The sequence below is a fragment of the Cicer arietinum genome, chromosome 8, assembly GCF_000331145.2.
Source record: "Cicer arietinum cultivar CDC Frontier isolate Library 1 chromosome 8, Cicar.CDCFrontier_v2.0, whole genome shotgun sequence".
Taxonomy (NCBI): domain Eukaryota; kingdom Viridiplantae; phylum Streptophyta; class Magnoliopsida; order Fabales; family Fabaceae; genus Cicer; species Cicer arietinum.
In genome coordinates this window covers 6110647-6228636 of record NC_021167.2, presented here as the reverse complement: position 1 = coordinate 6228636, position 117990 = coordinate 6110647, and the positions used below count along the sequence as shown (strand labels likewise).

The following is a 117990-nucleotide window of genomic DNA, read 5'->3' as shown; positions in this document are numbered from 1 at the left end:
GTGTACATGTAATTCTGCCAAATATTAACCTTCCTTTGGGCCGGTCAATACCCGCATGAATAATGCCATGAAATTCTGCCACATTTGAATAATGATATGGATTTTAGGGTGAATAAAATTCTGCCATATTTATTTTGCCGTTTTTGAAAGACTTGAATAGAATAATGCCATATTTATTCTGCCATATAGAATAATGAAGATTTAATTGAATTCCCACAGTGTTGAAATTTTATGTGTCTATTTTCTTGCGTGCAATGTGTCTTGCATTTCTGAGTGCTGATTTTCTGTGTTTTTGGGGTTCTGCTTCAGATATCATGCAATGCTCCTTTGATTAAATTTTTATTCAGTGAGTTACTCTTGGGAGCCTATCAGCACTCAATGATAAGTTAATATAAATGAAGAGCGTTGAATTAAGCTTTCTGCTAATGGCTAAATTTGTTAAACACTATATCATATTCATTGAATATTTCATGAGATAAGCTTTCTAAGTTATTTGAAATGACTTCTTTATTCCTTTGCGTTGCGAATGGGAATAATTTAGTGTTTCAGATGGAGCGACGGAAAACGAGTTTAACTGGAATTTTTTTTTTTGTGTTGTTTTAAGCTTCTTATTATGACATTTTTTTTATTAGTGAACAATATTTTTTTTTAATACTAATAAAATAAAGTTTATATTAGTGAACAATATTTTTTAAATAATGTTTTATTTGGATATAATAAATATATGTTCAAGTCAAGTTTGACATTTTTGAATGAGTTAATTGAAACTTGACGTCGCCAAAGTGACCTCTCTTGTCTAAATTGCTCGTGAAGAATGTCAAATGGCTGTGTATATGTTTATTCATGCGAGTATTGACCGGCCCAAAGGAAGGTTAACATTTGGCAGAATTACATGTACACCTGCGATGATAAATGTGTGACAATTATTTGGTATACATGTGAGCAGTAAATCGGCCCAAAGGAAGGTTTATTGTTTGACATGTCTTATAATATGGATTCCATAATATATATATCCAAATTCCCAAATTACAAACCCTAAGATTTCAATCATGTCAAAATTCCCAAATTGAATCCTAAAACAAAGACAATAACCGAATTTCATCATGAATTAAACATGGTAGGCTCTGATACCAATTGTAGGAATACAATCCCTATAACCTTATGCTCAATTAATCCATGTCAATTACATGATGAATAACCAAAGGCGGAAGCGTACCTGTGGGAATTTCCATTTATGAAATCCTGGGATGATGATGATAGAGTCAATGGGTTGGGTGATCTTCCTCAGCAAAACACCCTTAAGACCTTGCTCTCTTGATGGGGATAGAGAGAACCAGAGAGTTTTCTCTTTTAGGGTTTTGAAACTGAATAGTCTTTTTGTGTTTGCCTTGAGGACCATTACCCCTATATATAACTATTATTAGTTATATCCCAAATTGCAGTATTTCCAATTCAGCCCCTCATTAAATTAGAAACTGTCTGGTATCTACACTATTAATTTTCATAACTATTATGCTCTTTAGCCATAAACTATTATATATTATTTGACCCCTAGTTTATTGGCTAATTATATAATGACCCTAACACACTTTATTAATTAATTACATATGTGACCCATAAATCTTACAATTCCTACTCTAAGGTAATCTTTAATGTTGATTTTGTGTTTTAAAGTGTTTTCGTTCCTATCAATGAAGCTTTTCCAAACTACCAAAGCTTGTACAGTTGAACCTTGATACAGATGGACTAACTTGTCCCTTCAATGTCAATGTATCTCCTATTAAACATTGAAAATGCCACATTGTTCATTTATGATCCTCATAACCACTTAAGAGATGATTCAATGATGGATTTTGGTTCAAGAATTTATGTGTCGTGGTGTACATTTAAGAGACTTAAATTTAAAGTTTTTTCCTCATAGACTAACTTGGATTCCATGTTTTTTTTTGTGAAAAATCCGAATAAAACTTCACTTATATATATATATATATATATATATATATATATATATTTTTTTTTTTCTTTTTCAAATATACTTCTAATGAATCTTACTAATTTGTTTTGTAATTTTTGAATTGATTATACTAAATTTTACCTATTACTTTTATCTCTTTCGGGTCTCTTGTAGAAAAAAAAGTCAGAGATTATACAACAATTATTTAGCATCACAAAGAAAACAAGATAAATATACTTCTGATTTTTCTCAATATATGAATAATAATCTATAATGACAGAGGTTCAAAAACATAGATATTAATAGCGGTGATGGTAAATCAAATTTACAGCTTGAAAGCCTTTTGATGTTTGCAAACTCTGTTGCAATTGGAAATCCTTGTTTTATATTACTATATGCCATGCTTCATTAGTGTTTGTGATTAGGTTCATAATGTTTTTATGAGAATAATTAATATCCATAATATCTGCAACCTTTTATTTTTCAAATGGAATCTAGTTGCAGACATTTAATGTCTCAACTTGATGTGATATTTATGAGAGGATGACATTTTCACATTAGTGGAAACTATTTGTATCAAATATATATGAATTAAATTGTAATAGATTAATTTAAATAATATGTTAAAACAATCTATTCAAAATTATGTAAATATATTCAATCAAATTCATGTACTAAAAAAATTCATTCGACCGTTCCATTATTTTTTTCAGTGGTTGACTATTTATCCATAAAATTATATTAAAAATACTAATTTTCGTTGTTAAAAATTAAATGAAATAATAATTTTGTTGGACGATGTTGAGTTGTTAATTTTCTTATACATCATACACTTATTGTTATAGAGTTTTTCGATCTAATTTGATACGAGCATTGGTTTGAGGAGAAATGTAAGTTCTTGTAAGCTCTCATGCCACTTAAGTATGTAATGAGTAAAAAAAAAATGACAACTAAAAAAATGTAAATAAATAAATAAATAAATAAATAAATAAATAAAAAGACAATGAAAAGTAAAAACTTAAATGACTATCAAATATTCATTTAAAAATTTGAAATATTTTTTGTTTCTTCTAAGAAATATAGCGATGTCCCAAGTCACTTTTAAAAAATAAATAAATGTTTGTTCCTACACATATTCATGTTGAGTCACAAATTCAACCGATTCAATCTTAATTATTTCTCTCATTCTAGACACTCTCCTTATTCTTCTATTAGGAAACAAAATGAAACCATTTTACTAAATATTCCTCTTATATTGAAAAGAAAAATAGAAAATGCTTCAATCTCTTTATATACAATAAGAGAAAAGATATGATGTAACAACCATAGCTGAAATAACATAATTAACTAACTAATAACAATTTAGGACAAGTATCCTATAAGTTTTTTCAAGCAAGATTCCAATTAGCTTGACTAACAAGATACTATTGAATTAACTTTAACTGTGAAGCTGTTAGAATGGTATGCAAACAAATCCATAAACAAGCTACCTGACTGACTAACAAGTTGGTTAAAAAAACCAACCAAAATATGAGCGTTATTCTAATATCTTCTCCTCCATCCACAAGTTGCCTCATTCACTCTCTCACTTTGAGTCACAAACTCAACAATTAACCATTTTCCCACCATCATGAAAACCAATATTTTGAATTACACTCCACAAACCCAACCATCCAACACCTCTAATTAATTACCAATCATACACAAACATTGAAAAGGAGAGAATGTGTTAAAAATCATTACCAAATTAGTAATTTAAATCGAACACAGACTTAAGAAATAAAAACTGAAAAGGTTTTTAATATATCAAAAGTCTTTTTGAAAATATTTTCACTTTTTAAAATTGGTGTTAATTTTAGTTATGAATAGACACCAAAAGATTTTAGAAGTAGATAATTGTTCACATTTTTTAAATAATAAAAATATCAAAAAAATATTTTCATTATTTTAAAAAATGCATGTTCGTTACTTAACATTTCATCTTTTTTTTTTTAATGATAACAATTCATTTTAAAAGTTTGTTTGTTTAGGTAAAAGAAAAAAAAGTTTAAAAAATAAAAATAAAAATATTTCCACAAAGTAAGAGATTTTCGATAACTATAAATTTTTTATGAATCATTCTAACAAGTATTTTTATGGTGTTTATTGATAAGTTAAAAATGAAAATAAAAGTAAAGTTGTGTTTGAAATTTTCAAAATTTAAAAGTTTCAAGTTGAATCCATCAATTTCAAAATAAAATTTTCATTTAGTATGTTTAAAACATTTGTTAATATTTCTCATATTTCATTTCTCTAATAAAATATAACATAGTAAAAATTTAATAACATATATAATTTTTTATTTAAAATAAAAATAATTATTAATAATAATAACAGATTCGTCTGATATAAAATGAACAGCTCATGTCAAAGCATAAATTAAATAATATCATATATTTTTCTGTTTAATTAAAATGAGTAATATATCCATCGAACAACAGATTAATAATAGATATGGTAAATAGATACTAACCAACAGTGAATTTGTTACTATAAACTCTCAATTTTTTCCGACTAATAAGTAACCCTTAATCAACAAGAAAAAAAGGCCTTGTTTAACGGAACGCAACTAGATCATTTACATTTACACGCATATATGGTACCAAAAAAATCACACGCATATACAATAAATAACGTATTAATATTAGGCGCGTATATAAAATAATAAAACCACTATAGCCTATGCATATATATATATATAGCCCCAAATTTGATACAGATAAATTAAGAGAAAAAAGCTCGAGAAGATCAAAGCAATTACGAAGAAGAGTTAAAGAAACATAGCTATCATATCAAGCGGTTTTGTTTAAACTGTATTTAATTCAATTATTATTGCATAGTTTATGTGATTTAGATATTTGATTTGGATGGGTCTATGTGCATCACGTAAAAACAATCATAGTGGTGGAGGATCAGTTAATTCACGAAGATGTGGATGCTTTGCGATGGTTAAGGAGCATAAGTCCAGGTTCTATATTGTTAGAAGATGTATTATGATGTTAATTTGTTGGCATAAGTATGATTAGTATTCAGATTCTTTTGGAAGCATTATTAATCTTCTTCTTCTTTTTTCTTTAATACTTTATGGTATTTTTTATGCATAATAATTCCTATTCGGCTACGCCACTTTTCTCCTTTTTCGTATTATTGGCTTAAAACCGTTGTGACAATTATAGGAAAGAAAAATTAAATTTAGGAAGTTATGAGTTTTCAAGTATATGGTGCAAAAATCAAGATATATATATAAAAGCAGTATCTAACCATAAAAGATTATGTTTACAACTACGTCCAAAGATCATTAATTAATTGTTAAATATCTGTTCAAAACTCGTTAAAGTTTGAGCTTGGAACTCAATCATTTTACACGAAAACGATGAGAACCATTATAGAATATTTGTTAGTTTTTTATTCTGTTGCTAAAATTTAGGGAATATTAGTCTTATTTTTTTCGATTTGTCCTAGTCTTTAGGAAGCAGTTTTATTTAATTAAATCTTGTAAGTGTTTCCTGAGTGGGCTATTTTATAGCTTTTCTGTTGCCATTTGTATTGGCAATTTAACAGCCTTATTGCTAATCAATAAAAATTGCAGTTTTGAGTTTCGATTATTCCATATTATTCTTACAAACCAAGGCTATTCTTGCCTCATTTATAAATTTCCTATAGTTTGCATCATAATCTGGAAAATTAGCCTCAAATATTTATAAAGCGTTCTTAGGTTGCATAGTGCCAACGGGGAACTAGCTTCCAGTTTTTACAGCTTTTACAAGCATCGGAGTTGATCATGATTACTAAATGTTGTTTTAGGATATGGTAGCAGAAAATGAGTGGAAAAAAAGATCAAAGTTTAAAATTTCAAGGAGTTGAATGCACCATTTATAAGATTAAACTTTTACTTTTAATATCTTAAAAAATACTTGTTAGTATTTCCCAAAGAAAATTGATATATATGATTGAAAAATACGTCAACACAAGATTTGATTAGTTTATGTAAAGAAAATATCAATGTTAAAAATAAAGATATATTCTTTTTTATATAATGCATCAATATCATTCATGTGAAATTTTGTATGTGGATCAATACATATTAATGTTTTGTTTAGGAAGGAAGGAATCTGGATCCAATATATATTTTCAAAAGCAGCATTTGTAACAGAATGCTAGCCTTATTGGTTTGCATACGCAAGTCCAACTGAAAGATAAGCTAAGTGTGTGTATAAGAAAACTTTGGAGCCAAGTAATGTTTAGATAACTTTGTGTGTACTGTAACTAATTCATCACACCAATTTGATGATGTTTTGCAAGCGAATTCCCTTAATAGTACTACATGGCTCTAAAAGTTGATGACTAAGTTTAAAGCTTCTGGCCATCTTAACCCCTTACATCCTCTATCACGTGCAAGAATTTATAACATCATAACATGTAACTGTCAGTATGAAAAGTTCTTTATGATCAGAAGAGTGACATGAGACAGTGATATATGATCATTAGCCAATTCGCGATATTGGGTAGCAAATACTAATTTAAAACTATCAATGTTAAGGACTTTATATTACATTCATTAATCAGAGAGTGGCAATGCCATATATTCTTTTCATAATTTCATTGATGATCATGTCAAGGATTGCAAACATACTCGATGTGTTGCAATTCACAAGTATAAGTGGAAGTACGAGAACCTTCCACAAGTTTTAGGCCTCAATACATTTGATTATATACACAAACTGAGGTTAAGGATTCTAATTCTTAGCTGTACAACACATAATTTTGCTTCATTTCTGTAACTTATGCCTCGATATATTCCTGTTGAAAAATTATCAGGAAAAGATAACCATACGTTCCTCTTCAGAACTTACCCTGTCATCACCACCTGAAAATTTCAACACATAATTATGCAACTATATAGTGAAATTAAGTAGACACAGAATTTTGTCTATTGATTTTTTTGAAGTCAAATTCTAACTATTGAAGTGGCTAGAAACAATTTTGGACATACCTAGTGCTCATGAGATGATTTACGAAGATTTTCAAGTTTGTCTCTCCATATAGCTGCAAAAGCCAGCAAACAAGCTAAAGTTATTTGATGAAACTGCCCATATTTAGGTATTCCAGCTTGCAGAAGGCCAACAGTTGTGACCTTATACTCAAAATCTGAAAAATAAAAAATATTAAATAAATACAGTCATACCGAAAAGATATTTTACCTGCGTCGTTAAATCGTTCCTGTTTGATAGCTAAATGCATATTATGCATCATACTTAGTTCTTCAGCTACCGAATCTGGACCATCTATGGGACTGTAGCAAACGAATGAAGTTCAGGCTCAAATGATATACCAAGAATGTAAAGGAGGAAACTTGCACACAGAACCTACGGTGGTAAGGACGCTACACACGACACAGTAAGACACAATAACTAGGCAATACCTGTCAAGCAATACATCATAAATAGCCTTCTTATTATGCACTCTGCCCATTCCATAACCGAGCCTTATAGCATCTGTGAAAACAATTTGTTTACTTACATATATTGGAGCCTGCACAGATCAAATATAGAATCATACAAGAGGGTTTGTATAACTTCCTGGCACAAAATGCATATTACTAAGATTTCTAAATAAGAACAGTTATGTTATAGTCTTCGGATGTTCCCCTTTCAAAAATCAATTTTTCTTAACAAATATTGGCAGGGTCACCACATAATTCATACCTTGCATCTATTTGCAACATTAATGGCATCTGACGGACGTGCATCCACACCAATAATATCACTTTTCCCTGGCTGAAGGATTTATAAAATTTGATGAGAACTTTTATAAATGAAAAATCATAATATAAAGGTATTTATCATTTAGAATTTAAAAGTTGTTAATACCTGGCTAAGGTACAATTTGGCAAAGTAAGTACTGACTACTCTCTCTGTAATTCTTACCATTAATACCTGAAAGAGTAAAATTAAGAAATACTTCTTGATAAATTACTTGACACCCAACTTCTATTTGACACTGAAAATATTACTATTACTCAACATCTTTAGAACACAAGAATTAGGACCGGAAGATTACTAAAGTGAAATTAATTGTATTTAAGAGGATCCAAATAACTATTCGAATTGCTTCTTTTTTAGTATGGTACTTGTCAAACACAAACACACAATGGGTATTGATGTTATGATCTCACATAATTTCCTTGAGAAGGATCAATGATGCAGTTAGACTACAAAAAGGTCATTAGCTAGTGTAGAATACCTTCTGATTTATTCTATGACATAGTAAATGGGTAAAGTATGATTTAGCCAGTGGTGTTGAATATTAAAATGAGAGAGATTATAATTTTTTTTTTGGGGGGGGGGGTTCTCATAGAGATAACATTTCATTGTCAAGAAGAGTTCATAAGAATCAAAAGTTCTAAAGATGGTATAATGTAGTGGAATATTTTTTGTTGCAGCTATTTGCATAAATATTACTGCCTAAACTAAACCTAACAGACAAGAATCAGAATGAGCAAAAATTATTAACAGAATAAAAAAATGGAGCAAATGGTTGAACATCCATTGTCATCAATAAAAAGTGGAAAATGCTTAGCTCCATACTTCATGGTCTAGTCTTTCAACTAGGTTATTTACAAACTGAAACCGATCCGGACAATCCTGTAATATAACCACCATTTTATAAGAATCGGTCACAAACAAAAAAAAGCATAAGTGCACAACCATTGCGATGCAGTTCAAAAATTTACCTCACTTTCTTGTTCAGCTTCAGCATCTATAAGCTTTTCAATAGCAATCTTTCCTGCAGCAACAAATAATCAAAGTTAATAAAACAAGAATTCCATAAAAACAACTGCAAAAAGTTTAATTCAAAGTCTAGTACACACAAATTTACATCATTGATGCATAGCATAATACCTACAACAATGGGCAGAACATAGTCTCCATCACAAGAAATCTTGAGAAAAATTGTGGGATTCTGAAAACGCTGTAGAAAGCCTTGTCTGAATAAATGGTTATTATCCGTTCTTGATGAGGTGGGCGATTTCCATTGTAACTCAGGTTGAAAACGGTGTCTCCACATACGATAGTGTGTGATTGTTTCTGCGCTAGTTTAAGTAATTAAAATTTCAGGGATTCATACACATGATGGATAGATACCTAAATGATCAAATCAAAAGAACAAGTTACTACAATAGACACTACTGTAACATCATTTCCAAACTCTCAAAAAAATAATAATACATCTTGTATTAATAGAAATCAGAATTATAAAAATCAGTTAAGAGTTTTTTTTCTTCCTTAAAGAACCTAAGGGCGAAGCCCAGACACATACTAAATGCAAAGAAGTGGGGTATCGCAGATCTGAATCTGAACCTCACTATATCAAATATCCCCGCAATCTTTTATATATGAGATACACTTAGGGAACAAAAGTTAGTTAGAGTTAGTAGGTAGTTTGTTTGTTAATTCTCCACTAACTCTATATATAGAGAATCTCAACATGTGTATTATTCATTTAGTATATTTCTCGTTCAATCAATACATGATTTAATTTCATTTTGTTTTATTTTCTCTCTTTCTCAGGCTCTACCATGTAATAACACCGACACTTCTGATTACCGACACTTCAGATCAAAGACGTAGAGTGTCTGACACATGTAGGTGTAAGATGCGACACATATAGTTCCATTCAATTACATACTTCTATTTCTCAAAATGATTATTGTGGCGACGTATCTGTATCAGTGCCATTTCTATATACTTCGTTGATAATAATACATAGTTAATTAAAAGGAGAAAAAAATGATACGCTAATCAATGCTTCAATGTATTGGATTTATTTATACATATATAGAAACATGATGAACTATGTAACAGAAATTGGAATATTGTAGAAAATATAAAGCATGCGAGTGGAGCTAAAAAAGAAAGAGAAAGAACATAGTGAGAAAGAAAGAAGACCTGAGAGAAGGAGAGAAGCTTCGAGAAAATCGTTGTTGTTATTGTTGTTGTTATGAAGATCGCCGAAACTGGATCTGCTGCGAGATGAATTACATGAAATGAGGATGGATTTGGCTTTGCGGAAGCAACAGCGACGGGAACGGAGAGGAGGGAGCTGAAGTGGAGAGAAATCGAAGGAGAGGGAGCGGGAGGTGGTGGCATTTGTGTGATCGGCGGTGGTGACGGAGCCGACGCCGGTGAGCGGTTGGATGCTGAATCGAGATCTAAGCATTTTGTATAACGAAGCTTGGTAAGAAGACGAAGATGAAGATGAAGATGCGAAAAAGCTTAAAGGTAGATTGGTGGTTGGTTTGATTGATATGAACGAATGAAACGTTCAGAAGACAAAGCTAGAAAGAAAGCGTATGGTGGTGAATGAAATTAATGTGTATAATCTTTTTTTGATAAAATAATGCATTTTTTTATTAAAAAAGTTTTAGGAGGAAGAAATGATATCTCACACAAAGTATATTTATTGATTATACTTTATAATGTTTTTGTTATTAATTGGTTAGTTTTTTTCACCAAAGGATGATTGTGGTATTTTAACGTTGAATATATTAAAATCATAAATATATTTTAATATTTTTAAAAAATAATTTTATGAACTAAAATAACTTATAAAAATATATTTAAAGATTAGATTAATTAATTAAGTACACATTTAAATATCTAAATAAAATATATGAATTTATTTGTTATACAACATTATTATCAAAAAAATTATATAAAGATATATTACAACTATTTATGAAGATGAGTCAAATATTTATACTAATCTAATAATGGTGATGTTTGTTTAGATTTGTTTTTTTAATTTCCATATATAAAAAGTACTATTGCAACAAAACTGACATGACTGTTTTGTTTTTTGTTTTTTTGGATCAAAATTGGTTAGTTGATGGCATGTCAATTTTGAAGTTGGGTTTATTTGATGTTATGAATGAATTGGTATAATCGATTTGATAGAGTTTTAAAAAAAGAGATGACGAGGCATCTCACACGCTACACTACAATAGGGAGATTCGTTTCTAGGCTTTCTTTGCTTTTTATCGCATTCACGCACCAAGTTCTTGCTTGTTTTAAGAAAATAGTAATAATAATAATAGTAAGGAATTAAAATATATGAATTTAATAACTATAAGCTATCCTCTCTCTTCTTGGAAAGAAACCAAAAAAGCAAAAACTTATCTGCTTATTTTATTGTGAAGTCCAACGTGGTCTTCGTGACAATAATTAAAAATTAAAACTTGATCTCTAAATCGAGCTTTGATTTTATCTTCTTTGTTATTTTATTTTCAAATTGAGCAGTTATAAATTTACAATAATATCATTCACTTAGAGTTTTAATTGATGAGAAGTGGTCAAATTAAATGGTATAATGTCAAATTTTATTGTTTGATTTTAAAAAAATAAAATAATTTATGCAAAATAAATAAATAAAATAGAGTATAGTGGAATCCATTCTATTAAATACCACTCATTTATCTATTTTTTTATTTCTCCCATTTATCATATATCCAATAAAATAGAAAATTAATTATATTCCATTATAAAATATTCAAACAATAGTGCAACTCCAACTAGCAATATAGAAATGGAAACAAAAAAATATGATGACCCCACAAAGATATTTCGACTTTAATGATGTTGATGTTTCTTTTTGCTACTGGTTTCCACGTAAAATAATATGCATAGCAGGAATACATCACATTTATTACTTTTAAAGAATATATGTGATTTCATTGGGCATGTTTTTCTTTCTTTTTCGGTGGAAACTGTTCTACTTTCCTATCACATTTTGAATATAAATTTTAATATAATACAATACCATTCATGTCCTAAAGCTATAGTTTCCATATGCTGAAGGACTGCTACTACCTGCCATGCAAAACTTAGCAAGGGCTATTCTTCATTTGTTAGTCCAAATCTTCAAAAGATGTATTGTTTCTTTGCTCGATCTGTTGCGCATTTCTAGCGCGTCTTTGAGGCCGCTTCAACAACTTGATTATCTCATATATTCTGACACTTTGACCAGAGTAAAGGCAAAGGTCAAGTGGAGTTAAACCATCCTGAGACAAATAAGAGAGAAATTGAATCTCATTTGAATATGTAAAAGAATTTGAACACTCAATCACTGTTTAATGGTTTTTCTAATTTTATAACTAAACAATAGACGAAATGTTACTATATGCATATACCGACTGACACTGAGTTGAACAAAACTATAGGCTCCACAGAGATTTTAAACAAAAACAAAATATTCATCAATCACAGCTCAAACAACGGAATCAATCAAGCCTTATCACTCATCAATGAGGTCTGAGGTTGGCTAATTGACGGCGTCATGTTCTATCAAAATTCAAAAACCAATATTTCAATAAAACTATTAATCTTTTGATACAAGCTAGGGATTGGCTATGTAAAAGTTCAGCAAGGAAACAAGAGATTGGCAAAGTTTAATGATTCCTAAATAACATTTGAAAGTTTTTCTTCAACAACCGATATGTTTTTTTATGACTTTTAGAAAGACTTGTGTGGTTAAAGGGTGATTCTCGTGTAAGTATCTCAATTTCAAAGTTGAAATCACCTAAGACCTAACTAATTCTGGAGGAAGAGGCAGACCTTCTAAATCAATGTTCTAAAAACTGGACCAAACTGGCAGATTGAACTGCGAACCGGCTGGTTTGATCGCGGTTGTATTGTAGTATGATTGAACCAGGTTGATTCAGCCGGTTTTCCTGTTTTGCATTCTTTTTACTTTTTAAATTATTTATTTATTTAGTTGTCATTCGGTTGAACTAATTGAACCATGACCCGGAGGTCTCACAAGTTCAACCTCTGGTCTGGTATAAAACAGTGTTCTATCTACCACACAAGGTTCTCTACTTCTCTTACATAGATAGATTAATATAGGAAATCAATATACAATTACCTTGTTTTTTAATGTCTTATCAGCACCTTTAATCAGCAGAAGCCTCACTACATCAGTTCTCTGAGTTTGAACAGCAAGATGTAATGGTGTCCAGCCATCCTGAGACAAAGAGCAAATGAATTATGTTTTCAAACAGTGCTCCACAAAAACAAAGGTAGATAAGCTAAGTATTGAAACAATTGAGCTTACATTATCCTGAAGATTTATATTGACATTATACAACAAGAGTACTTTAATTGTCGGGATCGAAGCCGTTTGTACAGCATAGTGCATCAATGTGGCCCCGTCCTGTTTCCGGCACATAAACGACAAAGTAAATGCATAAAATATAAAAAATGCCAACAAGTAACTACGGCTATAAATATTTACTATATGCTATTAAAAAAATTAAGATGTAATAATAACAGCATTGAATTTTCAATGAGAACATGAAGAGCAAAAAATATAAATTTCAGAAGAAAGTCAACAAATAAAGGCACGGGTATGCAACTACAACAGCACAACGCACAATTAAGTAATTTTTTACTCACATTATCTTGTACAAAGGGATTGGCTGAGTTTCTCAGGAGATGATTGGTTATGGCGTGCTTTTTTCCAATTATCGCTTTGTAAAGAGCAGTCAAACCATCCTAGAAAAAGTAAAAAAAATCACAGTAGTTTCAATAGAGGATTTTCCACATTTTAATCTTCCATGTAAAAGTGAGTACTCATGTACCTTATCCATAACATTAATATCAATGTCGTGCTTCAACAAAGATTCTACAAGGAAAAATTCCCCGCCTGCAGCAAGTGTGTGGAGAGGAAGCCATTTATCCTAAAAAAATAAATATTGAGATTATTCACAGCGAGTGAATACCCTTTCCCTTACACTCTTATCATGATTCCAACATTGAAAAATTGCAGCAATGTTTCTTAGCTAAGATTACTCAACAACAACAGATTACTCAAAAGATGCAGCAACTACTAAGATTACTCGACAACAACGTCAATGGTAGAAAAATAATTACTTCAACATCAAAATGAAGGAAAACTAAAGAGTTTTTTCTTTGTCAATAACACTAAGAATATAATGACAATGATGTTGAAATATCAGTCATTGTTCATCAGGCATTGAATACTTACTGAAGTAGCAACTGCCAAGTCTGGCTTTCGCTTACTCAACAAAGCCTTCTCCTCTCTGGTAAACAACTTAGGACGACCTATTCACGCAAGCATGAAAAATGAAAAGAAAATTCCAACATTTAACAAATCATATATATATGCAATCAATGAGAAGCAGCAGTGAGTAAAAGGAAGATCTTTCAAAATTCAACCATCACTGAATAAAATGATCCATCTAATCCCAATTGAATTTCCCTGTTTATATCACTATCTGTTAAGTACCATAGGGTGTGAAGTAGCACAAATTAAGAGCAAATTTGGACAAACTTCTCCAAAACCACTTAATGTAAAGAGAAATATAAAAAAAATCTTACAATAACTACATGTTTTTAATACAATAGCTTCTTACATAAATTAAAATTTGCTCTATATCTCAATTTTTTCATAAGCTCTCATTTAACTTTTCAATAAACGCCGGTAAACTCATAAGGATTTTTCTCCATAAATTTACTCTAACTAAGAATCTCCCATAAATTATAAGCACATCCAAACCACACTTAGTTGTAAAAAAGTTCATACATCACCAAGGAAGTGAATTTTCACGCATTAGTACATATTGCAAATTACCAGAACTTATCTATCAGAAGCAGCAATCATAATAATCCTCAACAACATCCACACAAACAAAAACAAAACAAAAAAAGAAGACAAATATCACAGTTTTAAAACATGACAGATACCAAATTACCTTCAGTTCCCTTAACAGCAATATCATAACTCTCACTGTTCAAAAACTCAGTAACATCCTCCAAACCTCTCCCATAAACAGCCCACCTAGGATTCCTAGCCTCAACACGTTCATCACCAGACCCATCACTCAATTTACCTTCTATCTCTTCCTCCTCATTCTCATTCTCAGCAAAACTAAAACTTGGAGGCTTATCAAGAACCAAAGGTTTCAACTGAGCCAATTTAGCTTCTTTAAAAGCCTTATAATCATTCAAATTCATATCCCTCAAAGGAACCAACCCTCTTTTCTTCTTCAAAACCTTACTATTGAACTCAATTTCCTGTGCTATCTTACGCCTCTCTTTCTTCGTTATGTTTATCTCTGCTTGAACTTCTCTCCACTTATCAGGAACCAAATTTTCGGACTCAGTAGCTGAAACTTTTTTCTTCTTCTTTTTGTTTGAAATGATTTTTGTTTTGTTGTCTACTAGGTTTTCGGAAGAATTGGGAAAAATGGGGTCTTCGAAAATGCCTTCTTCGAAAACGAGACAATCTCCAATGACGTGTTCTTCGGTGTCGTCGGTTTGGTTTGATGAGGAGAGGGAGTTGTGGAGGTTGAAGATTCTGGGGAATTTGAGAGATTGAAAAGATTGGAACTTGCGGGGTGTGGGAGAAGAAGGAAAGGAGGAGAAGAAGAGTGTGTGAGGTTGAGGATTATGCACAACTGTCGAAAAATTGAACATTGTTGTTGATGATGATGATGATGCTGTTGCAGTTGCTAAAGTTCGGTCAATAATAATAACCCAAAACTTTTCTGTTTCTCAGTTTTTATATAGCCCTTCTACTTTTCTAGTTCTCTTGTAAAATAGTTGGTTCTTTATTTGTGATTTTGAAATTTATAACAAATTTTTTAAGTTTTATTTGAAGATAATTTCTTATAAAAAATTGAATAATGTAGGATTAACTCGTCATTTAAATTTAAATAAAAAATCATCTATAAAAAGAATAAAAACAAAAAAACTATTTGAAATTATATTAAGGGATTATAAATTACTTTGCCTGCTTTTTATTATTATAGAAAGTGTTTTCTTATAGAATAAAATTTGGTTTTGGTTTTCTCTAAAGCCTATCTCAATTTGCTACATGTGTGATAAAAAAAACCTATGATCGGTAGTATATTATTGGTCTTATCCTAATGAACCCTTAAAATACAACACATCTAAACATTTTGTTGTAAAAGAAATGGTTTTCTGTGCACAGATGACAAAATAATGGTTTGCTGATGGTTCTTATTGTTTTGATGTAATTTATATGTAATATTTGGTAAATTGGATTCATAAAATGGACATTGTATTTTAAGAACTAATCATTGTTATTATCATCCATTTATTTAAAGACATTGCGTTATAAAATACAGTACAATCCATCAATAGAAAATATAATTTTTTTATATATAATTTAATTAACATTGTTAAATTGTTCAATTAGAAATATAAAATTGCAATAAAATTTTAAAAGTTACGAATTGAATTCCATTACATCAATAAATAACTTCAAATGCACAATAATTTTATTCCCCAATCAAATAATTAAAAAATAATAATATAACACCCCAAATGCAATACGTATGTAGAGTAAATACCCAATACAATAGAGTAATTTATTTACTTTAAGTGTAGTAATTGTACAGTGATGGATTGATTGAGATCGTACATGTAATGATTTCATAGTTTTATTGGTTTAGGAAAAGAGAATGTTATTAAAAAAATTATGTTCACAAGTGATTCAGTTTGCTACTGCTTTTATTTCGTTGAAATATATATAATCTTAAAATTTTCAAACTTTAGTTTTTTGGACACAAATAATCCCTCCCGAAATGACACTCTTTGCCGTAATGCTTGCAATTGTGCACTTTTTTGGTGTCATCTCTATCTATTCAAGGAGTGTAGGACAAGCATTACATAACTAGATCAATAAAAAAATATAATCGAAGAGTTACAGCCACGAAATTGTTGTTTAAACTCTTTTCCAAAACACGCATACTCTTACAGGTATATAGGCCTAATCTTACAGTCGAAGTACCATACCAATTACACAGTTTTTGCTTTCACTCTTCAAATGTCAAAACAAACTAATGTAAAATATCACCTAGGCCCACGAGCATACCTCCTATCTGGGCTACCATATTGGGGATAAGGAGGTGGTGACCTAGACATGTCCCTCCTATATCTTCCACCGTAGGGAGAGTGCCTTGGTGAAATATCCCTCCCACCTCGATATGGTGGTGAGCGCCTTGGAGACCTCCGATATTGATAATCATCACGACCAGGTCCACCCCTATGCCTTCCCCGGTCACCACGATAACCTTGATACCAACAGAAGATGGAGTTTGGTAAGATTTCATAAAACAAACAATAAATTAAATTCAAAATCAAAAGAAGTGTCTCAAACTAACCATCGTCTCTGGTATTTTTCAGCCCAAGATAGTGCCCAGGTGTGGGAGTTCTTGGTCGCTTTCTCCGTGACTGAAATATTATAGAGAAACTTAATTCTAAGAATTTTGTTGATGTAAAACAAACTGCACCAACCATCCAACACTGAAAGTAAAACAGATTGAATATTCTGATATCCTACATGCCATTGTAAATTGTTAAAAAGCAAACACTTTCATATTATACTGAGAGCCATTTAAAAAAAGTTTCATTAACATAAAGAGCCTAGTTTGTAAAAGTGGTAAAAAAGTTATATCCACACACTAATGATCAATGCCAGGTGTGAGATACCATAAAATCCTGATTAGAAAGTTGTTGATAATGTCCGTTGTTAAGTTGAGAGTTGAAAGTGAATGCTGAGGTTGTAAAGTTGTTGAACAATATAGTTGCTAATGTTTAGTTGATCAGACGCATTTGATTAGCTGTTTAAGCTTGCCAATGATCAAGTTCAAGTTGTTTCACTAAAGTTGACATGGATGAACTGATCATCTTTGATTGCTGCCAACATAGCTGATGCAATGCATTCTGAATGTAACCACAAAACTTTCAAGTCAAGAAGAAAGAAAAGCACAAGTGTTTCCTCAACTACCAGTTAATCAAAAAACACATTACCCGCTCTACAGTGATATAGCGACCCTCTAAAACAGATTGATTGAGGTACTTGACACAGCGGCTTGCATCCTCAACAGATTCCATAGTAACAAACCCAAAACCACGAGAAATACGCGTACGGGGCTCCACCACAAGAAAACATGAAGCAACCTAACAAAGTAAACAACTCATGACAGCCATTCAGAGATTTGAGGATCACTACTGAGGCAAACTCTGATGATTATTCAGTGAAAAAGGAGACAAAACAATATGAAACTCACCTTTCCTTCTGTAGAGAAATGCTCCTCCAGGTCTTTCTCAGTGACTCTTGAAGATAGGCCAGTCACATAGAGTGTATCCCCAGCATTCCTGGAACAAAATTGAAGATATTAAAGGTTCCTAACACAGCATCACTAAACCAAACCACAGAGGCACAGTTGACCACCAGCAGAAGTAATTAAAAAATGTAGATTTAATCTTTCAATCAAAGTATTATAACCAGATGCAGGTAAAATTGACTAACCTATCAGGACTTCTTGTTCTTGATCTGAACAATGAACAACGAACAACCAGTCATTAACAATGAAGGACAAAGAGAGAGTATCAAAGGAAAAAACAGCATGCACTGTAAAAGGAATAAAATGGAAAAACAAAGCTCGAATGGGAGACCATAATTGCAATTAACCTGCCACGACTTCTCGAGGGGGATCTAGGCCTTTGCCTTTCAAGAGATCTTGATCGGGACCTAGGCCTTTGCTTTTCAAGAGACCTTGACCGAGACCTAGGAATTTGTCTTTCTAGAGATCTTGACGGAGAGCTAGGCACCTTCCTTTCAAGGGATCTTGACCGAGATCTAGGCCTCTCCCTTTCAAGCGATCTTGACATCGACCTAGGCCTCTCCCTTTCAAGGGATCTTGACTGAGACCTAGGCATTTCCCTTTCAAGGGATCTTGACGGAGATCTAGACCTGGATCTTGATCTTGCCGGAGACCTAGACCTGGATCTTGACTGAGCCCTCCATGGGGAAGGAGACCTTGAATACCTGAAGAATTCCATCATAACCAGAAAAAAATAGCTTCTCAAAGGGGGCACAATCAACAAAGGTTATCAAAATTGAAAAACAGAGAAAATTAATTTACTTTAACCTAAAATTTAAAGGTGACAAATTTCTATTACGTAGAATTTTGTTATGAAATCTAAAAATATCAAAGACAAAATCATCCATCTCATTTTCAAGTGAACTCTTGCACGAAAACTCATTCAAAAAACACATAATTCAATTCACAATGAATTCTAAAGTTTCATTCAATTTTGCGTCAAAGTTCCAAACACATAAATGAAGATAATCGCTACGACAGTAATTGATCATTATAACTTCCGTAATCAATTAGAGTTTTAGGGTTACCTTCTTACTGGAGAATCCGACTGCAATAAATTGGGGGAAAAACAAGAAAATGTTAGATAATCTCCGACAGCAATCAAATAGGAAGATAGAATTCAGATAGAGAAGTTACCATTTGCACGAGCTACGAACTTCAAGTGTGAAGAGCGATGGAGAAGAAAGCAACGGGTACGAAAGAGTTAGGGTTTTTGTCAAATGCAGTTTTTTAACAAGTTGGCTTTGGAATTTTGCGGTTTTCTAATTCTTATATCCCATTTTTGTCCTTGGAGCTGTAATTGTAATTCCAAAACTGGGCCGGAGCGATATATATTATTACAAGAAGGCCCTCATTCAATTTTATTTTACCCCATACTATTAGATATTTATTAGATTGTCAAAATTATTATCATTTATATAATTTCAACATTTTCATTTTTTTTAAGCTTTTTAAAAAAATTATATTTTAAAAGTTTCACATTCATCTAAAATTTTAAAAAAAATTTAAAATTTTTGCGAAAATTGTATTTCAAAAGTTTCATATTCATCCATATTTTTATAAAAAATATGGTTTTTTCGTACTATAGAAAGTCAGAGATAAACGTAATAGAGTGAGTGATAGATTTCTCTAAGAAGAGTTGTCATGAACTAATTAATAAGTCTAACTATTAGTTAGTTAACTAATTACATTTGTTAGTTGTTTTTAGTGAGTAATTAGGTTTGTTAGTTGTTCTTATTAACTATTAAGTCTTATTTTATTGATGTAATCACCGTTCTCGTTATGAATACTATTTTTATATTTATATTTTTAGGTTTATATCAACAAGAGTAACAAGTGTAAAAAATATCATTGATGCATATCAAAGTAAATCACTTTTTACCAATTTCTTTTCTTTTTTAGGAAAACCACATTAATTTTTGTAGATTTATTTTTTACAATAGATCAAATGAGAAGTATCTTCTCGTACATTCTTTATGTTAACTATATGAATCAATAGAGAAAAGGTGGAAGAAGAAATGAGACTAGAGTTTCATTCCAATTGCAAGAATACATAAGTAAAGTATAAATACTAAATCCTTAAAAGACTAAACTACCTTTAATATCTTAAATAAGCCCAATAGCATATAAGTCCAATAAACTATTATATGATATATCTTCTCAAATTCATAATGCATTAACATGAAGAAAATTTTACCCTGTACCCCCATTTTTATACCTGTACCCCCATAATTTTTTGAAAATGCCAAGTATACCCTTAATGTTTTTTTTCAATTTTTTTTACTGTTTTATTTTTTTCAGAATCAGAAAAAAGATTTTCAGTACACATTTGATTTTCGGAAAACTTTTTTCAAGTTTTCCGGTACAGAAAAACTTTAAAAAAGATTTCTGGTACAGAAGTGAAAAATTGTACTACCGGAAAACTCCATTGAAAAAATTTCCGGTACAGAAGTGTTTCCGGAAAACTTTCTAACAAAGATTTCCGGTACGCACCATTTTTAGAAATAATAATATGCCATAAATATTTTATATACCATAAATAATTAATAATTAATACATGATAAATACACTATAAATAATTAATACACTGTAATAATTAATAATTAATACGTCATAATTAATAATTAATATACCATAAATCGTTGTTTGTCGAAAATGTTAAGTCTCAAGTTTCTCGGAACAAGTTTCTCAAGCTTCTGTACCGGAAAAGTTTAAAAAAGTTTTCCGAAAAAGTATTCTGTACCGGAGAACTTAGAAAAATGTTTTTCGATAGAGTGTTATGTACCGGAAAACTTAAAAAAATGTTTTCCGGAAGATGCTTTGTACCGGAGAACTTAAATCAAGTTTTTCGGAGTGTATGTTGTGTACCGGAAAACTTGTATTCAAGTTTTCCGGAAGTTTAGGAAAAAAAAAAAAATCTTCCGTAAAACTTGAAATGGTAAATTTCTTGAAATTTTAGCATTTAAACAAGGGCAAAAATGTCATTTTATTCATGATTTGGGGGTATAGGTATAATTAAGGGGGTATGGGGTAAAATTTTCTAACATGAAGTATCAATAGTTTGTAAACCGTAAAAAAGACTCAATCTTAAAGCCCAATAGCATATAGGTCCAATAAACTATTATATGGTATATCTTCTCAAATTCATAATGCATTAATATGAAGTATCAATAGTTTGTAAACCGTACAAAAGACTCAATCTTAAATATATTTTTTTAATATTGGAGCACACCCTCAAACTAAAGCTCAAACCATTGTGTGATTGTGATCTTGGGATGGAGTTTGGAAATTTTCCAGTGTAATTTTAGTTGATTACGGTTGTGGATATTCTCTCAATTAAGGAGTTTTATTATTTTGCTTATTTGGTTTTCGGTCCGAGCCATTGACACTTAAGCTATTAGATGTTGGTGTTAATGACCTTTATCCTTAGGAAGAATTATATGATATTTTTAACTAGATTATCTAACTCTTTCCTAAGTGATGAACTTAATATCAAAACCAACTTGTTTAATATTAATTCCAATTTAACAGTAAAAGATTCAAAAATTTATTCAAAACTAAGATTCAAGAACACATGCATTATCAAAATAAAGAGTATAGAGATAGAAAAGTGTGCACCCTGGATTTTTATACTGGTTCGACTATCAGTTTGATAGTCTACATTCAGTCCTGGAATCAATTACCGATTCCAGCCTTTATTAGAAATGATTTGAGAATGTTTACAGACTTTCCAGTACCTCACTACCTATGCATCCAACTCAACATCAATCTTCTACAAAACCAATTTATCCTAAGAGCTACTCGTCAAGCTCTAGCAAGATCAAATTGAAGTCTCCTTTAGATGATGACACACCCTAAAGGATAACCACCAGTTACAATACTGGATTTCTACACACTTTCTTTTACAAAGATAACTTCTTTAAAAAAGACTAAAAACTCTTTATTCAATCACTATCAAATCTCACACATAATATTTGCCAATCAAGTTTGTGTGTTATAACAATTTCTCTCAAAGTGTATTATTTGAAAAATTCAGTTCTTTCTATGTATTCTGTTATTGTTTGAAAATTGTGATTGATTTCAATTTATATAGTTTTTGAAAAACTCAGATAAATCGATTTTCCAATCGATTTATTAATGTGTATTCCCAGCTTAATCGATTTCCCAATCGATTTCGCGTTTCTTGTTTTTCTTTAAATTCTTGAAAACATATGAACTAATCGATTTGCTAATCGATGTTTTTAATGCATAAATCAGAAATTTGATGCTCAGTTCATCTCAGAGTCGATTGAGTAATCGATTTATATTTGTTTTGTTCAAAGTGTAAGATCAAATAATCGATTACTCAGTCGATTCATGTTTACAAACATAATCGATTTGGCAATGGGCTAATGTCTCCCTGTAACTCATATACTCAACCAAATCGATTTGCCAATCGACTGATTTCTCTCTGTAACTTAGTTACTTCAACCAAATCGATTTGTCAATCGACTGATTTCTCCTTGTAACTCAGTCACTTAGTTACAATCGACGTGCCAATCGAATATGTAGTATGTCTCTGATAAATGATAAACTGATTCATTTATGCAATCGATTATCCTATCGATTTTGTTTAATCACAGAACACAGGTCTGATAAAACATTTTTAAGTAATCGATTTGCCAATCGACTGATTTCTCCTTGTAACTCCGTCACTTAGTTACAATCGACGTGCCAATCGAATATGTAGTATGTCTCTGATAAATGATAAACTGATTCATTTATGCAATCGATTATCCTATCGATTTTGTTTAATCACAGAACACAGGTCTGATAAAACATTTTTAAGTAATCGATTTGCCAATCGATTATCTCAGTGAAAGTTTTGTTCTGTGAATTTAAACAATCGCAATTGATTAGTGGGAATCTTGTACCTCAAGAAAGTATATCAATCGATTGTCCAATCGATTCCCTTTGATCATAGAACACATGTCTGATATCTTGTACCTCAAGAAAAGTATATCAATCGAATGTTCAATCGATTGCCTTTGATCATAAAACACAGGTATGATATCAGCCTTTAAGTAATCGATTTCATAATCGATTGACTTAGTTAAAACTTGGTTCTATAACTCAGAAAATCGATTGCCCAGTTGATTTCCCAATTGATTGATTAAAATACTTATTTTATGATTTCATTTTTAATTGGCAAATATTAGATGTGTGAAATCATAATGATGAATCTAACTAATAAACACTATAAACACTAGACACATTTACATATAATCTTCAAGCTTTGTATGATCCAATCAATCTTTGCTTGGTTGCTTGAGATCCAAGTGTTGTCCAAGTGTTGTGTTTGATTCTTTCCTGAAATGTATCTCAACTCAAACTATTAGATTACTTAGATAATGCATATTCATTGTATGTTTGGGAGTTACATCAAAATCACAGAGGCATATATCTTACATTAGAGCCTTTTGATTTTACTGCTCCAACATTTCCGCGATTTTTTGACAGAACTTGGGTGTGTTACGAGTTCTATTATGAAGATGACTTTGCTTTGGTTTGTCGTTGCTTATGTTGTGCTTCTTTGTAATATGGTGTTCTCTTGTGAAAAAATTATCTGATTGATTTGATTAGATTTTTGTTATTGGAGTGTCTTTTGTTTTGGTTAGCTTGTGCTGTTGTTTATGATAGTTTGACGTGGTTAAAACTATTTCTTTGATTTTTTACTTTTTGTTGGTCCTTCTATGGTTGCTCTCATCACCATCGGTTCATCTATTTGACAATTGTTTCTCCCTCTGTTAGCTCTTTTGTTTGATTGTTAACTTTCCACTTATAAATCTAATATGTTTATGCTAGGTCAATCTTATTTAGGTTATGTTGACATATAAGCAAGGTGTTTAAACTCGAGAGTCTAAGAAAATAGTCTCAAGGTGTAATTCTAAGAGTTTATCTAATATTAAAATAATTATATATATACAATTAAAATATAATTTTTTTTAAAGATTTAATTTATATACTGACAGTAAAAATCTTTTATACCGTCATTCAATAACCTTAAAAATTATGTATTTTTATAGTAATTACATAAAAAATTACAATTATGAATGGTTGTGATATGTTAATAATGATTTTTTTTTAATTATGTCAGTGCACAATAATTAAACTATTTTTTTAAATAGATAAAAATATCATCGAAGAATTTTAATAAACAAACTCATATTGATGCATAATAGTAATATCTCACAACAATATTAAATGTGCAAGTTTACATTGTAAGACAAATTAATGTAGAACCGCTAGCTCGTAAAATCCTAGTAAAATGAAGAATTTACCCATTTTACATATACCATCTGCATAATTTGTGATCTAACAAGGGAGAATTGGTCATCTAGACACTTTAAGAAGCAGATGACATAGTTGCCTTCACATCTTCGGCAGAAGAGCACAAGAACACTTGATTGTGCAAGTTCAAACCAATATCAGGCGAAAATTCTCAAGTCAAGCTAATGTTTCTTGAAAGGAGTATAGTAGATTGTCACCGGTGAGAGGAGGATAATCCAAAGAATGTGGTGTGGATGGTAATTGTAATAACTGAATTTTGTCAGCCCGTTGTTTGACCATCACATTCTTCTGTTTATGCTAGAATAGAAAATTCATTTGCTTAATATTTTGCAACATGCATCCTTACAATGATCATCGCCGTTGATACTATAAAGGAACGAGTTTAAAGAATCTTTCTTACTTAAGTTTTACAGCTATTGGTGCGGAGAGTGTATTAAGTTGCAGAGAACTATGAACAAATAAAGGACTTAGACAATTGACCCGAAACAATCTACAAATTGATGATATTTTTACAATATGAATCATTTACCTATGTGAAAGGTTTATAAGTGATTTGAACAATCAATTCCAAGTAAAGAAAACTAAACACTAAGAGGCAAGCAACACAACACAACTTTCACCAAAAATTCTATGAACATGAATTCAGGAGTTTATGTTGTTAAGATATCTGGAATTGTTGTAGAATGAGCCCCCAATATCTTACCACCAGCATCTGGGAAATTCTCACATTCAGGTATTGAGCTGATATTCCCATCAGAATCTACTTGTACAGGATACTTAAGAAGATGTCCCTGAGGAAGTGACAATTCTTCAGATGCGTAAATTCTCCAATTATTCTCTGCAATTTTATTCACTTTACGCACACACTCCAATCTCTCTGGTTCCTCAAAAGTTTCATCTAACATGTCAAGATGCTCTGCCCAAAGTGACATTCTGTAACCATAAATCTGCAGGAATAAAAACCATAACATGGTAGGTATAAGAGATTAAGAGGTAAGAAGTGCAACAATAAGAGTATATTTGGAAACAGGTAGAATAGTTGTGAATATGTGGTGGTCTAACTCTACAATAAGTAGCTTCATACTAAACTTGTGCGACTTTGAAAAAACTTATTTCCAAACATACACTAAATTAATTCTAGATGTAGAATTGATTTTCACATGTTTGGATATGCTCGGGTAGAATTGATTTTAACTACAGAACTGATTCTAATTTGAAACTAGAATTTGGAGTTTTTGCCTCAAGAATTGAATTTTAGCCTCAAATTTACTATTCAACTCACTTTTACATGAATATATTCAAACATTAATCATTTTAAATTCAACTCACTTTTAGTCAGAATCAATTTTACGAAATCAATTCATTCAAAATCATTTTTCATCATTGTAGAACCAAACATGCACTATGTTATCAGATGATCAGCAATCAATATTGTCCAAACAGACATTGCACAAATAGTAGGAGAAACATAGTTGAAAAGTCAAACGAGAAATGGATTTTATTTGTGATTTATACATGACATAATTCAGTAATTTAATAAATTGGGAGGAAGTCATTCTCATTCAGCATAGACAATAAGGGTAAATTTCTGGGTCTACTTAGCATAGAATCATTTAGTAATTTGATGTATGCGTAAAATATACTCATTTGAGATGAGGTATGATTTCCAGCTCATTGTGTCTAGTTGCAATGTTACATATCATTTGTGGCTGGACAATCAATAATTTTCGATTGAGAAATACAAACCTGGCCACGTGGATGTCTTTTCTTCGCAGACCATGTATAATGGGGTTGATATGAACCCATAGCTATCTCAGTATCTTTAGTACCAGCCATAGATCTTTGGTTTATGTTAGCAGATCCCACTATAACATATTCATCATCCACAATCATCCCCTTGGCATGCACATAAATCATATTTCTGCGATATTTATATGCTCCAGAGATCTGACAAAATTAACAACCCATTCTTAATCAGTGTACACCATTTATGATAAGTATTTCAAAAGTCAAGAAGAACATTACGTGTTAACTACAATCTCTATAGCACACAATGAAAATCCATCCTTACTGAGTTATAAAAATGTATTAAAAAGATTTTATCAACTTATATGCCTCTTCGACTCTTCCTGTTTGGTAATTAAAACAGTGTACATTTGGCAACAGATGAATTTCAGCAACATTTTTTTACAACTTGATCACAATAATAGTATCCAAACGCAATGCAAATGGCAAGGCCTACGATGTCATAAACATGGTGAAAGGAAAAGCCAACTGAATCTATGTCTAGGCAGATTTAAGTTAAGAACTGAAGATGAAGGCTTGGTAAATTGTGAACTCATTTGTTATTTAATCCAAATTTGAAACAAACATGTGAAGAGATAAACTAAGATATTATAGTTTTAAGTTTGTTTGATCTGAATATGGTCAAGGCTTTCATATGACAAAGCTTAGAGCAAAAGAAAATCACCCTTCTGAATACATCATCTCATTTGTGACATTATTAGTAAGAGATACGTACTATCACTGTTGTCAATATAAAGAAGATTTTCACATCTACGGTATTAGATAACTAAATAATATGGTATAAAGCAACCATGTACTGTTTAATATGTTAAGAAGTAACAAACTACATCTGAAAGATGCTTAAAAGAAAAGTAATAAATGCTTAACATAAACAAAATGGAATTTTTATTTGAAAAAAGTTACCGGTGCACCATTTGAGCCTGAGCTTTCTTCATTGAAGTGTTCCCGCTTACCAAGGCAATAGAAATTGAGGTAATCTTGTGGGTTCACGTCACTAAGTTGCGATGATTTCAATTCTTTAGCAACAACACTATACATCATTTGCATTGTCTGGGCCTGTATACAGAAAACATAAAACTGAGCATAAACATTTTGTTTTTTTTTGTTTCTTTTCTGATCTTTGGACAGTTGCATACAAGTTTGGTATCCACCATACTGACAACAATCCAACATTAGTGAGAAATCACTCCTTTGGGAATTACCGACATTATGCCCTCTAAAGTGCACTATAGAGAAGCTGTTGCAATCTTGTAAATTTTCATAATTAGACAAGTTTATAACTGTTGAGAGTCCTAAAGTGATATGGTCTGAATAGTGGTTATATGTGAGATGCAATCTTCACCTTATAAGTCCGTAACTCAACTCAATTTTAAGATAGTATTACACCTATCCTATCCGTTGGGCCGCTCGTGAACTGACCACGCAGGTCATGCTCTAGATATCTAGTTTCGGGTGTGAGGGGACGTGTCGAGAGTCCCGCGTGAAATGGCCTAATAGTGGTAATAAGTGGGAGACAACCGTCTCCTTACAAGCCAATTAAGTGAGGTTGAGTTAGGTCCAATCCAATTTCTAAGATAAACTTTGACAATTAATAATCACATACCTGCCAGAAGAGAATTTCTTGCACAGCTCCAGATTTAGGATCACCTTCTGGCCACATTGGTAAAACAATATAAATAGCAAATCTCTCCTTAGCTCTGATTTTACTAGTAATTTTCAGCGCCAATTCCATTGGGATGAGATTATCAGCCCCTGACCACAGAAGAAGACAATGAGTTTGACACTAGCAAAAGACGGGAAGTGGAACATCATCTCATTATTCTTAAATCCTTATCTCTATTCTTTTTGCTAACAAAATATGTACAAATTAAGAAATTCATAAGTATATCTTATGAAAATAATACAACAGTTAATTTATTTCTTAAAAAGAAGATGAAGTTCATTATTTCAGAGAAGATCACAAAGAGTTGGGAGGATAAACATGAGTTTAATGGACATGCATAATGCATTGTCAGTGTAAACAATTTTACGCTGACAGCCAACACGAGCTGTTGATTGTGAAGTTATTTTATAAAGATAGTCACAATCTTGTGGTGAGATACTGAGATAACAAAATCAATAGTTTTTATTAACTGTCTGTATAAATATTCTTGTTGAGATATTGATATTTATTATGATATGATTTGTTAGTATCCTTTAGAATTATGATAGGATCACATTCCTATTTAGATTATATCTCCCATGTATATAAATAGTTATTCAAACCTTTTCATTTTTAATGAGAAATATCCGTATTCATGTATTGTCATGATTTAATCAGATTTGGACCTAATTCACACCATATGAACAACAACCCTTTTTCTACCAGATCAACTTCTGAAAGGGATGTAGATTTCAAAAATAGTATGGCATTCAATATTTCCCCCTAAGATCAAGGTATTCAAACTTTAAGGAATTTCTTTTGTCCATAACAGAAGAGACCACCTCACTTAAATATAGACATTTATATTGCCTATAAAAAATATGACATTTAACCTAACCTGCATCTTTGTAAGATGGCCATGCATATGAAGATCCGATAAAGTATTGGTTTTCAATATAAATGAAATGTTGAGCAGATCTGATAGCTTGAATGTACCCTGTTTGAATGCTTTTGTCTATAACCAAACTTTTAGCACAGATGAGATTCTGCATCCAAAATATGAAATTTGGAACTCTTGAAATATGACTCAGATCAATCCATATATAAAATCTCAAACTCAATATATAGCTTCTTTACAGAGTTTGTCCAAGTCAACATGTTTTATTTACAGATATAATAGGATGGATAGAAAAGTAAAACCAGTTAACATACCATGGATAGAGCAGTATCAACACGTTTTGGAAATCCTTTTAGGGATCCTGAGTCGATGGAGCGGAAGATCTGTGAAATCATGTGTATCCCAATAAGAGTTGAAAAACAGAGTAATGAAATGAACATGCAAGTAATATTTTTACTCATAACCAAATTTGCTTTTTGCCGACCTGAACATGCCAGTTTTCAGGATCATCTTCACTAGAAACCCATACCAAGGGATCATCCCCTGGAACAATCGTATGATCCTCCCTTGTGGGAGGAAGAGAAGGACTTAATATCCATGAAATGCGTTCTACTCTTATTAAAGCATCATCATTCCACTGAGAAGCTTTTTTGAAAAGAATTGCAAACTCTCTCCACTTAGTTGATTTTCTCCATCGTTGTTCAAAATTAATAAGAACATCATATGCAGCAGGTCCATCTATTCTGCAGTGCAAATCATGCCATGGTTGTCTGGGAGCCCTTGTCCCAGCCTATCACAAACAGCAAACAAGAAAAGCAGGAAGCAGTGACGATAAATTAATTTGTACATCATTTTCTATTAAAAAATAAAAGGAGAGACAAAAAAAAAAGCCAAAATGTTAAGTGTGTTACGACATTGTAACAAAACCATACAACCTACAGCATATAGGTAGCTACGCAAGAGCAAGACTGACTGTCTAATTAAATAATGATACAAGATAATAAATACTTGAACCAATCTTTAAGTCGGTCGTGCAAGCAACATCATGAGGGGAAAAATAACAAAGGGAATAAGATATTTGGAGCTAACAATTACAATTGGTTCCTACCTGGCATTCAACAATCAGACTAAGTCCAATAAATTTGATGACTAAGATTGTTATAGATTGTTATTTGAAGCAGATAACACAACTAGGTAACTCTAAAAAAATTCCAATTCTGAACTTGATACTTCGCGATCAAATTTTTGAATACTGGTGTGAAGGCTCAATCTAAGCCAACTCAAGAGCCAAGACAACTTCCAGCCTAGGTCTGGAGGAAGAACATGAGGCATCCCTTGTGTGGTGGCGACATGACAGAAAGGACCATCTCTAACAAAATAATTGTCTTGTCTGGGTAGTGCAGGTAGTATTGGGGTAACCATGGATTTGGATGAGGGTCTTAAGTTCGGGTAAGTGGTAACAAACCCCAATGATAGATAGGGATATATTGTGGCTCTTAAATCCGATGCTATAGGTGCTATACTAAGACATTACAGTTAAGATTACAATAATAAATTATATTACATTCAATAAACAATCGATCAACGTTAGTGTCTCTAAACAGAAGTTTTATACAAGCTAATTACGTGTCCCTCTAATTCCACTCTGTAACTTGGGGGTTCACTAAGATGTTGTTAATGATATCACATAATATAAGCTCTATTCAAAAGCTAGTCTACAAGGCACAACTTGTAAAATCTATAAAATGTAATGATATGACCCTGTAACTTAGGGATTTAATCAAAGACATAATGGATAATATAGCCAAAAAACATTTTATTGCATAGTTAACACAGAAATGTCTCCCAACAAAAAAAAAACATAAATGCAATGTTGATATATCAAATTGAGCTGACCACTTACAGGATATGTAGGATTGTGGAAATCACCAGAAAATACAGTATCGAGATCACGAAAAAGTCGATGCTCAGGTGTGTCATAGCGACCATCACACAAATCAAGACCTCCTATAAAAGCAGATATCTTTCTGTTATTACCAGCAGCCTGTGTGTCCATGATAACACATTTTTGGTGGTGTGTGAAGACGGTTCCAACAACCTGTGTAATACCATATATCACAAGCAACTTCAGTACTTCACTATGTTGTTTGTCTCAAAACACACGTAACCATCTAATCATACCACAACTCACAAGCCAAAATAATATGTTAGCTTCAAATAGAGAAAGATTAAAGTAGAAAATACATTTATTTCACATACTACATTTTGCTTCTTAAAAAACATACCCACAATTTAGAGCTTATGCCATAAAATAGATTTAAGAGCTTAGGCCACATAACACAAGGCATTTCACATTTGATTCCACTGAAAATGAGTATTTCCAAACAATATACAAAATCAATTCTAACCAACAACAAAAATACAAATTACACAACAACTATCCAGAGATAGTTGCCAATACTTGCATGTTGCTTCAAGAAGCTCATCTTGCTGCTGGCATAGCGAGGCGCTAAAACACACATGACAGAAGAATGTTTGAAAAACTTCCTAGTTTCCTCATCATGAGTCTGCATTACTCCAGCCTGCATCAAAACAAGAAAACATCCAATAAGCAATAGTAGCATAGCAACCAAGTGATTGAACTCAAGTGGTTAATGAGCTCCACTTAAGGAACCCGAGTTCAAATCTGGCTGAAACTATTCTTGGCCAGTCTTAACTAACCTACTTACCTTCCAGCCAAACTCCAGCTTATGAGGACTATCAATTGAAATAGCATAGCATAGCAACCAATTGAAAAAGAAAAAAAATGCTAAAAAACAAATGAAACCATACCGTCTTTAAGAAGATCTTGTCATGGGAAGTTTTATCATCCCAAACAAGCATCAAAACTCTAACCCCTTCTTCAGACTTGTACTTAAGCAATTCACCAAGTGTTAAATCTCCACCTCGTGGCAAAGGTCTAGTAGGTTCCCTAACAAGCTTAATCTTATGGTAAATTGACCAACCCGCCAAATACACCATATGATGAGCCTCTGATATAGCATAACATATATCTTCCCAACATTTTTCATGTCTAAAAACCTTTCCACCGTCAAGCTTAATCTCCGGTAACAATCCCGGAGTACAATGTGCATCTTGGTAAAGTCTCACAGAGCTTCCCTTCCTCACAGGAAAATACGTGTGTCTCACGCCTTTGTGTTCCGGATCCGCCGCAATACCACGGAGGTAGAGAGAATTCTCGCCCACCGGTGTGAACTTCATTTGTAACCGAAGCGCGGTGTCCGGCTTCGGCGGCTTACCGGAGGAACCTATAAGAGGAAACCAATCAGAAATCAATTCGCCAGATGCGATTCTCTGCGCCGGAATCTTGACAGTCCCCATCGTTTCCGCGCCGAAAACGTCGTCGTCTTTGACGCGGAATTCCAAATCGACAATCTGATGTGCTAACGGAATGTTGAATCGTTCGTTCCATATCGGATTCGGCGAGTTTTTTAGCACGCGCGTGCGTGCCACGGTTGCTTGCGGAACCGTAACAGTGACGTACGGATCGCTCGTTATGATCTTTCGCCGGTAACGGTGTGTACGGTGGGTACTTCCGTCGGCGTTTTCGGAAGGTGATTTGAATTTAATAGTGTCACAGCCGGTAATGCAGCGACGGAAATGCTCGGAGACTATATCCATGTTAGGTAACCGGCGAGCTTCTATGATTGTTAAGTCGAGGTCGCCATGGAGGTTTGTAAAACCGTTTCCGTCAACGCCGGTGCCCGCCATGAAAATAACAAAGTGTGTTGTGCTAACGTGCGCTGGGTGTAAAGTTGAGAGGAAAAGGGGTTTTATAGTAACTTTCCCCTTTTTTTCTTTCTTAAATCAATAGGTTTTGTTATGGCTTGAATGAAAGGGAGTAGAATCAGTATTGCGTAAGAGTTTGAGTTTGAAGGAGAGTGGTTTTGTTCTTAGTTTTGGATTTTCTTTGCTTGATTGTGTCGTTTCTTTTTCCCAGAGACAGAGTGTTGCTGTGAGCAACTCGTTGTCGTGGCGTCTTCACTGTGAAATAATTACATTGATATTTTATTGGATCTCGTGGTTTTCGATGTCAACTACGTGGAACGGAATCGCCAACGCTGAACGGGATGTGGGATTAATTATTTAATTAATTGTGATTGAAGCATAGTTTTATTTAGTAGTTGAGATTGTGAATTGTGATTGTGAATGTCCACGTATCAATAATTACATAAATAAATAATTTTAGTAGTGAGAGACCTTAATCGTGTTGAAAGTGTTAATGATGATGGAGCTAACACCCCATGTTGGTGGTGGGTGGTATAAAGGTAGTTGGAGAAGCGTGAGTGGGTCTCAACGGCTAAAATCGCTCCACTGTCGTGTGTCCTACCAGTTCCATCAGCTTGGATTCCATTACGAGGACATTGTGAATCTTTGATTGTTATTCACAGAAATGATTCATTTAAAATGACTATGAGGCATGGTTAATGCATATTGAGGTACACTAGGTAGGTTAAGTAGGGTAACATGAAATAAATACATATACCACCTTATAATAGTATATTCCTCACTTTTCTTAGTTACACTTTCTTTTTACTTCCAAGTAAATTATAGGAGTACGTGAACTGAATTTATTAAGGGTGTGAATGTGTAACTAAAACAAGTTGAGATTTATTAGGAAAATTGTATATTACTTTTTGTGTCACGTTAAGTAAAAGAATTTTTATGTTTTTATTATAATATATATTTCATTCGTAATAACATAAAACATCACATATGTGGTACAGAGATAAACTCCAACAAAAATTTAAAATCTACGTTAAATTTACAAATGGTTTCATGAATTTAAGATAGATTGAATGATTGATAATCATGTGATGAGTGTGTTGTAGCTAAATATCACTAGAAGAGGGGGTTGAATAGGGATTTTGCTGTTAGAAAACAATTTTTAAGTGTTTTAAAAACTATCCTCTTGTTGAGGATGGCTAGCTCGAGGATGGGATTTTTAAATCGTTAGATCTAAGCTGAGTAAAAAAGTAAGAGCAGAATATGAGGGACACACACACAATTTTATACTGGTTCACCCAAAGATGGCTACGTCCAGTCCTCACACCCTTGTGAGATTTCACTAACTTTCAAAACAGATCAATCCTCAACCCGAGGATGATTACAACTGTGTATTATCAAGCTTCACCAAGCTTACAATCAATTTCCAAATATTTCCAAGCTTCACTCACTAGGAAATTACAAAGTAGAATGAGAGTGATTGATACTTAATACTTTCTCAAAAGATATACAAAGATATAGTGTAGGATCAAAGAAAGTAATAAGGGAGGATGTGATTTGCTTCTTGAAAGCTTTAAGATGCTTGATCTTTTTATGCAAGTGTGTTGTGTGTCTTCCAATGGAGAGCTTGTATGCATTTTATAGAGATCCAAGCCCTTGATGACCGTTGGAGCTCATTTTCAAAGGATCCAAGGTTTTCATCAAAATTACAGAACTGCCACTCAGCTTGTTAGGCTTAGGCAGAACCCATCCTCTTGCAGCATAGCTTTGATCTTGACATGTCCTTGCTTTTTCTCTTTAATCAAAGTGCAAGGCTGTTTCTGAGCTGCATTTTTCGAAGTCTCTAAGGTCTAGGTTGGCTTCATCTTTTGAGGTGATGTGGACAAGAGAGAAAAAGCCACTTTATGACATAGGACTGTCATACTCAGTCCGAGGATCAGATCTGACAGCAACATGTGATCTTCCATTTTTGGCTTGTTTCAAGTTGCCTTTTGCTAACTTGACTTCCTTATGAATTAAAACGTGCAAGCCCATTAAATGTTCAGATTTTGACCTTTGCACATGCTTGATAGGTTGCTTTCACTTTTGCTAGCATTTCCTTTACATACTAGATCTAGCCATATTCACCTTTTTCTTTTGACCTTTTGACTCTTACTTTTGAATGCTTTGTTTATTCATGTTTGACATTGTTATACATTTGAATAAACACAATTATTCTGGTGAGAAATCAGATTGTCCAGATCTGGAGTTTTTCAACTTGCAGCAATTTCCATCCTCGCGCTTGCAGCAAATTCCATCCTCACGAGGGTTTTCCATCCTCAGGCCAAAATCACTTTTTCCTTCTTTTTGCCTTAATGATTAATAACCTTTTATCTTAAATGAATACACTCAAGAGCACATGTTAGTCATTAACCACAATCATAATCTCTTAAGTAATTTTTGTTATCATTAAAATCATTTGAGAGATTTTGTCTCAACAGAGTGTTCACAATTGATAGAGTAATATACAATTATAATTAATCATGCAATTTTAAAAATAGTTGCAAGTAAATTTCAAACATTTTTAATGATTACAATTAATAGATCATGTAAGAACTTTTACATTAACATAAATCATAAATAAATGTGATTTTATAAAACTGAAACTTCAATATTTACTTTGCCATTATATTTTGTTAACTGAAATTCTAATATTTATTTTGTCGTTATATTTTACTTAATAACTCTTATTATTGCATTGCACTATTTTGTCTGTTCCAAATATGAATTTGTAATTGTTTAAATAGTCAATATTTTTTTTCTTGTAACTATTTTAACACGCTGCAATTAACTTTTATATCGCAACCTTGTGCTACTAATTTTTATATCGCAGACCCCACCGCCACGAGTAAACATTTTGCATACGTAAGTTTTCACAAGTCAACTTTATCAACTCAAAAAATAAATCTCTTTGCAATCCAATTATTTTCAAAGAAGTAGATATAGTTGGAAAATTAATTTTTTTTTTTTTTTGCACAAATAGCTTTTGAGTAAGTGGTATTTTGTAACATATTATACCTATTTGCTCATTTTTTTTCAAAACTTTGATTGTTCTTAGTTAGAGTATTGTTTTTGTCGACATATTTGATCTCGACACGAAAGTATATTGACTCCTCAAAAGACAAAGAATATCGTACATATTCAGCTTTATATGAGTGTTATTATTGTGTCCTCAGAAAAAAATTATTTATCATTTATAGATAAAAGAATAATGTTTAATAGTTATATATAATATTAGATGTTAAATAATAATCATAATAATCATAATAATAATAATAATAATAATAATAATAATAATAATAATAATAATAAAATGTGTATTAAAGCAAAATAAAAGTTTGATAATAAGGATAATTGAAGAGAAAAGACCTTTTAGATGTGCCACATGAAATTTTTGTTGAGGTGACAATATTAAATAAAATGACACAATATTAAATGATGTTTATGTGGTAGTCTATTTTAATATATATAATAAATTGACATAAATCATAAAATGAACGTCATTTTATAAGTGTTAAGTAGGGTTAATTGCATTAGATTTTGGTCAAATGTCTAGAGCACTCGTGAAAAACCAACCATGTGGATGAGCTATTAGCACAAAACAATGTCTACAACAAGAATTGTAGAGGTGTAATATGATTGATATACCTCAAACATACATCAAATGTGTAGAGCATGTAACTTGTTATAGAATTCATTGTGTTAAAACAATGTCTACAACAAGAATCGTGAAAGTGTAACATGATTCATATACCTCAAACATATATCAACTTGTTATACCGAATTCATTGTGTTAAAACAATGTCTACAACAAGAATTGTGGAAGTGTAACATGATTCATATACCTCAAACATATATCAAATGGGTGGAGCATATAACTTATTGTACCGAATTCATTGTATTAAATATATGACTCTAAAACCCGGTTCATTTTGCTTGCTATAAGAGTTTGATGCATCACATTCATGATGTTAATCTAAGAAATTCTATAATTATCATCTCTTATCAACTTTTAAAATATTGTGAGAGATTATTGTATTTTGTGATATTTCAAAAGTAAGTCCCATGATTTTTAGCACTCACTATCATGTAGTTGTAGACCTTACCCGAAAATCATTAATTTGAGCTACTTTGATAAGGCTTTCTTTTGATGACCTTGAAACCAAGTAATCATCATGATGTCTTATGCATCCTCAAAAATCTCATCAGCTTTGCCCACTATGAGACTTGACCATATTTTTATAGTTTTAAACTTTAGAGATCTTAGGTCATTGAAATTTAAGTTTTTTAGCCTAAATATTTAAATAAATACAACATTTTAATTTCTAACTCGAATATCATAAACTCTACCGCATTCAAATTTGTAGTGACTCAAATTTATAAACAAACTTTGTGTATGTTTAATTTCCATTTTTGAGGGACTAAAATCAATTCTGAAGTTGTAAAATTGATTATGGCATCTTTGGATGCTTTCAAGCATAACTGATTATGCCTCCAGAATTGATTTTAACTTAAAGTTAGAATTTGTCCAAAACATAATTTTTACACTAAAAATAGTTGTTCAACTCACTTTTACATATACATATCTAAAAATCACTTTACATTCAATTTACTTTTAACTAAAATTAATTTTACAAAATCAATTCGTTCCAAAATAATTTTAGTCACCACAAAACAAAACAAACTTTTTGACACGGTGGGCCGGTGGGTGCGTGTTACAAACAAACTTTTCCATAGGAGCCCAAAATTACAAATATACTTCATAATAATTTGTACAAATTCATATGATATACAGTTTTCAACAAAATAAACTAACTTATTTTTCCGCCTTAAAATGAAATGAAAATAATGATAATGAGATCCATGTAACTTTTATCTATCCAAATCATATCCTTTACTTTGATAAAGTTCTTATTAAACTAGGAATGGACTTAATCCTTGGATAACTTCCTTTTCATTCCTTAGCACACTAAACAATTAGAGAATAGAATCACTACCCATTCATCTCTAAGCCTGAAATATATAAAACTATATCAAAGAGAAATTCTGAATCAAGTCTATACATATTATTAAATCAAAACTCATTATATATGCTAATGAGCCGTTTTCTGCAAGTTGTAGGGTTGCTCACACCTTTTTACCTCTTAATGTTTTTGGGCCTTCTTGTTTGAACTTGAATCATGCACAAGACTATGAGAGAGCAGGATCTTTTGCACCTAAGCTTCCACCTCTCAGCTTTCTTTGAGCTACCTATGGAAAGAATTGAAAGAATCGGTTCAAGTGACTCTCCAACAACTATGGAGAGCAATGAGTTAAACAGAACCTTTGAGAAGTTGCATTTAGATTTTAAAGACAGTGTCAACAAGCAATCTTAAAGGCATCAATGAAGAGCCCACAGTGAAGCCCATTTTGAAGTTTTTGAGAAGGGTAATTAAAAAAGTAACCTTTGGCAAGCTACATAAGTCAACTTGGCAACATGCTCTGCAAGAGGAACACATAATATTTCAGCAACCACATTAAAAGAACAAAGATTGTTAGTGCAACATAAAATCCACCCAACAAGGAAATTACACCAAACCGAACCCGAGAAGGGCCTCTAAAGTAATGTCCTCTAGAATTCTTGGTCCAATGCTCTCTCGCACAGCTTGAATGAAAAGCAATGCTGAGGATCTGCATATAACCTTTACATGGGCGCCAGTTATCGTTTAGGAATTTAGCCAAACTGAGGGAATCGGTCATTTGACTTTCTTCTATCAAGAGTCAGTGAAGTCAAAGCAGAAAGATCAGTTTAGCAGGGTTGGTAATTGGCATTGTGTATAATATAACTTTATGTCAGACCAACACATAAATTTACACCAGCCAGAATATCAAAGATATATGCAGGTTACATAGACAACATAAGAACGTCAAGTAACGGTTATCCATTGATATATGCTCCTCTACTGTAACACCACACTAACATTTGAAGTGTGAATTTATCCCAAAAAATATGCAATTGCAAGGTATTTAATTTATCTTTTCAATGTTACTCTAAAGCTAAGATGATGAGATCAGACTGAGAGTACTTCCAATCATAATATGTCAAGAACTGATTTCATGTCAGATATGTTACACTTGTCACTCATGTGTGCAGATAAAGTATTCAATATAATCTGGATATTTTCAGTTCTCAGCTTCCCGGGATCATCCGAGAGAAAATGTTGTATCTGATTTTGAACTTCAATCCAGCTGCAGCCAGGTAGCTTTCCAGCTCTTCTCTCCCTCATTAGCACCCTTAACCTTTCAACCTCTTCCCACCTTCCAGCCTCAGCATGCATGTTCGACAAAGTAATATAATTGGAGGCGTTATGTGGTTCGAGTTCTAAAAGCCTCACAGCAGCAATTTCACCAAGTTCCATGTTCTTGTGTACACGACAAGCCGCAAGCAGCGAACCCCACAATCCAGCATTTGCTTTCACTTTCATCCCCTTCACTATGTTGAAGGCTTCTTCTAACCTACTTGTACGGCCAAGCAAGTCAACTAGACAGCTGTAGTGTTCAGCCAAGGGTTCAATAGAAAAATCTTCAATCATGCATTTAAATAAATCTAAACCCTGATCGGCTAAACCGGCATGACTGCAAGCTGACAACAACCCAACAAAGGTAACCTCGTCAGGAACCATTGTCTCTGATAACATCTGTTCAAAGGCCCAAAATGCCTCATTTGCATATCCATTCAAAGCATAGCCTGAAATCAAGGAATTCCAAGAAATAAGATCAACACATTCAATATCTTTAAACACTTGTTCAGCACTTTGTATTTGCCCGCATTTTGCGTACATGGCAATCAGAGCATTGCTAACAAATAAATCGTTTATATAACCACTTTTCAGGATGTATTCATGGAGTTGCTTGCCTACTTGCAAAGCAGCAAGGTTAGCACATGCACTTAAGGTACATGCAAAAGTTGATTGATCAGGTTTCTTTCCTTCCTGCCCCATCAAAACCAAACTCTTAAGAGCTTCCAAGTATAAACTATTTTGAAGGAAACCTGTAATAAGAGAATTCCAGGAAACAATATTCCTCTCTCCTATGGCCTCAAAGATCTCTGATGCTTTATCCATCTGTCCTGCCTGAGCATATCCAGAAATCATAGTATTCCACGAAACAGCATTCTTAACGGGCATTTGTCTAAATAGATTGAGAGCTTCAACCATTCTTCCACTCTGGCAATAGCCTGCAATCATGCTGTTCCAACAAATAGCATCACGTTTACCGAGTTGACCGAAAACTTGACTAGCCTCATCTATCCTTCCATTCTGTATTAATCCCGACATCAATGCCGTTTTTGCCGCTATGTCTTTGTAAGGCATCTGATTGTAAACTTCCTGTGCTTCATCAAGCTTACCAACCCGAACGTACCCATTAATTATTGTAGTCCACGATACACAATCTCTAAATGGCATTTCCGTGAACAGCTTAACAGCTTCATCAATTTGTAAATCTTGGACATAGGCCGCAATCATCGCATTCCAAGAAACCACATTCTTACAAGGCATTCTGTCAAAGAGTTTCCTAGCCTCTACAATCTTTCCGTGTCTAGCAAACCCGCATAACATTGTAACCCAAGAAACAGCATTAGGATTTGGAATCTTTTCAAACAATTGCCAAGCAGAATTCAGGTCACAACTATTAACAAACCCAGCCACCATCAAATTCCACGAAACCTCGTTTTTCTCAACCATCCTTTCAAAAAATTGCATAGCCAAACCCATTTTTCCATTCTGCGTATAACCAGCTAACATAGAATTATAAGAAACCAAATCCTTTACCGGCATCTGCTCAAAAACTTTCTCAGCATCATTGAACTGACCCTTCTTTGCATAACCAGCAATCATCGCATTCCAACAAGCACTATCCAACTTATCAGGAACCAAATCAAACAATTCTCTAGCCTTTTCAAGCTTCCCTTTACGCGTATAACAAGTTATCATCAAAGCCCACGAAAAATTATCTCTTTCAGGCATTACATCAAACAACTTATTGGCTTCTTCAACCATGTTATTGTGAAGATATCCAGCAATCATGGTGTTCCAAGAAATAAGGTTTCTGTGAGACATTTTATCAAACAGTTGTCGTGCATCACTAACTCTACCATTTTTTGCAAAGACGGATATCATGGAATTGTATGTGGCATGGTTTTTGTGGATCACATTTGAGAATACCCTTTTGGCCTCTTCAACTTTTCCTTGTTTTCCTAGATGAACAATTTTCTGATTTTGGTTGAAGACATTTTTTCCACATTCACCTATTGATCTTATTCTAGAGTTAAGTTTCATTGAGGATTATGCAATCATACATTCATATTACAACACCAATATTTGGAGACAAAATTCTGATACGGTATACCCGACACTGTTAAAATACATTCAATTTCCGTGTGTTCGGATTTTGTCTGATGTCAATTTTTATGTCTAAGAAACATTTTCTGTTTATTTTAGGAGACAAAATACCATGAGTTTAATGAGCACAACCTTCTAATAGTTCTTTTTTTTAAAAAAAAAAAAAAAATTGTAAATTAGTTTTGTATCAAGCCACTCTTTTACCATCCCACTAGAGTCGTAAAAAGGTTGAGTGGTGTATCTTTTTACTTGAACATAGTATTTGGTTGTGCAAATTTTTATATTTTAATTCGTCTCATAATCTAACCAAATTCATTTTATAGGTTTAATAATGATGAGATAAAATGAAAATAAAATCAAATTAATTTTAAGACGAGTTGCTAAATAATAATTTTTATAATTTTTATTAAATATAAAATAATTTATAGTAACTCATTCATAACATTTAAGTTCTAAATTGTAAAGTTTATGATTTGATTGATAACTTTTTTTAGAAAGAGTAAATCAATAATACCATAAAATAATCATGAAGTAATTTAGGACGAGATGGATAATTTATGAATTAATCGGATCATTTTTCTATCTTATCTCTATTTTGTTGTTTTTATTTTTTATATTTTTGAACTAGGCGAGATTTAACTCATTATTACAAATTAAGATGGGTTGATGAGACAAAGATCTTGTTAACTTTATAATTCACGCAATCAATTTCAATATTTTTACAAAATGGACAGTTTAGCAAAACAAATTATTTTCATTGGATGTAGGTGGAAAAATGGTTTATATCAAAAATAATTTTGTAAAATATAAAAATTTACCAAAAATAATAAGAAACCCAAATTTCCTTCTCTTCAAACCATAATGTGGCATCTTAAAAATTCTTTAGATTTTATCATAATTTCACTAAAATGTAAACTTCAAATTTAAAATAACCTTGGATCTCGCTTCCCTTAGAAATCTCAAATATTTTGATAAAAATGATAATTAAGAGGCTTCATGTTATATTAAATTAATGGCACAATTATATTTGTTTGAATTTTTAATCAAGGGGAGTCATGTAAAAGAAAATTAATTGAGATCTATGTCGGAATGACTTGTCAGAAATAATCATTGAATCACTTTTGCTATAGATGCACTATAAATGAAGGTAACATTCTTATTATATATATAAAAAAAAATGTTACATTAATTCACCTTTCTGCAAGTGTGAAATCAAAATCATACAAAGATCCTCTCCCACTAGTAAATTTCTTCATAGCATCCAACGTTGGAGGAACATTGAGCATGTTTGTTACCTTCTCTTGTCCACCTTGTTTCCCTCCCTCGTAAACACCCTTAGAAATCCAAAGTAGAACCTTATTTTCAGGACACTGAACAGAGTCAATGTTTTTGGTTGGAACCTCTTTCTTTGCCTTCTTTTTCTTCTTGCACTTAACTTGTCCTATGCACGAGACTTTAGGAGATGTAGGTTCTTTTGGGCTAAAACTGATTCCACTTTTGTGTTTTCTTCTAGCTTCTTTGGGAAATATTGAACCAAATTGTGTTGTAGGTGATCGACAAGGACTAAGAGTTGGGTTCTGAAATATAACTAATGACACTGGTTGTTTTGAAATAAACTTCAAGAACGTGCTTTTCATTTGACTTAGTTTCTCCATCATCTAGAGTTTCTATGCCCCTTGAGTTGAGCTCAAGGAATTTGAATTATCAACTTTCTGAAAAGGAATGTTATGCTAGACAACATATCAGACATAAGGCCTGGTTTATATAATAAAATCTTTGGAATGAAATATAAAAAAAAAAAATTAGAATTTAAAAAATTGATACAATTTTTTTATATTATATTCTAAAGGGAGCACTCCTTCTTTCACTTTTTGTATAAGTACATTTTGTTTTTTTCACCCACATTAGAAAAAATAGAAAGTGAAATTTAATATGTCTAATTTATTCAGTTGATTTTTTAAAATGTGATTTGTACGTGAATGTATTTGATTTGACCTCCATAATAACACCATTTGATAATATTATTTCACATGAGTCATTGTTATTTAAATTTTTCTTAAAAAAAAAAATAGTAAAACTACATGTTAGATGTGGTTAAGTGTTTGTTATAGGTAGTTGAAACTTGTTAAATTTGTTAGTATTAGTTACAAATTAGTTAAGATTTATAAGTTTAGTTATGATCATTATATGAAGTATTTTTATTTATATTATAATCAACTTTGTCGATTTTAAGATAATTTAATATTGTTTTTAATTACTTTTTATTTTGCAGATTTAATTTGCTTTTCAATATATGATCAAGAATTATCCCACCTAAACTCTAAGACTATCTTATAATTTGAAAGAAAATTTATTTTAAGAGATTTTATTTTTTTAAATGGTTGCTTATAATATTTACAAGGGAATAGTAGTGACATAAGTTGAGGTGGGTGAAAGGAATGATTCATGATTAGAAAAATCACCTAATTAGAAAAGAAAAATAAATTAGAGGTAAGTAATTAAAGAAAGAATATGGTTGACATTGATGATAGAGAAGTGGCGTGCTAGTGTAGTAAAAGTGAGAGTATAGAAATTGTAATGACATCAACTTAACTTGCCGGCACAATATAAACATTTTTTAAAGTTGCATTTGGTTTTGCTTCATAGGTTGATGCGTCATTGTGATACCGAAATGCACCATTTGTTTGGACACAGAAATTTAGGCTTAATTAAACATGATTTTGTCTTTCTTCTTTTTTTTTTTCAAATATATCTTGCCGCAATACCGTTGAATGAGAGAAAATAAAAAGTTAAGATACGTTAAAGGATCACAATTATTAGTTCAATAAGTATATTCTTTGTTGCTTCTTTTCATCTTTGTTCATTTGTTTGTCTTTTTGAGAACGTTGCCCCGCTCAATTCTTTGAAAGAATGAACCACTTTAATTGAATCGAGATCTATAAGAAGTATTAAAACTCTTACACATGTTTTATATGTAAAATAGAATGAAACATGATAGAATATAAAGTTAGATAAGGATAAGATAATATATAATAGAATAGTAACATGATAAATATATTATATTTTGTGGTTAATACACACGTGATATTCATCATGATAGCATTTTATTTTGTGATGTATTTAATATACGTCTCATCATGATATGATAAAATATATTATTATATTTAAGATTCAATTGAAATTTTAGTCTTTCTATTTAAATAGATTTATGAGATTGATCCTCCTATTTTAAAAGTCAACAGTTTTGATTCCTCCATCTGATTTTTTAACTAAAAATTAATGACGTAAAATATTTTAAATAACTTAATATATGATCTGATGATGCAGAATGATTAATACACATGAAATTGAAATAAAACTTTGTAAAAATTTAATTTTCAACTTCGAATATTTTTTATTTTTTTAATTTAATTAATAACATAAATAATTTATACATCTAGATGATTTTGTATCATAGAATTGTATATCACATCATTTAAAATATGTCAAATTATTATATTTAATTCAAAAATATGAGAAAACGGCTAAAATTATTGATTCTTAAAATAGAAGACCAATTTCATAAATCAATAAAAATAAAAATAAAAACCAAAACTATAATTAAACTTTATTTATATTAATATAATATTAACTTTGTATTTAATTTTATTAATTACTGTAATCGAATATAATATATAAATTTTTATTATAATTTTCTATCGTAAATTTAATAATTTAATTTCTTTAATTAAATTATATAAAAAATATTTTTTTTATTGACGTATCTATATTTTTCTTAAATATCATATTCCACCGTATTTATGTATCATAGACCGAGATCAACCAGCTCAACCGTTGATTCAACCTCATTTTGATACCCCTATCTAATTGGGTCAGGTTTTAACCAGTTTGAAGTGTAGTTAGTCCAAACATTTTTTATTTTTCATTATGTCTGTAAATAATCATGAAAATAAACAAAGTTGAACGTGTGGGATGCACCATGTGCACTTATTCTGCCTTATTGTTATCCTTAAATCCGACCATGAAAAAAGCTAAATGTTAAGAAATGAGATGCAGGAGTGTAATGAGTGGATGTTGGGAGGTGAGTTTGTAACCATTTTTTCACTCGTGTAAGGTTGCCAATTCTGTTTGATCAGCTTCAACTCCATAGTGATACAACGTAGAAGCTCTGATAACAATTGACACTATGACTCGGCCAAAACCACAAGAAGACTCGTCACATTAAGACAATTAACAACAGGGGGATTCGCCATTTATTTTTAATATGACCGGAAAATTGTTTGTTCAACATCCGTGTGTAAATCATAAATTTGTTATGAAGTAGTATTTTATAACACAATCATCCTCAACACTTTACATGGACATAATATTGGAACGAGAAAAATGTTCAACTACTAACGCAAAATTTGAAATCGGAGTTGACAAACTGTTTGGAATACTTTGTCAACAGAATCAAATCATATATGTGATCAATACAAAGCAAACTAGTAGACCTCGAACATCTCATTGTCCCATCCCAGCAGAACCTTGAATTCCACCGTCTAGCCTGAAGCTGTTATAGGGAAGGATGAACTTAATTTCAAATGAAACATTAAAATAAGATGAATTGAGGGAAAGTTAATTGCAAATCTTCCTCAATACATTTCTAGCCAGAAGACCCATTTCAAAAATTGTAACCTAACAGCTCACCTCATTGAGTGCCTTTGTCATCCTTTTCACTCGCCTGCGGAGTGTACTGGCTGGTTGATGATGGTGAGTAACCAGGTTGACTTGGTGAGTAACCCGTACTTGGACTGCAAATATAATCAAATAGAAATTAACAACAAAAAAAGACCATGCTCAGTTATATGCTTTGCATACCATTTAGCACTTAAAGAATCATCATATCCATACAGGCATACCTAAATTGCGGTGAACTAGGGCTGTAGTCTGGGCTCGTCCCAGAATTATATGGGCTGCAAAAATGCATAAATATGAATAAGTCACATGAAAAAGAAAATTATCTGTTAAACTTTAATAACAAATGACAAAGAAGAAAATCTGTAAAATTAATGCTGTTAATAACAAAGACACTAGATAAATTGTCCAAAACTTACCTGCTGGGACTGTATGTTGGGCTCGAGGGAGAATACGATGGAGATGTTGGTGAATATGATGGAGACGTCGGGCTGGAAAATAATATATTAGACATTTACTTGGTGTAAAGAATACCATAAAAGAAAAATGCAGTTGGTATATAAGTAGGCCAGACTATATTCAGATCAGCCACCCTACAAGCTAATCATTGAACAACATGGAAAATCCAGAGGAAAAATAACTTTCATTGCATAATGTAGCGGTTCCTCTACAAACGCAAGTACACTGAAAAGTGAAGGGAATTATTTTTTCAAATTTTTAGGATATCTTTAAGCATTTACGGGTTTCCACATATCACATTCGGTGCTTAAAGAAGATACTAAAAATACCCCGGAGAATGACTCACCTGTAGCTTGGAGATGTGGGACTATATGGACTTGATGGAGATATTCTCGGACTGCTGGGAGAATATGCCAATGAAGGACTATACTTTGCAGACTGTGGATTGTAACTTGGGGAAGTAGGACTATATGATGGTGATGTTGGGCTGTAAGAGGGTGATGTGGGGCTGTACCCAGGAGAAGTGGGACTGTAAGCAGGTGACGTGGGACTATATGAAGGAGATGTCGGGCTGTAAGAGGGTGATGTGGGGCTGTAGGAAGGCGAAGTTGGACTATAGGAAGGTGATGTTGGGCTATATGATGGAGAAGTAGGACTGTATGCAGGTGAAGTGGGGCTGTATGCTGGTGAAGTTGGGCTGTAAGCAGGTGAAGTGGGGCTATAGCTGGGAGATGTAGGGCTGTAGCTGGGAGATGTTGGGCTATAGCTGGGTGATGTGGGGCTGTAGCTGGGTGAAGTGGGAGAGTAGGATGGACTTGTAGGTGAATAAGCTGGGCTCGTAGGACTATATCCTGGAGAACTAGGACTGTATGTTGGAGAGGTAGGGCTGTACCCAGGTGATGTGGGACTGTAACCAGGAGATGTAGGGCTGTACCCTGGTGAAGTAGGGCTGTATCCAGGTGAGGATGGACTATAGCCTGGTGAAGATGGACTGTAACCAGGAGATGAAGTAGGAGAAAATGCCATACCACCAACATATGGTGAAAACTGTGCATCATTAGTAGGAGACAGACGAAGATTTGGACTCAACAAATAACTTGGAGACATCAAGCCTTCATGGTATGGAGTAGCAGATATTGGGGAACGCCCAGGTGTCATGCCAAAATCAAGACCTTCCATATAGCTAGGTAGCTGGAGCTCAATAGCATTCTTCAACATCTCATCATTAAGTAACAGGGCACATTCACCAGTGCCTATAGGGGCTAGTTGGCCTAACATAATATTTTCAGTAACACCCCTCAAGTAATCAGTCTCAGCATATACTGCAGCATCAAGGAGAATATCAACAGTCTCTTCAAATGAGCACCTCATCATTGGGCCAGTATCGTTCCTGTTGATACCATGACGTGTAATTGCCATCAAATGTCCCCTATAAGTCATGGTGTCACAAAGAATAGCCAAGTGTCTGTAATTGACGTAAGACCCATCAAAAGAAATGACAACACGCAATTCATCCAGCAGAGACCGCCGAACTGCCTCAATACCAAGAACTTCAATAACTTCAATCAAATGGTTGCTTGTAGTCCTTTTTGCATCGACATCTTCGTGACACATAACAGCTAAAAGGTTGACACCTTCGGTATCAAGCATCCATTCTTCATAAGGCTTAAAACCTTCATTCTCATCAAACTTCTGAATTTTCGTATTTTTTATAAAAACTTTGTTGATATCTGCAATACCTCGTAAGGTCATTTCAGTCAGCATGTTGCTTTCTATTTTCTTTAAGAAAACATCATCTTCAGCAGATTCATCTTGAATTTCTCCCTTGGGCGCTTCATCATTCATAATACGGATTCGAAGTATAAGTTTTTCAGCATTGTCATCATTAAATATGCATGTCAAATCATCATCAAATTCAAGATTGATCTTCTCGGCAATGTCAGCCATACTCAACTTCTTATCCACCATCATTTCACGATTCAGTTCTATGCGAAGCAACCAAGGTGAGATTTTTTCAAGAGCAACTTCTTCATCGGGCATTTCATAGTAAGACTTGACAAAATCAACATCCTCTTCTATTATTGTACTCATCGGGTCTGGATCATACCACACTTCTGTAGCTTGAGTCACACTCCGGAGAGTGGTATACTCTAAAGCACACTGCACACTCTTGGCTCTCTCTTTAGTCTTACAAACCTCAGGTTTCAAGTACACAGACAGAGAAGGTGTCTTAATTCTCTTTGCAACATTAATAATTTCCCTTAACCTAGGAACACCAAGAGTAACATTCTTAGCACTAACACCAGCATAATGGAACGTGTTCAGAGTCATCTGGGTAGCAGGTTCACCAATTGATTGTGCTGCCACACAACCAATCATTTCACCAGAGGCCACAAGTGATTGCAGGAACCTTGATTCTATTTCTCCCACTACCCATTCAAATGCCTCTCGTGAGAGCCTGTACTCCTCCAGAACCCTTTTACTGGCAAAAGTACTGCGAAGTAGAATATTGAACAGGAGAGTGGCATTTTTCTGAGCTTCTTGACTCAGAAGGTCATCCCCAGGAACTACTTTAAGTCGCTCCTGGAGCTTATCAATAGCTTCCACAATTTCCATGGGATGCATATCCGAAGGTCTTCGGAAGTCAACCTTAAAGGTCTTTTGAGCATTCCAGATAAGCCTCTTAAGGTTGACAGGTAGTGGCAGAGAACTATCACCAGTAGTGGCTATTTCAGTCGCAAGCTGAAACCTATCAGCATCAAGCTTTTGTACTTCCGCCTCAAACACATTCCGAAACTCTCTAATTGTTTTCAAGTCTTCTACAGGCTCTTCAAGCATGTAAGTAGGCTTCCAGTTTTCATCATCAAATTCGTACCTAAAAGCCCTATCAAAATCTGCTTTTTTCATTTTCAGTGAATCCAGCTTCTGTGTTTCTATCCAAACAGCATCCATACCATCTTCACCATAGAGAAATTGTATAACATCTCCCAAAGAATTCCTAACTGTCCCATCATACTTAACCATGATATCCTCCATAGCCTTTACAAGCCGCCTCTGAATATACCCAGTTTCTGAAGTCTTCACTGCAGTATCAATAAGACCTTCCCTACCACCCATAGCATGGAAAAAGAATTCTTGAGGGGTCAGTCCACGAAGATACGAGTTCTCCACAAACCCACGACTTTCAGGCCCATAATCATCTTTTGTGAAGTGAGGCAATGTACGGTCTATGAACCCAAATGGAATTCGTTTACCCTCAACATTCTGTTGGCCCACACAAGCAGTCATCTGAGATATATTGATGAAACTTCCCTTGGAACCTGCTGTCACCATCGCTTTCAGATTATTGCTCTCAGATAAACTTTTTTGGGCACTATTTCCAGCATCATCACGAGCTCTATTCAGAGTCTAAAATTATCAAATATCATAGTACATCAGATTCATCCAAAAGAAATTTTCAATTTTCAATAAATATAACTGTAACAAGAAATCCAATGTGAGCACCTGATTTACTCTATTTTCAAAGGACTCCATCATTGTCCGACCAGGTTCAGCCTCCAATTTCTTTTCCTGAGCTTCCCGGATGAGTTGTTTCACTTTCTCCTTAGCCTGTGAAATAGTCTGATTAATAGTCTCCATGGTTGACGCATCAGCAATTGTATCACCAATTCCAATGCTAAAAGCATTCTGCAAAAGCCAGTAATTTACAAGCCACTGAGTATGGCCAAGAAATTTGCGAGCTGCATCAGGGCCAACCTCTTCCCTGTATTCAAGTACACATTCAGTAAAAAGAACAAATAAGAAAGGAACTGATAATAAAAGTTACCACTTGCAAAAGCCACTCAAATTCACAATTATTGTCAAAAAGTACTCAATAATAATGTAAAATTATTTATCAACTAGAAGAGAGTGGAAAGGTAAATAAACCATAATAAATTAATAATCTAATTCAGCTGGTAATTTCAAGTAGAAATAAATATCCATATAATTATTATATGCGGGAGCTATATACCAAATGACATGAATGAGACTTCCAGTGGATGTTCCCAGAGTCTTTTTGCAAAGAGTACCAGTAAGCAGTTCCCCCTTTTCAATTCTGACCATCGTATCACCAGGGGTTATAGGACCCTTTTCATTCTCATTGTGCCAACTAGAATATCTAATTAGATTTATCTGCTTAGGAATAATCAGATTGAAAACTTGTTTCCCAGTCCACATTGGCTCTGGTTTCAATATTGTAGGAGTAGGAACTTTCCCGTCAAAATCTTCCCACCACATCAATATATTCATAAAAACATCCTGCAAAAGAAAAAAGCTTTTATCAGACTTCTAAGCAACTTGAACAACAACGTTAAGCTGAACTAAACTGCAAAATAACAAAAAAGTTCACTTAATATAACCTTTGAAATGAATGTATCTCTCTTTGTTATTTTTCTGCATCCTAAAAGTGAATCTTGGACAATTCCCATTACTGGCCTATTTGACTGAGGTGACACAATACATTTAGGCACCATCATCAGCTCCAACACCTCAGCTCTGGTTTCAAATGACTGAGGAACATGCATATTCATTTCATCACCGTCAAAATCAGCATTATATGGTGAGGTAACCGACAAGTTAAGCCGAAAAGTAGAATAAGGCATAATTTTGATCCGGTGTCCCATGATAGACATCTTATGAAGACTAGGCTGACGATTGAAGAGAACAAAGTCTCCATCATTCAAATGACGCTCCACCTAAAACCAATAATATAGAGGTTATTAGAAGGCTTTTAGCAAACAAAATTAAATCAAAAATAAATAAAATTGTTGCTTAAAAACAATGCCTTGTATCCAAGCTCCAAATGGTGATCACTACTTTTCTTCAAATATCTGAGATCAAGCCTTTGCCCATCATCACGAATGATATACTTCGCACCAGTTTTTCCAGGTGGAGGATGGGGCCCATACTCAACAAGTTCCTTCAATCTGTTTTTTTTTTCATTGAAAATATAGTCAAATTTATGGAAAACACTTCAATAAACAAGCAACTAAAAAATCATATCCAATTGACACCTTTCAATGTTGTAAGGAGTCACAGTCTCGGGGTATGTAAGGTTCAGAGCAATACTCCACGGCACTCCCAATTGATCAATATTGATGGTTGGATCAGGTGTGATTACCGTTCGAGCAGAAAAATCAACTCGTTTTCCCATCAAGTTGCCTCTAATTCGGCCTTCTTTTGCTTTAAGCCTGCTACATATTGATTTGATGGGCCTTCCGGATCTTTGAGTAGCCTGTGAAAATAAAAATAATAAAGTAATTATATAAAAATACTCTGTCAATTATGAATAATTCAAAATCAATTAATGTTGTTACATAATAAACAAAGCAAATATCAGTTTTAAATTTAAATGCCAGTGTCCAAAAACAAGTATACCCTTGGCAATCCAGGCAACTCATTATCAAAATATGTGGCTATGTGAAACTGCAACAACTGAGCAAACTCTGAAATAATATGTGCAGGAGAACCATTCCTCTCCTGTCTCTTCAGATTCTCATTGTGCCTGATTATCATGGCCAGCTGATGAGTTAAATCATCCTACATACAAAAGAAACAAAAAATCAGCACTGAAGTAAAATGTTGATGAAAATGAGGATGTTATGCGTCAACATAATCAGTAGTATTAAAAGATAGTGAAATGAAAAAAAATGAGCAAAGCATGCAAAAATGGAGAATATGTAAAAACAGTGTATGGAAACACTTGCCTCACTCCTGGAGGATGTGTCCATCATTACAGAAGGTCTCACAGGTGGAGGAGGAATTGGGAGAACTTGTAAGATCAACCAGTCAGGACGGGCATACTTAGGATTCAAGCCTAACAACTGGCAGTCCTCATCACTTATCCTTTTAAGAACACCCAGAACCTTCAACGGATATAACAAGTCACCAACTAAGTTAATTTCTGTAACAATGAACATAGAATTGTTCATACCAGAAATCCATAATTTAAATCAATTACCCTTTCTGCAGAAAGAGTCTGTTTCCTTTCTACAGGTTCCGGAAGCTGTTCTTGATCATCACTTTTCTTCCTTTGAGCTTTATACTCTGCAATCATTTTCATCCCCTCAATAGTGATTTTTGGTTGTTGAGCACCGCATCCACCACGACTCTTTTTAACGGGCTCCTCAGTATCATGACCAGGCATGTCAATATCATCACCGCCTTCACACTTGGTTTTGTTTTTGCATGCATCCAAAATCTTTCTCAACCTATTTTTGGGACTCTTGATCCTCAAAGCTTGCTTAAACTTATGATCTTGCTGCACAAAACACAATCAATTTAAAGAACCAAATTTCACTTTCCTACGCATACAAACACAGAATATCACAACCTATAAAATTCAGGTTCTCATAATCCCCCAATTATATACACCTAATTCTGTTGTTATTATGCAAAGCACATTAACTAGCTATGAGCTAAAATGGTCTCAAAATACCTCATCAGCAAGAATTTTTGAACAGTTAAAGCAAACACAACGCATTATACTGAGAACGGTCTTCAAAAAACCAATATGAAACATAGGTTTGGCAAGCTCCAAGTAACCAAAATGACCAGGGCATTCAGCCATACTAGCAGTACAAGTTTCACATTTCATCTTCCTATCAATAGTTCCAAGTCGAGGATCACTCAATCCTCCAATTTTTGGTTTTCCTCTCTCCGTCGTCTCGCCGTGCTCTATTTGCACCACAGACATTTGCCTCTAAAAAAATCAAACAAACAAATTAATCAACCAGCTATTACATCAAAAACAACAAAGCACTGTAATGCTCCAATTCTAATCCTATTCAATAATCTTCAAAAGAAAATGAAATGATTTAAGAGAATATAGAAAATTACGATCTCATCTGGACTCAGTATTCCAAACTGAACCATACGGACTTTGGCGACCTCCGCCGGAGAGAAAGGGAACCGTATATCCATGGCGGTGGTAAAGTTCTAGGGTTTCGGAGGGAATAATAACTTAATGGGAAAAATTCAAATTAACTCTAACAAGGGGTAGTAGAAGCACTGTTTGTTCAATTTTTGAGCTTTAGTTTCAGTTTTTTGTGACTGTAAGAAGAGATCGGCTACGAGAACCTTTCTTTGGTCTGAGGATTTCTCCTCGCGATGTAAAGAGAGAAAAATAGGCTTGTGTTAGTATTTATACACGTTATCGTGCGCAGAAATGCTATCGTGCATATATTGCACTCTTTAACGATACTGCTCTTTATCGAAGAGATCAAACAAGCGGCTTGTTTGGGTTTCACTGCGGCTTGTTCGGGTTTCACTTATCTGGATACCTTTTTTTTTCTTTTCATGGATTTATATGCACTACTAATAGTTAAACCCGTTAACTTCCGGACCACATGTTAGGAGGGTTAAAGATTTCAGTTTAAAAAGGCCCAAAACTAAATATCCTAAAATTTTATGGATTTAGGTGGATATATGTATCTATTTTAAAAAAAATTAATTGAAAAATAAATTTTTTTCTTAAAAATTTCAATTTTTTTTATAAAACAGATTTATAATTTTTTTATTTGAGAAAAAAAAATCAATTTTTTCAAAAAATATTTTAGATTTTCTTGAGAAATGTTTTTGATATTTTTTTTAGAAAAATAAATATAAAAAATTTTCAAAAAATATATCTCAATTAACAAAACATTGGACATATTCCTTAAGTTCACTGAAATAGTAGACCGGAGCTTTAAAAACTTTATTTCAATAGGGGGCTAATATTAGAGGTTTAGTATGAGATTTTTGATAGAATACTTAGACTTTGGAGCTTTATTAACATCTCTACTAATAATCTAGTATGTCAAGCAAAATTTGTGTAAGTCAAAAATAATATAATGTCTATATTTTAGAAAGCATTATAATTTTTATTTTTTAAGATAGACTAATTTCATGCGCCAGTTTTTAATACACTCCTATATAAAATTTATTTTGATTTTTTATTATTATTTAATTATAAAATCTCATCTTTAATAGTAAGAGTGAAAAAATTAACTCAATTAATAAAATTAAAAAAAGGTGAAATTGTTTTGAATACTCTAATTATAAAATTATTTAAAATATTTTTGAAGAAGCAAATGATGTATTCCACTATCATATTAGAATAATAGAATGTGTACGATAAATTCGGTAGATTATTTTAGATATGTATGAGATCATTTAATTGTTATATATTTGAATTATATTGATGTATGATTGTGCTTTTTTTTATGGCACATAAAGCAATGATACATGCATATTACATAATTATTTGTATCATGATACTTTCAAAATTCACTGGATACTCTGATTATAAAATTATTTAAAAGATTTTTGAAGAAGCGAATGATGTCTTCCACTGTCATATTAGAAGAATAGAATGTGTACGATAAATTCGGTAGATTATTTTAGATATGTATGAGATCATTTAATTGTTATATATTTGAATTATGTTTATGTATGATTGTGTTTTTTTTTTGTCATATAAAGCAATGATACGTGCATATTACATAATTGTTTGTATCATGATACTTTCAAAACCCATTAACAAATTGGTTGTTTATGGCATATAAAGCAATGATACATGCATATTACATAGTGTGTTTTAAATAAAATCCATTACCAGATTGTCTAATAGTAAATATCATTTAAAAAATTGATAAACTACCAACTCAAAATGCACTACTAGATTGGTTGTTTTGGGAGTGTGTTTCGGATAAAAACACTATTGGATTCTCTATTTCATTGATGTATATGGCTTACAAAAAAGTTGAAAATTTCAACTCAAAATGCACTATCGGATTGGTTGTTCTAGTATTGTGCTTTCGATAAAAATCACTACAAGAATTTCCATTCCAATAATGTACGTGACTTAGAAAACTACCAACTCAAAATATATGTTATGACATAATTATTGCGATTAATTGACATATAATAATCATTCAAATTATAAAAAAAATCATATGTAACACATTGTTTAACAATACTAAATAAAACTATAAGATAGAAACTGTGTTACATTAACAAATTGCACATTATGTGAAATCAAATTAAGATATAGATGACTTTGTAGCGGAAAAATTATTTTAGAAATTATACTTTTTAAATCTAGTTCTATTATAATGAGATATAGTAATACATTCCGTTTTATTTTTTAAAGTTGTCCGTTTCAATGACAACACTATCAATCTATGTAATGGGTTAAAACACGCGTGATAAGTTTTTAATTGTTTCTCCGATTCATACAATTGCACATAATTGAGTTGATAGTTTATTTAACTCTCTTATAGGATCACGATGAACATTAAACCAATCATCAATACTCTTAACAAATTGTGCAACCAACAACGTGAAAATCACAATTATTCTCCCTAATAACATCCACAATTTTGTACAATACACCCTCTATACATGTATTTTAACACACCTAATGTATTTTAACACACCTAATATAAGTGATTCGTGCAAGTATATGTTAATATTTGCTCTTAAATTTGTATGTTTTTTTTTAAATATTAATTAAAATGGTAATGGTTATATTAAAATCAATTAATTATGTATTGATATTAAATATAATTCACTTTATTAGTTAATGATTCGTAATATACCATTTAAGTGAAATATAACACCTCACTAAAGTAAATATATCAAAAAATAAATAGCACTTGTCATATATAGCTCAAATAAAAAAGAAATCAAAATACATATAAAATGAGAAAATAGATAAAAGTAAGAGAGAAGTTGTTAATCTAATGGAATATGAATGTTAACTATTAATTTAAAGTGTGTTGAAAAATAATTATTTTGAGAGTAATTTAAAAGCAAATTCAATTTTAAAATAATTGTAATTAATATTTATTGATAAAAGCAATATTTAAGTCGATAAAATATTAAAATTTTGTAATTATAATTACCTTATTTTTAAATGTGTGCACGGAAAAAATTTAATCAATTATCGTAAAAGGTTCTATTTAATGTATGTAACAAAAAAACATATATTTAGTGTATAGATTTTATATATAAATTTATTAATTAAATGAAATTTGTCATTCATATATTGCTCAAAGTAAAAAACAAGAAATATTTGCGTGTCAAATAGGAAATACTAGATGATCAACAAGAATAGTTTTAATATAATAATTAATAATTAATACACGACTTGCAAATTTGGAAACTGTATTAATGAAACTAGAATGAATCTGATTTCATACTATGTCATTTTTTTTATTAAACTCATTTGTGAGGAGATGTGGAACCATAAACCTTATGTATATTACTCATATAATCTTTTTTCTAGTCAAACTATTTTACTACTCTTCGAAAACATATCATTTATGTTATTCTATACTAAATCAAACCAATGTCCATATTTGTTAAATCACTCATAAAATATTCATTAGTGTGAGTAAAAATATTTCCTTGGCTACATTCACAAAATGAAATTAATAAATAAGGATTATTCATACCACTAAAATTTACATGCATGTAAGCAAAAAATTGTAAACACGATAAAGGAGGAAAGTATAGTAAGAAAATAAAATAAAAAGTAAGTTTTAACTTATTGAAGCATATCAATAGAGCATTTTTTTTCATATTCCAATACTCCTAAATATCATTTTATAAATATAAAAAATATATACTCTCATGATTATAAAAATATATACTTTCATGATTATGCTTTTAGTTTGTATTGCGTGTTGAGACAAAATCTCAAATTAATATTTTGATGATAATCAAACAAAAATTAATTAAGACTTCTAATTATGATTCTAAGTGTTTTGTTGTTTAACATGTGTGTTTGATTATAGTAATCAAAGAAAGGTACAAAGCATTTCAAGCAAATACCATATTAGAATAAGCAAATTCATTCAAATAAACGAATAACATTCTAACAAAATTTTGGAAAAACGAATATCGTTCTTCACGGTTCTAAATTACTAATAGTGTTCAATGTTCTTAAAGAAAAATATTATTCCAGATGTATTCAATCTTTTACCAGAATTTTACAAAGAATGTTCAAGGAGCACATCAATAAGAATCATTCCAAATAACAAAGACAAAAATTATGCATCATAATCAAACAAGCAATATCATTCTCCAAGTTTGAGCAAGTAACAAGTACGAATGTTACAGACTTGATTGGACACTGCAGCTGCATCTCTGAGCAGTATGTACACGTGACATAAATCAGGGAAACACTTCAATACAACACAACTGTCAAATAAGCTTAACCCTAACACCCCTTAAAACAACAACGAATATCGTTATTGTTTTGCCTGAACATTATTGTTTAAAGACAACACTTATCCATTTTACTGACACAATATAGTTGGACCATCTTCAACAATTAGATGAGATGTTATAAGTCTTCTTGAAGTCTATAAAATAAGTCTCGATATGAAGGATAAGATAGAGATTCAAGTGCAAAACAATACATCACTTACACTATCATACTCGAAATTTCTTAAGCTCCCCAATCACAACCAAATGGTCACCTCTGTTTTTCATCTAGATATTAGAATAATTCTACTGAGTCCTTACCCAATAATATAAACTCAAACAATGGTTGAATACACTCATATTCTACCAAACTCTTAAATCATCACTTTGTAACTCAAGACTATTGTGTTAGAAATAGTTTGAGTAAACAGTAAAAATTCTTTTATGATTAAAAGGTAATATGTAGAAATCATCTCTAAGATTGATGGATAACATGTGGAAATCATTTCTAGGTTGAAAGGTAGTATATTGTAACATATCAAGATTGATATGAAAAATGTTGTGTAAAAACCAATAACAATCTTGCTTTGAGCACTTAGTGAAAAATCTCACAATTGTGAGGACTTGACGTAACTCACATTGGATGAACCAAGATATATCCATGTGTGATATCTCTTCACTTATCTATATTTATTTATAATCAACTAACCATATATTATATAGATAAGTTAATTTTTGTTATTTTTACTAACCAAGAACGTTTTGCATTTACATAAACAAGATCAATCTTGAGTTAAATATTTTGAGTTTTAACAAGAATTTTAAAAAATGCGAAATTACAATCCAAATCTCCTTCCTTGTAATTGACATTGTTACTTCAATGCACTTTCCACTATATAGATGTGTGTTTTCCACTGTTGAGACAAACTCCATATTTAAAGTTTTGGTGAAAATAGACAAATGTTAATTAAGAAAGTTAATTATGATTCTAAAATGTTATGTTAATTTAACTTGTGCTTTTGAGTGAATTTATTTAAGAACAAAATCAAGCAAAGTAGAAAAGACAACAATAAGAACATTATACATAAAAACAGAGAATGATCTCTAGTTTCAAGAATGTTCATCACAGCATATTGACCAATCATTCTCCACCTCTTTAACAAAGATTCTGCCTCGAAATTTCATTCAAATAGAATCAGTACATGGCAAGGAACAAGTATGATTCATCCCAGATCAAAAAGGCTATCTGATCACTAAAATAAAATGACTTAAAAAAACAGTAAAAAATAAGAACAATTTTAACTCTAAAGTCAAACTGTCAAGAAAGTTTTGATCAACCTTGATATATGATAAGACATTACAAAGGACATCCAGAATGATCAAAACAGGAACTCCAGATTGATCATCAAAACTCCAGAAAGATCAAATTGACAGATCCAGATTGATAATCAATCTCCGTTTTCTACATAACTCCAGCAGCAGTGTCTTCTCTTCTGCAATGGCTTATAATTCTTCTCCAAACTCGATTGGCTACATTCAAGACTCAAGATCGAAACTGTACCATTCAAGATCAAGGAAGAAACTTCAAGGGGCTTTTTAACTAGAAGACAACACTGATTTAAAGCTTTAACAGAAAAGTCAAAAAGCAGTTTTTAAATCAATGGCTGGATTATTTTTATTCTGAAATATTGGTTTCGGTCAAAAATACAGAGCACTACCAACAGCTCTTTTTGACCCTCATTAAATGCTTCTAAAGCCTATAAATAGAAGGCCAATATCCAGGAGCAAAGCAAGAAATTCAAGTGTTGTAAAATCTCAAACGTCAATCACATACTTGAAGTTCTCAAAATTCGCAAAGAAGAAGTAGTTCTAAAAGTCTCATATCAGATTGCTTGATCATTATTGATTTCTTTGTAAAGAATCAAATCTCAAACAAGAGTTGATATATCTTAGATTCTGTCAAAATCAATCTTATTGTAAAAACTCAAACTATAAGAGTTTCTTTATAGTTTGTTTAGATTGCATTTAATCCTATCAAAGTTTGATAGGTGTTGTTGTTGCTTTCTGGGTGGAAAGTAATAGAGATTAAAACAGATCAAGGTTGATCTAGACTAGGTGCTGTAAAATCAAGAAGGTTCTTTGTTTTAAACACTTAGTGGAAAATATCACAGTGTGAGGACTGACCGTAACCCAAGTTGGATGAACCAAGATATTTCTTTGTGTGGTATTCTCTATCTTATCTCTTTATTTGTTAAACTTGATTGATTAACTAAGATAAAACACAAACTGATTTTCTGTTTTAAGCTAATCAAGGAACGTTCTCAGTTTTATAATAAAATCAAGAACGTTCTTTGTTTCTCTGTTTTCATAACCAAGATCAATCTTGAGTTATTTTCTTAAATTTTTAACAGGAATTTTTAAAAGTTACATTTACAATTCAAAACCCCCTTCCTTGTAAATCGACATTGTTACTTCATCCACTATATAGATGTGGGAGGCAGTGGCCACATGTCTTTGAGATATATTTATAACAAAGGTTACAATTGTTACACATTGCTTAGAAATACTAAATAAAATCACGAGATAGGAATTGTTTTACATTAACAAATTGATATTTATTGAAAAATCCTTTGCACATTACATGTGAAATCAAATTAAGACAAGATGACTTTGTAGTGGAAAAATTGTTTTAGAAATTATACTTTTCAAATATAGTACTACAATTCTATTATAATGAGATGTACTACGATATCCCGTTTTCTAAAACATCGCCCATTTCAATAACAACACTACCAATATGTGTAATGGGATAAAACACGCGTGATAAAGTTTTAATTGTTCCTCCGACGCATTTGGGTTGGTACTTTATTTAACTCTCTAATAGGATTATGAAAAATATTACATCAATCATCAACACTCTTACCAAATTGTGCTGTCACAATATGAAATAAATATGTAAAAAATTATGTTAAAATGATAATAATTATGTTAAAACCAATTAATTATATATTGATAATAAATATGTAAAAAATAAATAAACAACACTTGCCATATATAACTCAAACAGAAAAGACAAAAAATAAAATCAAAATACATATAAAATGAGAGAAGAGATAAAAGTAAGAGTGAAGAGTAGAGAAACGGTTAATCTAATAGAATATGAATGTTAACTATTAATTTAAATTGTGTGAAAAATAATTATTTTGAGAGTAATTTAAAAGCAAGTTCAATTTTAAAATAATTGCAATTAATGTTTATTTATAAAAGCAATATTGATGTGGATCAACCCTACATAAAGACTAATGAGCTTCAAGAACTAGGAGCAGAAGGACCATTGACTAGAGGGAAGGTTAGAAAGCTAAAATAACAATTAGATAAATAAGTTGTTAATTTTATTAGTCTTAAGATCTATGAAAAGATTGATCCATATTATATTAATCTTTTTGTCATAGAAATATCTTAAGACTTAATTTTAATTTTGGGATGTAATAATCATACCTTATAATTAGGAGTTATGTTGACTTGTGTGTGTGCCTAAATATTTGGTAGCCTAGGCACAATATCATTAGTTGTGTGTAGCTCATGTATCATGTTATTTTGTGTTAGGCTATATATGTCTTTTTATTGTAACACATAAGAAGATCTTTTTTGAAAAAGAAGAAAACACTTAGTATGAGATTAGATAAACGCTCTCTAGAGTTCTTCTTTGAACCAAAATTTGGATCTTATATGTTATTCTATACTACGTCAAATCAACAACTATATGTGTTTAATCACTCATAAAATATTCGCTCATTGATTTGATCTAACATATTTACTTGACTACATTCACAAAATTAACTTAATAAATAAGAATTATGCATACCACTAAAATTTACATGCATGTAAGCAAATAATTATAAACCTAATAATGGAGGAAAATATAAGAAAAAAAGATTTAAGAAAAAAGTAATAGTTTTAATTTATTGAGGCATACCAACCGAACATTTTGTTGATATTCTAATACTCCTAAATACCGATTCATATTCTCTTACACTTCCTTTGAATATAAAGACAAAGTAACATAAAAACAAAAATCCATACAACAAATCTTGCAAATATAAAAGAAGAAAACAAATTAATTTCAAAGACATTACATTATCATTAAAACAAAAAGAAGGATAAGAATCTGCAACAGAAAAAAGAAAATCAGAATATAGTGTTAGTTAATGAATGTAAAGTAAAAATAGTTTAATCTATTCGTTTATACATATAGGATCTATTATGAAATTAATATTTTTTATTTATTTATAAAACATAATACTCATTTATTCAATTTGATAGAAATTATATCGATCGGTAATATAATTTAAAGTTGTTAAAATTAAAAGTGATAAATTTGCGAATAAAGTCCTAACATTTATATTAATAGTATTAACGAACAAAATACATATGATTGCGACAAAGTCTACAAATATAACAAAAGTGATTAAAATGCATATAATTTAAAAAGATGATTTTCAAATTACTTTGGATGATATGCGACCGCCAACCTTTTTCTCGATTTCTTCAAAAAATAAATTAAAATAATACATAAGAGTATTAAATAGGTAAAATTACACAAATAAAAAATGTCAAATAAACAAACACAATTTATAATCATCAATTAAATAAGAAAAAATATATTAATCAACCACATAGATATCAGGAGGTCCATGGCGTTAACATGTTCTTCTTACTCACCAAAATCTTAAACCTCATGTGAGATTTAAGAGAGAAATGTGAAATTATCCAAAGAACATAAGTTACAAATTAAATAGAAAAATGGTAATGAGAAGCATGAAGAGAAAAAAGAGGTTTATACCAGTACCATATTTTGAGCAACTGGTGTCTCATTTCTTCCATAGCCCCATTGTTAAAAATAAAATATAAATATTTGACCAAGCTGCATAAAAAAAATGTGAGATAGATTATTCTCACAAATAAACTTATTAATAGCTCAAATTATTTCACCTTGATTTATTTTCAGCAATTAATATTCTCATATCTTTTAGTTAGCACTGCCATACAAAATTATTTTCCTTCAAAGCCATAAATTTTAAATTGTTTGTTACCTTATATCTGAGGATACGATGATGTTATTGTGCATTGTATATTCTGTTACGTTTTGATATATATTTCATTTCTTAATTGGTTTATCCATTGAACTATTTCATTATTTAATTAAGTTAAATCATTAATTAAATGATTTTTTTTCTTTCTATTTTGAATTATTGTGACAAATAAGCAATTAGAGCATCTACAACGGGAGTGAAAATGAGTTCGTCCGCCAACGTGTAATTACTTAACTTCCAGTTTTTTGTGGGTTCACCGTTGGAGTTGTGCCATGGTGTCATCACGGTACTGTCAGGAAGGAACGCTTCATAGCAGTTACCTTTTTTTTTCTATCTACTTTCTCAATTTAATAATAATATAATTATAACCGTTACCTTTTATTAATTTATTAATAATAATAAATTTATCATTTTTTATTAATTTATACCCGTTAACTTCTTTTTAATTTATTAAATAATAATAATTTTGTAACCATTAGCTTTTTTTAGTTAATATACCACCGTTAACCCTTTTTTTCTTCTTTAATTACGATTGTTAGCTCATTAATAGAAACAATTTGTTACTCATACTTTTTCTTCACAATTTTTGTTACAGAAGTTTATTAAAGTTTTTATTAACGTACTTTTTTATTTATTTTTCCATTTAAATTAATATTTTAAGTTATAATAAAATTAAATATTAATGTATAAATTAAATATAACATGATTTTTTAAAAGTTAAACCGTAAAAAATGATTGAGCTGATTTAGGGTGATGTGGCATAGTAGAACTTGACCGTTGGAGTAGAAAATGAGTGAATTACTTCAAAATGATATGGCACAGTGGACCCCATCTAAAGAACCCATATTGAGTTCACCGTTGTAGATGCTCTTAGGAGAGTATTTTGCAGAGAATGTGCCACATAGGATGTTGCTCTATGAGAGAGTCACACATTAGATTTTGACATTTAAAAAACTATTAATAAATTTATATTTTGCATTATCTTTGAAATTGGGGATTTGATTTTGACATTCATTAACTGACACATTTTTGTTGAAATAAATTGTTTTGTTTTGTTCACTCTTTTGTTTCTTGTTGATTTTAATAAATGTTATTTGATCTTGGATGGTGATTTGTGGTTTATGAATCTGGTTGGTTATATCAATCACACACCATAAAAAAAAAAAAAAAAATCCAAGTTCCTTACTATTATTTGATCATCTATAGAATTCAAATTCTCACGATTATACATATGCAAAGCACATTAACAAGCATATCAACATTTAAACGCTTCATAATCTCAAAAAACAGTTAATCACTATCTATATAATTAAGTTCTCATAATCTATATATCAAATCCAGTTTGCAAAGCACCATCCCTAACATATCAACATTTCATAATCTCAATAAACAGCTAATCACAATCTATATAATTCAGGTTCTCATAATCACACAATTATATACACCTAATCAAGTTGGTATTATGCAAAGCATATTCACTAGCTAAGAACTAAAATGGCCTCAAAAGTATCTCATCAACAAGAATTTTCGAATTCAAAGCAAACACAACAGTTAAAGTAAACACAACAACGAGGTCATTCAGCTAGGACAAGTTTCACCTTTCATCTTCCTATCAATAGTTCCAAGTCGAGGATCACTCAATCCTCCAATTTTCGGTTTTCCTCTCTCCGTTGTCTCGCGCCGTGCTCGAATTGCACCAAATACATTTGGCTCTAAAAAATTAAAGAAACAAATTAATCAACCAACTATTACATCAAAAATAACAAAGTACTTTAATGCTTCAATTCTAATCCTATTCAATAATCTTCAAAAGAAAATGAAATGATTTGAGATAATATATAAAATTACGATCTCATATGGACTCAGTTTTCCAAACTAAACCATGCGAACTTTGACAACCTCCGTCAGAGAGAAAGGGAACCGTATATCCATGGTGGTGGCGAAGTTCTAAGGTAATAACTTAATAGGAAAAGTTCAAATTAACTCTAATATGAAGTAGAAGAAGTACTATTTGTTCAATTTTTGAGATTTACTTAAAGTTTTATGTGACTATAAAAGAGAACGGTTACCAACACTTTTTTTGGTATGAAGATTTATCTTCACAGTGTAAAGATAGTAGTACAACATAGCTTGTGGTTGTATTTATACATGTTAATGTGCATATGTAAACTATCGTGCAAATATTGTACTCTTTTAACGAGATCAAACACATGGCCACAAAAATTTTATTCTCCATTGATGTGGTTACTATTTTTTTTTTTCCATTTTTTTTATGTACTATTAGTAGACTAGAATGTCAATCAAAATTTGTGTAATTAAAAAATAATTCAATGTCTACATTTTATAAAGTATTATTAAAATAGACTATCTTCATGTTGTAGTCTTTACTACACTCCTATGTGAAATTTATTTTGATTATTTTATTATTATTTAATTATATAATATCTGTATAATAAAATAAATCAAGCATAAGTTTATGAAAAGTGTGACATTTGTCACTTAATAACAATATCTATGTATCTTAAACGTTCTATTAATAGAAAAAGTTTTATTTTATTTTTATTATTATTTTATTTAAATTTAATTTTTGTTTAAGAATTAGTGTTAATTTATTTTTATTTAAATTTAAATTTTTTAAAAATTATTGAAAAATTATACGTTTATTTAAAACATTACAATATTTTTTTTAATATTTTTTATCTATTGTAATTTTAAAGGAGCAATTGACTTTTTTTTTATGTTTTTTCTTATGCAAATTTTAATTTTATTTTAAAATAAAATTGGTTTCTATTTTCAAGGAATAAAATAAAGCAAAGATTGTACTATGACAATTTTAGAAAAATATATTTATTTTATTATTATGATTATTTGTTTAAGAAAGATATTTATACTTATTATTATTATTTTTTAAAAGAAGGTATTTAGTAGCACCTTTTTATTGATAATGAGTTACTCAATTTAAAAGATTGTTTGCTTTCAATTTTATTTGAACTTCATAGACTATGTTTCTATGGATATGGTTTTACCATTTTTATAAATTTTCAAAGGTTACATTTTGATTTTATTAATGTGTTATATGTTTTACATTCTAAATATATTGTTAAATATCATGCAAATTAAAGGATTCGTGAATAATTCATGAAGTAAAATCAATAATTTTGAAGGATACATGAAATATTCATTGTACATGATGATACTACAATTGCTAAAATCGTCATATACTACAATTGCTAAAATCAACAATTTTGAAGGATTCATTAAGACTAACATAAAAATTCAAAGATAAAATATACACGTTGAAAGATTATGGATATCAAATTAGATCGTGGTTTTTATGTGAATTGTAATTGTTAAATTTATATTTAGTATTTAAGCTACAAGAAGTAGTACTAGAAGGAAGGATATTTTGTCACTTGATCCAATGAAGTAAAATTTATATGAATTATTAAGTGTCAAATATTTCATATAAGTTACATACTACTTTGAATAATAAAAATAAAAATTTATTATTAAATTACTTACTTATCTTTAATTTTACTAATTTACTTAATATGTCCATGTCTATTATTTTAAAAATTCATATTCCATTGAATCTAATTATTTAATTTTTCAATAATCATCATTTTTATTTGTTTAATATTACAAACATTGTTTTATAGTAAGTTTTTTGGAAGTAAAAAAGATTAGTTAGAAAATTAAAAAACAAGTCATCCAATCTATTGTAATTCACTGTGAAGTATTTTAAAAGAAAAAAAATATCACACACACAACAATCTCTTTAAATCTATAAATCTTAATACTATAAGTTTTTTATTTTATTTTATAAATTTGTCGATTATCAAAGTATTTGAATTTTTTTGGAAGATGGAAACTTTTAATTTGATCTGTATATGATCGAAATTGCTTTGTATATGATTAAAATAATACAACACAACAATTTAATATATGTGAAAATTATTTATAATGATCAAAATATTACATCGATCACAAAACGTCGAACAAAACTATCACATTAAAATGACAAAATAAAAAAAAATATACGAAAGAAAATTTAATATGCATGAAAATTATTTATTTGAATAAATAAACCAATTTAAAAAGATAATTTTTGAATTACTTCTGGATGATATGCGACGGTCGACAACTTTTTTTTCTCAATTTCTTAAAAAAAAATAATAATCAATCCCCAAATACATGAGAGCGTTAAATACGTACAATTTCACAAATAAAATATGTCAAATAAACAAACACAATTTATAATCATCAATCAAATAAGAAAGAGATATTATTCAACCAAGTAGGTTTCAGGAGGTCCATGGCGTGAACATGTTCGTCTTATACACCTAAATCTTAAATTTCATATGAGATTTTGGAGAGAGATGTGAAATTTTCGCAAAAACATAAATTATCAATTAAATAGAAAAATGATAATGAAAAACCCAGATAAAAAAGAGATTTATGCCAGCACCATATTTTAACCTACTGGTGTCTCATTTATTCCATAGCCTTGTTAGAAATAAAATATAAATATTTGACCAAGCTGCATAAAAAAAGTGAGATCAATTATTCTCACAAATAAACGTTATTTATAGCTCAAACTAGGTTTCACCTTGATTTATTTTCAGCAATTAATATTCTCATATCTTTTAGTTAGCACTGCCATACAAATTTATTTTCCTTCAAAGCCATAAATTTTAAATTGTTTGTTACCTTATATACATGAGGATATGATGATGTTATTGTGCAATTATTTTTAAAGTTGCATTGTATATTCTGTTACGTTTTGATAATTAATTAAATGGTATTAGTTTTTTTGTTGAATTATTATGACAAATAAGCAATTAGGAGAGTATTTTGCAGAGAGAGTGCCACATAGGATGTTGCACTATGAGAGAGTCACACATTAGATTTTGACATTTAAAAAACAATTAGTAAATTTATATTTTACATTATATTTGAAGTTGGGGATTTGATTTTGTTAATTTTTTTTTAGGAATTTGGAATATTATTTACAATGGAACCTATAACTACAAAGCCCAATCCAACCAAAAACACATACCCATCCAACAAGCCCATTAGGCCCGGCCAAAATTTGACTTCATTTTCCAGCAACGACCGTCGAACTTTCGGCGCGACGGCTACCCAACCTTCCAGAAGAATCCACATATATAAAATCCCAATCAACCACAACGCGTTTTGGACTCTTTTTAAAAAAATAAAATCACTTTGTTCCTTTGTACCCAAAAAAATTGTTTCGTTCCTTACACACGTAACAGAAAAGTAGAAAACCTTTATTCTCTTCAACAACTACAATGGCTTCAATCTATAGCTGTGTAGAATGCGGCACCAACCTCAATCTCAACTCAACCCACGCTTACCCACCCGATTTCTACTTCGAAGCAGGAAACAAAAACTCCATTTCCTTCTCCACAGTAGATTCCACCAAATTCAAATTCGAAAAAGAAGATAAGATTCGTCCATTCTTCGAAACACTCAACTATTGGGGAATTCAAAGAAAGAGAACTAAAATCAAATGCAATAGTTGTGGTAATCTCGTTGGTTATATCTATGATGATGGTCCACCTCTTACCGATTCTCCCGGTCAGTTTCATATGGGTCCCAGTCAAGTTATCCCTAGAGCTCCTAGATTTAGGTTTAAATCCAAAGCACTTCGAATCACTTCTACCTGAAATTGAAACTCAACACAATTATTTTATTCACTTGTGTATTATCATTTTCTTTATATTCATCTTCACTGTTAATATTTTTTATTATATATAGTTGGTGTAATATTTGACACATTTTTATTGAATAAATTGATTTGTTTTGTTCACTCTTTTGTTTCTTGTTGATTTTAATAAATGTTATTTGATCTTGAATGGTGATTTGTGGTTAATGAATCTCTCTTTGCTAATTAGTAGAAATATCATTTTAATCTGTGACTAATTGGTACTTTATGGTATGAGAAGAACTAAATTATCTAGGGTTTTGGTATTTAATCTGGATTATAGTCTTTAGAAAGAGTTATTATAAGGTCATTGTTGTATATAACTAAATTGAGCTGTTTTATTTTGTAACTTGCTGAAAATACATTAACTTTTTCAATTTTAAGACAGTTTTTTCTGTTCCTTAGTTCGGATTTGGATTCCCTATAGTAGTATGCATACACTATCATATATCAATGACAACTTGCCAGATTGGTTGTTGGTGTAAAATAACTAATAACTTTACACTCATAGTACATGACCTTTATTCTCCTGTCAATAGATCTATACCGTTGTGACGACTCTAGTAAATATAATTTAAATTTTGAAATACAATTTTGAATACGAGACGTGTGAGCTTAAGTCAGTGGTGTCAATTTGGTGACTGCAACATTTGCCTTCTCTGCTTCTCCAAGATTGAGAGGTGGGGAGTGAGGATATGTTATAACAGAGACAAAGTTTATTATATAGAGAAAAATCATAATGTTTTGTTTTATTTAAGAGAACATTAACTAAAATCAAACATTTCTGGTCCCTGCTCTCTTATATCATATTTTATGGAAGTTCCCTTCATGTCAAATAGCTCTCTCAAAATTGTTTGCCTTGACTGCTTCACAATGTGATAATATTTACCTGTGAAAATGGAGATTGTATATGAATAATATGGCATAAGTGTGGTTGAACAGGGCTTTGATCATTCAATTCTTTTATTGGGATGAAATTTACTATTGATTACTGAAACTGTATTATTTTCCATGTTTGCAATAGAAACTGGTTCGGGGAGAATCAAAAAGAAGAAAACAGATAATTATCTGTTATCTTCCTATTCCTTGAAACGTGCATCTCCTTCGTAGGAAGGAGGTTCCTATCAGTTTGTCTATAGAACTATCTGCTATTCTGGTGTTTCAGGCTGAAGGAGTAATATTTCTTTAATGTTGAGCTTTATGTATGTTTTCTGGTATGATTAGTTTACAGATTATAGTTTTCACATACATAAAACTGGAAACTTCTGTGTATTTTTCTAGAAAAGTGACTCATCTCGCCATCTAAATGGAACAATCAAAGTTTTCCCCTCCTCGTGGAGTTTAGTTATTGATTAAAAAACAATGAGCTATAACAATTGACAACATTTATTAAACTGGACTTCTCAGCTTGTGATACAAAATCAGAAGCTGTTTGTGGCATGAATGAATATGATAACAGTGATGGGAGTAACAGTTTTTTTAGTTTCAACAGTCTTATACCAGTCTAGAATTTATAAACTGAAAAGCCAATTTATGCAATCGTCTTTTCCATTGGAAGCATAATTGTTCTTGTATGTAAATCAATTATCAATATCATTGGTTTCTTTTATTAAGATTTTACCTTTGCTTTCCTATTTTTCTTTGAATGTTGCTTTCATTACATGCTTGGTAAACTTTGGTGGCAGATTATGCAGAGTAAAAGTTTCTCTAAATCTCAATTAAACTAGTTGAGATTTGTCTGTCTTAGTACGATGTATTTACAATATATCATTTTAAAATATGATAGATGTCCCAATCTTCTTTAATAAATCATAACTGCAACAAGGGTATTTTTGTGTTTAAAATATTTGACAATACTGTTGTGGTTGGCCTTTTCCTTTTGAGAATGGCTAATGAAAGAAGATTTTCTAGCAGTCGGTTCAAATTGATATTTCTTTATTAACATGGCATTATCCACTAGTTAAAATAATTAGAGGTTGCCAAGGAGGACTAATCAAATTATATATATGTTATACATCACTATCCTGTTAAATATATTTTATAATTGCAAGTTGCTCATATCATACAAGGATCACAGCCATCAATTGAAGATTCCTGATAGGGATGGGAACCTTCTTAATGCTGGAAGAAAAGAAAAACACACACAAAAATATTATATTTATTTTTCGGACCCACACTTGATATATAATTGGAGTCCCCTATTTATGTTAGAGTAGAAAATCTTCTTCTTTTTAGTTTTTTTTTAATTGCTATCATGTATGTACTACTAATACATCATATCATTTTCTTTTAAAGTAAATGCAAAGTGCTTATACATAAGCTTTGGTGAGGGGAAAAAGAAAAAGTTTTTGGTTTATTTAAATATCTTCTTTAGATTGTACATAGATGCAGAGATTAATTACTTTGAAAATCCAAATACATTTAAAATTTGTGCATATCTTAGATGATGAATTTTTATACACATAAATGAGCCATTAACATTTATTTGAACCAAAGCTAACGCACCCACCACTCTTTACGTTAAAGAACTATTATTTTCTTAAAATAAATGCAACAAGTAACAACCAGTCCAATTTTTTTTCTTTGTTTATGTTGTCCACACGCAATTAAAAAGGGCTATGCATAATTGCATATTCTGTGTGACTAAGAAATACCATATATAACAACAAGTCTATTGGTTTAGTGGGAAAGGTAGGTTTGATAGTTGGTTAGCTCATGGTAATTTCTGGCTTCTCTAATCTCCCATCTTTTCTTTTTTAGTTATAAAAACTGTTGAAGACGTGAGTGAGTAGTTAACAGTGACAAAGTGAATTAAGATCAAAGGTTTGTGAGAATGAAGCAAAGAAAGGATGAAGGAATTGGTGCTTTTGGATCAAAGAGAGAGGTTGTTTCAAGGAGAACACCACCACCACCACCACCTCCACTTCCGAAATTTCGAGTCATCTCAAAGCCAAGAGCGGAAGAGAGTGTGACAAAGCGAGAAATTGCCAAGTTTTGGATGCAAAAGCGAATTGTCGAAGAGGATCATCTTCTTGCTGCTATCAAAGCAGCAGCAAGACTTCGTGCACGCAATCTCACGGTAAAGTCTATATAATTTGGATCCTTTGTCGCTGTCATATAGAATTCAAATTCAATATGTGTACGTCTAAAGCAAAATATTTCTATTTTAACGATATTCATAGTTGTTACACCATACAATAGTCAAAAAAAGTCAAGTCATATATTATGGTTGATCTCACCAAAAATAAAATAACTTGTTTTTTGCTTCTTCTTTTTGATCATCACCTATATGGAAGGAGTATATATCATCTTTGTAGCTCCATCCAAAGAAAATTGATTATCAATTGCATAATTAACACATATATATTCATCATGCGGTTGATGATTTTTCATTTTATATGATAAGATGGTTTATAAAGTTGTATTGTACAAGCTATATTATGAACATGAATCTTATTTGCTTAAAGGAGCAAGAGTACCAGAGCTTCGAATTGTGCTTAAAGAATGAAAGTGAAGATGAGGCCAATAAAGAGAAGGTTAATTGTGTTGTAGGGACAACTTGTTGCGGCAAAAAAGTTGATGAGGACAAGGAAGTACGCGTGGGAATAAAGGATTGGTTAGTAAATTTTCCATCTTATAAAAAATTATTAATTGTGGAATCTTGTAATAACCTTACATGATATTCTTAATTTGCTTCGACAAGATAACTTATGGTGATATTTTAACAACCTTTGTAGTGGACATTAACTCATGTAGACTTTTATAAAGGTTATCAACATAAAAGTAAGGAGTTATGATTTAAAGTTAAATCAAATATTCTAAAATATAAACTATACAGGAATTTCAAATTCATATCTAAAATTTTAAAAAAAGTAATTTAAAAATATATTATACAGGGATCCATTACAAAATATTTTGTTTTTTAAATCAAATATATTAATTTTATCTATTTATTTATATGGACGGAAAAAATATACTAGTTATTAACATTATTCTATAAAAATAAAATATATTGTGGTTTATTTGCTTTTATTTCCATGTGTTCTTCCACGAAAGTAATCGATTCAAGTTGTAGTTTGAGACATTGTACGGGCTTAGCTCTGAACTCAAATCTGTTGTTCATATATTTTGAATTTTAGAATATTAAAGATACTAATGGAAGGAGTGAAAGGAAAGAAAGTCAAAATTTAGAGATAAGACTAAACTTGACAATGTATCGGGACAACAAAATGCTTCGAATTCAATCGTTCATTCTACTATATATAGACCCCACAATCTTTTTTCTAATGTCATTTTATGGACGTATATTGAGAAATTAAGATTAATAATTAAATGGTTATATTAATAAGTATCTTAAACACTTGTTAATGAAATAAAAAAAGAAAATAAAAAATAATTTGAGTAAAAAATCACACTTTTTATAGTTTGAAAATATGAATTACATAAATTTTAATATATTTTTTTACATTTAAACTTTTAAAACACTTATTAATATTTTCCATAATTAATTCATATTCTTATTTGCTCACTTCATAATCGTAATTAAGTTTTGACATGTGCAGGTGGACAAAAAGCAAGTATGCATATTTGAACCAACCGGCCTTATCTTCCATGGATCCTCCTAAAAAACGAAGTTCTACTTATGTTCCTAATTGTCTTTCATACAAGCCCAAGGCTTTGTATCCTACCCTTATTGGTGTCTTTTAAAACCATAAGAGGCATTCTAATATTGTTTGTCAATTGGTCAGTTTCTGGAATTTCTGTTAGTTCCCTTGTTCATGTTTCATTTGTCATTCCAAATCTTATGCGTGTTATTTCGGACAAGTACTGTTACATTTGTATTTTATTGGGCTTGGGCCAACATTTATTGAACTGCTTTTTGTATCACCATAATGTTCTGTTTCTTGGTTAATAAACTGTAATAGAATGAAAAAAAAATTAGGTGTGTGTTGTTGTTAAATTAAAACACATATTATGTAGTGTGTGTTGTTGTTAAATTAAAACACATATTATGTAATTATAATTTGAGAAAAATATAAATTTGATAAAAAAAATCTTTTTCAATAGTAAAAAAATGCAATTAATTTTTTTAATAGTAAAAAAATTTATTTTCAGTTTTGTGTATAGAAAAATACACGTAGAAATCTTTTTCATTTCTAAAAAAAAAATGAAAGTGCCATCACTACTATTTTAAGTATATAAAAGTTAATTATACAAAACAAATGACACAATTTCTAAAAATATGATTCTTTCAATCTCAAATATAAATAAAAATATGTTAAAAAAATAAAAATAAAAGTATCTAATTTAAATTGAATTTGATACATCAAATTTCTTTTACTGTACGTTTGTTTATATTCGATATTGGAATAGTGTATATTTATACTTTAAAAACTTTAATATTTGACTTGAAAAAACTAGTGTTGAAGTTTAATCAATTGTCCTATCGTAAATCAACGGTGGAAATCATTTTTACTTAAAAACAAAAATTTTAATTTAAATTATTTGATCTCATATTAACCGTTAAAATTAATAATTACATGTATATTTATTTTTGTTTTAACTATCTGATTTCTATAAAAATTAAGTCATCACAATTTAGAATTTAATTAAGAGATAAATATATTTTCATCAAAAATTGTTCTAATTAAAATTTAAATTCTGATAAAGCATTGATGATTACTTGAAATTTATTAACCACCACATGAGCTAAATCAAACAGTTTATTCCCGCAAGAGATCTTGATCTGTCGTCTAATTGTTGCTAATATAGTTTCTTTTTCTATTTTCTATTTTATTTTATTAATATAGCTGGAGGCAAACAATCTGTACATTCATAATAGGCAGAAAGAAATAAGTGGATTTGTTTTAAGACTATTTTTTGACACACATACACGTTATGGCGGAGTACTTGTTTTCACAGTCAACTTTAACATCCTCTGCCAGATAATTTCTGCTGACTTTTTTAAATAAAAAAACTATAATTAATTTTTTAAATTCAAATAAAAATTAGAATTACAACAACTCTTGTGTATTTTTAGTAAAACAGCCCTAAAAATTATTTTTACCTTCTTTTTCACAAAGAACTACATCCAGTTTACTTTTACAAAAACAATCTCAATGATCAAACAACGTTGTAAGATTATATTCCAACTCATTAATCTCAATGTTTTTTTAATAATTTTTTTTATAGAAATTTTGAATCTTTCTCAAACTTTTAACAATTTGACTATACTTATTTGATCTACTATCTTTATTATAAAATCTATAAAATATTATCTCTACATATTCAAATTATCTAAATCAGATTTCTTTCATTTTTTTACTATATATGTCACCCATTTCAATTTTGTAAACAAAAAAAATCTACAATTTATAAATTATGTTTTATTACAATCAATCTATATTATTAGAATTACATATCAAAATCTAAACACAAAAATAGTCTCTAATAGAAAGAGTAATGTCGCTTGATTTTATAAATTTAAGAGACTATTTATAATTTTTTTTGTTAACAATAAAACTAAATTTTGCATTTTTTTTAAGAGACTAGCAACACATTATACATACACAATATAGAAAAGGAATATCACACGTCAAAAATCTCTACAACTGCTATTTTAGCAATACTTCTGCGACAATGATTATATATTTCTCTTTATTTTTTTGTTTGAAAAATTACATATTTCTACATCAATAAAAATATTATTTAGTCAAGATTACTTTAAATAAAATTCAGATATAGTTCACATAATTAAATATCCACTTTATAGTAAAATGAAATCAATAAAATAAATTCAATAAATAAATACCAACAAGTATAAAATTATTTACTTTTCTGTATCATTTTTACAATATAAGTATGTTAAATATTTTAAATAATTAAATAAAATAATACATAAAAATATTTATGATCTTAAATTTATATAGTATTCAAATATAGAGAAAAGTTTGAGATATAAATATATTCAAAGTTTATTAATTATATAAGAGAAGTGTGTTTTATTTTCTGGATTTTAATATTTACTTAAATATAATAATATCATCAAACTTTAATGTTATTTGACTATTTTTAAATCAACTTATTAAATTATTATAAGATACAAATATATTTATAACATTATTAACACTTAATGTTTTAAGACTTTAAAGGTCAATATTTATTATTTGTCAAAAAATAAATCTCAATTACTATAAGAAATCTTCGTTAATATTTTATAATTCTTCTCAATGAACTATTACGTTTTAAGTAAATAAATATTAAATAATTTATGGTAGAAATATTTTAAAATTTAAATTAAAAAATTAGTCTTCTAATGTGACTTTTTTATAAAAAAACTAGTCTTATAATGTGTATAAACAAATTTTACACTATTATCCATATATAAAAATAGAAAATAGTCTCTACTATTTTAGGTGTAATATCAAATACTAATTTATTAATCAAAAATCCATAAAGTTGTTTGTTTTGTTTTACAAAATGAGTTTATTAGACATAAATATACCGAATAGTATATAACCTAATGCCTGATTGATTGATTAAATTACTACTATCGGAAATCTTGACTTTTAAACCTGATGAACATTACTGGATGCGAAAGTTAGAATCAAAACAATTAAAATAAATAAATTCATTTCCTTGTTCCTTCTTTCTTTCTTCCATCATCTATTATCAGTCGTAACAGTATTATTATTATTATTTTATTATTATTATAATTATAATTATTATTTTACACTAAACAAACTCAACCCTTTCTGAATTCAACTGCAACTCTGTTCGTTGAATTTTCAGATCTCGTGGATCTGAACTCATCAATGGCGAAACCCCGATACTCTCGCCTTCCATATAGAAAACCTTCTTCTTCTTCTTACACAATCATTTTCGCTTTATTCATCGCCTTCACTTTCCTCATCCTCATTCTTCTCGTTTTTGGAATCCTTTCTATTCCAACTACTTCTTCTCGTCAAAACTTGCCTAAACCCAACGATCTTACCTCCATTGCTCATAACACGGTCGATAGGTACCGTTCGATTTCAATCAGGTTTTTAATTTTTATTTTTTTTTAATTATTCGTGCTGAAGTTTCGTTGTTTTTTTTGTAATGAATCAGAATCGATGAAGAAGAAGGTAAAGGAGAACGGTGGGTTGAAATTGTATCATGGGAGCCTAGGGCTTTCGTTTATCACAATTTTCTGGTAATTACTTTCGTTGTTTTGATTTTTTATTAATCGCGAAATTTATCTTTGTTTACTCGTGGTTTTTCGTTGATTTTTTTTCTTCTTTTTTATTAATGCGATTGATTAGAAATCATGAGCTATGGATGAGTTTTTTTTGCTCTTAGCTTTCGATGTTTTTATTTTTGTCGTTTTGGTGAGAGTAGTACTGAGCATTTTGGTTTCGAATTTTATGCCTCTCTGTTTTGCATTTGTGGTTTGTGAAAATATTAGAAATGTTGGAGATAAACAAATAAGAAGAAATTCCATCCTAATTTGGGAAAGGGATTCAATTCTTTTAACTATGACTACTTTAAAAGTCAAACATATGGTTGGTTATGATTCCTTGGTTGTCTAATTTTTTTTTTACATTGATAGTGTATAAAAATTAAACTTCAAAGAGAAAGAAGGTGATATTTGGCAATATCATTTGATCCTATGTTGGATCCTATATGTTAAGGATTTGGTAAAAGTAGGAGCCTAGAACAATAGGAGGCAACAAGGTTGTGCTTGAAGGGGAATAGAAGGGTTTAGTATAATGGTTACATACTAAAGAGAGGCTCAAGTCCCATGTAGCCTATAGATATGGCCTAAATAGTGTTTATTAAGTCTGCACAATCTTCACCCTACAAGTTAATTTTGTGGGGTTGAGTTAGGCTCAAAATCTAATTTTATATAATAATTAAGGGTCTTTTAATTCCTTGCGGTTCTTGGTGATGAGTTTTCCTTTCTGTTTACTATCTTCATATTTTGAAGGTTTGGTTTGGATGTTAATGCCAAAACTATTTTTGAGTTTTGGTTGGTTAACTGATGCTTGATGGAAGGTTCAAGTGGTGCATTTCGTGGTTTTGAAAATGATTTTAGTATGATGGGATGATATTGTGTTTATCTCTTGGTTAAGCTTAAGGCTCTTGTGGTGCACTAATATTTATTATGATGCATTGTAATGTCTCCGCCTTCCAATTACTAAAGTTTAGCTGAATAATCTGTGTAGACCAAGGAGGAATGCGAATATCTGATTGACATAGCAAAGCCGCACATGCACAAGTCAACAGTTGTTGATAGTGAGACTGGAAAGAGCAAAGACAGCAGGTTGGAGTATTCCCTATCTTTCTCTGTTAAGTTTCCTATGAAATTGAAAATGATTTCTTCTGCATTATTTAGATTTGCATTATGGCAAACCATGTCTTAACATATTTCTTTATACATGTAGAGTGCGCACAAGCTCTGGAACTTTTCTGGACAGGGGACGTGATAAGATTGTGAGGAATATTGAGAAAAGAATTGCAGACTTTACTTTTATTCCAGTAGGTAAGTAGTCCCATTTCTTATATGTATTTTGTTGATTATGAATTTTTATTTATAAAATTAAGAATTTATTACTGGTACTCTTTTTTCTTGTTCATATGTATGTTAAGTCAACAATAATATCAAGCTCTTGTTCAATTGTGTACCATACAATCTGTAGTCAACTATTTGTCTGTGAGTGAGAATTTTGAGTAGTTGGAGATTTTATGCATGTGTCATCCACTGAGTATTTTCAGTTGCCTTGGCCATCTGGCTTTCTGATTTATGATCTAAGATAGTAGTTTATTTTTCATCATATGCTTCAGAAAGCATTAATGAACTATACCTCACAATATACAGAGCACGGTGAAGGACTTCAAGTTCTACATTATGAAGTTGGGCAAAAGTATGAGCCTCACTATGACTACTTTCTTGATGACTTTAACACACAGAATGGGGGTCAGCGCATAGCAACAATACTGATGTATCTGTAAGTGATATTGTGTTGTCTTAGTTGTTATTAACTTCAATTTGTCTTGGATATGTGGTCAGCTGTTCATGCTACATTCCTTTTGTATTTTAATGATACAGTACAGATGTTGAAGAAGGGGGAGAGACAGTGTTCCCTGCTGCCAAGGGGAATTTCAGTTCTGTGCCGTGGTATAATGACCTTTCTGATTGTGGGAAAAAAGGACTTTCAATTAAGCCAAAGAGAGGTGATGCTTTACTTTTCTGGAGCATGAAGCCGGACGCAACTTTAGATGCCTCAAGCTTGCATGGTTAGTTTTTCTTTCCTATTATTATTGTAATATTATTTGTATTTCCTGCTGCGTCAGCAGGCTTTCACATTAGATGAGATAAATTAACAAAACTGTTTTCTTGATAATTTTCAGGTGGTTGTCCAGTGATTAAAGGGAATAAGTGGTCAAGTACCAAATGGATCCGCGTCAGTGAATACAAAACTTAAGTATACATGACTACGGGTACTTACTTATCTCGCCTCTGTCGTATTATTGTAAAATTAGGTTTAATTGCAGTTCTGGTCTCTCTATTATTACTAATTCATAGAATTGATCTCTCTATTATAAAAGTTGACAGTTTTTGCCCCTCTATTAGATTTTTGAATTAAAAAAATGACGATCTTACATATTTTTAATGACTCGACAGATAATTCTATCATATAAAACTATCTAGATGCATTAATTATGCATGTTATTAATTAAATTAAAAATATGAAAAAAATTCTGAAGTTGAAATCTAAGTTTTACGGCGTTTTATTCTAATTTTGATGAGTGTAAATCATTCTACATCATCATATCATGTGGTCACATTATTTAAAGTATCTCATGCCATCATTTTTTAGTTAAAAAATCAGTTGGAGGGACCAAAATTGTCTACTTTCAAAATAGGGGGATCAATTTCGTAAATCAGTAAAAATAGGGGGATTAAAATTGCAATTAAGCAAAAATATTATTTTACAGTTAAGGTAAGACAATCATGTTTATCTGGCAATAATTTACATTTGCTTTAACTGATATACTTAGCTAAATGATTTCTTGCATAACATAGAATTTGATATTAATGAATCATAAGTGTTGATTTTTCTTGCAACTTTCGTGTTTATTTTTGGTTCAATTGAACTTAAGACCATAGATCTAGGGGATGTTTGAAAGAGCTTATTTAATAGTTGCTTTGGGTTTTTGTACAACATGAACACTTGTTAAGTGTTATAGGTGTTCAAGTGAGTTAATGGCATGTTAATAAGTTGTTTTCAACTAACTTGAGTATGCCCCACAATTTACACGTTAAGTAATTAGTGTATATGATAAACACTAAATATGTGTGTGGAGGTACTTAGAATCTTCTGTGACATGGTTGTTTATATATTCAATATTGTTTGCAAAGCTGTATTTACAGCTGAATAGTTTGTCTTGCACAACATGACTCTCAACTTCTGCTTTTAGGGTAATTATATTTAATTTGCTGCTAGTTGCTGTTGATCAGCTCTCATGTTATTAATTGACTTATTTTTCAGGCTTGTCTGAGTTCGCCATTCCAATGATATGCAATTTTAAAGTCTCAGCTAATACTTATGATGGAGCTTCCGGTGTTGAAGGAAATATTTACAGCGTGATGAGGTGTTCTGTAGCTTAGCTAACTCATTTTTTCCACCCTTTTCATTTATATATGTAGCAAATATAATAATAAAAAAAATTAAGTACTCGTGAGATTGTGAATTTTGCATAAAGGAGGTTCAAGAAAATGTATGAAACCAATAGATGTAACAAGTATACAGGGTTTTTCTTTTGACCTCATTTGCCTCGTGTAACAATCGATGTTATATTATATGTTTGCTTCTGTTGCCCCTCATTAATGAGGGGCCTTCTCTACATTTTTGCATGTTTTCAATCTATGAAGCAACTCTCAAGAATTACAGATTGTGGTGTTGTGGTAGTGGGAATTCTTCACCTTGGTAATGGGTTTCCAAAGGCGGGATAAATAAACTGTCCTGCTACTCAAGCATATATCATTGTCTAATGCCATGGAACTTTAGCAAGATCAATGTTTTGCCTGAAGAAGGATCCCCAGTTATCATATAAATCTAAGTAATCAAATTTTGCGGTGTATGGAGAAAAGGGCACTCATCAAAGCCAGCTGAATTTTGGCCACCCAATTGTGACTTTTGTGTAATTTCAAAATGTCAGTGAAGAAATGGTGCTGTATAGGTTCTTCCCATTAGGGATGGAGCTAAAATCCGGATTCATGCCAAACCTCCATAAAACATCACCACAAGGAGAGATTTGGATCAAAAATCGAATAAAACCCACACATTAACACCTATGGTTTTACACTTTAGGTCAGGTTTGTCACCAACGAAATTTTCAATGACACTTGCACAAGTTTGACACAATCCACATTAAACGAGTTGTGATCTCTTCCATTTAATTAACACTTCCATTTGGAGTTAGATAGAAACATAATGTAATAATATATACATATAGATCAATTGCGGGTGATATAAATGATTAAACATTTCGTTCATATCCACTTTGACTTTTCAATCCAAGTTTGGAATTCTAAAAAATATATAAATGCTTCATTATAAAATTAATTATTTATCTTTTGGTTAACATTTGTTTTAATCATTTAACTTTTTAATTCATTTTGATCATTTATTTTTTATAACGGGTATATTTTAATTCTTTTTATTATAATTCCTTCAAACATTTGTATAATTATTATAATTTTGATAAAAATGAAGTAAAAATATAATAAATTTTAATAAATGTCATTTGTTTCAAAGAGTTTACATATGTTTCAAAACATGCAAAAAATAATAATTTTTTTCAAGTGCAAACCTATTATTAAACCAATGTTTTGTTTGAAAAAATATTATATTGAATACATAAGTACAATTGTTAGAAAGAAATGCAATGTTTAGATATTATAATTTTTGTTGTAATTGTAACAACGATAAGACCAAGATTATATTTAAATTTAAGCTATATATAAGCTATACGTGAAATCCATTGTAAATTCTTGATGACATATGTGCTTCTCTATGACCTTACATGTGATGTGTTTTCCTTAATTTAGAATTTTAAAAGTCAAACCATGTAGATTTATTGAGCGTGTTTCGAATCTTTTGTACTTGTTCCTCGTAATGATGGATGAGAATCTTTTGGAGCGTGTCCCAATCCCAAAATACAAGTAAAAATAAACTAATACTTCCGACACTCTTTTGTCCCAGTTATGCTTTGACAGCACAATGCTCAATAAGTATTTCTGATATTCCCAACTCAGTAAGTTGGCAGCACTATAATGTAAATGTTTGCTACAAAACCGTAAAATCAATAATAAAAACCTTTATATTCTCGTAGACACATAAGAGAAATGGGAAAAATGAATTACATTTCTATAGCAAACAACACAGTCACAACTCACAACCCTCCACAGAGTTCCTACAGGTTTATTAGTAAAAATAGCTGAATGGCATGGATTTCCTCCCACATCGAAAGGAGGACCATGGCTGACCCATTCCACATTATTTAAGACAATGTTAAAAATCTGTGGCCATTTGATCAATGTTGTGCATTGATCAAGTTTCTGATGGCGTATTGTAAGATGCCTCCATGATTGAAGTAAGCAAGTTCAACCTGTCATAAGTAACCGAACCATAGAAACATTCAGCGGGATAAAAGTCAAAGAATAAGAAGAGACTGGATTAAAAGAACAGACAGCACCACCAATAAAAATATGAAAAACTAAGATATAGTAATACCTCCGTATCAAATCTCAGGGTACATAAAAACGTCTTCCCATTATCTGTCACCACCGCGATATCTTGACCAGGTCGTATTTCATTTACATTGCTTGGAAGATCAATGGTGAAACGTTCATGACCAGTCAAGCCAAGAGTCTCAGCATCCTCCCCATCCTTGAAACACAGAGGAATTATACCCATTCCCACCAAATTACTACGGTGAATCCTTTCAAAGCTTTTTGATATGACAGCTTTCACACCCTAGGGACAATAATGGATCAATACAGCATTACATAAAACCAAGAGAACAGGAAACTAGTTTGAGCAGAACAGCATCAAGGACATACCAGTAGCTTTGGCCCCTTTGCAGCCCAATCACGAGAACTTCCACTGCCATACTCGGCACCAGCCAAAATAATCATATCATGCCCCTCAGTTTTGTATTTCTGACAATTAAGTATTGTCAATACTAAATTCAAACAATATATTCTTTCACATTAAATTTCAAGAGTAGCGGGAAAAAAAAAGAGCAGCTAAAGATAATTAGTTAATGACTATTTTGCATATAGAACAAATCCAACATGATATCTGTAGGGTTGAAGCTCTTAAATTTGATTACCAGCAGACTACTTCGCAACCTCCCTTGAAGTTATATATAATATGACAATCAAATAGAAATAACAACATATGAACAAAAAGGCTTTGGGTTGGCTACTTCAGTCCTTGATCGAAAAAGTTATGGAATTAATCTGATAACATCGTTACATAATTCAGAAAAATACCAATGAATAATATGTCTACATGTTGCATAGTTCAGAAAACTTACCGTTGCTGCATCAAAGACTGATAACTTCTCCCCAGAAGGAATATGTATAGTTTTAGGTCCAACTTCTCCGTTCATGAATTTGTTGACAATGCGAATATTGGCAAAAGTTCCTCTTGCCATCACTTCATCATTACCCCGGCGACTTCCATAGGAGTTGAAGTCTCGTCTATCAACCCCACGTTCTATAAGGTATCTGGCTGCAGGACTATCCTTATGTATGCTGCCAGCTGGAGAGATGTGGTCAGTTGTGATACTGTCTCCGAAGTTGAGTAAACAGTAAGCATTCTTCACTCCATGAGAACCTGGGGGAGACATGCTCATGTCTTTAAAATAAGGTGGCTCGTGAATATAAGTTGATGTAGGGTCCCAGGAATAAAGAGTGCCAGATGGAACAGATAAACCATTCCACATGGGGTTGCCTTTGGTAATAGCATTATATGTTTCCCTAAACATATCAGGCAGCACACTCGATTGCACAACCTAAAAATTTGACAAATATTAACAAATGGTAGACACTAGTTTTTTTATTTTTTATTTTATTAATATGGTGAAGTCATATTTAAACACATTTAGCCACTTACATTTGCTATTTCTTCGCTGGATGGCCAAATATCCCTGAAGAAGATCTGTGTTCCATCCTTCGTTATCCCAATGGGCTCAGTCTCAAAGTCAATGTCAACCTGCATATCAATATCCAAATTAGACAACAAGAAGCAGTTCTAAAATGCATACTTGGAAACAATTTAAAGCTACGTACTGTGCCAGCAAGGGCATAGGCAACAACGAGAGGAGGAGAAGCTAGATAATTAGCCCTTGTTAATGGATGAACTCGACCCTCGAAGTTCCTATTTCCAGACAATACAGCTGCAGCTACTATATCTGGAAAATTCAGAAAACCAATGATTAGATAACCTCAGATTCATAAGTGAGTACTTTAAAAATACCATTTTAAAAACAATATGTACCATTTTCGGTAATTGCAGATGCAACAGCTTCATTAATATCCCCTGAATTTCCAATGCACGTGGTGCATCCATACCCAACTATATTAAACCCTAGCTGATTCAAATACTTCTGCAAGCCACTGCAGAAGCAATATATGATTCAGGAATCAAAATATTTCAGCCACATAAATGTGAACGCCACCATATTATAAGTTTATATATTTGATGATATTCTAAGAGTACCTCCTCTGCAAATACTTTGTAACCACACCAGAACCTGGAGCAAGACTTGTTTTAATCCATGGCTTCACCTAATATTTGATATCAAATGGTGAAAAAATAGCAATCAGTTAGTACTTAGTAGCAAATAACAAACTATTGGGGGGAATGGAAAAAGTAAGCACACTATATATTCCCTCAAATATGGACTTAAGTTTAACTATTGGATTATAAAGCAAAAAGCAGCCTCAAACAATAGCTAGTGTGACTTAAGAAAAAAGGGAAAACAACAAAAATACAATGTTATACCAAGTCCAGTATTAGCTACAAAATAAAGGAGGCAATCTCATTGCATTCATCAGTGTTAAAAAATATAAATACAGTCAGAAACTAAAAGTAAAATCCAGTTATCCAGATCATGTCGTCTATCATATTGCAACTTTTGAACAAGAGTACATGCACATTGGATTTATGCATAATATATGTATAAGTATATCATTATCAAATCAAATCATTAAGTTATAATGTCAAAGCAACCAAATGCAGAGACATCTACTTACCTGCAATCCCAATTCACATGCTTTCTTTGCAACCAATGCAGCTCCAAGCATTACACTAGGATTTGAGGTATTTGTACAGCTGGTGATAGCTGCTATAACAACATCTCCATGCCTAAGTTTTGCTGGTGTTTCATTGAATGTGAACTCTGCCACCTTTGTCTGAGATTCTTTTGGTACAGCAAAACCCTGTAACAGTGCAATACTATACAGCTCAAACAAAAGAAATGACCATGGCTGAGATAAAGCAAAAAAAAATATCTAAAAGCATGTAAGTAGGATCAGTGTATAATCAACTGTAATATTTTACTTCCTGGACTATATTAGACAAGAAGAATGAAGCATCCAACACCTCAGTTAGATAGCCATTTTATCAGTTTACTAGTTAGTTCATTGAGTTAGTTAGTTCTGTTACATTTAGGTTTCTGTTATAGCTAAGTTAGTTAGATTAGTTATTGCCTTTGGGCTTTGGCATTGTATATAAGGAGCAAAGCTCTTCTTCATTTATTGTAACTTTCATAATTTCAACATAGAAAATAAGGTATTATTCAGAAAACTTTATTCAGTTTTCTTCATAGAAGATGCAATGAGCAGACTCTGCAGGGATATAAATTCAAATTTCATCCAAGGTTAGTTAAAGTTGAGGCCAATCTTGATGCGATTGGGGGGGTTTGACGCCTTAAAGCAAGAGGTGCCAAACAAGGCACATTTCACTCAAAGTTGGTCTTAACATTAAAAAAAGGCATAAATAGTGTATAATATACGACTGTTTTGCATTAATTAGCCATAGAATAATGTTTCTCTCACTTCACAGCATTTTATATTTAGACATTAAAAATAATATGGATGGTTCCAGTCCCAGAAGTTCATACCTTAAACCCAACTTTATTGTTAAGGCAGGCATGCCAGTCAATCTTCATTTCTTTCAAAGTAACACGGTCATGAGGCCTGAAAATATTTAAAGCAAGGATTACACAGTAGAAAACTGAATGTAATTAAACTTTCAGAGTACATACTACATCTTGTCTCCATTCTAAATTTTACTTACTACACAGACCCTCCATATAAAATGCTAAACTAACTCCACAATGTTGTCAAATGAATGTGATCTTCATTTTTCTCAAAATATATGATTGAACAAGCCAGCAAGGGTCAAGGGTAGGAATAGACAATTTTAACAAATTTGTTAGACTTAAATAGCATTTCAAAGTTGCCAGTTGGTGGTGATTTTGTAATTTTTAAAAGCTGGATAATTTTATGTACAATATTAATAAGGGAAGGCATGTAATGCAAAATAAAAGGAACAGTACAATTTTGTTCCCTTACTTTTAAGTGGAAAACGTGAAGACTCATTACCTTTTTGGACCTGAGACACAGGGTTCGACGTCCTCAAGATTGAGCTCCAAATAGGACGAGTACACTCTCTCCACTTGGGGCTACAATGCAGCAAAGCAAACTCTCAAGAGCAGGGTTTTTCAGACATTTCAGATATAACTATCCCAAAACAAAATATGCTTAGTATACCTCACTGTAGTCCACAAACATCTTATTGGCTCTTAAATAGGATTCTATCAGAGAAACCTGCAGGAAAGACATGTAAGAACGTACAGCCAACATCAACCAACATCAACGATCATGAAACAAGTGTTAACTTACAGTTTCATCGCTCCTGCCAGTCAATTTCAAATATTGCAATGTGACATGGTCCACAGGAAAAAAGCCCATGGTCGCACCATACTCAGGAGACATGTTTGCTATGGTGGCACGATCAGCCAAAGGCAGCTCACTCATGCCTTCCCCTGCATTAAGGAGGTAAAAAACAATTATTATCTAAGGAAATATTAATCAGCTAGGAATATGATGCTACAAAAGAAGAAAAATGTCATCGCATAAATTTGTATTTACCATAAAACTCGACAAACTTGCCAACAACCCCATGCTTTCTTAGCATTTGAGTAACAGTCAATACCAAGTCGGTAGCTGTGACACCATCTCTTAGTTTGCCTAATAATTTGAACCCAACCACACCTGGTAGGACCATGCTCATGGGCTGCAAAGGAAAGTAGTTATTATTTCTAATAACAGCACAATAATTGGCCAAAACTACACAATAACACATGCATTTCCAATAGTATACTACTAATTAGCAGAAAAGAAAGTAAAAAACTTCCAGACATAGTCATTCAATAAGTAAATCCCATTCTACAATATGGAAAACAACTCGGTAACATGTTATTTTTACCTGGCCAAGCATTGCAGCTTCTGCTTCAATTCCACCTACTCCCCAACCAGCAACACCCAAGCCATCTATCATAGTTGTGTGTGAATCAGTTCCGACAACACTGTCAGGATAAAGCACACCATTTGTGTTGAACACAACTCTACCAAGGTATTCTAAGTTGACCTGCAAAAGTTGAATTTGCAAAACTTGATTCAGAAGACAAACTGGAACCACTGGAAAAAGAACAAAGTTTTTCCTCACAAGTAAAAATTTAAATTATTCAGGAATTAAATATTACAGAATCACATCACATATTACATATACATATAAACACATATGCACACACTTCAATGGTTACTGAAAGATGCAATAACCTGATGGACTATCCCTGATCCAGGAGGAACAACGAGCATGTTATTGAATGCATTTGAACCCCATTTAAGGAAACCAAATCTTTCCTTGTTCCTCTGGAATTCAAGTTCCATATTTGCCTGAACTGCATTTTCTGATCTTGCTACGTCAACCTGAACAGAGTGATCAATGACAAGATCAACCGGTACCTGTAGGTGACCAATTTTAAATTTATTAGACATGCCCAATGAATTAATTATAAAAAATGAAATAAAAAACCAAATATCAATCTTAAATTCACTAATAAGCAGCATCTTGTTTACCAAGGGGTTAATTTTATTAGAATCACCACCAAGCTTGTTCATTGCATCTCTCATGCAGGCAAGGTCAACAACAGCCGGCACCCCGGTAAAATCCTGATGATGACATCAAAAGCACAATGAATATCACAAATACACGTAACATTCAAACAATGTCACCAAAGCAATATCACTAACAGAAACGTTATTTGGACAACATTTTTGTTGTTCAACACCATATACATTTACAGTTTGGATACCATTTACCTTTTTATTACTTCTCTCTCTCTCTCTCTCTCTCTCTCTCTCTCTCTCTCTCTCTCTCTCCCAGACATATCAGAAGTTAGTTATAAGTGATGTATTTTATACGGGAAAAGCTAAATATTACAAAATATGTAATCACAAAAAAACAACGAAAGCATAGTAACTGTTGGATTAAATTACGTATTTAATCATATTCATATTCACAATCACACTACTACTCACCTGAAGAAGCACTCTAGCCGGCTTGAACGGAATTTCGACCTGTTTAGGAGCAGTATTCTTCCAATCAATAATTTTTTCAACATCATCACTCTTAACTTGAAACTCATCACAGTTACGAATTGCAGATTCCAAAAGTATCCTAATAGAATAAGGAAGTTCATCTGCAACACAAACACAAAATTTCACCATCAACTCCCCCACCGCTTCAGATCAAATTCAATTCATCAATCATAAGTAAAATCATCAATCATTATTATCACTACTACTATTATAATGCACAAAATCAGATAATCAATTAATTAATTAATTACAACATAATAATTAGATTAGCGAATAGACAAATAAGAAAATGAGTGAGTTTACCGATTCGGGAATCGTTGAGAGCTGGTAAGCTATAGTAGTTTCCGAAGTGACCGTCACCACCGGGTTTCTCGAGCGTCTTCAATATGCTTTTGAATGGATTTTCAGTTGCTGAAACCAAACAATTCAAAGTTAAAAAAAAATGCAAATAATAATAATAAAATAAAAGATATGAGAAAATTGAATCTGAAAATGAAGAGGTGAAAATGATTAGTGAAAGAAGTTCCTAACCCATGGTAAGAGATTGAGTTTGAGATTGAAATGGATCGAGAAAGAGAGCGTGAAGAACGAAGGTGATAAAGGTGGGTGGGTGAGAAAAAGGCTTTTAAGAAGAGAGAAATTATGTGGAAATGTTGCCGCTGTGGACGGTGGTAATGTCGTATATTCGATTTATTCAATTTTCTCAATTTGCCTTTAGTCTTCTGAAAGTGTTATTTCGTAATATTCAACTTTAGTATATGGTAGATCCAGATATGCTATGTCACGTGCTTAACACACTCTCCCTTTTCTATTTGACGGATCATTCATGTTTTAGATGATAAAATCAAAATTCTAATACTTTGGTTTAGTAGTAAAATATCATGCATTGGATTTGTATGTTGTGACTTTGAATACCGTCGATTCCATTGCAGATATATGGATATAAATTTTAAGTAAGTTTGAGTTTGAAAATATTTTCTATAAAAGTAAATAAATAATATTATTTTAGGGGAAGACTTGAAAGTGTCTTTATGAGGTACATTATTATGTAATGTTTTTTTTTTCTTTTTGGTCTATAGTCTTCACCATTATCCTTTTTCGTCTTAATCACAATTATGCTTTTATTAAATGAAAAAATAAAGGCAAGAAAAATACTACACGCCTTTTATTACATAAATTTTTATGTGTTTTTTTTATTCGATACATCAATTTCAAGTAATCATATTTGAGATATTATATTGAAATTAAGAGAATAATTTGTCGCGATGTTAAAAATTAGATTGTTTTATTAATTTAATTTTTTATTGAAATATTTTTGATACGGTGTTGTATAACTTTTGTTAATATCCGTTTTAATTTATTTACAAAAGAAGGCTTGATATGTCTATTTTTTTAAAGAATGTTATTTTATTGAACTACTTTGTGGTTTTTAAATATATACAAAAAATGTCAATTAAGATATGCTTATTGGGTATTATAGAACAATCTAATTAGATTTTTAAAGTGAATGATATCTGGCCTTATTTTATTCAACTTTATTTTATTATGTTATGAATTTGAGAAATGATTTTTTGACATGAATTTGAACAACAATACCGTATATTTATATATTTTAGAAAATTAGGAAGAATCAATATTGAATTAGGAACAATACCGTATATTTAGGAACAATATCGTATATTTAGGAACAATACCGTATATTTAGGAAGATTCAATTTTTTTTTTTGTTTAAATCATTACCTTCTATTGGATAGTTTATACTTTATACTTTTCGAAAATTAAATTATAGATAGTTATATCTTTTATAAGTTGATTTGCAAAACACATATGTTACATTGAGGTTTAACCTTCTTAAAGTGTAAGTGATTTAAAAATTTACTTCCATAATACATAATGCATTCAAAAGTTAACTTCTAAATAAATTACTTTTATTTTTACAAAATTTCATTATATCTTTTTAATTTTAAATGTCATTATATTTTGAAAGTATAATGGGGTTCTACCATGAATAGTAAAGGAGATTGAGATGTCCACGATGACCATACTAGTTTGAAGAGTTGTTGATACTTCTGACTAGAGTGACTTATATGGGATTGTTCTTGGTGATGTGATTTTACTATTTATTTCATTCTTACTTTCTTCGGTTAGAGATTCACATTTTGTTGTATCTAATTTTTTAAATATCAAAATTTGTTATTTCTCTACGACAACTAAACATCTACAGGCCCATGAAACATCGCAGCACTTAAAACAAAAGTTGTTAATCGTATACTGAAAGAAATATTTAACCCTTTATATTTTTTCAGTCTCACAATACTTAACATATTTGATTATTTTATATACATTAAAAAATAAATAAAAAATAAAAAAAAAAAGATAAAAAAAAGATAATAATAAATTTATTAAATTATTTTTATTAATTATTTACGTAATTATCAAGAATACAAAGTGGATAAATGATAAATTGAGAGTGATATATATTGAGTTAATTAGAGTGTATAATTAAATAAATTAATTAAAATTACATTAGAAATCTAAAGTAGTAGTCTTTTTAGACTAAATTATTTTTGTAAATGTGATACTTAATTTGGAAAAGATGGAGTATTAAAAGGAGCATTTCACCCTACTTTGTATAGCATAAGAGGAGAAAAGATTCAGGAAATCTGTACATTGTGCCTCAATTGGACTGTCTATAGAAAAATTGTAAATGTTACGAAAAAAAGTTAGTGATTACAATATGAATGAGATGTGCATAGTATAAGTTGACAATTTGTTTCTTCTTTTCATTTATTAACAAATTAATAATGCAATAAAACGAAACCACGATCGGCATATACAATTGTCCCCGAGAGATTTTGAATTTGGTTCTTTGAAAAGTTTTAACTCTTATTATTTGTATATCTCATTTATGTAATAACTAATTTAATTAATTATTATGACTCGTAATATCATTTAATAAAGTGAAAAGATACATATGAAAAATTGATGTGGATTGAGTGTTTTCACATGATATTAAAAATCTAACCAAACGATTTTTTGAGATAAAATAGTGAAATAAAAGAAAAAATAAACAAACAAACATGAGTTAGATGAAGAAGTTGAAGAAGACGTCATAATATGGAATCACCACAATAGTAAATAAATTCATTTATAAGATTCAAGTTCTAATCTAAAAATTTAAAGAGGAGACGCATCTCATTAATTCTCACTAGAGAAATTTTAATTTATTTAAAAATCATCCAAAAAATGAAACTCTTACAAAATATTTAAATAAGTATTTACCTTATTCCTAAAATGAGCTAAAATTCTCTAGACCCATATTGGGCTAACACCAATTAACTAAAATTATTACAATTTAAATTAAATACAAATAAAACTAAAAAATATTATAAAGTCTTGACTTAATTTTTTTCTTCTTAATTAGTTTATTTTAAGTCCTCGTAAAAAATGGTGAAAGTAACTTTTTATAAATTTATAAATTGCAGAGGAATTCAATGGTTATATATCTAGAAAGTGTTTTTGTCAATAGTCATAAAGAAAGGATCATAAAAAAATAGATAGATAAAATCCCAACTATTATCTCTACTATCTGACAACGTACAATCATAGAATAAAAATATATCCTTTAAAGATTATTTACGTGAGAATCCTAAATTTCAATATCTTTATAATTTGATAGTTTCTTTTTTACCATATACCATTATTTCAGTAATTTGAAGACTAAAACTTACTACTTAGACATTTATAGATGTAATGATGATCAAAATACCATGTAAATGATTGTCGTGAACATCATAGTGTTTCCAACTTGTAGTGAAAATTTCAACATTAATTCAGGTCTCAATTTTTGGTCTAGATAAAAAAATAATTTATAATTTTTTAAGAGTTTAATTTCTATATATACTGTTAATATATTACAATCAATTATATTAATGACTTTAAATATATATAATCAAAATACAAATTAAATATTTTTATTAATTTGATAATTTTAATTAATTGACAATATAAATTTTTACACCTACCATATAATATTTTTTTTTTATCGGACCAAGACAAGATCTTTTTCATTCATTCTTTTTTTTACAGTTACTATGCGTATAAATCATCTCGTTTGATGGATTTAGTCCAAGACAGGGTTATAGAGTTCATGAACACCTTAACTTGGTCATCAATTCTTTTATTGAATTTTATTGAATTAAGCTCCACTATCGTTTCTCTTTAATATCAAAACATTACTAAAAATCAAAATCAAAATCTTACAAAAATCAAATAGCTTGTTCATCAATTCTTATTGAATTAAGTCCTACCCCGCATCCGTTCACGTATATAATAAATTTTGAAAATATATTTATTATAAATAATTAATAATAATAATAATAAATTTAATCTTTAAATAGATAAAATTAAGTTTAATAATCTATAATGTAAAATAAAATGAATAATTACGTATATTAAAAAATTAAAACATTAATAATTTTATTAGTGAGGTGAATCTCAAAACGCGAAGTTATACTTCCATTTTAACTCAAGTTTGAAATTAAAAAAAAAAACTTGAATCTACACATTTAAGTTGACGAGCTCGAATGGATACTCAAGTATACATGTTATGTTGTCATGCTTGACACCATCAAATATTTGACATTTAGGATGTTTTTGGTTTAATTTTTATGAGAGGCAAGAAGAGAAATGAGTCAAAATCTTTCATATATATATATATATATATATCATTTTATTATCTCTTTATTTTGAGAAATTTAAAAGAGAGGAAACCACACAACATAAAAATCATTAAAAATATTTCACATTCTCGTAAACAAAACACAAAACCATTAAAAATTTATTTCATCCCCACTTATTTTCTATTTTAAAGTAAACATATATTAACTTCTCTCGTATAACTTCCCTCCCATCAACTCAATTAAAATTCATGTATTTCTCTCATTACAAAATAGAAACAAATGGTGTCTAGCAATTACATGTGATATAAAAGGGACCACATTAGGAGCATATATAATTGTTTGAATCGACCCAACTCATGCTTGAAATACTCCGTGATTCTTAGTCTTCCAAATGGATCACATGAAAGTTGAACCATAAAATTGAAAGTTTATTCCCCAACCCTTCCCTTGTATTAATCCCACAAAGTTGCTAAAATGACTTTTGTCTTCATAACAAAAGATGACTTCCAAACGCAACCAAAATCCAGAAAACATTGGACATCCAAAAAATAAACATTTTACAGATTCTTCACCATCACACCAATGATGCACAATTGACTTTCACCATCAACAATTTACCTCTTAAAAAGGTTCATTGTGGTATGATATACTTTCTCAATGGCCTCCTCAATTAAATATTCTCATACCAGCTACCTATAGTCTCCTCTCTCTCTAAGCCCCTTTTCTATCTCTAAGAAAACATTTTCTCACTTGACCTAATGTACTCTCTTTTATATATGCTTTAATGACACACAAATTGTGACTTAAACCAACATGTTTATTTGGTATTCAATAAAATATCAATATTAGGTCCAAATTTGCTAGGCTAAAAAAGTACCATAAATATTTATTTAAGCAATTCAAAGTACATAACCAAAACCCAACATTAATGAAACATTAAAGATCAAAACCCTACATCAATGAAACTACATGTACGCAATAGAAGCAAACCTTAATTTTTTTTAAAGCATTTATTAATTACTCCATTCCTCCTATGACAATTAATTTATTAGTAAAATAATTATTTTAAAATAATATTAATTATATTTTGTTCAATTGCATAATCTAATTAATATTATTTTCAATTTAATATATTTATTCCATATTATAATAAATGTAACGATACTTATATCTGTTTTTTTTTTTAAAAAAAGAAATAACACTTATACTTCATAAGACATTTAAATAATATATATATTAATATATATAAAACAATAGAATAATTTAATTATTGCGGAAAGAAGGGAGGACAATATTTTTAAATCAGCATAAAAAATATTATTTTAAATTAATAATTATAAATTTATACTCATTAATCAAGGACTAACTGAAAAATTCAAAAAGTAGCAAATTAGTACTTCATGCTAAATCCCAAGTACACGTTGGATCGGAAAAAGAGAAATACAACATTAAATACAACATGGATAATACAGTACTAAGTGTATCTTTATGTTGTCCCATAAGGCCATAACCTTGTTCATAGCATAGTTACATAGTCTACTATAACCCACCTACTGACCCTATCCGATCAAGAAGATATTTTCCTCATAAAAAAAAAAAAAAAAAACTGAATGCACTGTAGACAAATATCATAACTATTAATAAATTAATTAAATATCTACTACCAATCGCGGTTGATCAATATAGTTGAAATATTCCATGTTTCTCCTAATATAACTTTTTATTATAAAATAATGTCTACTAGTAGATATAGATAATATTGAAAAATGTGGAAAATGTAATGAGGATTTTTGATATTGAAAACGAAATGAGTATTAACCATCAAAATAATCACTTTAGTTTTTTATTAAATAAAAAACTTTCAAAAAAAAATATTGTAATAAAAGACTATGTATTTTAATATTTTAAAATTAAAACTAATAAAATATTATTTAAAATTAATATTGTCTCAACAAATAATATTATATTAACTTATTTCATTAAAAAGTAAATAATATTACATTAAATCAATTAAATTAATTTAATAAATGATTTTATATTCTAAATTTTATAAAAATAAACTTTGATAATTTTTTTAGTAGTTTTATAATTATAAACTCTATAAAGTTTATGATTAAATCTCGTTTTAGATGTTGCTATGTTTTTGCCAGTTTAACAAACAAGTATTGTATTAGTAAGAGATTTAGATCCTTTTATATTAAAATTGATGATATCACAATTACATTTTATTAGTCTCATTTCTATATTTTAAAAATTGTAAATTTATTAAAAGGTGAGATCACAAAAATAAACCCTCATATTAAATTTCAAACACAACAGGGTCTAAATTTGATTAGCAACTATCTTTGAAATTAAATTTCTTTAGAAAAATAATAGCATTAATTAAGAAGTATGGTGTCATAATACAAGTTGCGGAGAAAACAGCAGCCAGCCAAAGCCATCAACATCAGAAGCATCTTTTCTTAACTAAGCTGGAAAAGTTAAAACAACAATCTTACAAACCAACAATAAAATTAGTAATTGAAACAAAATCCATCAAAATATAAAAACAAAACTCATTTCATGTGACAATTTTTGTGTGGCTGATTAATCACGCGGGTTTGAAAATTAGTTTCAAGCTTAGTTGTCACAAAAAAAAAACTAATTTCTTTTATTTCTCTTCTGTTTAGTCTGGTGCCATTTTGAAAAAGTATTTAATCATTTTTAATTTGATGATTTGTACCAATTGAAATTATTATGATTAATCAATAATAACAATTTTAGAAGAAAAAAAAAATAATAATAATAATAATAATAGTGAGATAGAAATAGTTTGAAAATTGGTCTCGTTAAGGAACAGAAGCTTTAAATGCAAATTGGTTGATTTCAATTTCCTTTCACTTACAGATTAAGCATTCTCCAACACCGTTTCTCTTATAAATATTATTATTCTTCATCATATCTTCTTCATCATTATTATTATTTAATTTTATTAATATTATTATATTATATAAACTCCTTCTTAAACCCAAATCTTGTGACATCATTTGAAACCGAACCCACTTTACCAATTGTTGTTGTTTGTAGTTTGTACCACCGATTTGTACGATTTCTGAGAGAAACCAAACCCAGATGGATTTTGTGTCAAATCCATGTCCTTTGCGTTCATCTTTGTTCGGTTCTTTAGGGAATTTTATTGACAAGGTTAAACAATTTGGCACCCTCGCTGTTTCTGCTGTCATTGGGAACATTTTTTCTGCGATCTTGACTTTTTGCTTTGCATTAGGTTTGTTTCTTCTCTCCAATTATTGTTCTAATATCTCATTGATCTGTTTCTGTTTTTCGTTTTTGGGATTGAATTTGCAATGTCAATGTGTGGAAATGATTCATGTGATTTTGTTTATGTGAAATTTGGATGAAAAAAATTAAACTTGGGAGGTGGGGTTATGCTGTTTTGTTGATTCATGATTGTTTGGGTTATGTTGTGTTGTTTGGTTATTTTAAGCTTGAAAAGAATTTCCATAGTTGTGGTTAAGGTTTTCAATTTCTTGTGTTTTAAATATTAAGATGTGACATTTTAAGTTGAAAAAGGTTTAATGGGTTGTTTTGTTTTGTTTTGCAGTGGGGACTTTGTTGGGAGCTATGACAGGAGCTTTGATAGGCCAAGAGACTGAAAGTGGTTTCATTCGAGGTGCTGCTGTTGGTGCTATTTCAGGAGCTGTTTTTTCCATTGAAGTGTTTGAATCCTCTCTTGTTCTTTGGCATTCTGATGAATCTGGGATTGGTTGTCTTTTATACTTGGTGAGTAGGCCTTTGTTAGAATGAGATATTTTCTTGGGTTAGAAGCTTTTCATGTATAGCTATATGATTGCTGAACTGTGTAGCACCGACATCTCGGATAGTAGACGTGTCTGGTGTTCGACACGTATCAGTGTCTGACACCGACACGGTACCGACACATTCGGTTATATTCAATTATTTATATTTTCTTTAATTGTTTGTGTTTGATTTTCGTGTATGTGTCTGCACTCTGCAATTCATAGTTGCAGAGTTTTAGTCCCTTTGGAGTTTTCTATAATGCCATGTTGTGTAACCTGAATTCTGATCCTTCTGAGGTTTTTTGCAGATTGATGTTATTGCTAGCTTGTTGAGTGGTAGACTTGTGCGTGAGAGAATAGGTCCAGCCATGTTGAGTGCTGTTCAAAGTCAGGTACTTTAGTTTTCTACTAAAAAGGACTAAATTATGACAGAGAATTTTGCAATGTTCACTGTCTCAAATTTCTGACACTTCTCTTCTGCTCTTTTTTTTATAAGATGGGTGCTGTTGAAACAAGCTTTGATGAAGTTCAAAACATCTTTGACATTGGTGGTTCAAAAGGGTTATCCGGAGATTCGGTTGCGAAAATCCCAAAAATCAAAATCACCTCCGACAACGTCGATGCATCAGGAGATAAAGTTTCTTGTTCAGTTTGCCTCCAGGTTGGTTTTTCTGTTTCTTTTTGCACTTTTTTTCTTGTTAATACCAATGCTTACCTATGACATGAACAAAGTGTTATTTTGTACTTTGATATTGAAATTGAAATTTCTGATTCTTGGTGCATATACAGGACTTTCAGCTTGGAGAAACAGTTAGAAGTTTACCTCATTGTCATCACATGTTTCACCTACCTTGCATAGATATGTGGCTCTTGAGGCATGGTTCTTGCCCATTATGCAGAAGGGATCTGTAATTTTGTATATGCATAACACAAACCATAAAAGAGGTTTTTTATTTATTTTTTTGGTTTTGTTCATAAGCTTATTTAATTCTAGGTCTTACACTTGATTACATCTACTAAGAGCTAATGCAGTTATGTGATATCATTGTACTAAATTAGTGTAAAGAAAATTTTGAGATAAACCATTTTCCTCTTTCTTGTATATGGACATATGATGAGTAGATGACCCTTTTTTTTTCTTCTAGCTTGCTCCCATTCTTTTATGTTCTATACTTACATTTTATCTCTAGTTTTTGTCATGGTTAAAGTGATATTAAAAAGGACAACTTTGGTTGGTGCTATATATTCTATAGGTGTTAGTTCATAAATTGTAGTATGTTACATGGATTAAATTTAAATTTAGGATGAGTTATGTTTATTGTATTGAATACACTGTATATGTATTGAATTGTGGTTGAACAACACTAAAAAAATATTGCACAAAATTATACTACCTAAGTTTTGTCCTAGTCTAAATTGTAGTATGTATATTAATGAAGTTGGTACATGATCATGTCATATTGCTTGGAGTGGAGAGTGGAGAGTGGAGAGTGGAGACTGTAACATGACCCTATAATCTATGGATGATATGGCTACATCAAAGCTTTTGCTTGCTTCTCATGTTTTCAATGCACCAAAACAAAGTCCTTCATTAAAACTTTTAACGTGATTTGTCATTTGTCAAACCTTAAAACAATCGGTTAGTGCAGTTAATGTGACAGATGATTAATGAAGTATTTATTGATTATTACTATGATACTCCTATTCTGAGAATAAGTGATATTCAAGATTTTATTCATACATATTATGAAATTTAATAATTAGATGAAAAAGTAAAATTATTTTATTAAATTATTGATTTTTTTATTGTAAAGTGTAATAATATTTTAAAAATTGTGTTTATAATAATTGTTGAAAAGTAGTATAAAAAAATAATTAAAATTATATTGAAAATTGTGAATGATAATTATTTTAAAATTATTGTTGTTAAAGTGACATTCATTGTGATACATAAAATAATATAAATTTTGAATTAAATACACAAACTTATAAAAAAAAAAATTAAATACACATATAATTTGATTTAATAATAAAAAATAGATATTGAATTTAATAATAATAGTTTAAACATCGTTGTTATCTCACTTTAAAAAAAAATCCGTAAAAAAACGTTACCATAACATCCTTGGGAGTCACCAACTCCATCAATGCTACCATTGTTTCACTTATCTACCACATTAAGTGTTCGTTTCCCATTCTTTGCAAGTTTTTAACCTTTCTAAAAGAAGTCTAAATTTGACTTGGTAAAAAAATCACGACTTAAGTTTTTGAATATGTTATCTATCGTTCTATTTTTTAAATTTAAATTGGTCTTTTTAAAAGTTTGACACCGTTGGATAATTTATTTAAAAATTATTTATATTAATATGTTTAAATAAAAAATTTAATATTTTATATAAATTAATGAACTAATAAACTAATTATATTTAAATTTTATTTTATAATATTTTTAAATAGATTAAAAATTGAAGATGACTAATATATTTAAATTATAAAAAAAATTATAAATTTTTTAATATCACTGTTAAAAAAAAATTAGGAAAGAGGTGGTAATATTTATAATATCATATATAAAAAAGTTTACTCTTTTTTAAAATTAATATACTAATTTCTTTTTTACTTTTAGAGAAGTCGCAAGGATGCGACAATATATTATGTTGAAAATTTTTCTCTTTTAGAAAATTGCATCTTAAATATACTATTATATATTAATTTGATATTTTATTATTTTTTTAATTTATTAAAAAATTAAGTAAAGCAATACATGATCCCACGAGAGAATTTTATAACACGGTTCATAGTACATGGTCACATCCACACCTTAGTTTCAAAGTAGGATATTTTGCATTTTGTTTCTTCTAGAATTAGGATATAAGTAAAAAAATCTTATATTTTAGCCATTCTCTTCTGTGCATATACAAGATCGGCTTAGTAATTCGATGTCTCACTAGTTATAAATATTAAATAGAAAATAATTTATTCATTAAAATATTAAATTTATTTTTTATAAATAAATAGACTTTCAAATACTTAAGATTTACAAATTCGTTTTGTGTAAATAAATTATAAATTAAATTTAAATCCAATACCATAGGTATTGGTACCATGCCTATTGTGCTTCACTAAATTGGAAATAAAAAAACTTAAAAATCATTTGATTTAATTTGACCAATGTTAATACTATTAAGTTAAATATTTTATCTCAAATTTAAACTTTCACAGTTGTATTTACTATTTATAATTATATTTATTATATATTTTAAAATAAAAATTGATTTTTTTTATCATAAAACTATGAGAAGTAGTCAGAAACGAGACGAAAAATTAAACTCATATCCTTTAAACTGATTCAATCTTAAAATTCATTAATTATTTAAACTCATTTATTTAGTTATTTGTAATTCATAAGTTTTGCACATAATTGGCTGCAAAAATATTTAATAGTAATATAATATTTAAATACAACTTTCAAATTTAAAATATTAAATGAACATCATTGCTTTGATAATTTTGCTTCTCTTCTTACATATGAAATCAAATAGAGTAAAAACACATAAAATTATTAGCATAAAAGTGACCGATAAATTTTAGAGTCATAAGCATATTACCGAAGCAGTCTTGGTAAATTACTCTCTTTATTATAAATTAACTGTAGTTTATCGTACTCATTAAATTATTTATAAGAACGAGATATATGGGTATTTACTTAAATTTCATCCCCACCTTCATGAAAATCTCTTCTTTTTCTCCCCCACTGTTTCCTTGAAAAAAAAGCATGTGAAAATGAAAAGTATTTTGTTCAGGAACTAATTTTCAATATTGGAACAAACATTGAAATCTACATTTTTATCCTCCTCAATGTCAACAATAATTTTTCCGACCATGCAAGTGATGAAATACACACCTCACTTTAAAAATATCTTCTATTTTTATTTTAAAATTAATATTAATTTTACTTTTATTAATAAGAATGTAAAAGATAATAGTCTATTTTTAAAAAAATTATAAAAATAAAAAAGTATTTTTATTATTTTAAAAAATATATTTTTATTTACTAGTATTTCATCTTCTCTTTTTAAAAACAGTTATTTTTAAGAATTTCTCATCAATGTAGAATAAATACACATTTAAAAAAATAAAAAGACAGAATATTTTTACAAAATGAATGGACTTACGTTATTTTAACAAAGACACTCATAGGAAAGAAATTGATTAATTTGGTTAAAATAATTTGACTTAATTATAGTTTTTGTTTCCATATTTTTTCTAATTTATCAAATTGGTTCTCCTATTTTAAAATTCGATAATTTTAATCTCTATTTTATATTTTTTTACTAAAACAATAATTATTTAACGTATTTTAAATAATACGAAATATAATCTCATAATAGAGAAATATCTAAATGTATTTATTATTTATATACTAATTAACTAAATTATAAAAATAAATAATTTCATAAATTAAAAGTTTTAATTACAAAAATTATGGAAGGGACAAAATTCTTTGATTTAAAAAGGGAGAATTAATTTCACAAATGAAAAAAAAAAGATCAAAACTGTATTCAAGTAAAAGTTTTTTTCCTCAATATTTAGTTAAAATGGTTAAGTATAGAAAAACTTTGGTCATTTGGATATGAAACTAGCCCAAATACTAATTGGGCTCTGAAGGAGCAAGAAAAGGTTAAGGATAAGTCAAATAAAATCCAATGCAGCCACGTGCTTTATGTCTCCCATTATTGATTTCCTCGTGTTTCATAATTTTATGTAGAAAATGTCGACGGTGGCCGGTGCACAATGCGACCAATTGCTCCTTCAAACCATTTGAACACCGTCGTAATTGACAGTATAGTTTATACTCATTCCCACTTTCAACTTTTGTCCTTTTAATCTTGCACGTTCATATTATTTATATTAGGAAATAATAAATTTAAGTTGATGTGATTTTTTTTTTTCATTTCCTTTTATTAAGTATAAGTAAAATTCATTTAATATATGTTTTTGGGTTATTAAAAGTACAAACGAAAAAATAAATATTTTTAATTGTATTTTGATTTCTTAAAAGAATAAAAATTGTAAGACAAAAATAAAATGTTTAATGGATCAACAAATAGGGACGTCGGAAGTAATTAATAGTAAATAATTTAAAATTGATAGATGATAGTATTAGAAAATATTATTATATATTAGTAGTAAATGTATTTTAGATATTTTCTATTTTTCTCTATATATACTCATTGTAACTCTATTAACTTTAGTTTTGGTTTATTATATGATATGAAACCCTAGAGTGGTTGTTTTCTCTTCTTATTCTTTCTTCCTCTTTTCATTGTTAACATGGTATCAAAGATTTGGTTGATTTTGGGATCTACAGTAGAGAAGAGAGAGACTATTTTGATAGGAAAGACAACCACCAAAAGAGAAAAGAGAAGAGTAACCCTATTCTCGATTTTGTTAAATCAGTCTCAGAAAAACATCGATTGCGCATTCGTTAACCGTTGGATCGGGCTGATTTTTGGACAGCAGGTTCGCAACATATAGGTCTTTGTCTTCAACGGTCGGATCGACGAAACGAGGTCTGGAGAGGGAGAAATCGTGCTCGCACAGCACCAGGTTATTCTTAATTTATTTTCTCTCAGTGATTGTGTTTGTCGTATTTTTCTGTCATTATTTGTTATGGCTGGTGTTAAGGATGACTCTCTTCAAGCTGTTAGTGTTCACCTCAATGGACAAAATTACTCTATAGGAATCCAATAAGAGTAATTTTGTCCATTGAGGTGAACACTAACAGCTTGAAGAGAATCATCCTTAACACCAGTCATAACAAATAATGACAGAAAAATACGACAAACACAATCACTGAGATAAAATAAATTAAGAATAACCTGGTGCTGTGCGAGCATGATTTCTCCCTCTCCAGACCTCGTTTCGTCGATCCGACCGTTGAAGACGAAGACCTATATGTTGCAAACCTGCTGTCCAAAAATCAGCCCGATCCAACGGTTAACGAATGCGCAATCGATGTTTTTCTGAGACTGATTTAACAAAATCGGGAATAGGGTTACTCTTCTCTTTCCATCGTCATCCTCATTGGAGTTACGAGCTTATTCTGATGCTGATTGGGCTGGTGATACCACTGATCGTAAATCCACTACAGGGTTTTGTATCTTTCTTGGAGACTCTCTTATTTCTTGGAAGAGTAAGAAACAAGACATTGTCTCTCGCTCTTCTACAGAAGCTAAATAACGTGCTATGGCATCCACTTAACAAAGTGCTATTCAAATTGCTCACAACTCGGTCTTTCATGAACGCACCAAACACATTGAGATTGATTGTCATTTTACTCGTCATCATCTTCAGCATGAAACTATTACTCTACCATTTGTCCCTTCTTCTTTACAGATTGTTGATTTGTTCACAAAGATGCATTCCATTAAACGTTTCCGTTTTTTAGTTGACAAACTCTCGATGCTCCATGTTAATGCATCGTGAGTTTGAGGGGAGATATTAGATAATATTATTATATATTAGTAGTAAGGGTATTTTAGATATTTTCTATTTTCCTCTATATATATTCATTGTAACCCTATTAACTTTAGTTTTGGTTTATTATATGATATGAAACCCTAGAGTGGTTGTTTTCTCTTCTTCTTCTTTCTTCCTCTTTTCATTGTTAACAGATAGAATAATTGAGATGTTTGATAAAGTTAGCATTCAATTAAATTAAAAATATAAATTGATATAAAAAATATTTTTAAGTTTTTTTGATAGAAAAAATATATTTTTAATTAATAATAATTATATATCAATTAATATTTAAAATATTTTATAATTAGTAATTTATAATGAAAAATATTTGGTAGACATCCTATATAAGAATATATGAGAGTATATATATTTTAAAAAAAAAATAGATAAAAGAGAATGATATGATCATTGATAGCGTGATAATAAAAGAAAATACTTATGTTAACAAATGAGTCACCATTGCAAAGCAATAAAAAATCCTACAGTATCTCCTTCATAGCATTTCAACAAGGTAGAAGTCCATTATTTTTGAGCCATGATAAATTCACCAGGATGATCTCAAATAACACAAGAAAAACTAGACTTCTGTTGTTGTTGACGAAATAACGTGAAGTCCACATATTGCATTTTAAAAAATCCAATAAAGAGTAGTAACGAGTCATATGTTTAGGACTACGAGATTTAGACATTACATTTTCATCCAAAATTTTAAGATATTAAATATATAGATCACCTTTTTTATATTCTAAAATTTAATTTATTTATAGTTGATGTGAGACTTAATCACTCACACTTGAATTTTAATATATAATTTAATCTATAATTTAATTAAACCGAACCCACAACTCCATAGAATCTTGTCTTGTGCAGCTCATATTCAAGTATCTTGAGAAAAGTGAGGTAAGAGGAATGCAAAGGATTGCCATAATGTGTTGTTCTTTGAATATAGCCGAGAGAGTATCAATGTTCCAACCCCAAATATCAATTATGATGAGATTTTGTACAGTGATCGTTGCATACTTTATTTATTGGAGTAACCTGATTGTTGTTTGGTATGTGATCGGGCTTCAGGAATTAACTCTAGGGTATGGTCTAGGTTCTTCATATGATTATTTTCGAGCAATACTCTTTCACAATAATTAAGATGCTCTCCTTTTATCTTTTTCTCTCTTTAAAGTAAAATAATTAAATTTGTTAAATTCTAAAATAAATTCTTAAATTCTTATGAGTTTTCAATTATAGTTAATCAAAATGAGTCGATTCAGATGTAAATTCTATTTTCAATAAATTCTTATAAGTTTTAAAAAACTCTAACAAAATTAGTAATTTCTCAATTTTATAAATATGTATTTACTAATAATATTTGTATTTTATTATGAAGATTAATATTAAATTATTATTATTTTAATAATATTATATTATCTATATATATTATTTAATACAAGTTAATTTTATGTAATAAAAGAGAGAATATATAAGACAGAAGAGATAGGGGTAAATTAGTAAAAGAGATAATTGAAGAGAAATAATTAAAGGAAGATCAAATTTTCTTTCACAACCAGTTTTAAGGGCCAACATATGATGCATATGAGTGGTATTATATTAACGACTTTGATGTTTCTAGAATAATAACGTAGGTCTCCTTACCTAAAAAGATAGTAACAATGTAGGTTTCGTAGGTGAGTTGGGCCTATTTAGACTATGGCTGCGTCAGAGTATGGAGGATGGGCCATGTCATACACTATTAAAAATAAAAATAAAATAAATGTAACTTTTTAGCAACGGCACTTATTCACTTAGACTTTGCAATATTTGATTTTGACATGTCAAAAAAAAAAATTATGAAATTAGGTCTTGTATGATTTTTATGAAATTTTGATATGATCTGTTAGATTATTTAAAAAGTTATTTTATATTAATGTTTTAAAAAATTAATTATATATTTTATTTAATATATTAACAATTTAATATTTCAATAAAATTAAGTATTTTTGAAATTTAATTTAATATTAAAAAAATTAATTTTATATATATTATATTTCAATTTTATTTTATTATAATAAATTTAAATATGTCAAAATTAATATAAAATACTATGATTAAATTACTTCAAAGTTAATAAATTTATAATTTAATATAAAGTTCAAATTTTATATTATAAAAATTGTAATAATAAAAATATTATTTATATTGACTTAAATATAATCGTTTGATGGACTTAAAATTTTTATTATGGTAAGAGTTCGAGTATTTTAATTAACTAGACTTTAAAAAATTCTTTAACTTTATTTATTAACAAACAGTTTGACCTAACCTGAATTTAACATAGACAAAACTGTAAACTTATGTTGGATGATTTTACTTATTCCATCCTTAGCCTCAATTCTTCACACTTTCCATAAATTTTAATTTTGTCTTCCATATTTTGCACATTAATATCAGAAACAAAAAAATTTAAATTTAAAATGTCAAATTCTCGAATTCCAGATTTTTCCTATTTTGAAAAATTCAGACATATTTGTGTTCTGAATAATTCATATTTTGAAGAAAAAAAGTCAGAATTATTAATTTTTAGAAAATTATATATTTTAAAATAAAATATGTTTCAGATTTTTAAAAAGTGAAAAATCTATAACTAAAATTTGGAATTGCTCACTTGTATTTCATATATTTTTTTTAAATTAAAATTTCTAAAAATGAAATTGTACATGGGACTAGGAGAGTTTTCAAATCCAATTATCTAAAATTAAAATACTCCTCTTCTAAGTACATGATTATCTTAAATAAAAATTCTTATCACTTATACAATAAGTCCTTTTAATGTTAGAATAATATTAAAAGGACTTCTTATTACCGTCTAAATAAAATCATTCAAAAAAATTTAAATTAAAGAATAATTAAATATATTTTATTTTAATTAAAATTAAAAAAATTTATTAAAAAAATTTGTAACGACTAAAAATAATATTTTTATAAAAATCAAATACCTATTTAATCTTATAAAATATAAATAAGATCATATTCTTCTACCTAACCAAAATAAGTGGCACCAAAAAATTTATTTAAATGGAAGAATATGGTCCTAATTATTTTTTTTAATGGTGAAATTGTGTGCGGTTTTTGGTTTATAATGAAATTTATTTCAACTAATTTTTTATAATTAAAATAGATTATATTGATTAAAACGAAAGTTGAGTATAATAACTTCAAACATCATATATTAAAAGTGAAATCTAATAAAGAAAAAAATAAATACGACGTTTGAAAAAAAAAAAAAACATTGTGATCAAGATAAGCTAAGAAATGAACATCTATTTGTTTATTTTGGAAAATAATTAAGAAAGTGTCTAGTCCATGTGATGCAATATAGAAATAATATCTTTGAAGAAGATAAACAAGTGAGTAAACTGAATGAACTTTTCTTGATCATTGAGAAGAGGGCCAAAAAGCCAAATTCAAAAATAATATTTTGAATACCACTTTATCATGAGCCAATAAAACACCATTACTAAAATTCCACATTTCAAAAAACAAAGGAACTATTGGATTCCACTTTGCAATAGAAATTACATACGGACTTGTTAAGTACCATCAATATTCATCTTCATAACCCCACATGGGATTTACTCAATACTTTTTTATAAGGGTTAATCAAGTTATGCTTCAAAACCTTACTTTTGATCAAAGAGTTGTGAATAAAGTCAATTTAATTAGAAATGTAATGCCACAAATCATCTTTCATATTTGTACTTTGAGAGAAAACCAGAGAGTTTCGATCTTTTCAGAGTTCATTAACTATCACGCCAAATAATATTTCCCATATCAAATGGATGTTTCAAATGTCGTTGTGAGTAATATTCTATTAAAGTCGAGCATAGGTACAAAGACACGAATTTACTCCATAATCCAAGTTTAATAACTCTATTAGAAAGTAATTAGACATCTTCACAATCTCTCACAATGTGCATAAGTGTCTCAGGTGCAAATAGACAACACTAACATATTTTCGGAGGTCATGCCTCTACGACTTCTCTCAGGTTAGGAGTTTCCCATGTGTCATCTTCCAAAATCACAACCTAAAATCTAGTGATTCTTCCAAAAATTTGTAGAATAATCATCACAATATTGGGTTGTTGGATAACTAGTTAATGTATGATCCATAATTTTCTCTTAATGTGTAGTGCAAAACATCTATTTTCATTAACTGGTCTACTTTTACTATTAGTTGATTTAATTGAAGGAAGAAAAAAAAACACAACATAAAATTTTTATAAGAACTTAAATCAAAATTTTCACATTTTATAAAGACTAAAATAAGTTATTTTATTTTGCAAAAATTTAAACTATTTATTTATATATTTTTCTATATTATGCATAAAAAAAATTATATTTTATATAAACTTAAATCCACTATTATTTTTACTTTACAATGACTAAAAATAAAAGATTAGGGTTCAACCGAATGTAGATGGCTTCTTCACCACTAAAATACTGTACTAATTTTCTTTGACTTGAAAAAAACGTTTTTCGTTCACCAACTTAATTAATTAATTTAAATACATAAAAGAAGTCAATAAGGAAATGTGAGACTCCAACAACTATTCATCTATCAATTGAAATTGAGACCCATCTTTCGCCAAACGACGATCGCGGTTAAGAAGACTTTGACTTTGACCCACAAAACTTTCTTCTTGCTTAATTATAAAACTTTACTTTTTTTTAGAATATAATATTTTGAAAATAATATAAATAATCTTAATTATAGTATAAATTAAAAATAATAATTAACTTAAATTAAAAAGTAAAACCGACGTTAATCTTAACACAATTTCGTTTTCAATAAAGTAACACTAATTATATGTTGAACGTTTTCATCATAGAGAGGGAAATTTCTTACACGCTTCATATCATGCCCACTGACATTTATTTCACACGCACAATAATTCTTAGTAGTAGTTAATTTACTCAACCATATATATTAGAGGAAAATTTTCCACATCACATACAATAACTAACTTCAACTCATCAATGGCTTTTTCTTTTAGCTCCTACCTAACCCACAATTCTCTATGTTTGTTAACATTATTATTATTATTATTTTTAGCTTCACAATCAAAGAGGTGCCATGGTTTTAGTTCATTTGGTTTTGACATCCACCATCGATTTTCTGAACCGGTGAAGGGTATTTTGGGTATTCATGATGTACCCGACAAAGGAAGTCGTGAATACTATGTTGCTATGGCCCACAGAGACCGCGTGTTTCGTGGGAGACACCTCGCCGCCGATGATATTCATCAGAAACAGCTTCTTACGTTTTCTCCTGATAACGAGACGTACCAGATTAGCTTATTTGGATTGTAAGATTTTTTTTATTTTTTATTTTTTAACCACTTGTCAATTTTATGTGATTTTAATTTTTACTATTTAATGTTTTTTCTGGTTTGTGGATTTTACTATGACCGTTTTCTGACATATATAGCAACCACGTATTTTTTTGTTTTTGGTACAGAAAAAAGTTCACATGGGAAACTTTTTTTTCGAATAAGAAAAAGAAAAAGAAAAAGAGAGAGAGAATTTTGAGTTTTTTATGTGATTCAGATACCAATTCAATATTAGTCTTTAGAATTATATGAAATTATATACTGTTCAATTGATTTTTGTGATTCAGAATTTTTTTTTTCGTATGAATCATTTTTCTTTAATTAAATAATTTTTGGAATTAAATTAATCAATCCTAAAGGATTATTATTTTTTTGCTAATAAAAATTATTTTGAAATTTAGTTAATTTCAATATTAAATTTGTTTGATGTCGAAATTTAGAGAGACTAATTCGGTGATTTTTTCTATAATTTCGAATTTTGAGCAAAATAAAAAACAATGTTATTTAATTATTATTTTTTTCATTTTTTGGGTTGTGGAAAATTATATGAATTATGTATGTTATGTTTTTAATTTTTGAAATTTGAATATAAACTAAAAAATAATAATGGACATGTATAGTGATTATTACTTATTTCTCATGTTTATTTGGATTTTAGTTTGCATTTTGCGAATGTTTCTGTTGGGACACCAGCTTCATCGTTTCTAGTTGCATTGGATACTGGGAGTGACTTGTTCTGGCTTCCTTGCAATTGTACCAAATGTGTGCATGGTATACAGTTATCATCAGGACAGGTATAATGCTCAAAATTTACATATACTAATAGCATTTATCAAAATTATACTATACTTAAATCTTGTATTAAAGTTTCTCTACCATATTTATTATAAAATTTTGTATTAAAATTTATATATATTGTCGGTATAAAATATTACAGTTTTTATCAGTTGTTAACAAAATTAAGGTAGAAATTTGAATTGAATGACACTCTTTTGTGTTACTTTTATCTTACCAGCAAATTGATTTCAATATCTATAATAACAAAAGATCATCGACGAGCCAAATTGTTGGCTGCAACAACAGCTTATGTGAGCAGCAGAGTCAATGTTCTTCATCTAGTGCCACTTGTCCATATCAAGTTAACTATCTATCAGATGATACTTCAACTACTGGTTTCTTGGTACAAGATGTGTTGCACCTAATTACAGATAATGATTATCAAACTAAACATGTTGACCCACGAATTACTTTCGGGTAAATAAGTTTTCAAAAGTTGGTTTCGTAAGGACGAGTTATACTCAATATATAAAATCTAATATAGTATAAGAGGAAATCGATTCAGACCACACATAATTTCTATTAAACATTTGTATTTGTGATTGAATATGTTGCAGTTGTGGACAAGTTCAGACAGGGGCATTTCTGGATGGGGCAGCTCCAGATGGTTTATTTGGACTAGGAATGGGTGATATATCTGTTCCAAGTATCTTAGCCAAACAAGGCCTAATTTCAAATTCATTTTCAATGTGTTTTGGTATTGATGGTTCTGGAAGAATAACATTTGGGGATGATAATAACAGCTTGGACCAAGGAAAAACACCATTCAACCTAAAGCCGTTGCAGTAAGTGGTTACTATATGGTTATATATCTATCTTAGATTCTTCTTTCCTTTTATATAGTCTAACAAGAATTGGTCACTTAGATGAAACATATACAGGTCTAGCCTATTAGCCTAATTCGAACGTACAAAACCTGTGTAACACTGATACTTCAAATTCAACTTGTGTCTAGTGTCTGATGTATCAACACCGACACGATACATGCAGTTAGATTCAATTTCTTTCATATTTCAAATTATTACCAGTGTCAATGTTAGTATCTAGTTTTCGTGTTTGTATTAGTGTTTCACAGTACTAAACTAGTTTGTAAAGTGTGAAATGTCTCTCATTTATAAATATATTTAGGGATGACAAAACGGGTCAACTCATCTCGTCTAAAATAGAGACGGAGCGAGCCAACTTAGATAGGCGAGTTGAAACTTCCACCCTACCTCTCGACGTGTTAGAATATATTTTAGTGTCATTTTGTCATCCAACGTGAGACTCTCACACTTATGCTCTAGAACTAGACATCTAAAGTGTGACCAAAATGACCTGATAAAGGATAATAGGTGGCCTAACAACTTTAACATTACAACTAAGGACTTAAAAAAATGCTAGAAAACAATTTCTTTATTACAACTACTAGGTCAATAATGTAAAATGTTTATCATTACCAACTAAAGAAGTATCAAGTTATTAATCTTAACCCTGACCAAGCTTGACAATTAATCAACTTTGATATCACTCAAACTTTATTAGTACAGAATAAAGGACTAAGAAAGAAACATTACAACACAAACTAGTGCTTATGTTTGAAGTTTTAATAACATGAGCTCTTTTTTGCAGTACAATTTACAACATCACAGTCACCCAAATTATTGTGGGAGGAAATGTTACTGATCTTGAGTTGAATGCAATATTTGACACTGGTACCTCATTTACATATCTAAACAACCCAGCTTATACGCAAATTACTCGAAGTGTAAGTTTTCTTAATTAATTAGTATAATTTTTTAAGAAGGTAACTAGAGTTTCATGTCATTTGTGTTTTTTTTAATGTTTTCATATTTTTTTGCAGTTTGATTCAAAAATTAAACTAAGCAGGCATTCATCTTCTGCTTCTGACAGTCTTCCATTTGAATACTGCTATGGAATTAGGTGATTATAGCTTGAGAGACTTCTTTTTTCCTTTCAAATTAATCATCATTCACCAAACATTTCATTGGTTCTTGGTTCGAGTGAAATTGGACTAGATCCATTATACAAGTTCTCGGATTCGAGCCTTGTGAATTAAAAAATGTAGTTGGAATAAGAGACTCCACTAAATGTGGCGGTTAGTCAAATTCTCCAACAAAGATTAGTCATTGACAAAGTTGGTGGATACGATGCGTCGTTGAACAAGCAATATTGTTACCAAAAATTAAAAATAAAAATAATCATCAATATTGATTTTAATTTTGTTTGCAGATCAAACCAGACTGTTGAAGTTCCAAATATTAATCTGACAATGAAAGGTGGAGACAATTATTTTGTCATAGACCCAATAGTATTGATTAGTGGTGGGGTGAGAACATGAAACTTAACTTTGTGATTCATGAATTGATATCTACTATTTTTCATTTCTCTTGATCTCATATGCTTTTTGTGGTATCCATTGCAGGGTGCTAACAATGTTCTTTGTTTGGGTGTCTTGAAAAGCAACAATGTGAATATCATTGGACGTGAGTATTTTAATAAGTACCCCTTTTGTCTCGAAATATAAACAACGTGAGCTTTTTTTGAACCAATTTTTGCTTATATTTTAAAACAGAGAAAATATGTGTTTGATTTTGTAACGAATAATATCATAATTGATTTTTACTCGTATCCGACGTGAATTTTGTGAAAATACAATACTTGATTAGTTTGAACGATTTGTCTTAAGCAAAATCAATTTTGCCTTGACTAGAGGTGATAAATTGCTTTTACATTAATCATAAATCACTTCCAAAATCATTTCACTTCAAACTCAATGGCAACCAGATCAATTCCATTTAAAATTACCTTTATCAAACACTTATCCAAACATGTACTACTAATTCAGTTTATGGTACCATTTTTGGGAAAATATATACTTAGCCAGTTCACAGTATTGACTCAATATCATGACAAAAACATGAACAACTTCCATCAAATTGGTGCTGCCAATGCATTCATACATACAACTGCAACATTGATCATTATTTTTCTTTTTTCATGCAGAAAACTTCATGACAGGTTACCGTATAGTCTTTGACCGCGAAATCAACATGCTGGGTTGGCAGGAATCTAACTGTGAGTACAATTCACCTTATCATGTTTCACAATGTATCATTCTTTTCTTTACTTCACCATTACTTATTTGTTAATGAGATATGATGATATTATCAGGTTATGATGATGAAATCTTCAATTTACCGGTTAACCGATCAAACGCTCACGCCCCGGCTGTTGCTCCTGCTATGGCTGCAAATCCTAAAGTAACATCAAGTGAGTCTAATGATCAAAGAAGGCTACCATCTAGTCACTCATTTGAGATAAAACCTGCTTTTGCATTTACAGTGGCCCTTGTTCTGCTTTTAGCCATTTTTTTAGCATACCTGTAACTGTTATGTGTTGTATTATTTAGATTAGTACTAATTTTGTTTTTTCAGAATACACAAGAGAAGCATTATTACTACACATTTTTTTCTGGAGTCTTAATAGCATTGATTTGATAGGGTTTGTAAATAATGTAAAAGCATATACGCATAGTTGTATACCACATGATTTATATTTCCATTCTTACATTGCACTTTCATTGATTGAAGTATCTTTTACAACGATGAATTAGTATTATTAATATTGTTAATACTTTGTTGAGAGTAAGGATCGAACTCACGACTTCTTTATTACTCTACTTTCCATTTGGATTAACCACTTATGTATTTAAAAATCAAACTGAATCAAATAACTCATTCTTAAATTAAACTATATCATGGATGGGTACAGGTAAATTCGCAAACTTGATCACTCAAACTAATGCAACCTGTATTTTGATCCAATCCACTCAAATTTGGATTAAACTCCAATCAACTCATTGAGACCCAATTATATTCGATTCGAGTGACATATATTTTGAACTCATGAACCCGCGAATCCAACCCATTCACGTGACATATATATATATATATATATATATATTTTACTATTGAATGATAGTTAAAATTTAGTTATTGTACTATGTTTGAGAATTTGTTGCTAATTTAATTAATTTAAGTGTTTTGTTGTGTTTGTGGATTTACTGTAAATATTAAATGATATGTTGTGATATATTTTTAGATGTTCAAATATTTAAATTTAATTATATTTTTATAAATAAAATAAAAATATTTTTCTTTATTATCCGTGAACCGTACTCAATCCAATCCGCTCATAATTAGATTGATTTGGTTCGAATTTAATGAAAAAAATCATAGGTTGAGATTTCAACCCAATTCAAATAAAATTAATCGATTTGAGTATAAAATTTGATAAAAAATGATTCAATCCAACTCATGCACACCCTATTTAAGGGTGGGCCAGATTGACACTTTAAAGTGTTTATTTTTATGCCTCTTACTTTTTTTTTATCTTCTACCACTTACTCATGTCACAAAATGTATTAGTAAAATCTAAAGACATTGTATTTGTTATCAAAATTTTGATGTAAAAAGAATAATTTCCTCAATCATGGACCATTTGTCTCATAACTAATGGATCATATTCACAAACACAATCAACTAACATGTTTGAATTTTCAACTCAAAAGCACCCAATGGACCTAAAAAGTACATCATTACAAGTAGCCACACTGAATTGATAGCTACTTTTGATCTTAAACGAAGAAAAAAGAATTACATTATGCTATAAACCTTTTATAATTAGATTCCTTCTAATTAGAATCCAACATCAACAGAAAAACAAATGCAATAATTATAGCTTTATAAAAGGTGGCCACCATCATAAAAAGACTTGCAATGCAAGCTATGGCAGCAAAACAAAAAACAAAATTACGATGGCTCGACCTTAACCACTACATACATTCCTCCTCCACACTTTAGGAGCAGCTTTTTTTGCTAGTAACATGTAAAAGCAATGGGTATATATATGTATTTGCTGGTAAAAGCAACGAGTATATATATGTATTGCTTGATTTGGTTAAAGAAAAACATATTTTCAATTCAAAATGGTTGCAACAATTTAAACAATGACCATAATATAAGCTTCGGAAAAGTAAAACTACAGTAAAATAACAATAAAATCTTCCTTGACAAAAAGAAAGAGAAGTTAAATTTAATTACAAACAAATCTTTTAAACTTTTTTAGATAAAAAATTTCCCTTATCTATCTCAATCAAAACTATGTTTGGTCTTATTTTAAAATGTAATTTGTCGTTATATCTTTATATTGAAAATCTAGTGCCATTTTAGTATTATTATAGAACTTTCGATATAATTTTTGCCAGTATTCATCAATTATTGAAAGAATTCTGATTTATAATTTTTTTTACACGTAGAAGACATGGTAAAATATTACCATAAACTCAGACAAAATTATAAGATTTAAAGTTGAATTCGTAACAAAACGTTCAACTTAACAATATTGATATATATGAGTTAAGTTAATTTTTATTTACATTTTAATGAGACCAGAATTCTTAAGTAAATACATAATCACAAATTACATTTCAAAAGAAGACAAAAATAAGACAATTTTTTCTTGAGTTTTGGACAAAACGTCAATAAACGTCAATATTGTTGTCGTTTGGAAAGATAAATGGCTTTTTTAATCTAAAAATAGGATAAAACATCTGTTTGAAACTTAAAATTAAGCTAAAGGGCATGTAGTGCAATTTTAACTAAAGATAGTAATAGCATGTAAAATGCAAAATAACTTATCAAAAGTTTATTGAGAGACAACCTTAAAATAAATAAGATAGGCCGTGGCCTCCAGCCCAAAAATGGCTTCAATTTCGACAAAAGAAAATAAATGGATAGTTTATCTCACCCCTATATTTTCAAAAACCTCCAAAATACACCTACCCCTATATTTTCAAAAACCTCCAAAATACACTTTAAGATCGCAAGATCCAAAAAGTAACGGAAGGTAGAAGAAGAAACTCTCAGAAATGCTGATACCATAAAAAATTACAGTAAAATAAAACACATTAGGACAATGCCAAAAAAGTTATGTAATAAACAATGAACCATAATAATGCATCATGGGGCTTAGAATTTTACTAATTGTACTCATGAAGACCATGCAATTATAGATTAGCACTAGATATAGCTGAACCATGTAATAATTAATTTATTTTGATTGGGAGTAACATGTTTTACACCATCACATTACATTATGCTACCCACCCCAAAAAAAAATTTAACATTGTACGCCACAACAATTGAACCTTCCTTCAGTTCACGTAGCATAAAGTGCATTGTCTTTTAGTAATGAGAATGCTTAAACATTACTACTTCATTGACAATACTAGTTAACGAATTGATCTTCTAAGATCACATTATCTCATCTAATAATTAATCAATCTCTTTTATCCCTATAAAAACCCATTCAACGCATCTTTGATTTCCACAGGTAAAAGCTAAAAATCATTAAGTACTCCTAATTGCCATGGCTATCATGGTAACATTCTTGAATTTGATTACCATATTTTCATTGGTTTCTATAGGCTATTCATTGAGCTTAAACTACTATGAAAAAACATGCCATGATCTGGAGTATATTGTTGCCAAGGCAGTGAAAGATGCCGCTGCTAGGGACAAAACTGTTCCGGCAGCACTTCTGCGAATGCACTTCCATGATTGCTTTGTTCGAGTATTGCTATAATGAACTCCTTTCTTCTTGACATTTTTCTTTCTGTTTCTTTTGCCATCAATACATTTCGTTATTCATTGGATCATTTATTCCCTATACTTTTGTAGGGGTGTGATGCCTCTGTGCTGCTATATTCAAAAGGAAACAACAAAGCAGAAAAGGACGGACCGCCAAACATTTCTTTGCATGCATTTTATGTCATTGATGAAGCAAAGAGAGCAGTTGAAGCTAAATGTCCCGGTGTAGTTTCTTGTGCTGATATCCTTGCTCTAGCAGCAAGGGACGCAGTTTTTCTGGTAATAAAACAAAGCCAAGAACCAAAGTTCTCTTCATTGACATTCCTTTATTGTAAGTTTTAATTTTAACTGATAATATATCTAAGTATACTCTACAGTCTGGAGGACCTAGATGGGATGTTCCTAAAGGAAGAAAGGATGGACGAACATCTAAGGCCAGTGAAACCAGACAATTGCCAGCACCAACATTTAACATATCGCAACTGCAGCAAAGCTTCTCTCAAAGAGCATTGTCAGTAAAAGATTTGGTAGCTCTGTCAGGTAAGCTATTCTTAAAGTTAAAGACTGCCAAAACTTCACCATTTTTCATGTTTTGCAATTTATATCTGAATTGAGTTAAAGTAACGTGTTTTGACCTGTATGTAGGAGGGCATACCTTAGGTTTCTCTCACTGCTCATCTTTCCGGAACAGAATCCAAAACTTTAATGCTACACATGATGTGGACCCTTCATTACATCCGTCGTTTGCAGCAAAACTAAAATCAATTTGTCCGTTAAAAAATAAGGCAAAAAATGCAGGCACCACTTTGGACCCTTCTTCAACAACTTTCGATAATACATATTACAAGTTGATCCTCCAACAAAAAGGCTTGTTTTCTTCTGATCAGGCTTTGCTTGACACCCCAAAAACCAAGCATTTGGTTTCTAAGTTTGCCAGGTCACAGGAGGCTTTCTATGAGGCTTTTGCTAAGTCCATGATCAAAATGGGTAGCATCAATGGTGGGCAAGAAGTTAGGAAGGACTGCAGAAAGATCAATTAGAAAGTCTTAATTTAATTCAAGTTAGATTATGATATTCCAGACAAGCTATTATTGTGTGAAAGTGGTGGATCAAATTATCAAGATGGTAATACGAATATTGCTTCTTCTTTTTTTTTCCTTTATAAAGAAATATGTATTCTTATATCAATGTAATAATTTTCAAGCCTGTCTTGGCAAATCAATTTAGGAATATAGTTATGAGTAGTCTTAAACTCTTAAGTAACGAGTTGAAAAAAGTTTTGTTCAGCCACATGAGCCTGACTTCTCCATGTGACGATTTTCATGGGAAAAAGTAAGAGCTCAGTCTAGTCAGGAACATAACAAATGTTTACTACCATAGGCTACTATTTGAAATAACAGATAAGAATGCAAAACTCAACATTTGAAAACGATTCAAAATAGTTGTAAGCGTTTTAGGCTTAACCATTTGACAGCACAGCAAACATCAACATGTAAACATCTTTTCAGTTACTGTATAATAAAATACCTAGTGATTCTTAAGAGTAAATCAAATGAAGCCCAGATATAATTCTTAAAGCCCAAGATGTTTGCTACTTGCTACCATATTTTAAAATTAAGCAACAATGAAAAAAAAAAACAGAGAAATATGATAACCTTTAGGATGATCATGTCCTATTCTATTGCCTCATCATCAACAAGAACGGCATAGATAGCAGCAGTAGGCAGTAGCAGCAACGTCAGAGCTATCTCTTATATTTTACTATAAAACTTTGAGGTACCTCAGATGTTATCTTTCGATATTAGAGCTATCTCTGCTAATTGGATGTTACCACTTAGCTGAGAAGCCTTGAAGGATGGCAGGATAGAAAACCCATCAAGAAGCTTGCGACACTTCAAGCCCCATTTTCGCATCAAGAACTCAATAAGGTGATGCCCACTGCAAATGATTACATAGCTAAGTTAAGAAAATATTATAAAATTTATAAGGTGCAGAATGTAGAGTTAGGACCAAATTGCTTCAAAAGTTCTGAGCATCAAAGAGAATGAAAAGTACCTTCTATTATGGTATGAAGTTATAAAAATTGATCCAGGTGAATTTCGGAGCAGGAAT

General features: G+C 30.5%; 15 protein-coding genes and 1 long non-coding RNA gene across 21 annotated transcripts in view; 7 read left to right on the top strand and 9 right to left on the bottom strand.

The window, feature by feature from the left end:
• Positions 1 to 4539: 4539 nt before the first annotated feature.
• Positions 4540 to 10274, top strand: LOC140919052 (uncharacterized). Its single transcript, XR_012161687.1, has 2 exons — positions 4540 to 4961; positions 9565 to 10274. It is a non-coding gene; the product is annotated as an uncharacterized lncRNA (long non-coding RNA).
• LOC101491508 (bifunctional nuclease 2) lies at positions 6521 to 10213 on the bottom strand. 3 transcript variants are annotated; one of them, XM_004512130.4, is made up of 10 exons: positions 9943 to 10213; positions 8896 to 9081; positions 8727 to 8779; positions 8581 to 8637; positions 7864 to 7929; positions 7699 to 7770; positions 7416 to 7525; positions 7195 to 7286; positions 6987 to 7039; positions 6521 to 6860 (listed from the first exon to the last, which is right to left on the bottom strand). In XM_004512130.4, the coding sequence occupies exons 1-9, from the start codon at positions 10211 to 10213 to the stop codon at positions 6987 to 6989; spliced, it is 960 nt and encodes a 319-aa protein (XP_004512187.1). In that variant the 3' UTR covers positions 6521 to 6860. The 3 variants fall into 3 exon arrangements, with proteins under 3 accessions (XP_004512187.1, XP_004512188.1, XP_073220655.1); XM_004512131.4 differs by having other exon boundaries at positions 8896 to 9138; positions 9943 to 10081; XM_073364554.1 differs by lacking the exon at positions 8896 to 9081.
• Positions 10275 to 11575: 1301 nt separating the features above from the next.
• On the bottom strand, positions 11576 to 15608 carry LOC101491196 (ankyrin repeat domain-containing protein, chloroplastic). The gene is made up of 7 exons (XM_004512129.4): positions 14766 to 15608; positions 14039 to 14115; positions 13632 to 13730; positions 13447 to 13545; positions 13106 to 13204; positions 12917 to 13015; positions 11576 to 12053 (listed from the first exon to the last, which is right to left on the bottom strand). The coding sequence occupies exons 1-7, from the start codon at positions 15487 to 15489 to the stop codon at positions 11901 to 11903; spliced, it is 1350 nt and encodes a 449-aa protein (XP_004512186.1). The 5' UTR covers positions 15490 to 15608; the 3' UTR covers positions 11576 to 11900.
• A 1095-nt stretch (positions 15609 to 16703) lies between these two features.
• On the bottom strand, positions 16704 to 19485 carry LOC101490553 (uncharacterized). The gene is made up of 8 exons (XM_004512127.4): positions 19344 to 19485; positions 19235 to 19254; positions 18515 to 18871; positions 18353 to 18376; positions 18111 to 18198; positions 17851 to 18000; positions 17202 to 17271; positions 16704 to 17111 (listed from the first exon to the last, which is right to left on the bottom strand). The coding sequence occupies exons 1-8, from the start codon at positions 19344 to 19346 to the stop codon at positions 16891 to 16893; spliced, it is 933 nt and encodes a 310-aa protein (XP_004512184.1). The 5' UTR covers positions 19347 to 19485; the 3' UTR covers positions 16704 to 16890.
• A 5502-nt stretch (positions 19486 to 24987) lies between these two features.
• LOC101490234 (phospholipase D delta) lies at positions 24988 to 33279 on the bottom strand. Its single transcript, XM_012719056.3, has 10 exons — positions 31715 to 33279; positions 31348 to 31464; positions 30786 to 30980; positions 29367 to 29672; positions 29197 to 29265; positions 28883 to 29030; positions 27946 to 28094; positions 27246 to 27398; positions 26283 to 26483; positions 24988 to 25483 (listed from the first exon to the last, which is right to left on the bottom strand). The coding sequence occupies exons 1-10, from the start codon at positions 32651 to 32653 to the stop codon at positions 25187 to 25189; spliced, it is 2574 nt and encodes an 857-aa protein (XP_012574510.1). The 5' UTR covers positions 32654 to 33279; the 3' UTR covers positions 24988 to 25186.
• A 4137-nt stretch (positions 33280 to 37416) lies between these two features.
• Positions 37417 to 41308, bottom strand: LOC105851122 (uncharacterized). 4 transcript variants are annotated; one of them, XM_073364145.1, is made up of 3 exons: positions 38152 to 41308; positions 37841 to 37957; positions 37417 to 37720 (listed from the first exon to the last, which is right to left on the bottom strand). In XM_073364145.1, exon 1 carries the CDS (start codon positions 41023 to 41025, stop codon positions 38779 to 38781), a length of 2247 nt encoding a protein of 748 aa, XP_073220246.1. In that variant the 5' UTR covers positions 41026 to 41308; the 3' UTR covers positions 37417 to 37720; positions 37841 to 37957; positions 38152 to 38778. The 4 variants fall into 4 exon arrangements, with proteins under 4 accessions (XP_073220246.1, XP_012574513.1, XP_012574515.1 ...); XM_012719059.3 differs by having other exon boundaries at positions 37849 to 37957; XM_012719061.3 differs by having other exon boundaries at positions 37417 to 37957; positions 38152 to 38188; positions 38291 to 41308.
• Positions 41309 to 42230: 922 nt separating this feature from the next.
• Positions 42231 to 42842, bottom strand: LOC101489897 (uncharacterized). Its single transcript, XM_004512126.4, has one exon. It carries the CDS (start codon positions 42744 to 42746, stop codon positions 42279 to 42281), a length of 468 nt encoding a protein of 155 aa, XP_004512183.1. The 5' UTR covers positions 42747 to 42842; the 3' UTR covers positions 42231 to 42278.
• A 2544-nt stretch (positions 42843 to 45386) lies between these two features.
• On the bottom strand, positions 45387 to 53396 carry LOC101489580 (DNA-directed RNA polymerase II subunit RPB1). Its single transcript, XM_004512125.4, has 15 exons — positions 53104 to 53396; positions 52703 to 52966; positions 52226 to 52525; positions 51972 to 52130; positions 51643 to 51804; positions 51279 to 51499; positions 51050 to 51191; positions 50625 to 50960; positions 50237 to 50523; positions 49729 to 49987; positions 46571 to 49632; positions 46185 to 46256; positions 45990 to 46043; positions 45778 to 45881; positions 45387 to 45640 (listed from the first exon to the last, which is right to left on the bottom strand). The coding sequence occupies exons 1-14, from the start codon at positions 53185 to 53187 to the stop codon at positions 45779 to 45781; spliced, it is 5505 nt and encodes a 1834-aa protein (XP_004512182.1). The 5' UTR covers positions 53188 to 53396; the 3' UTR covers positions 45387 to 45640; position 45778.
• A 14357-nt stretch (positions 53397 to 67753) lies between these two features.
• On the top strand, positions 67754 to 68382 carry LOC101489257 (uncharacterized protein At4g08330, chloroplastic). The gene has a single exon (XM_004512124.4). The coding sequence runs from the start codon at positions 67862 to 67864 to the stop codon at positions 68237 to 68239; it is 378 nt and encodes a 125-aa protein (XP_004512181.1). The 5' UTR covers positions 67754 to 67861; the 3' UTR covers positions 68240 to 68382.
• A 2218-nt stretch (positions 68383 to 70600) lies between these two features.
• Positions 70601 to 73164, top strand: LOC101488933 (uncharacterized). The gene is made up of 3 exons (XM_012718957.3): positions 70601 to 71356; positions 71745 to 71893; positions 72840 to 73164. Exons 1-3 carry the CDS (start codon positions 71111 to 71113, stop codon positions 72982 to 72984), a joined length of 540 nt encoding a protein of 179 aa, XP_012574411.1. The 5' UTR covers positions 70601 to 71110; the 3' UTR covers positions 72985 to 73164.
• Positions 73165 to 75885: 2721 nt separating this feature from the next.
• LOC101488382 (probable prolyl 4-hydroxylase 10) lies at positions 75886 to 80166 on the top strand. The gene is made up of 8 exons (XM_004512123.4): positions 75886 to 76297; positions 76387 to 76471; positions 77484 to 77581; positions 77703 to 77800; positions 78137 to 78266; positions 78368 to 78555; positions 78670 to 78759; positions 79812 to 80166. Exons 1-7 carry the CDS (start codon positions 76092 to 76094, stop codon positions 78741 to 78743), a joined length of 879 nt encoding a protein of 292 aa, XP_004512180.1. The 5' UTR covers positions 75886 to 76091; the 3' UTR covers positions 78744 to 78759; positions 79812 to 80166.
• Positions 80167 to 81546: 1380 nt separating this feature from the next.
• LOC101515627 (aconitate hydratase 1) lies at positions 81547 to 88729 on the bottom strand. Its single transcript, XM_004512121.4, has 20 exons — positions 88535 to 88729; positions 88307 to 88414; positions 87944 to 88104; positions 87482 to 87574; positions 87182 to 87367; positions 86829 to 86990; positions 86492 to 86636; positions 86243 to 86385; positions 86111 to 86167; positions 85943 to 86022; positions 85459 to 85534; positions 84590 to 84775; positions 84054 to 84121; positions 83832 to 83950; positions 83624 to 83745; positions 83448 to 83546; positions 82867 to 83346; positions 82388 to 82486; positions 82059 to 82301; positions 81547 to 81933 (listed from the first exon to the last, which is right to left on the bottom strand). Exons 1-20 carry the CDS (start codon positions 88536 to 88538, stop codon positions 81859 to 81861), a joined length of 2706 nt encoding a protein of 901 aa, XP_004512178.1. The 5' UTR covers positions 88539 to 88729; the 3' UTR covers positions 81547 to 81858.
• Positions 88730 to 95523: 6794 nt separating this feature from the next.
• On the top strand, positions 95524 to 97626 carry LOC101515299 (NEP1-interacting protein 1). The gene is made up of 5 exons (XM_004512120.4): positions 95524 to 95950; positions 96287 to 96465; positions 96791 to 96874; positions 96979 to 97143; positions 97272 to 97626. Exons 1-5 carry the CDS (start codon positions 95797 to 95799, stop codon positions 97392 to 97394), a joined length of 705 nt encoding a protein of 234 aa, XP_004512177.1. The 5' UTR covers positions 95524 to 95796; the 3' UTR covers positions 97395 to 97626.
• A 10299-nt stretch (positions 97627 to 107925) lies between these two features.
• On the top strand, positions 107926 to 112812 carry LOC101514975 (aspartyl protease family protein 1-like). Its single transcript, XM_004512119.4, has 10 exons — positions 107926 to 108364; positions 109047 to 109182; positions 109404 to 109642; positions 109783 to 110010; positions 110837 to 110972; positions 111069 to 111148; positions 111458 to 111554; positions 111651 to 111711; positions 112232 to 112303; positions 112400 to 112812. The coding sequence occupies exons 1-10, from the start codon at positions 108036 to 108038 to the stop codon at positions 112612 to 112614; spliced, it is 1593 nt and encodes a 530-aa protein (XP_004512176.1). The 5' UTR covers positions 107926 to 108035; the 3' UTR covers positions 112615 to 112812.
• A 2656-nt stretch (positions 112813 to 115468) lies between these two features.
• On the top strand, positions 115469 to 117137 carry LOC101514325 (peroxidase 64-like). The gene is made up of 4 exons (XM_004512117.4): positions 115469 to 115861; positions 115969 to 116157; positions 116256 to 116418; positions 116524 to 117137. The coding sequence occupies exons 1-4, from the start codon at positions 115658 to 115660 to the stop codon at positions 116916 to 116918; spliced, it is 951 nt and encodes a 316-aa protein (XP_004512174.1). The 5' UTR covers positions 115469 to 115657; the 3' UTR covers positions 116919 to 117137.
• The window catches only part of LOC101514645 (uncharacterized), a 3526-nt gene continuing 1790 nt past the window's right edge, over positions 116255 to 117990 (bottom strand). Inside the window, exons 6-8 of the mRNA XM_027337652.2 lie at positions 117934 to 117990; positions 117534 to 117816; positions 116255 to 116899 (exon numbers count right to left, since the gene is read on the bottom strand). The exon at positions 117934 to 117990 is cut by the window's right edge and continues 76 nt beyond it. Coding sequence (XP_027193453.1) covers positions 117660 to 117816; positions 117934 to 117990 — 214 coding nt within the window. The 3' untranslated portion in view covers positions 116255 to 116899; positions 117534 to 117659. The remainder of the gene's footprint in view (positions 116900 to 117533; positions 117817 to 117933) is intronic.

Excerpts from the sequence above, each read along its gene's own strand:
- LOC101491508 (XM_004512130.4), bottom strand. The coding sequence starts at position 10,213 with ATGCTTAGATCTCGATTCAGCATCCAACCGCTCACCGGCGTCGGCTCC. Across the intron at positions 7,930-8,580 it reads TTGAAAGACTAGACCATGAA|GTATTAATGGTAAGAATTAC; the intron begins GTATGGAGCTAA and ends TTACTCTTTCAG. Across the intron at positions 7,771-7,863 it reads CCAAATTGTACCTTAGCCAG|CCAGGGAAAAGTGATATTAT; the intron begins GTATTAACAACT and ends TAAATCCTTCAG.
- LOC101515299 (XM_004512120.4), top strand. The coding sequence starts at position 95,797 with ATGGATTTTGTGTCAAATCCATGTCCTTTGCGTTCATCTTTGTTCGGT. Across the intron at positions 96,466-96,790 it reads TTGGTTGTCTTTTATACTTG|ATTGATGTTATTGCTAGCTT; the intron begins GTGAGTAGGCCT and ends GGTTTTTTGCAG. Across the intron at positions 97,144-97,271 it reads CTTGTTCAGTTTGCCTCCAG|GACTTTCAGCTTGGAGAAAC; the intron begins GTTGGTTTTTCT and ends GTGCATATACAG.
- LOC101514325 (XM_004512117.4), top strand. The coding sequence starts at position 115,658 with ATGGCTATCATGGTAACATTCTTGAATTTGATTACCATATTTTCATTG. Across the intron at positions 115,862-115,968 it reads TCCATGATTGCTTTGTTCGA|GGGTGTGATGCCTCTGTGCT; the intron begins GTATTGCTATAA and ends ATACTTTTGTAG. Across the intron at positions 116,158-116,255 it reads CAAGGGACGCAGTTTTTCTG|TCTGGAGGACCTAGATGGGA; the intron begins GTAATAAAACAA and ends TATACTCTACAG.
- LOC101488933 (XM_012718957.3), top strand. The coding sequence starts at position 71,111 with ATGAAGCAAAGAAAGGATGAAGGAATTGGTGCTTTTGGATCAAAGAGA. Across the intron at positions 71,357-71,744 it reads TTCGTGCACGCAATCTCACG|GAGCAAGAGTACCAGAGCTT; the intron begins GTAAAGTCTATA and ends ATTTGCTTAAAG. Across the intron at positions 71,894-72,839 it reads CGCGTGGGAATAAAGGATTG|GTGGACAAAAAGCAAGTATG; the intron begins GTTAGTAAATTT and ends TGACATGTGCAG.
- LOC101489580 (XM_004512125.4), bottom strand. The coding sequence starts at position 53,187 with ATGGATATACGGTTCCCTTTCTCTCCGGCGGAGGTCGCCAAAGTCCGT. Across the intron at positions 51,805-51,971 it reads ACACATCCTCCAGGAGTGAG|GATGATTTAACTCATCAGCT; the intron begins GCAAGTGTTTCC and ends TTTTGTATGTAG. Across the intron at positions 51,500-51,642 it reads AGTTGCCTGGATTGCCAAGG|GCTACTCAAAGATCCGGAAG; the intron begins GTATACTTGTTT and ends TTATTTTCACAG.
- LOC101488382 (XM_004512123.4), top strand. The coding sequence starts at position 76,092 with ATGGCGAAACCCCGATACTCTCGCCTTCCATATAGAAAACCTTCTTCT. Across the intron at positions 77,801-78,136 it reads CTTTACTTTTATTCCAGTAG|AGCACGGTGAAGGACTTCAA; the intron begins GTAAGTAGTCCC and ends CACAATATACAG. Across the intron at positions 78,267-78,367 it reads GCAACAATACTGATGTATCT|TACAGATGTTGAAGAAGGGG; the intron begins GTAAGTGATATT and ends TTAATGATACAG.
- LOC101489257 (XM_004512124.4), top strand. The coding sequence starts at position 67,862 with ATGGCTTCAATCTATAGCTGTGTAGAATGCGGCACCAACCTCAATCTC.
- LOC101489897 (XM_004512126.4), bottom strand. The coding sequence starts at position 42,746 with ATGATGGAGAAACTAAGTCAAATGAAAAGCACGTTCTTGAAGTTTATT.
- LOC101514975 (XM_004512119.4), top strand. The coding sequence starts at position 108,036 with ATGGCTTTTTCTTTTAGCTCCTACCTAACCCACAATTCTCTATGTTTG. Across the intron at positions 109,643-109,782 it reads GACCCACGAATTACTTTCGG|TTGTGGACAAGTTCAGACAG; the intron begins GTAAATAAGTTT and ends AATATGTTGCAG. Across the intron at positions 110,973-111,068 it reads ATACGCAAATTACTCGAAGT|TTTGATTCAAAAATTAAACT; the intron begins GTAAGTTTTCTT and ends ATTTTTTTGCAG.
- LOC101491196 (XM_004512129.4), bottom strand. The coding sequence starts at position 15,489 with ATGTTCAATTTTTCGACAGTTGTGCATAATCCTCAACCTCACACACTC. Across the intron at positions 14,116-14,765 it reads TGCTGTTAAGGGAACTGAAG|GTCGTCCTAAGTTGTTTACC; the intron begins GTAATTTGGTAT and ends TTGCGTGAATAG. Across the intron at positions 12,054-12,916 it reads ATAAGACATTAAAAAACAAG|GATGGTTTAACTCCACTTGA; the intron begins GTAATTGTATAT and ends TATTTGTCTCAG.
- LOC105851122 (XM_027337594.2), bottom strand. The coding sequence starts at position 41,025 with ATGAAACTTAACTCTAGAATAAGATCAATAGGTGAATGTGGAAAAAAT.
- LOC101490234 (XM_012719056.3), bottom strand. The coding sequence starts at position 32,653 with ATGGCGGGCACCGGCGTTGACGGAAACGGTTTTACAAACCTCCATGGC. Across the intron at positions 29,673-30,785 it reads TCCACAATCCTACATATCCT|GCTGGGACAAGGGCTCCCAG; the intron begins GTAAGTGGTCAG and ends TGTTTGTGATAG. Across the intron at positions 29,031-29,196 it reads TTGATACTGCTCTATCCATG|AATCTCATCTGTGCTAAAAG; the intron begins GTATGTTAACTG and ends TTTTGGATGCAG.
- LOC101490553 (XM_004512127.4), bottom strand. Across the intron at positions 18,199-18,352 it reads AGAACAAGAAGTCCTGATAG|GAATGCTGGGGATACACTCT; the intron begins GTTAGTCAATTT and ends ATTTTGTTCCAG. Across the intron at positions 17,272-17,850 it reads GCTATATCACTGTAGAGCGG|TCACGGAGAAAGCGACCAAG; the intron begins GTAATGTGTTTT and ends ATAATATTTCAG.
- LOC101515627 (XM_004512121.4), bottom strand. Across the intron at positions 87,575-87,943 it reads CGGCTAGAGTGCTTCTTCAG|GATTTTACCGGGGTGCCGGC; the intron begins GTGAGTAGTAGT and ends TGTCATCATCAG. Across the intron at positions 83,347-83,447 it reads CCAGCGAAGAAATAGCAAAT|GTTGTGCAATCGAGTGTGCT; the intron begins GTAAGTGGCTAA and ends TCAAATTTTTAG.